Here is a 144179-nt window from a genome sequence, read left to right as displayed (position 1 = left end):
CACACATGATTTAGAGACACTGGGGCTCATTTATAAACTTTGCGCAGGGCAAATTGGTTTGCACAGTGAATATATTTGCCCTGCACATGGTTACATTTATAAAGCTGAATAAGACTGTGCAAACAGAATTGCGATTTATTTTTCACAATGTGAATGCCTATAAGAGCTTTTTAAATATTTCAAAAATCGCAAATTGCGAATATTTATGTGCACACTCTGTGTTTGAATTACGCCACAACTTTGGTGCCAGATGAATATTTGCAAAACAGTTTTGCAAATTGCGAATTTAAGTTACTGTCAACACTATTTTCGCACACAACAACCTCGCACAGTGGGCACACTCACGAAAAACCCCCGTCTCATTTGCGAGCCATTTGAGAAAATGTATTCACAATGCGAATTCGCAAAAGACGGAAAGACGGGCAGAGCAGTGCAATATATTAGCGTTCAGGAGAAAACATGGGCAACACAACCATTTGTGAAAAATATGTGCTGCGCAAACTTTATAAATGACCCCCAAACAGTTCTGCTTCAGAAAAAAAAATCATAAAATAATTCCTAAAAACGGCAGTATATGGCTTTATTTATTGTAGTTTAAGGGTCGGTTCAAAGCAAATCTATTTATTGATCTGAATTCCAAGACTCTTTGCAGTTAGAGGAAGGAAAATGCCTCGTTTCTAGGCTGCCGATTTCTTTCCAACAAAAGATTTCCTTTGGCGTTCCATAAAAATCTCTTGGCCTTCTCTTCCCCATCCAATTAAAACTTCAATACGGCAACATTCTCTAATACATGGCATGAAAGATCGCCGAGACTTGTTTATTAAAAGCATAAAGAGTATTTGTACACAAAGACAGCATATGGATCAGATGGCAGAGAATATAAAGGAAGACTTACATTCCTGTTGATTTTCTGGAGTTTTTTTTTTAAGGCGTTGTTATTCATTGCAAAAACAAACAGCGCTAGATTAAGTGCCGGGCACTCACGTTACAAATGATACTGTACTCTGGATTTCTCATTATGGAAATGCTGCCAAGCCATAGATATTGCCAGAAGTGATTTAACTATTCGCAGAGTCAAACTGACCTTGTTGTGCAGGGACGATCTTAACTGTTGTTATGTAGATTTTCTTTAAGTCAATCTTTCAGCCTTTATTACTGGCGATTTCTAGCTGTGATATTGAATATACCAACAGTTTCGAGTTTTCTGAATTGTAACGTTCAGAATCCTCAGGGGTTTGCTTGGAATTGTAGTTTTATTGTGCATATATTCCCAGTGTATTACCTTCAGGAGGTGTAATCATTCCCATCAGTTCAAGCCCAGTAGACTTTCAACCCAATCTAATGTCCGTATCACAGTCGCATAAAGCAAAATCAGTTTCATGTACCATCGGCAGAATCTGGAGACAACCCACTTGAGTAGCACCATGCACCCAAATACACATTCAAAGTACAAGATGGGTTGGAAAGGCAGCAGTTTGATTTACTGACATGTTACTATTAGTGATGGGCGAATTTATTCGCCAGGCGCGAATTCGCGGCGAAAAACGGGCGCCGGCGTCAAAAAAACTGACGCTGGCGTCAAAAACGGGACGCCGGCGCCATTTCGCGAATTTTTTGCCGTTTCGCGAATTTCACACGAAATTCGCAAATTTTCCGGCGAAGCGAAACGGCGCAAATTCTCCCATCACTAGTTACTATATTAACAGATTGTCCTAACTAAAACTTTCACTAACATGGTGAACATCTGTGCAGAAAAAAGGCTAAGGGGTGGTTCACCTTTAAGTTAAGTTAAGTATGTTATAGAATGGCCAATTCTAAGCAACTTTTCATTTGATCTTCATTATTTATTTTTTACAGTTGTTAATTATTTGCCTTCTTCATCTGACTCTTTCTAATGTTCAAATAGGAGTCACTGACCCCATCTGAAAAAGCACCAAAGTTTTTAGCAAATTTTCTCTCGCATTACTTTCTTCCTAGCGAAACTCCATTAACATACGCTTACGTCAATTTAAATATGGCAGGTACATACAGGTCATATGTCTATATTTATTAGTGATGTTGGTGAAATTGCTCGAAGTGGCCACTTATTATTATTAAAAATGTCCAAGGAAGAAAAAAAAAAAAAAGAGATCCTCTAATGTCCTGGGCATAAGCCCACTCTAAAACAAACATGGCATGAGCTTCAGATGGTTAAACATAAGTGTAAATAATATATTTACAACTTGTAAACATGATCCCACATAAATATATGAAAAAAAGCCAGTGTTTTGTCTTTGGCATACAGGATATGATGTCACTGACATACCGTAATAATGTTGAGGATACCACTTCATTTTATAAATTCGCCAGAATGTTGGCGAAAAGGGTAACGTATTGGAAAGTTCACCCTTTGATAATTTTGCAAATTAACAATCATTCGCCTGACCAAAAATTCACCTGGCGAAATGGTGCAAAACTTTTCTGAGCTTTTTTGCTAGCGAATTGTCTTCTTTTAGTAGGCATGTCCCTGCATATTGTAATTTTGGAAAATGTTCGCTAAAAAAACGCTCTTCACTCTTTACTAATTTTGCCCCTAGAAGTGTTGAGAATGCCCTTCAAGGGACAAGGTACAAAGTACAAAAACAGGATGCTCTCTCCTTGATTCACACAATATTTGTTCAACGCAAAATAAATGGTTATTGTAGGGCACAAAGTGACTGGAATGCGATAGTGAGATTTTTCAACATGTTTTACACTAATTTGTAGATTTTCTTATCTGAATCGATTCACTGCAATCAAGGGCATTGGATGCAACTGTGCATACACTTAATCACAAATAAGAAGCAGTTGCACCAAATAATAATATAGTTGACACCATTTATGATGATCGGCCCAGGTGCCTGTACCCAGGCCGACACAATCGTTCCAGGTGCAGGCAAAGAAGAAATGTAATGTTAGTGTTAGAGATGAATTCTCGCCTTGTGCTTTTCTACAGGCCGAGATCAACCCCGTGTGGCATTAGCCTTACACCCAAATTTCATTCTTGTTTACTTTACGGGCTGTCAGTTCTCTAGACCCCCTACCAGGGGAAGCACTGCTTTAAGGTTTACTGAATGGCAATTCAATATATAGGGGCTTCCTTATGCTAACAAACCCATGCTCGACCCGGACCTGCTGACCCATAACCCAACACATCTCTATAATTAGAACCATTACCCAACCTGAAACACATAGAGTTAACTTACCTTGGGATATGCAAAACCGGAAGTTGTGTCACCATATACTGGAAGTGAGGTCACTTCGGTCGTGGACTTTAGCTGGGAACCCAAGCGGTTTACCAGAAACATTTTAAGCATAAGGCAAATTCAATCTTGTAGAATTACTCACCAAAGTAGAAACGTGGCCCAGATGCTCCAGCCCCAGGTCTTCAGCTCAAGGGAGCGGACAATCCATATGCAAAGAATAAATGTTGTGGTACTCACGTGGTACGTGGTAACTCACGTATAGATCAGACCAAAGGTTTGTACATAAAAAAATGGATACTTTATTTATACAATCATCTCTTGCCTAACGCGTTTCATGTCACTAGGACACTTAATTATAGGCTACCCAATCTGGTTACCCCTGCCCTCATGTCAGAGAATTGGGAATTTTATGCCCAAAACCCGACCCTTTTGTGGGTATTCTGCAGGTACACGACCTGGTGCAGGACTCTAGCTAATGGCACATGAGAAATTTGTTGTAACTGCTAGTGCTGCCTGCTCATCTGTTTTATTTTGGCCTGAAACCACACAACTGAGCAGGCAGCATGAGCAAAAAGATGAGTTTCACTACCAGCAGAGTAAACATATCATGTGCTGTTAATTTATAGTACGTTATAATGGAGAGAATAACAATTGCCAAAATTCCCTTCCATGTAAACACAAAAATAAAATCCAAATTGATAAAATATGTCCGTGTTTTTGCAGTTGTCCTGTTGATAGTGCACAATCTGCATTTTCAATTAAAAAAAAGTTTCAAAGAAAACATTTATTTTTTAGAAAGTTTTGATGTCATACGATTCCTGAGCCATATAAACTTCAACAGTACATTCAGTGTGTGCTGTTGTATAGAAACCCCACGAGGGCCATTACAGACTTGGATTCTGCAGCTAAAAGTTCAGAAGCCAAATAAATAAATTTAGAATGGTAATTTTTAACTTGTACAGGGCCATTAAAATATCCGATATGACACTTACCTTTGTGCACAAGAAAATATGTCCTATAAACATTTGCTAATTCGGAACAGAGTACATTGTGGAGTATCATGTGTTAGTTTGGTCCATTTGGTTGTTCAAAGCAGAGGCCAGATGCTCTATTCATACTTCATCTTACATTTTACTAATACAGAGCTTTATTCTCAGAAGAATATAACATCACCCATCTGGAAAACAAGATACAGGATATTGTGACTGTCAATGTAACACTCTTGACCCGGTAAGTGCAACCATATGTTGGTGAATTAAAGTCATACGGAACAATGTTGCCTTGTTTTTCAAACAAATTAGCACTAGTGTGTACACTGCATTTCAGATTGTCATCTACTGTTTCTCTAGAACGTGCTGCTCAAGAAATCTAGGCTGGAGACTAGACTATAGTTAAAGGACCTAGAGGATCCCAAACCCTATCAAAAATATGGCACCATTATTAGATCCCTTATTTAAATAAGGAGTGGAAGCCAGGCTGCAAAGTGCAAAAAGCAGTAGCAATACAATATTTTTTCACCCTGCCCTCCATGTTGTATGAAATGCTGCAGGTCTCTACACTCCACACAGAGACCTATGGCCGTCCCCCAAGAATACAGTGCTCATCCCAAATCCTGTCCGCTAACTTACGTGCCATTCAAATGTGCCAGTTAGGGAGTTCCAAAACCACAGTAAACCCTATGATTATAGTCTGCACTATGGCAGACTGTAAGGACAGGGTTGTCCTGCACCAACCAACAATATACTCTATACATTACCTTACTCTAGATTTTTGTATCCACCATGCAGTGCAGAGTGTAGTCAGACCCCAGACATGAGTACTAAGGAGTACACTCTTGTTCCCTTATAAAATTCTGTGTATGCAGATTCCCCCAGGAGCCCACCTGAGTTAGAAGGATTCTGTTCTCAAGCTAGCCTTGGTCACTAGTACTAGTACCCTGGCCTTGAGGCAGAGACACCTTCTTGGCTGTAAGAGCAGTTCTTTGTTTTTCTGTGTTTTGGAGCGATTTCTCTATGCTTTCCCACCAGAAACTCCCTTTTACTCATGTCATACGTTCCTAAAGTCTCCAGTTCCTGAATTTCCACAACAAACATTTGTAAGAATAGATTTTTACTGAGGTTGAAGATTGAAAGAGCTAGGATGGTCTCATTACTTAGTATGTATGTGTATTAGGTGACCCTCACCTAGTACAGTATATAAGGAATAAGACAGGGTACATACTTTTCTTTGTTCCTTTAGGAAAACAAAAGGGGGATATAGAGTGGTATAAGGTAGGAGGCCCCAGTTAAGACTGTATAACAGACAAAGTTTTTCGTACATTGAACAATATCAGCTGCCAACTCAGACCCATCAGAGTTTGTGGCCTATTGGCCCATGTATGGGGTCAAACCAATTACCTTTCCAGAACTATATCGGACAGAATATTTGAACTGCTGGAATTCTTAATCATAGATGATATTAATCCACCCAATAAAATCATTTTTTGATACTTCACAAATCCTGTGTGTGCTGAAGTTTTTCCTTAGTATTATTGAACTAGGCACCCAGGTACTTGCTAAATTGGTGAGTGCTTCATTCTACTATGATATATATATAGATTTATATAAAACCTCCTCCACCCACCCCGGTTGTCATGTAACCACCACCCCTAAGCAACCCCCTCTACTCACTTGTCTGCTTGTTGATGCACATGGCTGCAGTTACTTAAAGGGATACTGTCATAGGAAAAAAAAAAAAGAATCAGTTACTAGTGCTGCTCCAGCAGAATTCTACACTGAAATCCATTTCTCAAAAGAGCAAACAGATTTTTTTATATTCAATTTTGAAATTTGACATGGGGCTAGACATATTGTCAATTTCCCAGCTGCCCCAAGTCATGTGACTTGTGCTCTGATAAACTTCAATCACTCTTTACTGCTGTACTGCAAGTTGGAGCGATATCACCTCCTCCCTTTTTCCCTACAGCAGCCAAACAAAAGAACAATGGGAAGGTAACCAGATAGCAGCTCCCTAACACAAGATAACAGCTGCCTGGTAGATCTAAGAACGACACTCAATAGTAAAAACCCATGTCTCACTGAGACACATTCAGTTACATTGAGAAGGAAAAACAGCAGCCTGTCAGAAAGCATTTCTCTCCTAAAGTGCAGGCACAAGTCACATGACTGGGGGCAGCTGGGAAATTGACAAAATGTCTAGCCCCATGTTAGATTTCAAAATTGAATATAATAAAATCTGTTTGCTCTTTTGAGAAATGGATTTCAGTGCAGAATTCTGCTGGAGCAGCACTATTAACTGATTTGTTTTGAAAATTTTTTTTTCCCATGACAGTATCCCTTTAAGGTAGACTATGTAGAAAAGGTATGTGCCTATGTTCCCAGCATCCCCTCCCCGTAGTTGTGCCCTACTTATGTATGTGCCTTTTCTGCCTACCCATAGTTCCTGCCTTGTATCTATATATATATATATATATATATATATATATATATATATATATATATATATATGTATAATTTTTATTTAGCATAAGCGGGGGGGGATTCTGTGTTCATATCTCCTCCACTTTTGTAAATTATTTATTAGACTAATGTGTTTTGGCTGAGACTGAGCTAGAATTGAAAAAGTTTGAGAAATCAGAAAGAAATGTGCACCAGGATCTATGCAAGCAGAAACATGATTAATAATGTTTGATATCCCTTTAAGAGTATACTTGAAGGATAAATTAATTTGGAGAAGATCTTGAAGGCAATTAGAATATAAAACCGCAGAGGGAACTGTTCTACTGAAGTTTATCTTTATTTGTAAGATATACACCATAAAACAGTGGCCGTAATTACTACAGTATGGGCTTGTGTGCATGTGTCTCTTTCCTGCTGCTAGTTTTTGTTTGATGCCGTTTATCTTGAGGCGTGTTTACATGTTGATGCAACATGTTCCTGTGTAACATCACATATGGTTCCATAAGACTGTGGACGTCAAAGCTGTACTCTATTTTAAGAGAAATGTGGTGAATTTTCTCCTGGTGAAAATTCACCGGTACAATTGTAGTCGGGAAAATACTTTTGTTTTTAATTTTTGCCATGAAGAAATGATGCATGGGAAAAATTACCATGAAGTGGGTGATGTAGATAATGCGATTCAGAAATGACTGCTCCATCTTTAGGATGGTAATTTGCCTGCCTAAACCTGGATAAATTCCTCTTGACAAAAAATCATTCTTGTGCTCTTAGTAAATTGGAGAAGATTCACTGGAGACATTTTACCTGGTGAAGAGATGTAAATGTATGCCAATGCAAAGAGAATTATCAAAACTGCAAAGTTAATTATCCAAAAATTGTTGTATTATCCTTTTGGTAAACTGGCAATGTTAAGAGGGAATCTTAATTTGTGGTGAAACTACTGTAAATTTGTACTTTCACCTTTGCTTAATATGAATGGCACTTGTCTACTTAAGTTGGCCACTAGGCATCATCCATTTCTGTTCCCTTGTAAATCAATTGGCAGTGGCCCCCAACCAGTCGCTCGTGAACACCATGTTGCTCACCAACACCTTGGATTTTACAGGCAAGTTTTATTTGCGTAAAACCAGGTTTATGGCCAAACCTGTAGGCTGCCAATCCACATAGGGCTACCAAATAGCCAATTATATCCTTTATTTGGTAAACCAAGTATTATTTTTTTTATGTTAGTGTTGCTCTCCAACTCTAAACATTTAAATGTGGCTCACTGTAAAAGAGGTTGGAGACCCCTGAGCTAAAGAATGCACACATTAATTGTTAATTAAACAACCTTTCAGAGTAAAGTATTGTTCAGAAGATTAAGGGTCTGTAAGAACCAGAAAGGTTCTGAAATGAGTCCAACCTGCTTTAATGATTTTTCTAGTCTTTAGGTCAGAAAACCTTTTCTGAATACTCCTCAGTGTGTTTTATAGACAAGATGGCACCAACTGGAGATGACTTGGAGCCAAGATATCTTCATGAATAATGAGCTTGCTTCAGCAGCAGGGATAGAAGCTCTTGAAATTAGTTATCTCGCCACAAATATATGCTGGAAATGAAATGAAGGCAAATGTTTCCAATTTAATATGACTGGGTGGTAAAAAGTGGCAGAACTATATCTTTCTGCTTGGAGATAGGGATGTGCTTGCATGTTGGATTAATAAAACTTGTTTCAATTTTTCTGAGGTTTACATTTTATAGGGATCACTTAATCATGTTCTGTCACTTATACGGTTGGTAGAAATTTTCTAAAGACATAATATAAACCTGTCAAAGCTCCCAGTGAGTGAAAATATGACTGTGGATTCTCTTAAAGGGATTTTGACACACTATGAGGCAGATTCAAATGCAAAAATATAAAGTAATTTGTAGGGTACTTCGACCATCGAATTTGTCAAATTTGATCGAATTCGATCGAATCGAATGATTCGAACGATTCAAAGTAAAAATCGTTCGACTATTCGACCATTCGATAATCGAACTACTGTCTCTTTAAAAAAAACTTCGACTTCATACTTCGCCACATTAAAGCTACCGAAGTGCAATGTTAGCCTATAGGGACCTTCCAGAGCACTTTTCTAAATTTTTTTTGATCGAATAAAAATCCTTCGATCGATCGCTTAAAATCGTTCGAATTGTTCAATCGAACGATTTTTATACTTTATTCCTTTTGCGCTAAAATCCTTCAAATTCGATATTCAACCCTCGAAATTCGACCCTTGATAAATCTGCCCCTAAATGTATTACTATATATACACTATATAATATATTCTTATTCTTTGTCATTATATTGTCCTTTGGCATATCAGAGACTTGCACCACCTCTCCAAACCAAAGTAGAATGGATACATGCCCTCGGTCACCATCAGGAATTGCATTTTTTATACTACTACTTTAGCAGTCCCTTTCACCAGAGGGCTCCAATTGTTAGCCCATTGGTCACATGGGTTCCACAGTGTGGAGGTCCATGGCTGCCAACAAGTATAATTGAGCCCCAATGAAGAAGAAATGGCCTGAAGATGCACAAGCATGCTCCTGATGTTCCCCAGCCATAGCCCATTTTGTCAAAACTCACCCATAATCTACCTGCATATTTTACTTTTATGTCTCTTGGGATTCTCTGTGTCATGGGGGCCCTGACTGGAATACTGGAAAGTCCCCATTGCCAAATATATTGTATCATCTGTTGTATCCCACTTATATCTCCTGGTTGTCTTCTTCTACAAATTTACACACGGTGAATAGAGTTTCCACCTCTTTGTGCCTCTAGTTCTTTAATTCTGCCCTTAAGGCATGTCTGAGTTTCCACAGCTCCACTTCTCTGCCCTCCCCTCAGTGCATGTTTGTACTCCACCCTAGTGTTGATGATCTCCCTATAGTGTATACAATATCTTGCTACATGGCAAATACAAACACGCAGATCACATAAGATTTCCCGCTGTCAAACAGCATCTCAGCGAGTAGATGTTGCAACATGCTCTTTGAAATGATTACAGACTATATTTTTTTAATAAGTAGCAAAACCTTGTTAAAATAAATAACACCCTTCATACTCAAAATACTTTAACAAGTGGCTAATAATTTCTGTCCTGTACCGACAGTACGTGAACACAGAGTAGGTTTTATGGAATAAACTGTACTCTCTGATTTCCAAGAAATACAAGAACAGTTTAAAAAAATGTTCTATGCGATAAGGGAAAGTCTAAGGTAGTACATGGCATTTCTTATATCACCTTGAACATCAATGACCCATTAAAAAAGTCGCAATCGGTGTAAGGCAGTGCTTCCAAATTGGGTGCCAGCCCCTCTTTGTGGGTGGGGGGGACTTCAAGTAGTGGCAAGTGGTACTCAGCTTAAAGGTCATTTAGGGTGATATTTGGATATTTCTACCTATTGGCTGTCCTATATACACCTGGCATATGTTAGGGAGGGATTTGCGGGAATGTTTTCCTATAACTGTGACCTTTGGGAGCTTAGGGTGGACCCAAGCAAAGGTTGGACCTCCAAAGGATGCTTGGCTTGACTGGCAGAAGAAAAGTATTACAATGCAGTTTTTTTTGGCATTTCCTTTAAACTAAATAAAATCAAGAGGAATTGTAGGTGCAGGCTACAACATGACCCTGTACTAACCGCAACCCCTATGTAAGGACAGGGCTTCCTTGTGACCGCTGGTGCTCAACTCTACATTCATTAAGTGCCGAAAATGCGATAGTGACAGCTTCGCCACACTTCGCTGCACCTCGCCAGGCGTAATTTTGCCAGGGCTGCTCAAATTCACTAAAATCCGAAGTTGCGCCCAGGGAGGCGAAAGGTAGCAAAGTTGCACTAGCGTTAATTCATCAAGCAAAGCGAAGTTACGCTAGTGATGCCTAATTTGCATACGGCACCAAGTTAAAGTACAATGGACGTTATTTTGCCCTATACATGTGCCCACTGTATAGTTTAGGTGCCATATGTTAGGAAATGTAGGGGGGAAGGAGGGTACCCCCAAAAACATTTACTATCTTTTTCAGCCTATCACCCTTAAAATAGTAAAAGACGCCAGTGTTTTTTGGGACATTAAAATTTAAACTTTTTTTGAAGCAAGTCCTATCTACTCCATTGCACTTCGCCTGGTCTGAGGTGGCGAAGGCAAGTCTGGCGTTCAGTAAAATCCACAAGATAGTGAATTTGCGTAGTTATGTCCCTTCGCTATAGCGCAATAAGCTTGGCATAAGGGTGTGAAGTAGCACTGGAGTAGGTCTACTTCGCTAGTGAATTTATGCCACCACCCGTAAATCGGCGTTAGCCACTTCACCCTTTAGTAAATTTGCCCCTATACCTAGCACTGGATTTCCAACCCTGGATACATGCGCTTTTTAAACGCACACTAAGGGGGTTATTTACCAAAGTCCGATTTTATCTCAACATTTTCTGCTACAAACTCCGATCAAATCTGCTTGGGTTTGTTACGCTTATTTATTATAAAATTTTCACGAAAATTTGCTTTGCGGGAAAAAATCAGATTTTCAAGATTTTTTCTGATTTTTCAATTGAAAACTCAGATTTCTTATGCTTTTTTGCCCCAAAACTCTGAAATCTTTGGGGTATTGCACGAAACCCAGCGTGTGTAATAATAAAACAGTACCTTGTACTTGATCCCAACTAAGATATAATTAGTCCTTATTGGAGGCAAAACCATCTTATTGGGCTTATTTAATGTTTATATGATTTTCTAGTAGATGTGAAGACCCAAATTATGGAAAAACCTCTTTTCCGGAAACCCCCAGGTCCCGCGCATTCTAGATAAAATATCCCATACATGTACATATGATTAAATACACATACAGTATATTGAAATTAAACATACATTAAGACCCCACCAGCCCACATAATATTTATTATTTTAGCTCCAACACATTTTTAGCATTACTTTAAAAAGGTTTTTTTTCTGAGGTCCTTTATAGTGTGTGTTCAGTCACTAATGGAGCTACAGTTTCCTATCACAGTCTCACAGAAGAATACAGACCCGCTAAGGAAGGGTGAGGTTGGTCCCACTTGGGGGTCCAAACCTATGGAAGTGGATCTGGTGATTAGATTGAAATTGTAGAGTGTAGGCTTATTTATGGATTCGTATATCATTGCATCTACAGGAGAATGGCTATTACAACCGCGTTATACGTTTTTTTGAGCTAATAGGGCCCAGCCAAATGTTAGACCGCAATAATAAGTCAGAAGTCAGTTGCATAAGGAGCCATTTCACCTGCCTATATGTTTTAACACCCAGAATCCTGGCTCATCCAGACACAGATACAACATGCAAACTCCATGGGGCCCATTTACTTACAATGGAATTTCGATTTTTTTCCCACAAATCTCTAAAAATTCTTTGTTTTCCCATTTTTCTAAAAATCACTAATTTATTAAGTATAAAAACCCAGGAAAACCACTAATGCAAATTTCCGCCAGTTAAAATTTGTCGAGGTCCTACAGAAGTCAAGGGGAGCTGGGCAGATCCTGTTGGACCATTTTAAATCAATTCAGACAAATTTTAGGATTTTTTTTTTTCACTGGGAGTTCAAAAAACTCAGATTTTTAGAGGTTTTCCAAGCATTCTGTTTTTTTAAGTGTTCTTATTCAGAACTTTAAATAAATGTCATGACATTCGTGGTTTTAGAGTTTGTGAGTTTAGTAGGGGTTTCAAAAAACTCTAAAAACCACTAAAATCCAACATTTGATAAATAGTGTATAGTGCCTTCATCAAACCCAGGACCCCAATGCTACAAAGACACCATGATACTTCTGGTCACACCCCTCAGGTTCTGAGTAGTGATGGGCGAATAAATTCACCTGGAGCAAATTCACTGAATTTCCACATTTTGCCACTAGCGAATACATTCGCAAAAGTCCCACGAAAATTCGCCGGCAGCAGAAAAATTTGGAAACGCATCGTAAAAGTCGCACTTGTCTACACCATTGCGCATCATCACTATTCTGATACTCATTGACTTTAATGTCGGCATCAAAATTGATGTGGGCGTCAAAATTTGAGATTTGCTCATTTTTCAGCTAAGCGAAATGGAACATCACTAGTTCTGAGTGTGCTTCCTCTGGTTCAATAACAGGGCCCAGTTTGTAAATCACTTGTGCTCACTGATATGATTTTCATGTTCAATAATGGTAACCATTCCCTAAATCTAGTTGCTTTGTAATAAGTAAACCATTTTAAAATTAAAGCTCCACGGAATTGAACTCTCTGCTATTTCCCACAGCAGTTATCCTAGGAAAATAACAAATTGAACATGAAAGTTAAAGAAAAGAGTGAAAAACATAATGTGTGCTGAGGGAAAGACTGCCACCCACGCAGATGTTCCAGAGGTTCAGCTCAAAAGGGAGGAGGCCCATTCTATTTTTCATTAAGGAAGGAAGGAACCTTTACCTCTCCCCAGTGACCTCTCGGTGACAACACTTTCAATGACACCCTTGAGCAATTACAGCGAGGGCTCTTTCCGGGATTTATCTTCCAAGCTGCGCTTTCAGATAAACTTTCTAACATGCTCAGATGCCGTTTTTGGCTATGGCTCCTGATAACCCTGAGACTTTGCCAATCTTATTGAGTCAGGAAACAATAAAAACGTCTTCCTAAAAAGATGTGACCTTGTTATTCATTTTTTGGTGTAAGGAAAATGTCAAACAATTAAGCAGCGACAGAAAGATGGGTAAAAGCCGATGTTACAAGAAACTTCGGTAGCAGAGCTGGATGAAAAATGGACTCAAACTTCTTATATTGTTGTTCTTATATAATATTGTTGTCTTTTGTTTTTCATTGATGTGTCTCTAATGGAAATAATTCTTCATTATTTTCTTTTTTTTTTTGGTATTCTGGTATCCACATTTGGTGGATTTTGGTGAAGGACTGCAATACTTTGCATTTTTAGGCCCATCTTTTCCTAGCCTTAGCCTTTCCCAGGTTAACATTGTTTCAAACTGGCTGGGCACAACTGTCCTTATCAACTGCCCAAGTTCTTGAAATATCACAGAAACCAGAGAGTCTTCAAAATGTGGGTTTATTTTATCACAGCACTACATGTTTCGGACCTCTAGGATCCTTCCTCTGGTGGTTCTCCCATTATGTTATAGTCCACTAATAAAAAGCCAATATGGAGTGTAGCACTAGATGTCCGAGGGGGATGGTCTGATGTAATCTGGGTATGGTAACTAAAACTAAGGGCAGGGGCACATGGGCAGATTCGGAGAGATTTAGTCGCCTAGCGACTAATCGCCTCCTCTTCGGGGTGACAATCTCCCCGAACTGCCTTCCCCCTGCCTTCCGCCTGTTAAATGAAAAATCGGCTGCAGCAATGCACTCGCAGTGATTTGATTTCAGAAGTCGCCCGAAGTTTCCTGGTGAGGCAACTTCGGAAATCGAAGCGCCGTTATTGCCATTGCGCTGGCGTTTTCTCATTATAGCAGGCGGAAGGCAACTGGAAGGCAGTTCGGGGAGATTGTGGCCCTGAAGAAGAGGCAATTAGTCGCCAGGCGACTAAATCTCCCCGAATCTGCCCGTGTGCCCCTGCCCTAAGTTGAATAAGTGATGAGCGAATCTGCCCTGTATCTCTTTGCGCAATAATTCTCAAAACGGCGAAGAAAATTGTGAAATGGCTAAAAATGAGACAAGTCAATGGGTGTCAAATTTTAGGTGTGAAAATTTTTTATGCGTGCATCAATTTTTCTCGCTCCAAATGCATTAAAGTCATTGGGCGTTTTTTCTTATGGCGACTTTTTTGTCCAAATGCATTAAAGTCATTGGGCGTTTTTTCTTATGGCGACTTTGTTGTCCAAATGCATTAACGTCATTGGGCGTTTTTTCTTACGGTGACATTTTTGTCTCTGTGAAGTATGGCGAAAATTATGCAGATGCCGAAATGCGGAATTTCCATGGCTGGCGACAATATTCACTCATCAATAATAAGGAGTGCTTAAGCAGGGACAATACATAACCTGTACAAATAGATACTATTCATACGGTAATAATACCAGTATAAGTATTTTCATGTTCTCTGCAAAGTTCAAAGTTTATGTGCTCATAAATAAAAGACAACCAACCTAATACACTGGGGTTCTCCAACCTTTGTTACCTGTGAGCCACATTAAAATATAAAAAAGAGCTGGAGAGTAACACATGCAGGTAATATGTTCGTGTAGTTGCCAAATATGGGCTGTGATTGGTATTGGTAGCCCCTAATTGGACTAGCAGCCTCCAGGAGGCTCTGTTTGGCAGTATTCCTGGTTTTTAAGGTTTAATTTGAGGAGAGAATTGAGCTCGCGTTTTCTTGCCTCCCGCAGAGCAAGTGTCCTTAAAATTATAAAGTCAGTGCTGCAATAAGCAATAAAAAAAATACAATTATTATTATTAACAGAATGATGATGATTCAGAGCCTCAAAGGATGAAGGCATAAATTGTAAGCCGTAATAAATTGAGTGTCTAGTATGTCAGTTGCAGATAATTCACATTTTATTATCAATCCTCAGGATTTGCCGTCTCAGTTAAAAGCATATTTGTTTGAGCAGCTAATGATTTTAAAGCCGGAACATTGGCATAAGATTTATGGATATCCCTGAATTCAAGCTACAGATGTTCCTTTGATATAACACTATTATACACACGTTATTATTAGGCTCTAGGGTGTATCTGTGGTGTAATTGCGGGGGCTTGAGGCAAAATGAAGGGAACAGGTACAGACAGAAAATTATGTTTATAATCCTCTCAACCTGTCTGAAAAAGGCAAACCTGCTCCATGCATTTGGAGGTGAATTTTAGCCAATTTGCCTTGAGTTTAGTAACTTTATTGTAGTTCTTAAGTTTCTCCACCAGCTACACCTGCAGATTCAGACATGCTTTAAACAAATTTTCTGTTCATATCCATTTCTTTTTAATTGTTATAATCCTATTTTATTTTTACAGACTCTTAAAACAAAAATATAAGTATTTTAATTCTATTTATTTTCATATAGACAATAAAATATAGGGCACCATTTTCAGCAACCATGGTGGAGCCATCAAACCATATCTAAATGTCTCCTAACCCAATGACATGATAATGACTTCTCCTGCCTTCGTTTTCCGAATTCGCCCGAAATTGCCTGACGAGGAAACTTCGGGTGACTTCGGAAAACAAATCGCTCCGCGTGCCATTCCGCCGGTGATTTACATTTTAGCAGGCGGGAAGGCAGGGGAGGCAGTTTGGGGAGATTAGTCGCCCCGAAGAAGAGGAGATTTGTCGCTTGGTGACTAATCGCCCCGAATCTGCTTGTGTGCCCTGACCCTTAAGCTTAAGGGGTTTATTTACTAAAACTCGAATTAATGTCAGTTTTCTTACTAAATCAGTCATCTGATCTCCCTTGCACAAATTGAACTATTTTTTCTTTAAAATTGAGCGAAAAAAAACCATAATGAGAGTCAATTTATATCCTACCAATGATGCTACAAAAACACGACTTTATCAAAATGTTGCAGTGAAAACTCAACTTTATTGGATTATCATGCAAATAAATGGACATTTATTTGCCAAGAAATAATATATATATATATATATATATATATAAAATAAACCTTAGGTATGATAAGTCAATTCAAATGGGAGCTTGTTTTACAAAGAGTAAAAATATGACTGATAATATATAAAATGTATGGTGATGCAAGATATGAAAAAAATGTACCTTGCCCTCATTACCTGTAGAATGAATATCTTTCCAGCTAATCTGACCACAGCGTGGCCAGAGTGAGATATGCGGGGGCTGATAATCCTGTCTGGAATTTAAAGACTAGGCATGTTAAGTTATTTATACACCTAGCATAAAGGTTGAGTCACGCTTCCAATGAGCAAGGTTTAGTTTGAAGAGAAATATCACAATTCCAAATAGTTCAGGGCTAACTATGGTAACTATGAAAAATGGAGTTTGATTGTGCTGATGCTTTTATCTATCACTAAGTTCATGTAGTTTTTACAGATCCATCTACAGAGTTTTGGTAGAACAATAGCTATCTTTGCATTGCATTGTGGTTCCTGCTGATTTGTATTAGGTACCAGGTTATACCTATATAGGAAAAGATCAACTGATATAGATATGTGGTATCTCTTTGTAAGCAGCCCCAGATTTGTGGAAAGGCCACAAAGGCCCTGGCCTAGGGCGGCAGCATTCTAGGGGGTCGGCATGCCACCCAACCACAAACACTTTACTTTGGAAGCATTGGGGATTAACAGGAATACAATAGTTTTTAAAATTTCCTGTGCACCAATCCACGGTACTCTAGACCCAATGCTGAAAGAAGGGGAGAGGATGGGGGTGATGAATGGCAGCAGGCCTAGGGGCACCCACTCTATAAATCTGGCCCTGTTTGTAAGGGTTTGAGCTAAATGGGGGACTGTTCCTGCTGCATGGTGCTTAGTACAGACAAGGGCACCTCCAGTCTCTACCCCTGCCATGCTTAACTTCTCAACTCTCCTACCATGGCAAGATGGGCATTTGCTCTCTCTGACTTTATTATTAAAAACACATTTTGGCTCTTAAAGTTACAGGGATTGGCTTTTTGTCTCCACCAGACCACCAAGTGGTACACACTGCTGCCCAAGGCCAACAACTGGATCATGGATTATGGACCATTGGAGACCATTAGGAAGGAAAGCATCAGTCTTCATCTGATGGAATTTTTTAACCTTCCAGGTTTGCAACCAGATACTGGATGGGAAAGCCACTGGAAAGATCGCATACCTGGGTCATTATCTTAAATAGATATGAGAGGCATTCACATGCATTTAAGGTATTTAGCCAATGTATTAAGAAACAGGGGAATGACCCTCCTTTAGTTATGGACCAATTTGCTGACTTGGTTTGTATGGGCACTTATTGGCAACTTATTGTTCTATGTTTGGCCATGTTTAGTTTGCTGTTCATTAGAAATTGTGTAGTTTTGAGGTATAACTCTGTACACATTCTGAAAATACTTGCGTATAGCAGTAATCCCCAATTTAACTAGTGACTCATGAGCAACATGTTGCACTTCACTTCCATTGATGTTGCTCCCAGTGGCCTCTTAGTTCATTTTTTTCATTTTGAAATTCCTGTCTTAAATTAAGTTTTTGGAGGCATAAGGACACAGATGTTTTACTCCAAAAGAGCCACCTTCAGGCTAGCAATCCACATGGGGCCATATAGCCAATCACAGACCTTTTTTGACATACCCAAGGATTTTTTTCTTGCTTGTGTGGCTCCCCAACATTTTTTACATTTGAATGTGTCTCATGGGTAAAAAAGGTTGGGAACCCCTAGTATTAGGATTAGACGGAAGTGTTATGGAAGATTTGTGGAAGTCTAAGACAAGTGTAACCTATGCCAAGGTCTGTGAATAGAGCATGTAGCAGAGTAGGAGTTTTTAGGTGACATGAAAATAAATCTTAAATCATATCTAGTAGTATCAAACTAGCAATCAGTCCTTGGTCTGAGTAAAGGATAATGAGGAGTGGGCCTGAACAGAACAATGAGTAAGAAAAATAAATAGTAAACTGCCCTCTATTATATACATACATTTGTCAAGGTGAACGTCCCCTTCAACGATAAAAATTGGACAGCAAGATATAAAATGCAAAACAACATGGTGAAACACACTGGAATATTGAAAATGATTTCCCAATAATATCCTCTGCTTAAATCAACAACTTCTTATATATATATTTGGAGTTACAGGCTAAATTTAAAGCACAGGATTCAGAAGCACACCTATAATTGTTTATTCCAAAAAGCTTCAATCTGATTACTAAAGTGTTTCATCATTTCTGGAATGTGTGGCATTCAGAAAATGATATGCATGGAGTGAGTAAAAAAGCGGAGGCATTCAAAGCAGTCAGGTTGGAAATACTGAACGGAAAAATATCTCCTACCTTGAAAACAATCAAGTAACATCAGAAAAGTAGGTTAAACCTGAAGACATACTTTTTGGACACATTGTGAACATAATATACTGTAATTTTTTGTTTGTTTATATCTGTGTAACTCTTTACAAACTGTGTATAGAGTGGAACAATTATTTGTGATACTTCTTGTCTGACAGCTGGATTATCACATTTAAATGGCGATATCATACAAAGTAGCCTAAGGTGCAACTTTAGAATTTGAGGGCCATAGAAATCCCATGGAGGTCAGCTAGTCAGCTTTGTTTAGCTATGTTTTATATCCCCTACACCAGTGCTGTCCAACTCCTTTGTTACCGAGGGCCAGAATTTTTCTGGCCTACGTGGTGGAGGGCCGATAATGGAGCCAGTGTTGACCACTCCTTGTTTTTAAACCACACTCACTTTAAAACACACTCTTGTTACCCCAAAACCATATCCACATTAATGGTGGTAGCACACCAAAAAAAATGGTTGGTGCTCACTGCAGGGATATCACTCATCACTCGTATGTGAAAAATTTAAGTCATATTAAAACATAGCCTTAAATACATATGCCTTCTCCTCCCCTGAGGATAATACAGCAATCCCCCCAGCACATGATTAACACCTTAGTGGCCCCTAACAACAATTTACAAATGCTAACAAACCCTCAGAAAAAAACGTACCAGGCTTACGTCCCCCAGGTAGAGTAGGGCAGGTAGAGTAGGGCACACACAGGCAGTGTGGGATGAACACAGGGAGCATATGGCAGGCAGAGCATCGCACATATAGAGAGCATAGGGCAGGCAGACCATGGTACACACAGGGAGTAAAGGGCAGGCAGAGTATGGCACAAACAGGCAGAGTAGGGCAGGCAAACTATGGCACACTCAAGGAGCATAGGGAAGGCAAAGTATTGCACACACATGGAGCATAGGGCTGACAGAGTATGGAACACACAGGGAGCATAGGACAGGCAGAATATGGCACACACAGGGAGCAATAAGGCAGGCAGAGTATGACACACACAGGGTTCATAGGGCAGGCAGACCATGGCACACACAGGGAGCATAGGTTAGGCAGAGTATGGCACACACAGGGAGCATAGGGCAGGCAGAGTATGGCACACATAAGGAGCATAGGACAGGCAGAGTATGGTACACACAGGGAGCATAGGGCAGGCAGAGTATAGTACACATAAGGAGCATAGGACAGGCAGAGTATGGCACAAACAGGGAGCATAGGGCAGGCAGAGTATAGCACACATAAGGAGCATAGGACAGGCAGAGTATGGCACACACAGGGAGCATAGGACAGGCAGACCATGGCACACACAGGGATCATAGGGCAAGCAGAATATGACACACACAGAGGACATATGGCAGGCAGAGTATGGCAAAAACAGGCAGATTCTGGCCCACACAAGGAGCATATGGCAGGCAGAGTATTTCACACACAGGGTGCATAGGGCTGGCAAAGTATGGCACACACAGGGAGCATAGAAAAGGCAGAATATGGCACACAGAGATAGTAATAAGACAGGCAGTGTATGGCACACACAGGGAGCATAGGGAAGGCAAAGTATGGCACACACAGGGAGCATAGGGCAGGCAGAGTATGGCACACAAAGGGAGCATATGGCAGGCAGAGTATTTCACACACAGGGTGCATAGGGCTGGCAAAGTATGGCACACACAGGGAGCATAGAAAAGGCAGAATATGGCACACAGAGATAGTAATAAGACAGGCAGTGGATGGCACACACAGGGAGCATAGGGAAGGCAAAGTATGGCACACACAGGGAGCATAGGGCAGGCAGAGTATGGCACACAAAGGGAGCACAGGGCAGGCAGAGTATGGAACACACAGGGAGTGTTGGGAAGGCAGAGTATGGCATACACAGGGAGCAAAGGACAGGCTGAGTGTAGCACATGCAGGGAGCATAGGACAGTCAGAGAATGGCACACACAGGAAGCAGAGGGCAGATAGAGTATGGCACAGACAAGGAACATAGGGCAGGCAGAGTATGGCACACACAGGGAGCATAAGGGGAAGGCAGAGTATGGCACACACAGGGAGCATAGTGCAGGCAGATTATGGCACAAAAAGGGAGCATAGGGCAGGCAGAGTATGGCACACACAGGGAGCATAGGGCAGGCAGAGTATGGCACACACAGGGAGCATAGGGAAAGCAGAGTATGGCACACACAGGGAGCATAGGGCAGGCAGAATATGGCACACACAGGGAGCAGGAAACAGGGAAATTATCAGGACCACTCTAATATGAACCATTGATACTGTGCTACATACAATGATACAATGCTGGTGCCCCTCTAGCAGTTTGTGTGAGGTGTGAGGTGTGTGCCCACTTTCAGTCTGGGTCTGGGGTCTGATCGATAGAGGTGTTACAGGTGTGAACAATGCAGGATTTTACAGTTTGAATTTCAAGTGTAAATGCAATGCAGGGGTTAGTTAATCTCAGTATTTATGCCTTTCAAAGCTTACACAAGTTACAGAAGACAGACTTTCATGTGGGGCCACACAAGGGTGGTATCAAACATACAATAGATCAAAATACTGCAAATTATGTATCATGGTGCTCTATCTGGAAACCTTGCTGCATAAATTGGTTTCAATAATTTTTAGTTGTCCACACAAGGGGGGCACCAGTTGGACAGCCCTACTCTACACAAAGAAATAAAGGTGCATGGCCTAGTAACCTTTAGGTGTATTATTTTGTGTTGTTGTGGGACTGTGAGAGTCAGTGGGGTTGGTAACAGAATGATCCATGTATAACCCTAGCAGAAAAAAACAATGTCTTTTGCATCAAAGGATTGGGTTCAAACGTGCTCCATTCCACCGATAACTAATCAAAAGGTCAAACAAAATGTTGTCACCCTTATACTTCATTGCATTTTGGCAAATGTTCACCATTTTGTGAATGGGTCAGATTTGCCCATCACTATAAATGAATCAAGGAAAATGACAGATATTTATTGTACGTTCCTTTAGTTTTTTTATTCTCATCTATTTCAAACAGCACATGATCACTCCCTACTTTCTACTGGACAGAAAGCTCACTCCCTGCCCCTGCACTGGCTTATCCAGCCTCACTAAACACAGCCCCCGTTACTCTCTACATTTCATCTGTCTCATAGAGCATTCTGGGAGAGGTATACCTTTCCTGTATAGTATGTCCAGCTACTTTGTGCCACAATACATATGTATATATAGAAAGATGAGCTAGTGGCTAGGAAGAAGCATCAAGAGAATACTATACCCACATGCAAGTGTGATTAGATGGCTTTGTTTTGCCTTGAGTTTTCCGAAATCTACATGCATTATCTTGCTATATTTATTTAAATAATGGTTGCTGGGTAGTTAAACATTGCTCATGAACATTAGTCAATCCCCATTTGTCATTCACCATCACTAAATCACACCCATTACTAACTCACCATTGACAAGGGAGCAAGGTCTGGGGAGATATTGAGGCACAATGGGAATGGAAAATTGGGTGGCCCCGGTTACTACTTCTAGACTGCAGATGCTTTTTTAGATAAAATATCAAAAAAAGTTTTGACCCTGGAATCTAGGCACAAGTCCTGGCCTAGATATCAAATATGTTTGCAAACAGTGTTGGAATTGTTGAGAAAATTGTTGAGAAAATGTTGATTGCTGGGGTTGGAGACTGTTGGGTTGAACAGTGAGCTACAGGTTCTTACATAAGCAAAAGGTTCATGACATTAGATGCCCTTCCTGAATTATTTATTGCATTATATTATATATACAGCATATATATATATATACTGTATATGTGTATATAATGCTTGTAAACACACACTTTTCAGATATGTGTAAAAATATCTGTGACAATCTATGACTGATTCTTTATTTAATTTATACTTATGCATTTTTCTGTGTATTATTGTATTTGCCCAGAGTTCTTAGATGTTTACCAGTACCGTGGTGGTAATTGTCCATGGGTCTGTTTTGACCTGAGGGATGTGCTTCAATGTCATGAAAGATGACTTTCTTATGTGAAAGTCCTTTTAACGATGGATACTACTGGAGTGTAAATTCAAGGCAGCATAGTCCATGTTTGCTGCCAAAATTTTGTCTGCTTCCCAGAACCTTCTCCCAACTTACTGTAAGATGTGCATCAGATACATTACGCCCTATACTTTCATTTGCGGTGTTGCTGGTTTCAGGTGTTAACCCTTTTCATCTTTGTTGCGAGAAACCAAGCTTTGAAATTCTTATACGATGAATCTCAAAACAGCAAAGATACAGATTAACGTCTTTCCTTGTTGATGTTTGTGGTTTGTGAAAGCCCTGATGTGGTCCACCTCATAGCGTGGGTATAAGGAGTTCAAAGCTTTGAGGGGAAAAACGACAGACACATTTAAAATCTCTCCTCAAAGGCTTCTCGGAATACTAAAAATTTTTCATCTGTAACAGAGAAAGCGGACAAGAAAACCGGGAAAATATCAAAGTCTTGGCATCATAAGCACATTAGGCTGATAAGGCAAAACCAATAAATATTGATGTGGATTTTCTTAAGGCAGTGGTTTTTGGACTATGAACCCCCTGAGAGGTTCAAAATGTGGTCATCTCTCATAGCTCATAACAAGTTAACAGATATATAAAAACAGAACTGTATTATTCCAAGAATATCTAGGACAGGAAATAAGTGTCAGTCCAAATCTCCCTCTTATTGACCTTCAACTTGGGCGTCCAGTACTATTTAGTTTATCAAATAGCATTCTCTTATTGCATTTAGAATAAATATTGTCCCTGCTGTTATTGTCTGTTACTTATTGGTCACTTATGTCCAGGATTGTGTCATGTCATGTCATAGAAACATAGAAATGTCCACAATTTTACCACAACCACTAATGTTGAATTTACAAGGTCACATTCAAATATAAAAACTGTCTGTGCATTCAAAAGACTTAAACTGCCCTTAGAGGCCTATTTATGGCCTATTTTAGGTCAGATTTTATTGGATCTAGGGGTTTTTGAAACCTTGACTAGTTATATACAAATTCTCGAAACTGCAAAAAATTTGCAAAGCGCATTGGGCATCAAAGTTATTTTGACGTGCAACAATTTTCTCTGGAGCGTCAATTTTTACACGCACAACATTTTTGTCCAAATGCATTAAAGTCAATGGGCGTCAAAATAATGTTGATGCGCGACAATTTTCATGCACTTGATAATTTTTACATGTGCGACTTTTTTGTCCAATGCATTAAAGTCAATGGGCGTCAAAATTATTTTGATGCGCGACAATTTTTACACAAGTGACTTTTTTGTCACAGTGAATTTTTTCGATGGTGAATTTTTGCAGCAGTTTCGCTAAACAATTCACAGGTGGCGAAATGCAGAAATTCGCCCATCATTAACCTCGTCTAAATTTACTCTGAAACTACGAATGTTGTGACATTTATTAAAAGATCCACAAAATAAAAGTACAAACAGAAAATATTCTGAATGATGCACTAAAAAATACAGAACCAATACTTGAAAACTAACAGACAAACTTTCAAATTTGCATTTTAGCCTCACTTTGGGGAAATCATGGCAAGAAAACCAAAATCTGAAAATTCGCCAACCAGAACTTGTTGACCTTATACTGAAGTCAAAGGGAGGAGTTTTATCAACATACAGGTATGGGACCTGTTATTCAGAATGCTCGGGACCTGGGGTTTTCCGGATAACGGATCTTTCCGTAATTTGGGTCTTCATGCCTTAAGTCTACTAGAAATTCATTTAAACATGAAATTAACCCAATAGGCTGGTTTTGCTTCCAATAAGGATTAATTATATCTTAGTTGGGATCAAGTACAAGCTACTGTTTTATTATTGCACAGAAAAAGGAAATCATTTTTAAAAATTTGGATTATTTGGATAAAATGGAGTCTATGGGAGACGGCCATTCCGTAATTCGGAGCTTTCTGGATATCGGGTTTCCGGATAAAGGATCCTATACCTGTATAAGCTTATTTATCAATTGAGTTTTGTTTTTTTTCAAAAGGTCCAATTTTATAATGCTTTTTCACAAACAAACTTTATTATTTTTTTCCAATTCTTGTTCATTATAATGGTAGCGTTCTAGAAAAAAAAAGACTTGATCATGGAATAAGTTGATTGAGTTTAATTTTTTCCACTATCAAGTTCTGGAAAAAACGAATTTAAATGAATACAGACTATAATAATGAAGAAGGTTGACAATGACTAGACGCTAGGGGGAGGAACAAGAAGAAGTCTGGTTGGACTTAATGGAGTTGTCTCCAATAAAAGGGAATTGAATGTGACCACATTTTGCCCCAAGGTCCGTTGACATCTATTTACACAATGGATCATTTATATATACAAATTTAATCAAAGTCAGATTCCATACATGTAATTCACTTCCTGCTCTATCAATTTTTGTGTTAAATATACAATTAACATTTTTAGCTACTCAAACAGCACTGGCTTTGGGCACATCACATGATTCAGTGTACAGTAACCATTTGTTTAAAAATAGAAACTTACCATTATGCATTTTTTTTCTTGGTTGTTCTTAGGGCGAAAACATCAATGCATGTATTTTGCCAAAGAGAATGAGAGTCATCAATAATTCTGACTGCTTACGGCAGCTAGGCGCCAACAATTTCTTCACAATGACGTGCATTTTATTTTGGTCATAAAATAATCACATGCATCCTGCAGAGTATAAATGATTGTAATATTGTATATTGATATAAGTGGACGTTCCTCAACTACAGTTTAAAATATTGTTCAACAATTCCCAAATCTGTATCTTTTTTACATATGTTAAAAATATAGTTGACTTAAATGGGAGCTTTTTTTAACATCTTAGACAAAAACAATATTTTACAATAAATTTTATTTGCATGCAATCAGAGATGGCCAAACTTGCAAAAACATATAACATTGTATTGTAAGGAAATTCACTTGGAACATGGAATTTAAGTTTTTTGTGCTAAAATTTCCAAATTTGAATTAGAGTTCATAAAACTCGACTGTTTGAGGTTAATTCATTATTTAGAAACTTGAAGCACTTCAATGTAAAAATACAGCATCTAAAAGCTGGCAAATTCATGTAGAAGTCAGTGGGAGCTGTCCTAGGTAAAATGTATGTGATTGTTTTCAATTCAGGTTGGTGTTGATACATGAAAATTAGAAAGCAATATGAGTTTTCGAGTTTGGAGTTTTCAAACAAATAAGGGAACATTCGAGTTTGGTAAGTTTTAGGGGTTTTTTTGTTTTTAAATAAAATGTCTCTCAAATTCACAAATTTAAATTCTGATAAATATGCCCCTAAATCTGTCCTTCAAGTTTTCCAAATGCTTCTTTGCACTGGTTTTGCAGAAATTAGGGAAGCACCAAATCCACTATTTTGGATTCGGCCAAACCCCATGAATCCTCCGCAAGACATTCGGACGAATACCGAACTGAATCCGAATCCTAATTTGCATATGCAAATTAGGGGTGGGAAGGCAAAAACTATTTTTACTTCCTTGTTTTGTGACAAAAAGTCACACGAGTTCCCTCTTCACTCCTAATTTGCATATGCAATTTAGGTTTCGGATTAAGTTCTGCACGGCAGAAGGATTCGGCCAAATCTGAATCCTGTTGAAAAAGGCGGAATCCTGGCCGAATCCCGAACTGAATCCTGGATTTGGTGAATCCCTAAAAGAAATATAATCAGGCCTTTATATTTATTGCTACAATTTTGTACAGCTTTCATCATTAGGCTCTCCTATATATTCATTTATTGATGGTAAGCAACACAATGGGCAGCATGGTGGTGTAATGGTTAGCACTGCTACTGTGCAGCACTGGGGTCCTAGGTTCTATCAATCAATCAATAGCATTTCAAGGATGCAACTGATATAAAGAGACATATGCAATAATTCCGCTAATGATTTTGTTTAAAGTACCTACAGTATTCTAACATTTAAAACCCGGTGACTTCCATGAGTTTTCTAGAATCACATGAAACACTTGAGATATGAATTTATAGTGAGGCTAGTGAGGCAACAGTGCTCTTTATCTCCTTTAGCCTTGGTAACCTGGCCAATCTGTAATCATACCAGGATCATGACTTTTCATCCGTCTACAGTAGCTTTAGAGCAGGTGTCCCCAACCTTTTTTTTTACTTGTGAGCCACATTCAAGTGTAACATAATGTTGAGAGCAACATAAGCATGCAAACAGTTCCTGGGGCTTCCAAATAAGGGCTGTGATTGGGTATTGCAGTGTCGGACTGGTCCACCGGGATACTAGGAAAACTCCTGGTGGGCCAGGTGTCAGTGGGCCCTCATGCTTCTAAACACTTGGCCTATTTCAAAGTCATTCCCTATTTCTATGAGAACAAAGAGGTTAAATAGATAGAATAATATATTATAGTATGTAAAGAAAAGAGACTAGAAGAATAGAGGTTGAGTGAGGAGAGGAAGAAAATTGTACTGAGGGTGAGGTCCTGGTCTAAAGCTTTTTGGTGGGCCCTTGGTGTCCCAGTCCGACACTAGGTATTGGTAGCCCCTATAGGAACTTAAAGCCAACAGGAGGCTCTGTTTGGCAGTGCACATGGTTTTTATACAATTAATGCTTGTCTTTAAGCCAGGAATTCAAAAAGTACAGCAAAAAGGAAAAACTGCAGCACCTCTTGTTTGCAAAATGTGAAAAATTTATTGCAATTGGTCAGTAACAGGCAACGTTTCGGGCCTTGTCTTGCCCTTTCTCAAGCCTCAGGCTTGAGAAAGGGCAAGACAAGGCCCGAAACGTTGCCTGTTACTGACCAATTGCAATAAATTTTTCACATTTTGCAAACAAGAGGTGCTGCAGTTTTTCCTTTTTGCTGTATAATTGGCCCATGGCAAGGGCCTATACACTGCTTTGCACTCTGCCCGAAAGGAACTTATGTGAGGTGGTTGAAGCACACACAACTGTATACTAGGAATTCAAAAAGTAGCACCTGCTTGGAGGCCACTGGGAGCAACATTCAAAGGGTCAGAGAGCAACATGTTACTCACAAACTAACTAGATCTCCGTACCACAGAGAACAGCAATTATGGCGCTATTGTGCCATAATTCATTATTAAATCTGATGCAAAATGTTTTGCTGGGCCATTGGCCCATTCTTTGATCTAAGTAAGGAGAAACTGCACAGTAATCTCCCATCACATTAATATGTAAAGTAGCACAGATAGGACTCTAGTGCATTCTCTAGCCTTTGTCATAAGCTTTTGACACCGACTTTGGAAATCTGAGGGATACTTTTGTGGGAGATCTGTGCCCCTTTAACCACAGTTAAGATTACAGTTCTTTGAAATTGCCATTATTATTATTTTTATCATTAATAATAATAATCAGTGTTACAATGGCCCTCTCCTATGAATAAAGCATCTTTCAGATGAATTCAATTAATACTTAACATCAAAAGCCCCAATTATTTTAGTGTATGCCTTAAATAATCACAGGGAATAATAATGAATACATTTTGCAGCCACAGTGTACTGCCTGAGTTATTAATGTCGGCTCAAAGACTTGGACATTGAAAGGGTCATTGAAAGTAAATCTGTCGGACTCCTGCATTAATATGATATGTGAGCCTATATTGTATGTCTGGGGTGTTTCTGAATCTCTGCCTTCCAGACAGCATGTCTCCACCCATTATTTTGCATTTTAAAAATATTCCCGGGACTTTTTTGTATCATTGCCCTATGCTAAAGAACTACTAATTTCCAATGCGCCAGGGATAATGGCCTTCTCCATCCTAAGTATCTTTGGCTGAATTTTTAAGATAGTTGGTTTTTTATTTGCTCTGGTTTCCACTCATATCTGAAAACATCTAACAGGATCAAAAGGCAAAAACAGGATTTTCTTCCAGGAACAAATCCGCCAATATAAGATTTTACAATACGACAAAGGGTGGCTCTGTGAAGAGATGATGCGGATTTCTACAAACAGCCCCCTGGAGTTCGTTAAAAACCATCTAATCTCTTTAACAGAGAACTTAATGTCATGCTTCATTTAAAGTTTTAATTTAGTATTTATGTTTTGAAAACCACTGACCAGAGAAATTCTCTAAGCGCTGGATAGAAATACCTCTTGTAACTTTTTTATTGTTATACCTGGTAAAAATAGTATATTGATATTGCTGTAATTTTAGTGAGAGGAAGAACTTTTTTTTGAATTGTGTTCTTCGGAGATATGCTGTTCCACAATGAAGCCTTCAATAAAGGCTGATCTATCTCTAATGTGTATTGGACAAAAAATTATACCCTGTCTTGCCCATGTCCTTAATACACTTCTTGCTTTGCAGTAACAGTCACAATACCATTATGAATTGGTTGGATCAGCTCACTTCCAACTTTTACATTTTCTTTTGTATCAGGTGAACATGGCAGTTTCTCATGAATATTTTCATTAATAAATGATTATGGTGCAGTGTTACTTTATGCCTCAAATGAACCATCTCCTGGACCCTGATCTTGGTGGTGACAGCATCTCCATCAGTAGTTAGCAGGCATATCCCTGAATCCAGACCTATGGATTCTCAACTCCAACCCAACATATACCATCAATGAAGTAGGCTTAGTATAAAATATTTTGTTCATATGGAATAAAATATGTTATGCCAAGCCTACTTCGTTGATGGTATGTTATTCCTTCTGGAAGTTTTAATAAGGCTTTGAACATTTATAGTTGTAATGTTCAGTATTATTGGTTCCCAAAACTTTCCTACACCAAATAATACAATTTCTCCCATAATTATCTATCTGAAATGATATACCAGCTACTAAGTCCTGTTTTTATTAAAGGGTGCTGTGCTTGCAGATAGCTTTTAGCAGTTGACTAAACAAAGCCTAACCCAGTGTTAAATAGATAACCCATATTCATAACTTTGGAAAGAATGCCTGATTTTCAGCATGTGAATGGCAATAATCTGGTCAATGCCATTGGATACTGGAGCAGTAAAAACATGTTGTATAGGGTGATAATTGCTATTTTAGCATCCAAGGGAAGAGTCTGGATTTGGCAGATACCAGGACAACCTGAATGCATAATGCTGGTGGAATAATGATCTAGGGCTCTTTTCCATGGTTTGGGATAGGGCCCCTGACTCCATATTTCTTAAGCAAATCTAAAGAATACAGTATACAATGATATTCTTAACAATTCTATGCTTCCTAGTTTGGGTAATTCCTTTTCCTATTTCAATATAAGAATGCCTCTATGCAAAATACAGACTGTACAGAATCTGTTTGCTTAGAAGAGAGTAGAAGAACTTGACTGGCATGCACAGAGTGGGATGAATTGGAACACTGACTGCCAGCCTGATCCCCAACATCAGTTCCCAACCTTACTAATGCACTTGTAGCTAAATGGAAGCAAATCCTCCCAAAAAGTTCTAAAATCTATCAGAAACTTTCCCAGAAGAGTAGGGACTGTTATAGCAGCAAAGAGTGGAAAAACTTCATATTAATATATTTTGTGTTGGAATAAGTTGTTGGATAGCCATTGAACAAAGTATAGAAAGCCAAAAAAAACAATTTTGGCTATTTTGTGTATTTGTTTTTGGTATTTTTTTTGTACAATCTATGTGAAAATGTAATGAGTTCTCCCTGCTATATGACATCATGGAACATCCCTGGACTGCTAGTTCACACTCTTGCAATGAGGCCAGCTAAACCTCATTGAATCATTGCATTAGAAACTGAAACTTTATTAGAAGGTCTACCTGAATCTCTCCATGAAGTCTTCTCCTTTTCTGGCTCCATGACCAGTGTCGGACTGGCCCACCGGGATACCAGGAAAACTCCTGGTGGGCCCAGGTGTTAGTGGGCCCTTTTGCTTCTAACCATTTGGCCATTCCCTATTTCTTTATGGGAAAAATATCCATAATAATGGAAGAATTTAGTAAGTACATTATAGGAGAGGATGAATAATAATTTGGAAAGTGGGCCCACAATGTTTTCTGGTGGGCCCCTGGCACCCCAGTCCGACACTGTCCATGACGTCTTCCCCTGTTCTATACCAGTCTTCACCAATGCCCTTTTAGGGCCCTCTGAACTTTCTGCAGTACCAACATAGAACAGACAAAGGGCACAATATAAAAGCTGACAATGGTACGGGTCTGGGCAGGCTATAAGAAGCAAACTCCAGTAAACAGGCTGAGGTCAAAACCAGGAAAAACAAATCAATTTTACAGGCTTGGACAGGAACCATAAATACTGAAACTAGCTTGGGCATCTTAACAATGAGACAATAGAATATACAGTAAAGGTGTATTGGTGCATGAAACTGAATTGCGCTCATGGCTTGCACCTGCTGTATATTCACGCTAGACAGAAGTCTGTGGTTGGTTATAAGAGAAATTGCATTGATCCTGACATAGAAACAGCAGCAGCTTAGGCAAGACTAAACCTCAAAGCTAAACTGACACCATCACAGTAGCTCGGAAGAAGTGAAACATTCAGCTGCTAATATTTCCATCGCACAAATTTATAGGAAATGGACTGACAGAAGGAATCACAGGAACTGGGTCCATATAAATTGTATTTCTGAGAACACTTTGGAAGTGCATTACACTCCCCTGAAACAAAAACATGCTTTCTCAGAAATGTTGCAGATCTTTACTCAACTATGTAGAAAGGAAATATGGAAAATATTTACTAAAGATATTTCTAAAAGAATTCCTGGATCTCAGTGACATGAAGGGTCTAAGCATTAGCAACCTCTTACATAACAAATGTGCTATAAAGAATCACCTATCCAAATCAAACAGAACGCAGACTGCTAAAATGAGTCATAATTAGCTCTGCAAACATGAGCAAAAAAAAGTTGACAAGGAAGTCTGATAATTCTTCAGTAATTAGATCACTGAATTCTTTCTTTCTGGCATCATGTTCATTATTAGCCTGAAATTCCCATAGCCATATATAAATATTTATATGTGCAGGTCTTTAAAGGGATGTTGTCAACGCAAAATTACCGCCTTATATTATAGTACCTTTTAATTTATATTGAATTAAATCCCATCTCCTGGTTGTCACCTAAATGTCTTTCTTGCATTATCTACTAACTACTGTATATTTAAATTATATATATATATATATATATATATATATATATATATATATATATATATATATATATGGCTTGGAAAAAAATTGTCTGGATCCTTCCACCCTAAATCCAATTTGTAGGAGGCAAGAATTTGAATGAGCCCTCCCCATGGACACAGACAGTCCCCCTCTACTTTGCGCATGCGCTCACCTGTTCATTATGGCTTTTGTGATGGTCACACAATGACCTTGCAATTTGGCACGGACATGTAATTAATGCCACGACTTGGATATTCCTGCCTGCCCTGAACCATTGTCTTTCATATATCACTGTACTCTTAGAGCAGGGGTCCCGACCCTTTTTACCCATGAGCCACATTCAAATGTAAAAAGAATTGGGGAGGAACACCAACATGGACAAAATTCTGGGGGTGCCAAATAATGGCTAGGATTGGCTATTTAGTAGCCTCAATGTGAACAGGTAGCCTACAAGAGGCTCTGTTTGGCAGTACACCTGGTTTTTATACAACCAAAACTTGCTTTCAAGACAGAAATTCAAAAATGATCACCTGCTTTGAGGCCACTGGAAGCAACATCCAAGGGGTTGGGGAGAAACATGTTGCTCACGAGCCTCTGGTTGGGGATCACTGTCTCAGAGCCTGACGTTGGCTTGTCTAACTATTCTACTACTTCATCCTTGTCTCCATCTCCTGGATAAGGAATGGCTTTTTGGTTAAATTTACTCCTGGGGTTAGCATGGTCGTGCAAGAGATACTGCTTTATGGTTGTACCAGAATTATGGAAAACTATTTTTTCATCACTAAACCATATATTCTTTGCCTCATAGTCTGGCACCTTCCTGCTTAAACAGCTAGATAATCATTGCCTAATAGTAAATAGTGTCAGTGCCTCCTTTGCACTTACCCTTTGTAAATCTGCCCTGGTATTCATGCCAGCACTTTATATAGATTTGGGCTGATGAATCAGTTGCAGTAAGCAGTTCATCATAGCCTGTATATCATTTTGAAAGAAATTGAACTGAACTCTAAAGTAAACTCTAAAATTACACGCAACAATACAGAGATGAAAGAGGAATATGTTGTAAGCATGGCTAGACATGTTATATATTATACATTTGGCATGCTGTAACTCTTTATGGCTCCACCAATGTTGTTGCCCAACATTTATGGATTTATTTTAATCAAATTCATTTTTTTTAACCTTCCCACATTGTAAATTTCTTTTGTGTGTGTATGTGTGATCATTCCTTTACATTTAACGATACCCTGTATATGCATGTTGAAAAATTGCTGAACCTATCTTAAATAATTTATCAGTGTAGCATGTGGGGGCAGATTTACTAAGCTCGAGCGAAGAATTCAAATGAAGAAAAATTAGAATTTCGAAGTATTTTTTTACTTCGACCATCGAATTGGTCAAATTTGATCGAATTCGATCGGATCAAATGATTCGAACGATTCGAGGTAAAAATCGTTCGACTATTCGACCATTCAATAATCGAAGTACTGTGTCTTTAAAAAAATACTTCGACTTCACACTTTGCCACTTTAAACCTACCGAGCTGCAATGTTAGCCTACAGGGACCTTCCCCAGCACTTTTCTAAGCTTTTTTTGATTGAATAAAAATCCTTCGATCGATCACTTAAAATCGTTCAAATCGTTTGATTCGAACTATTTTATCGTTCGATCGAACGATTTTTATTCGATCGTTCGATCAAAATATTTGCGCTATTCAAATTCAAAGGATTTTACTTTGAGGGTCGAATTCGAGGGTTTTTTAACCCTCGAAATTCGACCCTTGATAAATCTGCCCCGTTGTGTTTGTATATGTTCTGTGACTGTTGTCTTTTGTCAACAAATTTAGTGTTGGCTTTTTTCATCAATTCAATAATTCAGATTATTTATCTCTGTGGTCACAATTTCCTCAGCACAAGGTTATAGCGTGACTGAGTTATAATTTTAAGCACTGTGTATATCCACATCTTAAATGCTTATTTTTTTCACCTCACCGTTTTTGTGTTATCAGTAGTTTACTTGTTTTCTACATGTCTCTCATCCAAACTCATCTCTGATGTAATCAATGACATCAGATTCCTTCCCTTTTGTAAGTTGAGATAAAGGCTTGCAAGAGAGGTACACAATATTGTTTAAATAAAGGACAGGCTATGCACCAAAACCTCTTAGTTTAAATGTATCTTATCTTAATTCATTTATTAGTTTTTCATATTTTTAATGTGCAAAACCAACATTTCATTTATGTCACTGCTCTCTTGTTGTGCAACCTAAACTCTAACATCTTGTTTTTACTCTAGTCAACCACTTGAGTCAACAAGTTGTTTCCAAGCATCTCCATGGAGGTCTAATTATTACAAATAGCCACAGCAGGAATTGTTTTGTAATGAATTACACCCAGGTAATGTCTAAAAGTTTATCTCAGAAAGAGTTTATTAAGCCTTATGCACCCAACTAACAGGACTGATACAAAAGATCCATCAGATGTCTTCCAACTTACATGTGTCAACTCCTCAATGATGATTGAAGAACAACAGAACCAAATTACTTGACATTTGCTGAACCAGCACAGTTAGGAAGCAGAACACTCATTCTTATCCTGTCTACCATACAGGAACTGCTATATCTGTCTTCAGATCTATACCCAACTTCTTAGCCAGAATTAGTTAAGAGCCCAACCTTATCTAGGGTCACCTTTAATTGGCCTAAAAACAATGCATTCAATTATATCTATCATTAATAAAAGTTTTCTTAATGTTTTAACTTGGGATGGAAAAGTGGCAGATTCATAGTCCTTTTGTAAAGTCTCACCCTGGTGGTCTAGTGTGCCAGCGGGGATGTCCGCCATGGTGATCCTTTTCTGTGGCTTGCCAGTTCTCCTATGGCGCGCAATGTGCACTTTCGGGATTTACGCACCGTGTGTTTGACATCATCAAGTCTTTGGCGTCAAAATCATTGCCCGTTGTTAGGTCTAATTTGATTAGTCCTGGGAGTGTTTTGTCTGTGAATTATCTGTTTTTTGATCCCTGCCTGTCTGACTCAATTCCGACCTTTGCCTGTGTGACCATTCTTTGAATTCTGCCTGTACTGACCCTCGCCTGCCTTACTATTCTCTAACTCTTCCTGCACCGACCCCGGCCTGTCTGACTATTCTTGAACTCTGCCTGTACAGATCCCGGCCTACCTGACCACGCTTTATTGTCTACCTTGGTAACGAACGTGCCCCATTGCTCGTTCAGAATGCTTGCTTTGTTCCTCTCAAGTTAAGACCTGGCGGCATCTGAGTAGCTGAGGGCTCCTCTCGAGGCCAAAGGTGGCTGCTACAGGCGAAAGATTGAGCTGTGACTGGGAGCTTAGCGCTTGTTCTGAATTTAGGAAGCCATACCTTTGAGCCACAGTGTGTTATGCCCTGTGGCTAACACCATCAGGCAACCCATAAGACCCTTTTAAGGTTCTTGTTTCACAACCCCATTGTGTCGTGACTGAGAATCAGAGTTCCTACGTGCATCTTTCATTTTTGTGCACCTTCCTCACACCACGTATATGTTATCCTGTACCTCCTTTGGCAAGGGTGTACTTAATTTAAGGACTGCAGTGGTAAAATACATATTGCTCCCCTGAATGTTTATTCGAAACTTATATAAGGAATACATGCATTAAAGCATAGTGATCCCTTGTTATTCTGAATATTTGTTTTTCTGAATACCATACTAACTATTAAGAATATCTATCCCCCTGGGGTGCAGTCATTAAATAAACATGGTTAGTTTATGGCTAATAAAAGACTTCTCCATTGACTTCTACACTTTGCCTTCATTGGCAAATCACTTACTACTCATGTAGTTATAAATGCCTCCATGCTATTATATAATACCTAGAAAATCAATTAATAACAAACTTCTGTTATAGTAAAAACAATACCATAAAAAAGACCCAGAAGCATTACTTGTTACAAAAATGTGAGAAGAAAATAGTTTTCCACACTGTTGCTGCGGAAACCTACTGGTACACACGGACTGTAACTCTAGGTTAAAAGAGCAGCTTTCGCAATGGCCATGATGACTCAGTTGCGCCACAAATACATGCAACTAGCACACAAGCTGCCTCGCATCTGGTTTAACAATCTATATTACAAGACTCCACATTTCCTGTTACACTGGATAAGTTCATTTCAAGCCTAAAGGAAAATGTTAGCAATTTTGTCCGAATATCTCCACAAAAATTAAAGGAAGATATGGATTTCATGAATAAAAGTAGGAATGAGCTCCAAAAACTTAACAAGTGGTTTGCAAAATTAGAATTTTAAGATCTGTCAAAATAATAAAATTGTGAACTATATTATCATTAAAAAAAAATGATTTACTCAACCTGTACTCTCAGTGCCAAAAAAACATGAAATGCGTTTTCTGTTATATATTATCTGTTCTTGCCATGAACTATGGGAGTGCTTTATGGCACACCTGGTGTCTTGGCTGCCATGCGGCTCCTCCAAACACTTCCTTGTCATCACTTCCCATAAAAATAAATGGAAAATGTGCTGCTGGGAATTGAGTTGCTTACGGCAGATACTGTCTGTGAAAGGTGAGGCCTGCTAAGGAACTGCCTCAAAAAGAGTTCAGATTGCCATAGCCCTAAATGTTGAGGGTGAGTCAATCTGGTACAAAATGATTATTCCAGATTCCTTCCATATTAATCAATGGAAATGTTTATTTCCATAAAACATGGCAACTTGACTTTGCACAAAAATACTTCTTGACTTTTGGCCATATGATGCCAGGTTCTTGCCCAAGAAATCAATACACTACATCTCTATATCACTACATACACCAGAAAAGTGATCGGAGTGCCATTAGCCTAAACATATTCATATGAGTCACCAGAGACCTTCTCCAGTTATGGCACCAAGGCAAATGCTGTGTTAAGGTGGCCATAGACGCAAAGATCTTTCCCCGATATGCCATTATTGAGCATGGTTATATCGGGGTTAATCTGAACGTTCGGCCGTGTGGCCGAACGATCCAATTACGATGCGCAATGGGTCCGGTGGGATTGGTCGTGTCAAAATCAAACCTGTCCGAACGACCAAACGAGCGATCTCCGCCGGACGAAAGATATCGGCACTCTCCACACACGATCCGATAGGATCGTGTGTGGAGAGTGCTACGCTACGATAGGATCTGTGCATCTATGGCCAGCTTTAGGCACATTAAAAAAAGTTGTGTAGCTTGAAATTCTCTTACAAGATTTAGGTAATGAAACCATTAATAAACTTTTGTGATTTTTGTGATTTTTCTATTTATTTATTTCTATTTTTTTTTCTAGATGCTCTCCAAAATGGAATTATACTGCTATTTAGTTACACGACATTGAAACTAATTTGGCTCTAACCATCAGTAGGGTTGCCACCTTTTCAGAAAATGTTTTACCAGCAGGCGGGAACAAAAAGGGTTGGGCCATGATACAAAAGGGGGTGCAGCCACAGGCCGTGACATAAAAGGGGACAGGGCCATGTCGCGCGATGGGTAGATGACTGAGAAAAGGTACGTTTCCACTGGAGGGCAAGGGCTTTTGTTAAAAATATTACAAATTTACCGGCAACTACATTGCCCCGGCCTTGGCAGGTGTTTTACCGGCTAGGCCGGTAAAATACCGGCCGGGTGGCAACCCTAGCCTTGAAAGTAAGCAGGAAAGAGCCTAATATAAAGATAAGTAATGCAAAATAAAAATACCTGTACCAATAGCACTGTAGGCTTGCATTTGGTTTTGGGTGGATGGATCACTGATGAAAGGCACTGCCTTAATTCCATGCTCATTCCATATTTTATTGACAAAGATACATTTGTTTAAATTCCTTCAAATTCATACCAGGATGTGGCAAGCACACCCAAATCCACTCTAACGTGTGCTACTAATCTTAATGAAACAGCAGGTTTATCCATATTTATCAGTATTTAACATCAACATGCATTAAAGCATTATAGTTAAGATATCCAGAATAGTATTATTATAGGACAATGTCCATATTTTTACACAATTATAAAGAATTAATAGAAAATGCCTGTTTTTCAATGGACTCTCTCCTACAAACAGAGTACTTTGTTGAAAGGTAGATAATGAGCTTAGCATGAATAAATATTCAGGTACAACATTTGTTAGGCTATGAGATATGGAGAAGCATGTTATGCCATGGGCCTTACTTTGCACTGGACATTTGTCACCTTTCCCTGTGCTTAGTAGAACCAACAGGAAGTTAGGAAATGAAACTGGCTTTGAAAAAATAACAAATAACATTGTTTTGCTCTACCTCTTTGCTTGTATGATTACCCATCATTAGCATGAAGGCTAATTTTTTACTGCAGTAGAGTAATTTATTTCTACATCATTAATCAAACAAGGGGGATCCTGACAAGATATTGGAACCTGGCTTAAATCCAAAAAGTAGAAGTATGAATGCACTGAACTATGTACTGTATAATTTAAAGTAGATTAGTGTCCTATATTATTAAATTATACTACATTTTCTTCTTACCTGGAAATAATGCTACCGTACTTTCTTCTCTCTCCCTATAACAAAGAAATGTAACATTTAGGGGCCGATGCACTAACTTCGAGTGATGGATTCGAAGTAAAAAAAACTTAGAATTTCGAAGTTTTTTTTGGGCTACTTCGACCATCGAATGGGCTACTTCGACCTTCGACTACGACTTCGAATCGAAGGATTCGAAGTAAAAATTGTTCGACTATTCGACCATTCGATAGTCTAAGTACTGTCTCTTTAAAAAAAACTTCGACCCCCATCTAAAAGCTACCGAAGTCAATGTTAGCCTATGGGGAAGGTCCCCATAGGCTTGGCTAACTTTTTTTGATCAAATGATATTTCTTCGATCGTTGGATTTAAATCCTTTGAATCGTTCGATTAGAAGGATTTAATCGTTCGATTGAAGGAATAATCCTTCGATCGTTCGATCGAACTATCTGAGCTAAATCCTTCGACTTCGATATTCGAAGTCGAAGGATTTTAATTCCTAGTCGAATATCGAGGGTTAATTAACCCTCGATATTCGACCCTTTGTGAATCGACCCCTAAGTCTATGTTAGGGCACCAGGCATTTTCTTATATCAATGGGCCAGATTCAATTCAGTGAGAAAAATTTATCTCCTGGTTTATCACGTGAAAACTCATGGGCAAGATTCAATTTGCGGAGAAAACACTTTTCTCCAAATTTCTGTTTTTTCTCATAGACTTCAATAAAGTTTTCACATGTTACGTTTTTCTGAATTGAATTGCATCTCAAATTCAATCTCGTCCATGGCTTTTCACTTGATAAACCTTTTCTCATTGAATTGAATCTGGCCCAATATTTGATTGAATTGAATCTGTCCCAATATCTCTTATTGATATCCCTATGTTATGCACTGGACAATTTATTCTTTCTATTAATAAACATTTTTAAAGTGCTTGATGATTGAAATCTGCTCTGAAGTTGCAGTCATAAACATTGAGCTCTAAACCTCTAAGGGCAGAAACACGTGGTGAGATTCGGGGAGATTAGTCGCCCGGCAACAAGTCTCCTCTTGTGTGGGGTGACTAATCTCCCCGAACTGGCTTCCCCTGCCTTCCTGACAGCTAGAATGAAAATCGCTGGTGGAATGGCACTCGGAGCGCTTTGTTTCCCAAAGTTGCCCGAAGTTGCCTCACGAAGAAGATTAGTCGCCCCGAAGAAGAGGAGATTTGTCGCCGGGTGACTAATCTCCCCGAATCTGAACGCATGTCTCTGCCCTTAACCATGTTAAAGGGGAACTATACTTTTGTGTTTTTATCTTCTCAATTTTTTAATGGCCCAATAACTCCAAAAACTTGAAAAAGCCTCAATATTTAATTCATTGACATTGAAGAGGCACTTAAACTACATGAAGGCTGGCTTAATCTGAATATGCAGTGGTAGTAGGTTGGTTTCCATTAAGGTTAATTACCTTTACCTACAATACGTAAAATATGTAGCCACAACTTGAACATTTTTTGATTATTAAATTGACTTGACTATTAATTTGATTATCGAGTATTCGTCTTGCTCCACCACTAGCAAAAGCTAGAAATACATGCTAAATTCTGCTTGTCTGACTTGATACAGTAGACTTATGGCCAACTCCATTAATGGAATCAATTCTCTTTACTGTTCACTAAGTTTTGGGTCTGTAATTTGTTCCCAGGGAAGGGATGTTTTCCATTTGGCCCACAGGTAGTGTAACCAGTTCCTGCCCATAATATACAGTATATAACACAAGAGTACACATGGCTCTTTCTTTGTGGTGTACACCTAATATTAGGAAAATAGATCATTAAAAAAATGATTGTACCCACCTGCCCCCCTTTTAACCATTTACACAGGGTGTGCTAGATTGGGTGGACCTTTTTGGTCATCCATGTTTGGTCAACCATTGACCATTGGTCAATAAAATAGATTACAAAGGACTCTGGGAAGAGAAAGCCAATTGACCACTTCATACAGAGATGGATTTAGTCATTATCTGAGCAGATCTTATACCAACTGTTTTGGCCCTAGAGATACATATAAGGAATGTGTTACAAAAATGTCTAAACCGAGGTTGCACATTAAATCCCACCTAAAGCATAAGCCACGCATCGTATGCTTTAGAGACAAAGTGAATAAATATTAAACAAAAATAAAAATTGCCAGACAAATGCAATGGTGAAATAAGAAACTCAAAGACAAAATGAGGGTGGGTGCTCCAAAAAATCATGTTAAGACTAAGTTTAAAGATAGAAATGAGTTTTATACCAAACAGTCGTTGGCTGCCAACATTAAATCTGTTCCTTAGCAGCCTAACAAACAATGGCAGCCGTATGCTTTAAGGTGCATATTTATTATGTGACTGGGTTTTTTATAGAGGCAAATGCAAAGTTTTTAGATAAAAGACAATAAAATGTTAAAATATTGCAAGCTTGTAAAGTAAATTTATACAGTGCACGTGTTTAATTTATTGAATAGTAGTACAAGATGTACTAAAACGGTGCAGCATTGAGGTTTGCATAAAATGCATTAATCGTAGCTTTAAATAACCTCCTCTTTTACATACCATAAATATGATGCTCTGCGAATAGTAGATTTGTTTTTCATTTTACTTCCCACATATGGCAATGTTTATCTACACCGTTCCTTTTTTTTTTACTTTCTGGCTCACAGACAGCTTTGTAACCAAGTGGTCTTGTGTGGGCTAATCATACGATGATTTGTTGTGTGATACAGTAGCCTTGTTTGTTTGTGTAGTGGGTCGGTGAAATTTACAAACCTGATGATGGCGCTGGCTCTAATTTTGGAACGGGAGTGTTCTCGATTGCTGGTGAAACATGTTTCTCAGGAAACTTGGATCTTAGCTTAATTCAGCTGAATAATCAATATCATCAAGAGAAACTTACTAATAGTGATGGGCGAATTTATTCGGCAGGCGCGAATTTGCGCGATTCGCCGCCAGCGAATAAATTCGCAAAATTCGCCGGTGTCAAAAAAATTTTTTCGCCAGCGTCGAAAAAAATGGACGCCGGCGTTAAAAAAAATGGGCGCCGGTGTCAAAAACTGGCGCCGGCGTCAAAAACGAGACGCTGATGCCGTTTCGCGAATTTTGCGCCAATTCGCAAATTCGCCCATCACTACTTACTTACTAATAGTGATGGGCGAATTTATTCAGCAGGCGCAAATTTGCGGCGAATTTGCGCGATTCGCCGCCAGCGAATACATTTGCGAAATTCGCCGGTGTCAAAAAAAAATTTTCACCAGCGTCGGAAAAAATGGACGCCGCCGTAAAAAAAATGGGCGCCGGCGTCAAAAACTGGCGCCGGTGTCAAAAACGAGACGCCGTTTCGTGAATTTTTCACCATTTCCCAAATTCGCCCATCACTACTTACTAAACCATGTAATTCTACACAAATGGCTAAAGAGCCATGTATCAGATCATGCATTCAGTCCCACTTGTGAAACTTGCAAGAAATTCTGTTGGGACTCAAATGAAGTCCTTTCTCCCCATGTTTCTACAGCCTAAGGGGCACATTTAATAAGGGTCGAATATCGAGGGTTAATAAACCCTCGAATTCGACACTCAAAGTAAAATCCTTCGAATATCGAATTCGAAGGATTTAGCACAAATGCTACGATCGAACGATCAAAGTAAAAATTGTTCGATCGAACGATAAAGTCCTTCAAATCGAAAGATTCGAAGGATTTTAATTGATCGATGGAAGGATTTTTCTTTGATCAAAAAAAGCTTAGAAAAGTGATGGGGAAGGTCCCCATAGGCTAACATTGTACCTCAGTAGGTTTAAACTGCCGAAGTATGTAGTCAAAGTTTTTTTTAAAGAGACAGTACTTCGACTATCGAATGGTCGAATAGTCAAACGATTTTTAGTTTGAATAATTTGAGTCGAAGTCGAAGATCGTAGTAGCCTATTTGATCGTCGAAGTACACAAAAAAAACCGTTGAAATTCGATCGAAGTATAAATTGTTCGATCGAACGATAAAATCCTTCAAATCTAAAGATTCGAAGGATTTGAATCGATCGATGGAAGGATTTTTCTTTGATAAAAAAAAGCTTAGAAAAGTGATGGGGAAGGTCCCCATAGGCTAACATTGTACCTCAGTAGGTTTAAACTGCCGAAGTATGTAGTCAAAGTTTTTTTTAAAGAGACAGTACTTCGACTATCGAATGGTCGAATAGTCAAACGATTTTTAGTTTGAATAATTTGAGTCGAAGTCGAAGATCGTAGTAGCCTATTTGATCGTCGAAGTACACAAAAAAAAACGTTGAAATTCGATCGAAGTATAAATTGTTCGATCGAACGATAAAATCCTTCAAATCTAAAGATTCGAAGGATTTGAATCGATCGATGGAAGGATTTTTCTTTGATAAAAAAAAGCTTAGAAAAGTGATGGGGAAGGTCCCCATAGGCTAACATTGTACCTCAGTAGGTTTAAACTGCCGAAGTATGTAGTCAAAGTTTTTTTTAAAGAGACAGTACTTCGACTATCGAATAGTCTAAGGATTTTTAGTTTGAATCATTCGAGCCGAAGTCGAAGATCGTAGTAGCCTATTCAAAATTCGAAGTTTTTTTGATTCGAATCCTTCACTCGAGTGAATGTGTAGTAAATGTGCCCCTAAGTGTCAGTGTCTTCTCTTACTGCACAAATTCTCCCTAAAAAAGGTGTCCAAACACTCGGCAAGGAGAATACTGCAATATTAATAACTCAATTCTACCTTTTAAAGTTGAAGAAACAAATTGTTTTGGAAATATTTGTTTTTACCCTGAACTGGTCAGGTGATTCTGCTGGTGACACCCTTTCTAACAGGTACATTTACTCTTTTAGGTAAATGCCCACACGTGGTATTTGCTGGTCCTTCTACAACTTTTATTTTTCAGTTGATCTCTAGACAGTCAGTTGTTTAGTGGAAGTGTGACAAGCCAAGATTGTTTTTATGCAATAGAAGGAAGGTCGTTTCTGAAGCATCCAAATGAAGAGGAGAACAGTGTAGAAGAGTAGAAGCAGGGAATTACCATCCGTATGACCAAAAAAACAATGATGAAAAGGCATTTTTAGATATTTAAATTATTCTGTGCTTTACCATATCATCTTAACGAGGACCTGTCACCCAAAAAATTATTCCAAATCCTGTCAAGCAAAATATACTTTAATTACACTATATAATATACAATAATCTTGTTTCCTTCAGTCTGGCAATTCATAATTATAACTAGTGATGGGCGAATTTATTCGCCAGGCGCGAATTCGCGGCGAATTTGCGCGATTCGACCGCCAGCGAATAAATTCGCGAAATGCCCGCGGAAAAAATTCGCCGGCGTCAAAAACGAGACGCCGGCGCCGTTACGCGACTTTTTCGCCGTTTCGCAAATTTTGGCGAAGTGAAACGGCGCAAATTCGCCCATCACTAATTATAACAAGCAGGCAGGAGCCATTTTGTGGACACTGTTATTAAGGCAATGTAGGGTAGGGGGGTAGAGGATTTCATAGCAAGGGTTTACTTCTCCTTTAAGTTTTGTTCATCTCTTGCAAATCATATAACTCCATTCATATTGAAACAGACCTCCCTGAAACAGTTTTTCCAACTTCAACTAGTTACAATGTCAGCTCATCCAGAGTGGTCAGAGATCTTAGAGATCTGTTTAGAGGAACAGGATTGTGTCTCCAAATCAAACCAATACAACAGTTTTGTTTTTGAGGGTAGAAAGAACCGAGCATCATGTGGGAGAGGTAAGAAGGCAAACCAAGCTCATAATACAGACCGAAGTTTGAAAAGTAGGAAATCAAGCAGGATCAAAAGACACACAGAGGTCAAATCAGGTGGCAAGCAGGACAATACCAGGAGGAAGATCAAGCAGGATCAAAAGACACACAGAGGTCAAATCAGGTGGCAAGCAGGACAATACCAGGAGGAAGATCAAGCAGCAGTGGTCAAAGTGGAATTTAACCTTACTAAATCCTCCTTTGTGGTCAGTGTTTACATCAATGTGTAAAGGAGAAGAAACCAAGCCAATGTACTTTTGAATTATGTACTTTAATGAAATTGGATATTTCAAGTAACACTGCACTAAAATAATATATTACGTATAAAAAAACGAAAAAGTGATAAATTATGAATTTTAACTGTTTTCTCTGTACCAGGGCTGGGAAGAAGCAGGATTGCAAACCAGTCCAAAAAAGCCCAAAAAAACAGATCAACGTTTGAGAAGATGGAGATCAAGCAGGGTCAAAAGGGAAGCAGAGGTCAATATAAGGGGCAAGCAAGACAAATCCAAGAGGAAGGTCAAGGTCATCAAAGAAATATCAAGCAGCAGTCATCAGGTGGAAGGCTACCTTACATAATTTTACTATTCATTTTTGTGGTCAATGTGTATATCAATATGTAAAGAAGAAGAAGCCAAACCAAGGTACTTTTGAAATATGTACTTGTGCTATGTACTTCAAATCCAATTAAATTGAATATTTAAAGTAACACTTTACCCAAAGATTACATTATGTATAAAAAGTAAACAGTAAGTATTATCCCTTTAAGGTATGAACTGTAGCTGTTTGCCCTGTTTGAAAAGTTCACCCCCACCCCCATAGGACCAGCAGTCATCATGATTAATTTCCTTTATTCTATGTTAGTTACTTTGTTATTTTTTCCAATGCCATAATTGGGCTTTTTTTGAAGAAGTGCCCAAAACCGAGTTTCATACTTACATAAAAGGTTTACCGATAATTTAGAAAGTGGCCAAATCACATGCCGAATGCAAGCTTTCATCAATAGCCATTTTGCACATGGTAAATATTTTGTTGGGTTTTGCAGCTGTCGACTGAAGTTACAGTCTGTTTCTTAGTCTTCCGTCCAAAAACAATCCAATTAAGTTCATAAGTAACATGTTTATTTTTGCTTCCTAAACGTAGTACTTGAAATGTTGCTTTATTGAACCTCATCTGAAATAAGTCTGACCACTAAGCTATTTCATCCAATTTACACGGTGGAAAACATCATATTCCAGGTTATCTACACAGTGCTCCACCTGACATCTGTGAGTATGGACAAATTCCATTTGCATTACCTCTGTTATAATTCAGAACTGTCCAAATGTTTCCATATAGTGGGCCCATATTTGCTACATGTTTGGAAGACAGATTATAGTAAAATTATAACATCCAAAGAGGTCAATGGAGCAGTCTATTTAAATATCTTGGAGGGCCACATCCAGCATTTGGGCCTGCAGTAAAACAACAGTAGAAATGCAGTGTGTCCAAATTCTTTCAATGTGTATGGTCTCCACTATATTCATTTGTAATAATACAGCAATATTACCACCTTCATAACATAATTCCATACATTTCCCAATGTTAATTTTTAGATGATTGTATATACCTCTAAAAAAATTGATAATACAGGTATAGGATCCCTTATCCGGAAACCCGATATCCAGAAAGCTCCGAATTACGGAATGGCTGTCTCCCATAGACTCAATTTTATCCAAATAATCCAAATTTTAAAAAATTATTTCCATTTTCTCTGCAATAATAAAACAGTAGTTTGTACTTAATCCCAACTAAAATATAATTAATCCTTATTGGAAGCAAAACCAGCCTATTGGGTTTATTTAATGTTTAAATTGATTTCTAGTAGACTTAAAGCAGGAAGACCCAAATTACGGAAAAATCCATTATCCGGAAAACCCCAGGTCCCGAGCATTCTGGATAACAGGTCCCATACCTGTACTAGGCTACACCCATATTCTTTAAGTCACTCCTCTTACATAGGTGTGCATTGAAGAAATGCTCAAGCAGTAGGCCAGAAAGTCTTGGGGAGGCCACATTTTCTAAATTTCAGTGCACAATGCACAATAAAACTCAATCACAATAAAAATGCATTCTCCGAGGGTAAAAAATCGAAATTTCAAAACACTCAGTTTTAAGCCTGAAAATCGAAAATACACCCTGCAATGTACATGAGAATTGAAACCCCCAAAAAACCCTAATTTGAAAACTTTGATATTCAAGTTTTTTTAACCTAAAAAAATCTAATTGGATTAATTTAAATTTTTTAAATCAGCCCCATAATGTGTTTTTGTACTGTATGCCCAAATGCATGTTAGTGCTCGCTGAGCAAAGATCCAGCACTTCACAATGGAACTGCTTTCTGATAAGCTATTGTTTCTCCTATTCAATGTAACTGGAGGAGCCATGACTTGGGTTAGCTGGGCTTGAGTGTTTAGTGCTGTTCTCATTTTTACCACTAGCATTTTTAGCAATGCAGGTATAAGGAAGCTGTTATCTGGTTGTATTCTTATTGTTCTGCTGATGGGTGCTGGGGGGAGGGGAAGGGAATGGGGTGATATCACTCAACTTGCAATGCAGCAGTAAAGAGTGACTGAAATTTATCGGAAGTCACAGCCAACATGTTCTCCCATTGTCTACAATATTTACATGGCAACATGTGGGACACAGCAGATCAAACGATCAGGACTCAAATTTAGTGATGGGCAAATAAATTCGTCAGGCATGGATTCACGGTGAATTTCCCCATTTCGCCGCCCGTGAATGAATTTGAAAAAAACTGTTGTGCGTCAAAATTGTCGCGTGCATACAAATTGTTGTGCGTCAAAATTATTCAGACTCCCATTGACTTAAATGCATTTTGACACAATAGTCGCACGTAAAAAAAATTGTTGCTCAAGTAAAAATTTTGTGTGTCACAATTATTTTGACGCCCGTTGACTTCAATGCGTTACGCAGATTTTTCTGTTGTTTCGAGAATTTTTTGCGACACAAAACGGGACAGATTCGCCCATCACTACTCAAATGCTTAAAATGTGTTCAAACACCTGAATTAGCAAATGGTGGGGCTGGCAAAGGAAGATCCATTAATCTGGGATGTCAAACCATTAGGCCGTCAGCTGTTTTTTGACCACAACTTTCAGAAGGTTAATGAGAGACATATAGGGCCAAATTCAATTCAGTGATAAAACGTTTTAGTTACATAGTTACATATTAATATAGTTAAATCAGGTTGAATAAAGACAAAGTCCATCAAGTTCAACCCCTCCAAATGAAAACCCAGCATCCATACACACACCTCTCCCTACTTTTACATAAATTCTATATACCCATACCTATACTAACTATAGAGTTTAGTATCACAATAGCCTTTGATATTATGTCTGTCCAAAAAATCATCCAAGTCCCTCTTATAGTCATTAACTGAATCAGCATCACAACATCACCCGGCAGTGCATTCCACAACCTCACTGTCCTCACTGTGAAGAACCCTCTACGTTGCTTCAAATGAAAGTTCTTTTCTTCTAGTCTAAAGGGGAGGCCTCTGGTACGGTGATCCTCTTTATGGGTAAAAAGGTCCCCTGCTATTTGTCTATAATGTCCTCTAATGTACTTGTAAAGTGTAATCATGTCCCCTCACAAGCGCCTTTTTTCCAGAGAAAACAACCCAAACCTTGACAGTCTACCCTCATGGTTTATCATGGGAAAACTCATGGATGAGAGCCAATTCAAGGAAAAAAAACATTTCTCCTAATTTAGTTCCAGTTTTTCCCAATAGACTTCAATAGAGTTTTTACATGATAAACAGTGAGATAAGTTTTTCTGAATTTCAAATTGAATCTGATCAATGAGTTTTCACATGAACTGAATCTGGCCCATAGTCTGCAAATATATAAATTCCTACACTGTAAAATATATTCTTTGTACTGTAATATATGCCCCTCTCCAAAGGAAACAAAGACTTGTTCTGCCCAACCTTATAAAGATCCCTGTTATACTGAACTCTGGATATGAATATCAATTCTAAAGGAACAAGTGCTACGAAGGCTTTGTAACAGCTGGCGGAATCTCTTATTGTTGAAAAACCCTAATCCAACATTGACTTAAACTAGGTATTCTTTACCCATGTGTAGACCCCTTAGTGCTTAGTAGGGATGCACGGAATCCACTATTTTGGATTCAGCCGAACCCCCGAATCCATTGTGAAAGATTCATCCGAATACCGAACCTGAATCCTAATTTGAATATGCAAATTAGGGGTGGGAAGGAGAACACATTTTTTATTGCCTTGTTTTGTGACACGATTTCACTCCCCGGCCCTAATTTACATATGCAAATTAGAGTTCGGATTCGGTTTGGCCAGGCAGAAAAAGAACCGAATCCTGGATTCAGTGCATCCCTAGTGCCTAGTGTCTCCATGTTACCCCTGAATACGGTGAAATGTTCTATCTACTACATTACAATACAGCCATTAAAGGGGGTATATAAAAGCTATAATTTGGGTTGTAAACTAATTCTACAACTACACTGAAGTGTCCTGAAAAAAAAAAGATTAAGAAACACTAGTTTAAACCAAAATGTTTTCCAATGGGGATTTTATCACTCGCTGCTGTGTGATTTTATTTTTTCTTTCCCTGGCATCTGAAATATGCTATTTCCTCAGCTTCTGGCAGATGCATCTAATGTGAAACAGACAGGAATACTGAAGAGATATATCCTATCTATTTATAATATCTATTGTCCTAAATGTCTTCTTTGCTCTTACTGAAAATTAATTTTTGATTATAGGGATGCACTGAATCCACTATTTTAGGATTTGGCCGAATCCTGAATCCTTTGTGAAATACTGAATACTGAACTGAATCCTAATTTGCATATGTAAATTAGAGAAACATGGTGGAAAGAGACTAAAAAAGAGTCAAAAATGTTTGAATTCCTTGTTTGTGTGACAAAAAAAATCACGTTTTTTTGGATTTGATTTGGCCAGGCACTTGGATTTTGAGCCAGGACCGCCATCAGAAATCGCAGGGCCCCATACGACAAAATTTCCTGGGCCCCCTGGGCTACGCCCACTGCAAGCCCCATCTACAGGTCCACCCTCACCACCACACAGTAAAAAAACAAAACAAAAATTGGTGGCTAGGGTTCCTACATGTTAATAAAAAGTAAATGGATATTGGTGGTCAGGGCCCCCATAAAAAAACATTTGTGGCCAGGGCCCCCCATTAAAAAATATTGGTGGCTAGGACCCCACATGAGAAAAAAAAATTGGTGGCCAAAATTGGTAGCCAGGCCCCCCCACATTATAAGAAAATTGGTGGCCCGGGCCCCTTAAACATCCATGCCTTCCCAAAGTCAGCAGCTCTCAGAAAGATGGGGGGCCCGGCTAATCAAGTAAGTGTGGCGTGGCTGAATTGGCACTGATATTGGGTAGACAATAGCTAGGACTGTCTAGTAATGTCTTCATAGACCTGGAAACAATGGCCCAGATTCAATGTAGAGAGAAAAAGTCATCTCATGGTTTATCATTTGAAAACTTATGGACAAGTTTCAATTCGAGGAGAAAAAACATTTCGGTTCCATTTTTTCCCATAGACTTCCCATACAGTTTTTGCATGATAAAAAGTGAAATATTTTTTTCTGAATTGAACTGCATCTCAAATTGAATCTTGTCCATGACTTTTCAAGTGATAAACCTTTTTCACATTGACCTGAATCTGGCCCAATATTTGAAAAGACACAGAGAACAAGCCACCACAGAGTTCTTTACACTCATCAGAAAACTTCTAATGTTTCCCAAAGCCAGATGAGAAAGGTTCCAAGCCCTCCTTGTGCTCCAGCTTTTTTTCTCTTTTTGTTACTTTAAGCCTTTCAACTGCAATCATAATTTAATTTGTGAGTCTTAAAAGGAATCTCTTGATATCTTTTGTTTCTAGGCAAAACTCAACGTTGAACCTACTGAAGGCTCCACTCATTGTTATACTAGTTTGCTTTATAATATTTCCAGCAGGAAACGTGGATGTTTCCAATGAACTGTACAGCTATGCAACTTAAAATCTGGCTGACCTTTCCCTAGTATTTCAACCTGACCTGTTCTTCTGCACGCCATGTATTGCTTGCGAGTCCTGTGAGAAATTATTGTTGGCCTCCTCTCAAAGGAAAATATCAATAAAAAAAAGAGGACAGGAGCACATTGTGAGAAAGGTGAGTAACCCAACATTGTACACAAACTTAGCTACACTTTCCCCTTCCAAAGCTTAAATCAGCTGTCAGAAACAAAGGCCTTCACTTACATGGTAAAACACCAAGAACAACAAAGTAGCTTTTTTTTTCCCCTCGCAAAATTTTTGGGGGGGTTAAAATGGAAATATTTTGGCATACCATTAAACCGAAATTATTTTGATCTTATGTCAGTTATGAAAACAAAACTAGACAAACAGTACAGTACTTTCAGATCTAGCACAGCATGTATAATTCTGATTAATTTCCCCGAGTTAGAATATAACAAATGATCCAATAATGTGCCCAAGAGAGATGATGATGATGTGACCTGTTTGTTTGTGCTCACACACTCACAGTATCCTGTGGGTTGGTAATGGGTTGTATACAAACAGGGGTAAACAAAGAACTGGTCCTGTAAAACCTATAACATCCAACGAGCAGTAAGATTTTTTTTCTGGTCTAGTGCAGTTACTAGAATGACTTCAAACATATTAATGGCTTCTGGGGACTATGTGGTGACTGTGTGATTATTAGGTCTGCTGAACTGTCAAAGGCATCTATATAACATTTATGTTTATTAAGTGTGACCTGTCTGACAGTTCTAAGCAGCAGAGAGAGACAGCAGTCAACTGGTGTAGCGTTCATTTGTTGACCATGAATAGCTTGAAAGCCATGACCTGTGCACACATAGAAAAATCATGTAGGTTTCTGATCTGAACTTTAAACACTGAAAGCACAATGTTCTTTTATGTTTATTACTTTAAGGGGCCTATTTATTAAACCTCATTTTTTTCTGGTCGAGTTTTTAAAGGGCATAACACAAATTCTTAAAGGGAAAAAAACTAAAATTTTTAGAGATTCAGTATACCCAGGGGCGGTCCTGGCCCCTCCGCTGCCTGAGGCAGCAGCAGTTGCTGCCGCCCCCTCCCCTGTGCGCTTACCTTTTTGCGCTTGAGGGAGTCCAGGGGGGTCCACGAGGGTGGCAGAGAGGGCCAGTACGCTTGCACATAGAGCCTAACTGTGCTCTCTGTGCTAGAAGTAGGGATGCACCAAATCCAGGATTCGGTTCGGTATTCGGCCAGGATTCGGCCTTTTACAGCAGGATTCGGATTTGGCCGAATCCTTCTGCCTGGCCCAACTGAATCCGAATCCTAATCTGCATATGCAAATTAATGGCAGGGAGGGAAATCACGTGACTTTTTGTCACAAAACAAGGAAGTAAAACATATTTTCCCCTTCCCACCCCTAATTTGCATATGCAAATTCGGATTCGGTTCGGTATTCGGGCGAATCTTTCGCGAAGGATTCGGGGGTTCGGCTGAATCCAAAATAGTGGATTTGGTGCATCCCTAGCTAGAAGAGCCAAATTTCCGGTTTGGCAACTCAACTCAACTCGCCTCATTGGCGAAGCGCCCCTGAGTATACCCCAAAAGCTGCTAAAAATACGAATCCAAAAATACTACAGCTAAAACCTGTCGAGATCATGTAGAAGTCAATGGAAGAACTCCCTGAGGTTGAGTTTTTGGAGCGTCAATTCAAAAGAGTCACATGATTAAAATTGACACATGATTTTGTTGAGACGTTTTTTCGCACAAAATTTTTCAAAAAGAATTATTGCCAAATTTAGAGGATTCGGGTATGGGAATGTGGTCTAATTTTTTTATTAGAGTGAGAAAATCCAGTTTTAGTAAATACCCCCCTAATTCTCATTGGTTCTTATAAAGCTCTACTCTAACCAAACTGGAAAACCAGGATATATGACAAGAGCAGGGCTGCCCAGCACTCAAAGGGATCCACAGGACCAAAATATTTTTAGTTAAACAATATCTTTATTAGTCAAAGTTAAAAAAATGTATACTTGCATCTCTATCCGCCCTATGCTTTTGTACCCACAAGGGCACTTAGTCATGGGCTATCATGATTTGGCCCAGAGAGTTGACTTGCAATGTCAGCAGATACTATTGGCTATCAATATCTTCAGAATTAATCCTGAGAGCAGTCACATACCTCATTCTCCTAATATAGTATAGTCTGTCCAGGGATGGTGAGTATACTTTCATTTTTTTAATTTGGTGGAGGGTTATTCCCGAACAAAGTGTTCAGCCTTCCTTGTTTGACTTCAAACCGAAGTTCTTTGCTCAGTCAATGCTCTGCCTTGTTTTAATGCTAGAACAGGACAAAATAATATGGTCATTGGGGAATCTCCAACATTTTGGAGGGACTGTTTGTGAAATGTACAGTATTTATAAATGCTGGAGTATGGTACATAAGGGTCATTTAATATGACCTTGCCAAACAAATATCTTTCCGGTTATGGCCACCTTAACTGTCCTTGAAAGCATCTGGCTTTAGATATTTCAACCACCGAGTGGGTATTTGGCAAGTTACCTTAAGGATATGGTAAAATAAAGATCGCAGTTCCATATTTAAGTTCAAAGTTTTCTGATAGTATGCTGAATATTTTTGGGAAACTAATCATAAGTAGTTTTCTGATAGCTAATTATTCTTATCTTACATTTACTTTGTAGCCTGTATTACTCACAAGAATTATCCACTGCATTTTAGCATCTGTCAGGCTTTGATCAATAGCATATGTATTATCTGTGACATCATGGCTATAATGAGACCAAATAGGGAGTTGTTTTAGAAGAGTGAATACCAGCCACTCAAGTGCTGTTTTATAACAAACCCTATACTAGTCACAGTCTGAACAATCTGTCTCCGGTGATAAGCTGCCCTCTTAAAGTCCATTAACAGACCACTAGATAAGAGAAGGAAGCTAACTATTAGAGATAATTATTTTTATTTCATCATTTAAGTGTTAAAAATGTCCAAGTGCTTTCCATTAGTTGTAATTTCTTAACAAGTTAGGTGAGATGTGTCTTGTACTTGTCACATACTAATGCATTTAAAGGACACAAGTAATAAACAAGTGTTAAGATAACAAGGTTAACCCAAGAGACCATGAACACTTTCATTGTGGATCGGTGCCGCACTGATTTGTACAGGACTGTACTTGTGCCAAATGTAATTGTGTCTTACAATATCCTAAAAATGGATACTGGAGATACTTGAGTTTTATGTTTGTATTTTGGCAAAATAATATGGTTTCAAATGAAGTATCTAGAGTAAATGGAAATATCACCAGAATTTAATTACAAATGAAAGGGTATAATGACTAATTATGCATCATTTTTTTTCAGCAGCAGAGGAAAGCAATGGTATTCCTTTGCCCAAAAGACGATTATCCAATGAGGCAGTGGTTAGGTATTCAGAGAGACTGGCATACCAAAGCACCTAATGGACCTAGGCATGAAGGTTCCTCTAACCATTTGGGCATTGAGCCATTACTTTTGTGAACCCCTCTCCTGTATAATAAAGGAGACATGTAAGGAAGGAGAAAAACAGCATACAATGGGAGCAAATAAGACAAGGAAAATTAAGAAAAAATATTTTGGAAAGTGGGCCCATGGCCTAATGTCTTCTGGTAAGCCCCTGAAACCAGCTTTTTGCCATTACTGGAAGCTCTTTTTATAAAATACATTTCTAGCTATGTTCTTTTTAAGCCATTAATTCTGCTTTAAGGGCCCTATATATATATATATATATAAAGCACCAAAGTGGTAATGATTGTAAGTTATTTAGATAATGTCATCTATCCTTCCATCTAGAGTATTTCTCCTCTTTGTTTCCATAGAGCAGTGATCCCCAACCTGTATGGCTCATGAGCCACGTGTTGCTCACCAACCCCTTTGGATGTTGCTCACAGTGGCCTCAAAACAGGGAATTCCTGGCTTGGAAGCAAGTTTTGGTAGTATAAAAACCCATTATAATGACTAACAGAGCCTTATGTAGGTTGCCAGTCCACATAGGGACTACTAAAAAGCTGATCAAAGCTCTTGTTTGGCATCCCTGGAACTATATTTGTGTTTTTGTTGCTCCCCAACACTTTTTCCATTTGAATATGGCTCACAAAGTTGGGGAACCCTGCCATAGGCAAACAGGGAAAGGCAAAAATGAAATAGGCCACATAGGAGCTGACATCTGGGGAGTTTTCCTGGTATCCTGGTGGGCCAGTACAGTGGGACACTGTACATACAGTATTTAATTAGATGAGACCTTAAGAAGAAAAGATAATTTTTGAACCATTTGCTTGTACGGACAATAAAATGAACTCTATGTCAGATAAGTATTCCATCCCCTGTGATTTTATTTTGTTCTCAGTATAAATCAGCTTGATTTAACGTCAATCCACAATGAATTTCACTCAGAATACGAATGCCTTTTATCTGTGAGTCTAAAGAAAACAAACAACCCCATAAAGTAAAGTATTTCTGTAGTCTCATGTGAGCTCTCCATTTTATTATAACATTGTAGTATCAGGTATCACACAAGGGTCTGGAATAAAATGCTGACAACCATTTTTTTTTTAAAATAAAATCCTAACATAATGCTAAAAGAAAGGCGAATCTTGGCAAATTCATCCAACTGGCAATACAAAGTTGCTGAAACGTTTTGGTGTCCAAAGTGACATAAAGGAAATGTCATTGGTAATTTAACATCAAAAAAGTAATTGGTTTTGGAAATCTTGCCTGTAAACTGTTACATGTAGTAAAAATATACCCTTAATCTCAATTTGGAATAGCATTCCTGTAAAATCTATTCACATCCCCAGGGTCGGGTTGTTATGATATCAAAGATGTTACATGCCCCTTCTATAAAAAACAGATGTTTTTCCACGCTAGTACCTTACCACTAAAACACATTTAATATAATAAATTCATTTAAAGTTCAATTTGTTTTTTAACTTTCTTGGAGCTTGACTGAAAATGCATGTTATAGCAAGGAAAATAATAGGCTCCCTTGTTATCAAAAGACTTTAGCAGGGAGTGTGCTGTGGCAGAAAACTCAGTTGTGTTCCCTAATTAAGTCAATAAAAGCAGTTATCCAAACCCCTTGTGTTCTTAGTATTGTGACTATAATATTGTTTAAAATGTATTTCTATTGCTTTAAATTAACTATTCTGCTCTTCATTTTGTATTTAGTATGCATAAAACTGAACCAATACCAAGCCTGTATGCAAGATTAATAATAGTCTTAAGACTCTTGATTGGAAGTATTTCTGCTCTAAATGATTCACTTTTAATCTTTTGCACACACTTCATTGACATCACGTTTTTCACATTTCTGAAAAATCTCCAGTAGGTTAATAGGGACCATGTTTTGTTCCGGCAACAAAACATTCATCATGGGGAAAAACACAATTGTAAAATGTAAGTAAAACATTTTTTTTTTAAAAAAAAGCTTGATCAATGATTTGTTGAAAATATATTTACCATTGACCTAAATGGTAGGCTTAAATGATAAGTAAACCTTTAAAATAAGTGATTGTAAAATTGACGAGGGGGCTATCCTAAGCACTTTTGTAGTTTACATTTATTATTTACTTACTTTTAATTCCAAGATATTAAGGGATACTTTTGTAATTTACATTCATTATTTATTTTCTTTTAATTTTTAAGATATTAAAAGATACATGTGCTGTTAATATGAATGAATTTTGTTAGAACAGCACCACCTGCTGGTCAATTTCTCACTAGTCTGACCACCAAGTAGTCAAGGAAGTTGTCAGGAGAAAGAAAGAGGCTGCTCTGAAATATGTCAGAAAGGTTTCTAATTTTATTCCTAAGCAGAAGAACATCAGAGCAGCCTCTTTCTTTCTCCTGACAACTTCCTTGACTACTTGGTGGTCAGACTGGTCAGAAACTGATCAGCAGTTGGCGCTGTTGGAACAGAATTCATTCATATTAACAGCACATGTATCCCTTAATATCTTGAAATTAAAAAAAAATAAAATAATGAATGTAAATTACAAAAGTTCTTAGAATTGCACCCTCATCAGTTTTATATTCACTTATTTTAAAGGTTTATTTATCCTTTAAGGTGGCATTTTTTTTCTTTTTTTCCAGAAGAGTCTTGATTTGCGATTTGTTTCCAGTGATATTTGCCAGTCATGGTAATATCCAATCTCAATCATAAACCTTAACTTTTTTTCAAAACACAATAGTGAAAGAAACATTTCACTAGAATTTTTTCTCAATTGCTAGCATATTAACTAAAATGCTTGAATCTGACAAACACAAACAAAAATCACATTGGTCTATTCATTTTTCAAAGAATCTGTGCAAATTTTACTGGTTTAAAAATCTTAAAAATTAAAATTGAATGTTTGAAATACACCTCCCATTGACTTCTGTGGAAGCTTGGTAGGTTTTTATCTGGCCAATTCTGTGAGATTTTCTTTCTTTTGATACATTTTGAATATTTAATTCTGAAAAACTTGATTCTGAAACTTTTTTTTATTATAATCTGAAATTGTGGGAAAAGCCAAAGTTAATACATTAGCCCCATAATGGTTTCATTTAATGGAAACCCTGTGCATGAAGCATTCTAAAGACTAAGAGGTTAAAGTTACCTTATGGGGCAAATTTACTAAAGGGCGAATTGATTAAAACAGGCAAAAATTCGCCAGGGTGACATCATTTCCGAACTTCCCCGATTTACTAACGGTCGCAGGTGTAACGTCGCTAGCGAAGATGATAGACTCTAGCGGTACTTCACTCCCTAACACCAGGCAAATTTGCGCTCTGGGAATGGATGTAACTATGCAAATTCACTTAGATGCGGATTTTACTGAACGTTACCTCTTGCGCCAGACTTGCCTTCGCCACCTCAGACCAGGTGAGTGCAATAGAGTAGATAGGAGTTCCTCAAAAAATAGTTGAAAAGTTTTCTAGGTTCCAAAAAATGCTAGCTTTTCCTTTTTTTAGGGTGATAGGCTGCAAAAGAGTGTAAAATTTGGGGTAGCCAGCTTCCCCCCTACATTTCCTAACATATGGCACATAAACTATACACTGGGCTCATGTAACAACTCTTTATTCTTTTATTAAGGTTCCCTGGGCTTGTGTAGTGTAATGTATTTGCTGCAACATATTTGTCCATTCAACTTTAACTTTCGGCCGTATGCAAATTAGGCAACGCTAGCGCAACTTCGCCTTGCTTGGTGCAGTAATGCTAGTGCAATTTCACCAGCGTTCTGCACCCTGGACGCAACTTAGGATTTTAGTGAATTAGAGTTGTCCTGGCGAATCTACGCTTGGCGATGTGTTGTGATGTGAACGAAGCCGTCGCTGGCGAATTTTCGGAGGTTAGTGAATTTGCCCCTGAAGCTATGGGTTCCAATCAATTTTCACACTCACAAAGCTCTCATTAACATCTTCCACCTTAAATTTCAAGCCTCATCTCCAGGCACATATAATACTTGAGTGATACTCAGAGTTCCTTATATAATTCAGCCTGCTTCTTTATATGGTCCCAGAACTTCTCAGAAACTTCTAATATCCTTATCATTTACAGTAGGGGGTATATTATCCCTTAAAATACATGAATGATACTCAGAGTTCCCTGTATAACTCAACCTGCAGCCTTGTGTCTTTATATGGTCACAGAACCCCTCAGTGACTTCTAATATCCTTATCATTTACAGTAGGGGGTACATTATCCCTTATAATACATGAGTGATACTGTATAACTCAACCTGCAGCCTTGTGTCTTTCTGTGGTCACAGAATTCTTTATTGATTTTTAATGTACTTAGAAATTACAGTTGGGGTACATTGTCTCTTATAATGCATTACTCAGATGTCTTTATGGTAGCAGAACAATGGGTCTGTGAGTGCAGAGCTATGTGTAAAACACAATTCATAAAGTGCTTTAACCTGCATTTTATTGGGCTCAGCACCAATGCATTGTTGTGACTATTACTGTGACTGAGTTGCAAGATGCAGCATGGGAACCTTTTCTTTAAATCCACCTTTGATTATGCGGTAAGTACATAGCCACCTTGGCTCATGGCACATTGTGCGCAATTGATGGGTTTGAAATTATAAACCATGCCCTTCTGTGTGATGACCAGAAGGAGGTACGTGTGATCCAAACCTAACCTTCTGCTTGATAAACCCACCCAACTATCCTTGAAGTCCTTCTCCATGTTATAACCTACACCCAGTCCAAAGTCCCCTCTAATGAAGTCAAAAATGGGCCTCACAAGTGGACTTTGAACTCTGGCCTAAAATGTCTATCCTAGACTCACCTGTCCAAAAACATTTTCCTATGTTGCAGTTGGGTCACTCTCGTGTTTTTTTGGCAATAGAGATTTTACAAGATGTTTTATGAGTAATAACTTAGTTTTGCCAACTTCCCATAAAGGCTAGTGTTATACAGATCTCTTATAAATGTTGACCTATGCCTATATTGAAGTATTATAATGGTAGCATTATGCTGTGGGGCTGATTTTCATCAGCAGGGATTGACCATCTTTTAAAACTGAAAAGAAACCCCAAACTGGCAAGCCATCAGCATTTAAAGACCTGTGTCTCTCCCATCCATCTCTGACATCATCAAAGGGGTAGGACAAAGTAGGTATGTGTCTATATCTACCAACTGCCAGAGGAAGATGTGGGGCATAGTAATGTGGATGAAAGAGGAGGATGTTTGGATACTGGCCTGAACCCTCCTGACCAGCAAGTCAGCCCCAACATCACTAATGGTTTGAGGGGAGACTGCACTACAGGGTAACGCTTGCAAATCAAAGCTTTAGAAAAAAAAGAATGATAACAATGGCAAGATGGTGGATGCCCTACAATGGCACATTCAAAGCTCTGATGTTCCAACTGGGAATCTGTGGCACGTTTAAAAAATTCAGGTGCATCATCTGATTAAACGGATTCTGTCATGGTTTTTATGGTGTAGTTTTTATTTCTAAATTACACTGCAAATTATTCACTCTACAATATAAAATATATACAATATAAAATTTCATTTCTGAACCAGCAAGTGTATTTTTTTTTAGTTGTAATATTGGTGTGTAGGTGCATTTTGCCTGGTCATGTGCTTTCAGAAAAAAACAGGAACTGCTTTCTGGCAGGCTGTTATTTCTCCTACTAAATGTAACTGAATGTGTCTCGGTGGGACCTGGATTTTACTATTGAGTGCTGTTCTTAGATCTACCAGGCATCTGTTATCTTGTGTTCGGGAGCTGCTATCTGATTACCTTCCTATTGTTCTACCGATGGGCTGCTGGTGGGGAGTGCGTGATATCACTCCAACTTGCAGTAAAGAGTGACTGAAGTTTATTAGAGCAGAAGTCACATGACTGGGGGAAGCTGGAAAAACTGACAATATGTCTAGACCCATGCCAGATTTCAAAATTAAATATAAAAAAAAATCAGTTTGCTCTTTTGAGAAACGTGTTTCAGTGCAGACGTCTGCTGGAGCAGCACTATTAACTGATGCATTTTAGAATTTTTCCCATAACAGTATCCCTAGAACCAGAAAAACCCAGAGTAAGATGTCTTTGGAGCTACAGTATAGGGGTCCATAAAACACCTTTTTAGGGCCACATTTACCCAACATGCCTATAGCTGATCACAAATAACAGGAAAGGATATAAGCTCAACACAGATCATTGTACAACTGAAATAATTTATTTACCACTACAGCACCACAAAAACAGACATACATTGTGTTAAAATACAAAGATATCGGTCACAAAAGATACAACTGAACTGGTTTTCTTTTCATTTTGACCTATACTATCCTGTATAAAATAATAAGCCAAAAAAATTAATTTTCATTTTTCCTTTTCCAGCAGACGTTTGTGTAATAGTAAATGCTACACAATGTGACCAATCCAAAATTGAGAACACAATATTTGAACCATTGCAGATAAAATATAATTTCTTCCCTTTAAAAAAAAAAAAAAATTAAAGAAATCCACATCATGAATGTTCAATGAAAACGAACTGAATGGAAAGCCTTTAACATTTTCCTGGCACTCGAATGGTTAACTGCATTTGGTGCAAGGTATTCCTTTAACATAAAAAAAAGCTAATTAAAGACAATTTAACTGAACCAAAATTACCAGCATTAACAATCTATTTATTACGTATACCCCCTTCTTCTCTCTTTAATGACCTTTGCTGTTTTATAACTGATTTGGTCAAAGCTGCTGAGTTTCAAGGACGCAGAAGCAAATTGTTTAAAGTTATTAATAAAAAATATTCTTTTTTCATTTTCAAAACCAACTCAGGAATAAAATGAAACTGTTAGGAGTTTAACCCCTTTACCCACAAAATGCTTCGCATTATCTGGTATGAAAGGAGTTTATACATGAACATAAAAATTCCATTGGAAATGATTTATCTTTACAGTGGTGCTATTAATATTTTTTTTTTTTTTTTTTAAGTTCTCATTTTATTTAAAATTAGTTTAAAAATCCCCCCTCAACAAAAATTATACAGACCAAAATAAAATAAAAATCACTAAAATAAATGTTCCTTCTCAAATTATCGATTATTTACATTAGTAACAAGCCATTTGCCACCTGGAAAACAAAGTATGGATCTTCATGAAAAAGAAGCGCTGATGCAAATTTGGATGCAAAATAAAAAATAGACTAGTGTTTGTATATGCTATCATGTTTTCAACTTGCTTAAGGTGATTAAACAAAAAAGTAATAGAACATTTTATTCTCTTCTCAAAAGGGTGATGCTATAATTGAAAGTTTGTATAGTTGAAAATTTGAATTTTTCTGTTCTTTTTCATTTTTATGCAGCAAAAAAACTGGCATATGAAATCTACAAGAATTTGAGGAGTCAGCATTTTAAAACACGCTTTCATTAAGAATTTTAAGTTGGATATCTGTTTTTAATGGCTTTGTGATATCAAAAATTATATTGACAAATGTTTTGTTTATAAAAAATATAGGCATGTAAAATCCACCAAACCCGCTATATGAATGTATCCAATATTTGTACTCTATAATGATAAAGCCTATATACCAGTATATGCTGCAATCCTACCTTAACTAAGTTACTGCTCATTTGAAATTTAGGGACATATTTTTCAACATTCAAATTCAAGATTTTCTGCAGTAATTGAGATTTTGACTTTCAAATTTCCAGACCAAAACTCCCCTGAAAACTCAAATATATATATATATATATATATATATACACACATATATACTGGCTAGTCAAATGAGAGTGTATTTTCAAAATATAAAAATTTATGTTTTTTTTAAATAAATCAACATTTCGCAAACTCATTGAAAATGAAGAGTAGAATGCATTTTTCATGTGATCAACTTTTTTTTTCACAATTTTAAACAATCAAATCTTTATTTTATTTATTTTTTAACTTGAAAATAGAAGTTTAATAAATCTATCCCCTAGCTAGGATGGTTTTCATAAGGTAGTAATTAAGCATCATTGATAGTTGGCATAGATGGAGCAAACTTTAATGAGACACCTGGGGACAAATGCACACCACGAATTCCATTATCTCTTCATTCTAAATAGAAAATTCATTGACTTTGATTATAGGTTTCAACTGGAGATATATGTTTTGAATTCAGGCAAATGCCAAATCCTACACAAACGATTTCTCCAAATGCCAACTAAATCTGAGCCCAAGATTACGTACTGAAATCTAATCAAAATATTTTAGAAATAATCTATAAACAAACTTCTGTTGCCTTCCATTGTCCAATGCTTTGAAGTCACATGATATTATGTTTGAATTTGGTTGGGCTGAACAGAATCTAGGTGCTGCAAAATCCTCAAGCCCTTATTCGTTGAAGGGATATATGTGTAACGGGGCATAGGAATTATAGCAGGAATCCAGAAATATAGAATTCTTGGACTATAGAGAATTCTTGGACTATAGAGGACACAATGGAGGTAATTTATCAACAAAGTTGCCAATGGGAAGTAACCCAAGGAAACCAAATTGTTGCATTCATTGTTCCACCGGCAGCTGACTGCAGCCAATAACTGATTGAGCAAATTTGCCTAACATGAGCCTCAATTTGTTAAAGCAACCATCTGGCAAAATAGTTTGCCACTACACGTAATTAACATATTAAAAGCAACCTATTTATCCACCTCTTGAGAAAAGTTAAGTCAGGTAGCTTATAGCATTATTATAACCATGATGTAACAATACATAACACTTATCTGTAGTGCAAGTCAATGTATAGGACTCAACTCATACTGGCCAGCTAGAGGGAAACCCCTTTAAAAAGAACCCTAATTTCAAACGAAAATGACCATAGCTGACAGTTTTACAAAATATAAAAAATATGGTGAGACTGTACATATAACACACTTAACGATTGTTAAGGATAGATCTACAGAATTGTTTCCAAATAATGCTGGCTCTATCACTCGCCTATCTGCAATACTATTGTTACCATTACATATACCAAAAAACAAACATAACAAAGCTGTACAGCAACATAATAAGTTCTGTTGATTTGACTAGAACATGTTAAATATTTCACTGGTTTATTAAATGAAAATGTACATTACAAATCCAGATGAATGCCTCGAAGAATTGGAGATTTTCTTGTACAATTTTTTAATGACAGAGAGAAAAATGTGACTTTCCCCCCTCAAAAAAAATCATTGTGTCAGCTGTCTTAGTAATTTTTTTGGAAGACCTTCAGATAATCTGTGCAATTAACAGTCCACAAATAATAATAAAGTTAAATGCATCCTATAGATTTATTTTTATTAAAAAAAAAAAATAACAAGGCACTTCAAGGTAGTCAGAGACAGCAGCAATTAAAAGTTGATGAGAAGAAGAAAGGGGGGGATTGTTTCCTTTTGTTGTTATTTTAAAAAAAAAACTGGTATAAAATACAATAAGAACAACATTTACTAAAGGCAAAATTGGCGTATATGCATAAAAAAATGTGCAGGTTTTATTCAGCTTTGTAAATTGTCCCTTTAACACACAGCATATATAATCGCATGGAAGATATCACTCAATATACATTTCCAGTCCCTCTGTGATTAAGTGGACAGCAAGATGGAATTATTAAGATATTTAATAAAGTTTCCAAAAATTGTCAATTCCAGCCTTTCCAGGTTGAAATAAAGTCTTTTGGTATAAAAAAAAAAACCCATTGACCCACAAGATCAAAGTCCCATGCGACATTATGATTGAGCTTTTCCCTTCTGTCCGAACCATAAACAAAGACTTGAAAATCTACTCATCGGCAGAGTATATCATTCTCCGGTATTCTACGGCACCTTCCATTTTCAGGCTTTGGGATTATTTTTCAGTACCAGAAAAGACACTATTTTGCTACTGTCCACTGTGCCTTGGGCCATTGGAACCATTTAAGTGGTGCATGACTGAAGGTGGTCGCCATATCCGTGTACTGTTGGAACACGTGCTCTTGAGCATTACATGGTTTGAGCAGTTTATTTTGGTCTTCATTTGTCCACATACTCAATGGTAACAAAAAAAAACAGGCTGCTTCTTAATTCCACACAAATAAATAATGTCTGTCAAAACTACAAACTAAAAGGAATGGGTACGATGCCTTAAGGCAGAACAATAGAGAGAAATCAAGTAAGGCATGGGACAGCAACACCACAAAATGGGTTATTCCTGTTTTTCTTTTCCTTTCACATAAAAACACTAACAAATTCTTCCAGTGTTTATTATTTTTTAAATAAACGTCTCTAAACTGTTAAAAAAAAAAAAGGTTTATAAACAGCGAGACATTCTATTTCTAAATTTTGTCTGCATTAGGCAGAATTTCCTATGTTGATATCTACATTTTTTTTTGGGCCAAAATTAGAAATTCTTTTTGTTGCTTTTTGTTTCTATTTTTTAAATGGGAGATTTGTGTACTGACTATGCCACAGGCATCAAAGGTAAACTAAGACTAATACGTACTATTTCAACGCTTAATATAGCGTACCGGTAAAGGAATCAGGTCATAATCAACGTAAAAAAAATAATTGATGGGCTCATCCTGGCAGGCATTCTGGAGAGACATTTTTGGCACCTGAATGTCTTGCTTTAACACAGGGATTTTTTATTTAAAGATCTCCATTAAATGTCTTATTAAGCCAGTGGAACGCAAGTTTAAAACCTTCAATGTTTGCATCTGTTGCCAGTTTAATTTTTGTTTCCTAAAAATCTTCCACATACAAGTACCGCATTTTATTTTATTTTTTTCAATGTAACACTGATTGAACTATTTTCATTTTTTTTTTTATCCCTAAAAAAATCCTGCCCTTTTTGTTCTTTTAGCTGCACTTGCATGATTTTACAATCATATTTGAAAGCTGTTCAATTTTTGGCTTATTCCCGATGTAGTACAAGATGGTCAAGGAGTCTAAATCTTGAGACACGCAACACGGGGAGGCAGATGCTTCCGGATTAATGGTGTTGTACAGGCTTAGCACCTAGAAAAATAAGAGAAGGAGTATTAAAGGCGTAGAGAGGTAGATCGGCTACAACATTTTTTCTCCTCCTGACTCCGCAATGAATTCTGTCAGTGTTGTTAAAATGTTATCTACAGCTTTTGGAATGGGAATAAGAGGAAATGGATTAGTTGAAAACACTGAAGAATTAACACCATGTTTTCTATAAAAATATAAAAGCTATTTATCTGTACCAAAGGAAGAATGTAGGTTACCCACTGATGATGCACACATATTTCCAAGGATACCATTAATATGTTAGTCAAACACTACCCGTGACCTTTTGCTACAGATTCAATTGGCCATTTAAAGCGGAGACAGAAGACCTGTTCATCCCAACTATACTACCCACTCTATTTAAGCTGCATGTGTACAGTAAATGTCCAGTTGAGATATTTGTGACTATGACAGTCAACTTCCTCCCACTGAAAAGCAACTGCGGCATACTTTGCAGTACAATATCAGCATGACATGTTTGCATTTCTCATGCTGACTGGGCCCTGAATCTCAGTATAAAGCTATAAATATTCTACAGGCTGACACTCGTGCATGGCAAGAAATGTGAGCTTACTGCTATTAGCCGACACAGCACAGATATTTATCTTAATATAAATAGGTTTTCATTTCTATTTTAAGGGAGGCATGCTAATTTGGTAGATAGCAGAGATCCTAGTTACAGCAGAGGCTTTGATTTGGGAAGTACTTAAAATTATATGAAAGCATGCTCAAGTAAAAGATATTCCTTGAAACTCTGGAAAGAGGTTCTGGTGGACAGTGATGGGCGAATAAATTTGGCAGGAGCAAATTCACAGAGATTTCCGGATTTCGCCACCGGCGAATAAATTCATGAAACTCCGGCGTAAATTTGCCGACTTCAAAAAAATGTGGATGCGTGACGGAAAAGTCGATCACGTCAAAAACGCAGCACATCAACACAATATCGATGTGGGTGTCAAAATTCAAGTTTTTCAATGTTTGTCGCGGTTTCACAACTTTCCAGCACATGGTTAGGCGAAGCAAAACGCCCATCACTACTGGTGGATACCACTATGCTTCCAAATTCTTCTCAAAATAAACCACTTTCAGTCCAAGACCTGAAGCCATGATATTCCCAAACCCTGAAAATAACCCCACTGGGAATGGGCAAATCAGTGAATGGGGTGAAAGCCAGAGATTTGAACTATAACATTTTTATATTTGAACTGAAAAGGTAGTCTGAACAAAATAACTCTGTAAACCTCTGACTTACCCTCACATCACCCACCCACCACCCAATGGAATCTTAACCTCTGGGCTTATGTAGGGGACCAGGGCTTTTCTTTCCTTACTGTTATCAGATATAGCTCTAGACAGTGAACTGGGTTTGTGATAGGTGTGGGAGTAGGTGTTCCCCATCCAGGTGTAGGCAAACCCTCTGGGTGGTTTGGAATTCCCCACTTGCACAGCAAATCACTGTGCAAAGTGCTCAAAAAGAGTACAGAAAGGCCAAATAAAGGAAAAGTTTCACCAATAATTGAAAGTGTAAAGGAATGACAATATAACGTACTGTTGCTCTGCACCAGTAAAACTGGTGTATTTGCTTCAGAAACTCTATAATAATAGTTTATATAACAAAGTTGCTGTGTAGCCATGGGGGCAGCCATTCAAAGGTGAAAAAGCAGAAAAGATACAGCAGATAACAGATAAGTTATGTAGTATATAACGGGATTCTTCAGAATGTATCTATGTGCAAAAATAGCTGCCCCCATGGTTACATAAACTAAAAAAATGTTGCCAAAAATAACTGTCCAAATGGGTGAAATATTGCTTATCTGGAAAATCACCACTTTTTTTTTACCAATGTTCATTGCATAAAATAACTATTTTTCTTACCCGGCTATGTTGAGTATCTGAGCTCCACAGATACGGACAAGCTCCAGCACAGAAATTTGCATTGTAACCTTTGGGTTCATGTATCCACTTCCAACCAAGGTCCTTTTTAAAGTCAATGTATAAGGGACGTAGACAGCAATTGTCCTGGACGTTCCTGTTAATTTAAAAAAAAAAAATTGTTTCATTTTCACTAAATGCCAAAACTGATCAACAGAAAAGTATATTACTAAATAATAAAAAAACATTGTCTGAGTATTTTTACTATATGCCTCCCTACTGTCTGAAGACTAGTTACCTAAAGCAGTAGGCGGCATCGAGAGCTCTTTTCTTCCTTCGGCTGGATTGCTGAGACTCAAGCCTATATGAAGGCAAAAGCATGAGCAGGAGGTGGGGAGTTCTGCCTGTGTGCTTCTTCCGGCCAGTCTTGCTCTTGGAATCCCCACCAGCATACATGTAGGCATCATCAATACCTTGAAGAAATAATGTTCTTCTAGTTAATATTATGCTGTAATGCATTGTAATGGGCGAAACTTTGTGTTTTCTAAATGCACAATGGCTATAACTGTATAATAAATGTTTAAAAAACCCTAATAAATTTCCTAATAAATGTTCATTAGAGATGAAATCAGTTATATATATTTATATCAGTTGTTGAGTTATATACAGTATATGCACCTTATCAAATTAAGTAAGCCTTATACCTTTATATAGTCATTAAACTCTTCTTTGACTTATAGAATATTTCTATATTACAAAAAGGAGATTCATTAGTCCCTATGAAATACATGAATGGATTATATATGGTAGAAACTGATCATTTTCCCAGTAAAATCTATAATCCTACTTAAAGGGATCTGACCCTCCCATGTCTCCTTTTTTCCAGGGCTCAGCCTTTTGGTTCTGGCCAATGAAGAATATATTTTTAACATTTCCCTTTTTTTTTACTTTAATCATAAAGTTGTGATTGTATAAAACCTCTGTTCTACTTTTGTGACACTTTGGTTCATGTCAAGTATAAAAAAAATTGCAAAAAGTAAAAAAAAGGTTGAAATATCGCCTACAAAGATTGCTATAATAGATTGCTTGTAATTAAAGAACAGTTTGTACATAATTATTTACTCTCTATATTTCTTCCTTATGTATGGACTATGGACTTGTTTACATGTACCGAACAAACACAAACCAACAGCCATTGTAAATATGTAAGCAATTAAGTACAGAGTTCTTTCCATGTAACTCTCCATAAACGTTTTGATTACCCAAAAACCCAACACAGATGCTCTTGTTGCACAACAAAAATAATTATTGTCATGAGAAAAAAAGCCAGAAGAAGAATTTGGGAGAGTTAATCATTTGTGTGGTTAACCTGAAGTTTCTTCATAGATATATTGCCTACAATTTAAGGATTCATCATCCTTAGGTAGCAGCACTCCTAGTAGGGTTCAACAGACTATTGGGGAAATGTACTAAGAAAGTGTTAAGTTTGCCCACATCTAATAACTCATATCAACCAAGCAGATTTTTATTTTTCAACAGCTGGATAGTAAATGCTACTTACTGGCTACTATGGGGATACTAGGTATGTAGTAAATTCAAGACCATTACATAGCCCACTAAGCATTTGCATAGTTGTCTACATAGACTGTTCAGAGTAACCTATATTAAGGTAAGCACTAATACAGTTCAAATGTGTTTATGGAAATATTAATATTTACTGCTAAAAATAGAAATATTTTGCAACAATTTTTTGACTCCTTGCATATTTCCATAAATACATTTGAACTGTATGAGTCATCAGAGCAGTCTGGAGCTAGGGAATCCAAGCATATTGTGGGACAATGGTTCTTTATTGCACTACTAATTGTAGGCAATTGTATTAACAAGATATAATGTTCATGGGGTTTGATTTGGAGAGGGTATGGGTGTAGGTATGGGTAGAGCAGATCAAAATTATATTATTTCCATTTATAAGGAGCTAATTTATAAATACATTTATTTTTCTGCTCTGGATGGCAGATATTTTTAAATTTAGAAATGTTAGGGTTTTTTGTTAAAAATGTTTGAAAACTTGAAAATCTTGAAAATGTGCACTTATTTATGAAAAACTCAGCTCAAAAACTTTTATTGCTTAAAAACATGGTAAACAACTCGAATGCACTAAAATCCCATTATACCCTTCATGTTTAATGAGCCCAATTTATAATTGATTTCAAAAACTTGAACTTGAAAAAAGTGAATTTTGAAAACACAATTTCTATTGACTTCTACACGAGCACAATGCTTAATAAACCTTGACAATTCAGGTTTTGGAAACTCAAATTCTAATTTGCGAGAAAAACTTGATTCGATGAACTGATTTGCCACACAGTTAGCTGAGGTTATATTTACCTGCAAACCTGGTTTCCAATTCTTCACTTTTGTTTGGAATGATGTAGTTATTAGAAGGAATAAAGGTGCAGCAGGGACAGTGCAAACTTATCTTAAATCCAAGATTTCTGTCTGAAAATAAAAAGAGAGCAGCAGATAAAGAGATGTGTGTGGGGGTACTGTCTATTGACTCTAACCTTTTAGATTCTAACCATTCTAAAGGAAGATGAAGAAATGAGTCCTAAGTATTTTTAACAAATTTCAGGGCAACAATGTTCTACAGAACCTCATAGATATGGGTGGAGATTAATTACATGGTTACTTCTGGAAAAACGCCATCTTACCTTTGTGATGGAGCCATTCATTGACTGCCTCTGTGACATCGAAGGATAGCCATTCTCCCTCTGCTCTTGTCTTTACTACTTTGCTATCAATATAGCGTTGCGTTGGTGAAGCCAAATCTTTCGACTTTAGAATCTGCAAGAAAGGGGAAAATGTGTGTCAGGAACTCTGGACCAAGTGTTCTTGAATTCTCGGTCTCATGTATTATGGATTTACCAGGCAAAACAAACTCCAGTAGCTCATAATGTGCAGTTGAAAAGCACTTAATTCACAACAAAATCCCTCTTGAGCCAAGTCTAATGAAAATCTGATGAGTGGCAATGAAAATGGAAAATATTACTGAGAAACAAGTCTTCTTTCAAACATCTGTTGCCTTCAAGTGCCTACAATGCACATGAAAATATTATTTCGTATCCTGAACAAGATGACGCCACGTTTAAGTGGTTATATCTATTACAAAATGACAAAATGACCCCTCACTTTATATTGTATGTATTAAAATCAATTGAAAACTACATACAAAGTGTAATTAAATTATGCTGGGCTGGACCAGAAAGTCAGTTTGCTGTCACTGCATTAAGCCAACAATGTGTAATATCTAGATTTTCTTGGACCCTCTGGTGCTGAGTTTTATTTGATTCTACTAGTTAGCAACTGTAAATCAATAAAGAACATAAAAGTTTTGTTTACTGTAATCCAGCATGCTGCCGGGTTCCTAGCATCCTATAGCCCTCACTGTAAGACACACGTTAACATGCTCACTTTACCTTGTGGTTCCCAAATTTTGTAGCTGCCCCATCTAGTAGGGACCAGAGCAATGGCTGGAGGGCCAAGTCTGAAATCTAGTAGGGTGTGAGCTAGAGAGAGTGCTTATTTACTCTTCTAGATCCTCCTAGAAGCACAAGCATAAGGAGACTCCATCCCAAAACAAAAGGTATTTTCAATAGGTAAATTTGGTTAAACAAGTACTCCCATTGTATAAATCTACTTATATAATGAGAAGGCAATTACAACAATTTTTGGAAGAATGGAGCTATTGGATGAATAATTAAGAAAAGGACTGTAATAATAGGGTATAATGAATGGGAATCTTTTTTTTCTTTTTTTTTCTGCCCCCCCTGGTTCTTACGATCTGTACTTGCCCTCAATGATGCATGGGAGGATATTTCCTTTGTGATGTTTTCTGTACAAAATCATTAAGAATGTTATTATTAGAAATTTGTTTTATGTGCATTAAGTGTGGTTGTTTTCATTTTATGTAGCTATGTAATTTTTGTAATTTTTTGTATTTCATCTTTATCCAATTAATTTTATTCCATTTATTTGTTTTTTATGTGTAATGAAACCAAAATAATAAGATATTTCTAGAAGCACAGCCTAAAAGCCAGTTAGGGTGAGATACGGATGTCAAATGATGATGATACAGCAATATATTTTAATAAAACCTAGCTAAGCAAATGATAAATGTCAAATGGGTCATTGAACGTTGGAAACCATGGCTCTAGGTGTCCCTTGGTATTATTATGAGTTACCTAAAAAAAGCAAAGTGTATTGGCTCAGATTTTCAAGTTTTCTACGCTTCCAAAAATAATTAAAAAACAAAATTTTTGGCTCCAATTTCTAAGCAGGGAGCCATAGGAGAGTTCAACAGATGTGACTTCAAACATTTTTACAAATATCAACTTATTTTTCTATGAAATGTGTTATTGGGCCACTGTTTCCATGAAAGTTCCACTTGCCAAATTCTTATGTTTTCTGGGCACCCAATTTCAAGAAGTTTTCATATCTCTATATTAACCCTAGGCTGTTGGGTTAACTGCTTTATGACTGCTGAATCCATGAGTTATTTTACACCGTAATATAGAATTATTTTCATCTGAAATAGCCTAAAAGTTGAAAGAATCCTTTATGTAGAAATAGGTCTTGTCACACTCCCAGCTGGCTTCAATTATATTCTATTATTGGATAATATATGACCCAGTTTTGTGCCAGATTCAATCCAGTGAGAAAGCGTTATCTCATGGTTTATCACATGAAAACTCATGAATGAAATTCAATTCAAGGAGAAAAAAACTTTTCTCCTAACTCAGTTTATAGATTTTCACATGATAAACCATGAGATAAGTTTTTCAGAATTGAATAGCATCTCACATTGAATTTTGTCCATGAGTTTTCACGTGATAAACCTTCTTCTCACTGAATTGAATCTGGCCCTTTATGCTAAATGTTAATGTGATCAAGTTGGTTCTTTCTGAGGGGCTAATAATGTCTTTAACTTTCTAAAACTCCTTACCAAATTCGTTGCCTTTCAAATCAGTGATCTTCAACAACAAAAAAATTTATTTCCAACTGAATGTTTTATGAGATCAGTAATAAATGAGTATTTTGTAACATTATCCATTCCTCCTTCTTCAAAATGGTATTTTCCAGGAAGGTAAAATTAAACGTTTAGCTGAAGTCAACGTAATCCTTAGTATAATGGAAACAATGAGTATATGCTTAAAAGTCTCCGTCTAGCTCTACAGACTACATTACACATCAAGACCAGACTTGTAAGATCTGACCAAAGCAAATGGAAATAATATACCAGCACTTAAAATTAATATCTTTAATTAAGGGATCCCTAACATTTTTTCCTGTGTATGAGAGAAAGAAGTGTTGGAGACAAACACAAATATTAAAAGCATGAAAAAAGTTCCTTGGATAACTAAATACCAGTGACATGATTTGCTGGTTGTTAATTCCAAATAGTCTACTAACAAGAAATAACTATTTTACTGTTGCATCCTTGTATCTGCAGAATGTCTTCATTAAAGCAGTTGGTAAATACAAAAGTTTCCACGATTCAAGTGATACTACTAATTCAATATGGCCCTTTTCTCGATTCAAGAAAGAACATGGCAAAAAAACGCAAACATGAATATATTCAGAACCTTGAATATTCACAATTTATAAATGTTAAAAATGTAAATAGTCTCAAAAAAGTAAAGGATGGTGACTTTCTGTAGTCAATGGGGATTTTCTCCTGTCCAGTTTATCAAAATATTAGGGATTTTCAGCCTTAATAAAGGAAATATAATTCTCACTTGTGGGCAAGTTTTTTTCTGCAAAAAAAAACAAAACATGGCTGCGAATATTCTGAGGTTTTTCTAAAAGGGCACCTGTTGGGCTAAAATATTTTCCCCAACCAATGGTGCGGTCACCGCCGGATTTGCCGGACGGGCACCCCTAGGCCGTGTGGTCGTGTTGGGTGTCCACCCGGTCCTATCGCCCACCCGCACTACCTCGCACAGGTGCAAGAGCGCTGACGTGCAAGCGCCGGATCACTGGGGAGCAGCGCGTCCCCAGTGCTCCCCATAGAGCCCCGAAAAATTTGTTTTGCTGTGTTTTGTTTTCTCAAATTAGTTAATTGGCTTCCACGATTAATTCAAATTTGATTGTAAAATAAAACTTGAAAGAGTGTTTCTCTGATCAATTCTGATATTTACAAAAAAAACTTGTACTGAAAAAATTTGATTATAAGCCATGGCAAAATACTTGATCAAAATGAATATGACATTTTTTATTCATTTTTACAAATTCGATGGGCTGTTTGGGAAATAAAATGCTTTTTTAACTTCACCGCTGCCTGCTGATTCGTAGTGCACGCTGAAAAGGTTCTATATTTTTACAAATTCAAAAATATCATAAATTGTAATAGCTTGAATGTTAAAACTACAGCCCCCACTGACTTTTATAGATGCCAGATTTTAGCTGCCAATTTTTTTCATATGAATCATCAATTTTTGAATTTGTGATTTTTATGCAGTTTTCACAAATCATGGCAAACATTCTAATTGGAGCTTTTATAAAGTGAGTCTAAGGACTCACTATAATCATATAGTAATGGCATTATTAAGCACCATTATAAGTGTATATTTTGCATGGATTATTTATTCATTTTGAGAAGCATGTCATTTAGAAATATATTCAGGAACTTAGTGAGGTCCTCTAGAAGATAAAGTGCAAATGTTCTTTACTATACACAAGCCTGGTGCTTAACAAATCTTTTTTATTCACTATACATATTTCTGGCATATAAAGGGTTAACATACATCTTGGTACCTGTAAGCACTCTAAGGTATCAGACTGAAATCTAGTAATGAGATGTCATCTACTAAAAAAGGAATTTCCATAACATGCAACGTTATCTGATAAAATTCCAATAAAAGCCAGCATTTGGCTGAAATCCTCCAACATGAAACATGGGCCACTTGCGGTTTCCTAACGACTTCTCTTGAGCAGAAGTCGTTTATTGTAGAAATATTATCTAATCTCATTGTATATTTCAGAAAGCATTTCTGGGTCATATCTGTTTATACCTTTCATCCGAACTAAAATCCCATTTTGTCAATATTTACCAAACGATCTGTTCAAATGTCATAAGAACTTAATTTTTTCTCTGTACGATTCAGAAGGGAACAGAATAAGTAATCTTATATCACTGAAGTGGGGGTTGCTTATAGAGGACAAGCTTAAATTGCAGTAGGCAACATATAGGGGGTTATTTACAAAACTCCAAGTACCCGAAAATCCCCGAAATCCAAAATATTTGTGATATTTTGTGTTATAATAGGCTTTTAAAAAAATCACGAATTTTTCGTAATTTATTAAACCCCGAGGACTAAAAGCCCGGATATAAAAACACGGCATCTCAAACCTGTCGAGGTTGCATAAAAGTCAGTGGGAACAGTCCCATTGATTTTTGTTGTGTTTGGGGTTTCGGGCAATTTCGCAATGTTTTCGGAGCTTTCGGGTGAAAACTCTGAAAAATTCTGCGTTATTGGGGAAAATTCATGAAAAAATCTTGAAAATCTAAGCTTTTCCCGCAAAGGTAATTTTTGGGAAAATGCAATGATAAATAAGCATTAAAAACCCAACCGGCTTAGATTGGAGTTTGTAGCAGCCAATATTGAGATTAATTCAGACCTTGATAAATAACCCCCTAGTATATGTAAGGGAACCAAAAAAAAAAAACAGAAATCAGTTTTCTTTTGGAATACAATGGAAGTATATAAATAAAAGTTGATAAAGGTTTTTGATCAATCATTGGTGACCCAAGCCATAGACCTACAAATGGGAGAATTTTGCTTTAAATCTGCTCAGAACAAACACATTGATAACAACTGGGTCATCTTCAAGTATGGTCAAATAATCCACAATCCATTAACTGTAATCCTCCACTGCAGGTTGTACAAGTCCAGCATTCATCAAAGAACGCAAATGTATTTACCTGATATAATTCTATCCGTTGTTCTGATACCCGTGCCTTTGTATTCATTAAACGAAACACTCTAAATTCTGCCTTCACCAGGTTGGAAGCATTTTTCTCCATTGAAGAGACATCAAATCGTACGATTCGGAAGTATGGGGTGGTATAACTTGGTGGAATGACATCTGGAAAGAAAAGTTTTAATGATAAAAATATTATGGTTATGTCAGTAGTACAGCACAATACATTTTAGATATGTGTTACTATATCTCTTTTGCAGATTAGACTGCACGGTCACTAAAGATAATCTATTTTGAGGCTAGATGTTAATTGTGTTATTTGTGCTACTTTTGTGCTCAACCCTTGTGTGAAGCTTCTAAACTGACACTCACACCCCATCCAGATTGCTAGGGTAATACAAAGAATTTTGATCGGATCTACCAGTGTTTGAAGGGGCAGTTTGCCTTGAGTTTAAAAATTGACTTTACTTTGTATGAACTGTAATTATGATGTAGAGTAGATTATGCTATTCAAGGATTTTCAGCTTTCTAGTGTGAACTATTTGGCGGTTTGAATCACAGATTGGAAGACTATGTTGAACAGAAACACAAGTTATAAATAACAGAAACCATGTCGAAGTCGATGGGGATTAGGAAAGGGTCTTATTAGATGCATATTAAACATTTCTATGGTCTTTATGCCTCAAAGTAGGACCCCACTCACACCAAACAGAAATATATAGACTGATACTGATTCTGCACTTTATTCAGCTTAGCTGCATATTCACTAAATATTCGACACTTTATTAAGCTTAGATTCATATTCACTAAGGTTTACACATGTATATATCCAATTTCTGCCAATATATTGCACATTTCATGTTTACATATTTATTGTGTATTTTTAAGCTCCTTTTTGTGATATGTACTAGCTAGAGCCACGTTGTCTCGTCTCACTGTATATTTGTATACTGCTGAGATGACAATAAAGTTTACTTTGACTTTGACTAACTACTGTATTGGAGAATCCCAAGGATGTTTTCTGATTGAACAATTTTCTCACTATGGGGACATTTTTCAGTGAAGTCTTCACTTCCATTACTACTTACATATATCCAATATATATTGGAACAGAATTCCGGTTAATAATTTCACAAGGGGTAGGACAAAGTGCCCAGGGATTCCATTAGCTACACAGCTACACCCTGACTCTAGTTGCAAGGGATCTGTAGTGATTGCTCCACAGCTGGCTGTATACATAGTGATCCCATACCTGTACAAAATAGCACAGTTGGTCACATTATGTTGTTATGTGATATATCACTGCAGGAAGAAAAGGTTAAAAGACAATTAAATGCTTCTTGAGAGATCTGTCACTCTACTGTACTTTCTGAAAGCAACAACATCAGCATTCAATAAGCTGCAAATGTTATTAACTGGGAAGGAAATATGTTCCACATTTCTGCCTTAAAGTGCATTATTCTGCATGCAAAAACGTGCTTTTCATAGAATTAATCAATTAAAAAAAAAAAAAAATATATATATATATATATATATATATATATATATATATATATATATATATATATATATATATATATATATATATATATAAACACGTTCCATGAGGTGACCTATATAAATGTACAACTACAAAACCAACAGAGCCGGCAAGGTTGGACAATTGCCTTTACTCTACCATGAGTTCAAATGTGGAATTCTTCCAAAGGATAATAGAAAAACGATTGAAGCAGAGCAAATGGCACAATGCTAATTCTTTCCTCTGTCTGTGTGTGGTCTCCATGGATTTTTTAGATCTTACCATTTGAAACATGTATAATAATTACATTAAACTTGATCTGGAAAGCGACCAAACACTAATTCAACATTACTTTGTATTTTGCTTTATTAAAAGGAAAACTACCTTGACATGGCCACCAACACAGCTATGTAGTGTATGGACCACCACAAATGACCTACCTAGAGGACATTCATCTTAAAGCTTGAAGTGTCAAAGAACATACAGTAGATTCTTTGTATTTATACATAAGAACATGAGCTACTTGACAGATTCCAGACCAACAGTCCCATGTAGAGGTCATAAAAAGGTGCGGTTCACGAATCTCACAGCAAGCAGTGTAACAGCTCCCACTAATACTGGGTATAAAAATACAAATATTCAGATAAAGAGTTATTTCTGTTATCTGCATATATTGTAAGCTATGGCTTCAGATATCTTTGTCCATGTGGGATTGTCCCTGCTGATGTTCTTCCTGGTGTTTCCCTCTTATAATACTACACTTCACTGCCACAAGCCCCAACTGGCATTTTGTAAGAAGACTAGTGGGCAAATTACCCCCTAGACATGCATGGATATAAGTATAAGTTTACTACTGCAAGCTGTAACCACAGGTTTGTCTTTATATGTGTAAATCACTTGGAATAAATTGTATATGACAATGTATAACCTTGGTGGTATATTCCTTTCAATGATTTAAGGGGTTAACCACAAGAAACAACAGTTTTCAATGCATGTGCAATGCATTTTGAAATAATATCAGCTGTCGGTGTCCTTCCATGTCGTCTCAAATTAGAAGCTACTGTATCCTCTGGCTCTTGGAAGGAAGAGTAATCCCTCCTCGTGATAAGTATGACATATGGAGAAGAATTGACTGGTAGGAACAAAACACGAGTGACCTTTGTTCTTTTGAGTTTCAGTGCTTGTCAGCATCATTGCCAGCTGGAGGGACAGTCTATTTGGAATATCAGTTATAAATCAGACTTGGCTGTATAGGTAATGATCTTAAATGAGCTTTCCTACATGGAATAAAAATAGATTGTGGTGGGATAGACACACACTATTAAGCAAAGAGATTATCACATGTTGTAGAATGAATATATCTCCAGAAGAGCAATGATTACAGGAATATCACTTGTCCATTGGAGTCTGAAGGCCATGCCCTCATCAAAATGTGTTTAATAGAACCTAGAATGTCCAATTATCTTATGAAATAACATTGTAAGTGATTATGGTTCTTGGCACTCTTGTGAGAGCATCTTATTCCTTCCAGGGCCAAAAGAAACGTTATTGTCAGGGTCTAGGGGTTCTAATAAGTTGGAGTCAGGACCAAGGAGAAAGCTGTATACAGAAAAGTACAATTTGCTGTATCTGAAGGGTTAAAAGAGTTCATAGTCATGTCCAGGCAAAAAGATCAGGGTAGGCATCGAGTAGCAAAGTCAGGAACAAGGGAGGAGGTCAAGAACTGAAGGATCAAGGCCAAATAGCCATTTAGGAGCACCCAGGAACGTTACCAAGAAAGATCTATATTTGAACATTGAACCCAGGTCTCATGGGCACTGCCTTCTTGTCGACGAATCACGATAGTTATGTCTTGATTTATAGCAGAGATGCCTATGGTCACCCAAATATCCATCATCAGCTGTGGCAATTTAAAAAGGGCTTCCAGGGTCATTAAAAGTTACATGGGATCTTAAAAACTAAAGCTGGACATGCACACACAAGGTTAGCTTGTTTGGCCATGTTGGACAGTCATGACTTCTGAGTCTCAAGTCAACAATAATATAACACAGGATCCAAAGCAGAGTAGTCAGCTTCAGCTTTTAGGTCATAGGAAGGTCTACATCCCCGAGGAGGCATACGTGCCCTGATGCTGAGGTGAAATGCATATCCAATTCTGCACATATATGGTCAACTATTATCTTTGTCCAAGAAGTCATTTAAGCAGCTCTTAGCGGTAACTAGTGATGGGCGAATTTGTGCCAAAAAAATTGCAAAACGCATTGAAGTCAACAGGCGTCAATTTTGGAGCGAGCGCCAATTTTTTTAAGCATGAATATTTGGTCCAAATGCATTAAAGTCAATGGGCGTCCGATATAATTTTGATGCTCATCACTAGTGGTAGTGTGGTTTTGAAAGATTAACATCCAATGCTTGGTACATGGGGGAGGTATTCGAATATAAAGTGCATTTATTTATTTACAGTAAAGTAGATTGGCTACCACTCTCTGTGACATCACTATTAGGTAATGCTTTTCCAGCAATACTTTAATAAAAGCATCTGCCTTTTGCCCAGAAGATCATTGGCAACAAACACCGAGAGATTAGCACAAATTAGTAAAAAGAATAGTCAGTCCATTTCCACTTCATCAGAAAAACCCAACATGCAGAAGAGCAACCTCAGAAAGGGATTCAGCTCACTCCACTGCATTTACTCTGGAAAGATTTGCATCCACCCCGGCTACCTCAATACTATTCTAAGTACAACTGGTAAACAATCACTCGAAAGATTTATTTTTATGGCCTATCGTGTTTATGAAGTGTTTGTTTTTGGTTATTTCGCCAAGACCTTACAATCCATCTAGCCCTTAATTGCCTATTGCTTTTTCCAACCCGATTTCAGAAATGTAGTAGCCGTTCAGCTCAGAGTGAGGATTTGCAAATATTTACGGTTAGTTCAGCTTAATAAATACTCTTGTTATCCTTTGAAAACCCCAGCCAACTTCCTTGGGCTGCTGGCAATTATAATAATTAAGCTTCTCTTTGGTAGGACTGCTGATGGTATTTTAACCCTTGATCAAACCCTGCCTTCCATCTAAAACTCAGTGGGTGCCACCCTTTTCTCATTTTACTTATTATATAAACTTATTTTAAAAAAGGTTATATTAAATTTATCTCTCTTTAATAGACCGTTATGAGTGCGTCGCTTATTGTGGTCTCAGAGGAATTATTATAATCTGATTAACAAAATCTACCATCACAGCATAACCTGGCAGGGTATTCCTCAACCTCACTGCCCTCACTGTAAAACTGTAAACAAAAACATTTTCAATGCCTGAAATTAGTCCAGTCCCCTAAATCTAATGGGGGTGGCCTCTGGTTCTTCTTCTGTTTTATGTTAAAAACATCATTATCTGTCTATACTGTCGTCTAATGTACTCTTAAGAGCAATCATGTCTCCTTGTAGGCTTTTCTCCAAAGAAAACAACCAGCATTGGACTGGTCCCTCTGGAAAGGTCAGGAAAGAGCGATGGCCGTGGCAGCCGCGGGGAGCTGGACTGACACTGAAAACAACCCCAATCTTTATAGTATATCCTCATAGTTCTTCAATTAATTTTATCAGTTTAGTTGTACTGTTTCCAGAATATTAATATCCTTATTAAGGACTGGGGCCCAAAACTGCACTGCCTATTCAGTGTGGGGCCTTACCCAGAATCTATAAAAAGACAAATGATTTATTTATCCCTCTAGTCAATGCTCTTTTTATGCAAGAGAGAACTTAATTTCATTTAGTAGCCACTAAGAGACACTGCCTAGAGTTGCACAGTCTATTACTCATAAGAACCCTCAACTCTTTCTTAAAGTATATTTCACTTATCTGTTCTGGCAATGACCCCAACCACTAAATGAAATGCTTAGGAAAATGCTTAGGAAAGCTACCACCCATTTAAATTATCACTCCTGAAATTACTATTAATGTTACAGATACAGTTAAATAGTACGGTGTATAAACATTTACTGTATATTGTCACAGCAAAATCAAAAAATCAAGAAATATTGTAATGTGACATTTGGAATCAGCACAGACCACCACCGTGTTTGAGGAACATGTCCACTGGAACTTAACCAGATCTACAAGCTAGTATCTAATTCTACTGTTCTATTAAAACTTCTAGAAGTCTTGAAAGAGGTTCTAGAAACTTCTAGAAGTTTCAAAGGCAGTTAGATTGAGACCTAGAGTAAACTTTAAATCTGGCTTCTTCTTTTTCTTGCGGCTGCGCATGTGCAGTAACACGAAAAGCCATAGTTTAACAAAAAAGTTGACTATTTCATTCTACTCCACATGCATCTGCCCTGTTAAATTTGAAGATAGAAGAAGCTGGATGATGATCTTTCTGTGGTGCTCACTGGAAGAATCCCGGGCTGGTGCAGTTTTCTTCTGATAGGAGCACCGGCCCGGGGTTTGAGGTAAGAACATGCAATCACTTGGGGTGCCTAAGGTTAGAAGTCCTTCTCTTTAAAATGGCTCATACAAAATCTACATTCTTATTAAATGTAAGGGGGTGCCTAAAAAATTATTGGACATCTAAGGTGGGCTTCAATCTAAAAACCCCTGTGTTAGGATGTTCATTACAATGGTCCCAATTTAGGTGGCACAGTTTCATGGAAAGTGGACAGGGCTTCTGATTCATAAGTAGCACGTGTAACTGTGTAATGTCAGGGATGATCAAATGTCTAGAGGTAGGTACTAGGGGTAGATCACATTTTAAAGCAGATTAAAATATTTTGTTGCTTCTGATGCTGGTGATCTAGGGAATATGCCCTTTCTGTGCTACCAGAGAACTGATTTAACTTTTATTGAAGTAAGGAGAAAAAAATGCAGCAAGGATATAATCAAGCATAATTCTCATCATGTTTCTAATAGGAAAAATGAAAAGCAAAAAGAGGGGATAGGTGCCTTTAATATGCAAAGTGACAGGGAACCAGAATTGTTCTACAAATTTACAAGCCCAACTGTATTAATATAAGGCAAGATATGAGGGATGAAAAAGAAACTGGCACAATTCCAGACTATGCACAGCTGGAGAAAGCAATAAGTGATGTATAAAAGGCAATAAAGCAGCAATTGTTGTATTAAAATAAAAGCATGTTATTTTGATTATTACAAATTTCTGTGCTAAGTACAAATTTCTGAGTAAGCAAACACAGTCTTAATTGTTTTTTGGACATGAAATATAAAAAAGCTAATTCTGTTGAGGTCAAGAAACCTAAAACAATCCAATCATATGGATTAAACCAGCAGACCTGTAAATGCTACCAGTTAATTAGCTGCTGGTACTAAAGCAACTTTTTTACATTAAACCTAACTATCTTGATATCTGAAAACGTTGTTTTTTACTGGTGTGAATAGTACAAAAATGATAATATATAAGATGCTTCTATCACTGGTAAATCAACCTGAACCAGATTTAGTTAAAAAGGTGAATTGAGACAACAACATATACTTCCCAATCCCATAAATTCTCAACTTTCAAATACAGACGTGCAATGCAAACAGACATATTATGAGAATAACAGTGAGCAAACCAGCTGCATTGCAAGAAACACACTAGAAAAGTCCCGAAGGGTGAAAAGAATAATTGCCCAAAAAAATGTTTTGAAGTGGCTTTTGTCATAGACATTTTTCTCCCCAAATTGATATCTTTACACAGTTGACTGAAATGAGAAGTGGAAGCGCAAGGTGGAAGCAAATTAGGAAACAGGAAGTGAAAGAACATTACAAAAAGCAGCCCAAAGGAGGAGAACAAGAGAACATGGATGACCTTGTAGCTTTGCCATTTTTACTATATTAATTTAATTGGATGTCAAACATTGTAGTTGTATTTGAATATGAAAAGATTGTGCAGATAAAGTGGGCTCTATAGGCAGGCAGAATGATAGCAACAACTTAACAACTTTAAGGCAAAAACAGCAGCTTTTAAACCAGCAGTGCCCTTACTTTACTAAAGCGAGGTCTATTTTTTAGTGAGTTTGTCCCATTATGATCTACATCCATAAAAGCATTCTGTTCCATGGAAAATATTACTTAAAAATGTATATTGTTATCTTTAACAAACAACTATTTATTTGTTGCCCATAACATAATAAATATCCAAATGAAAAGCATAAAACAGGAGGGTGATTTAGACAAGCTGTTTGTTGACAGTGATCTACTGATGACCAGCTAAAGTTCTACTGGTAGATCCCGATCTACCTTTTGGACACCCCTGTCCTAAATCTTGAAAAATAACTTTTAATTCCTAGACAAGAGTCACCAAAGAACCTTTAAAATTATGAGATAGTTTATCATTTATATCAGTCGCTGAACCAGTGTGGCTTACAGTCTCATTTACACACAGACAGGGTCAGTTTTATCAGGAGCAAATGACTCTACCTACATGTTTTTGGAATGTGGGAAGAAACAGGGTATTCAGAGGAAGCCACATAGACATTGGGATACAAACTGCTTGCAGAGGCCCAGATCAAGCTCAGCTCAGACCCCAGCACTGCAAACCAGCAGTAATAAACTTGAAGCCCCCCATTTCCAGGGTCAGTAGAATTCAAGATAGTTTACTGTCTGGAGAATGACCCCAGAGGCATTGAAGAAGTGGACAGAAGTCACTTAGGATAGTGGTCTTAGATTTCCCTATCTATGGGCTTAGCTAGAAGACAGATTGGAGTAACATTTGCTGCCCTGGGTACCCCTGGAACTATAGCAGGGTGACTGTTACTTCAATGTTTCTATATATCTGTAACCTTGTTATGAGCTAAGGGGCCCAGTCTGATGATCAGTTAGGGGGAGATTTGGGGTGAGTGTTTATTTGTGCCCTGGGTACCCCTGGAACTATAGCAGGGTGACTGTTACCCCAATGTTTCTATATATCTGTAACCTTGTTATGAGCTAAGGGGGCTCAGTCTGATGATCAGTTAGGGGGAGATTTGGGGTGAGTGCTTATTTGTGCCCTGGGTACCCCTGGAACTATAGCAGGGTGACTGTTACCCCAATGTTTCTATATATCTGTAACCTTGTTATGAGCTAAGGAGGCTCAGTCTGATGATCAGTTAGGGTGAGATTTGGGGTGAGTATTTGTGCCCTAGGTACCTCTGGAACTATAGCAGGGAGACTGTTACCCCAATGTTTCTATAAACCTGTAACCTTGTTATGAGCAAAGTAGGCTCAGTCTGATGATTAATTAGAGTGAGATTTGGGGTGAGTGTTTATTTTCTGCCCTGGGTAACCCTAGAACTAGGGTGACTGTTGGTCAACTGTGTGGCATTTAAAATCTGTTTGTTCTGTGGCATACTACACAAACATCTATGGTCACATTTCTTGGCCACTAGTATTTCATGAAATGCTTTCAAGATGTGTTGTATATTTACTTGGCAGTTGGGCAGTATGCGTAGGTGTGAGAATATATATAAAATAGCAGAAAACCATAGCACACAATAATATTCCTTGGTATGGCTTGTAACATGATCAGCATTTTGCACCTTGTTATGAAACAGACAGGCAAATAAACCATATACAACCAATAAAAGTATGAAAATTTGGGAAAAAGGGACTAATATTTCTGGCTACGGCTTGGAGCAAACTGCTCATGGGAGATGAGAAATAACAGTCGATTCTCTGTTTTCTCTTTTTTTTCCCTCCTGAAATCCAATGAAAAGCACATAGAAGAGTGAAGGATTTTGTTTTGCCAAACCACCTCGTTGTCACAGCAGCAGTGCAAATTGCCAAAAAAACATGTGAATTCTCTCAGACTCTGGTGCTTAGATTATGTGTGCTACCAAGAAACGCAGCAATGTTGTAGCAAATCTCCGAGCAGGCCGCTTTCATGCAAATATTACTACGCCCTAGTTATCCTCTCCCCACGCCCAACCATACTAGAAAGTTGTGAAAAGCTAAACAAAAAGTTACAGCAGGCAACTGAAGCAGCGAGAGGCTGTTGTCGGGGGCCTGAGGTGTAGTTCAACAGCATCTACCACCAGAAGCCATTATCTTGTTACAGTGTAGATAATTAAACCTCACTGCAAACATAACAGAGGTTGAACAGATGAGAGATAAACAAGGAGCATGCAACTCCCAGCATTCTAAGATAATGAGTGGCTGGGTGCAAGTGTTCCATAATGATACAAATACAAGTGGGTACAGATAGAGTTGACCATTCTTAGGATGACAGTGGGGTTAAGGGCTGTGCATGGAGCCATAAACACAACCACCCTGACCAATATCTGGTCAGGTCCTAAGGAATGTTCTTCTGTTGCCTACCGTAGTTCTGGCCCTGGATAAGGTCTTCTAATAAGTCTGCATGGAACCCTTGCAATCTGATCATTGGCTCGAGGTTCAAACTATCAGATTATTTCAATTAGGCCCACCATCTTGGTGGCCAAATTGATCAAAGCTGGCCATACATGAACCAACTAATTCCAAACCGAGTTGGCAGCTGGCCCATGTGACCACTTCTTGAAGGAGAAAGAGTGATCCTTTTGCTTCCTCTTTCTTTGTTCAGGTGTAATAGAGGGAAAAAAATACCTTTACCAAATATAGCCAGGTTTAGCAAAGCAAAGACAAAGTGGAAGAAGAGAATCATTCTGTGGTTCTTGCTAAGAAGAACCCAGGGCTAGTGCAGTTTTCTACAGGAGCATCGGCCTGGGTTTGAGGTAAGTGAATACAATGACTGGGGGGTGCCTAATTCTCACTCAACCTCATACGTCTGAAGAACCAACGTAGGCCAGCAATATGATCTGACTGTTGGCCAAATTGTACAAAGATCAATTCATTTGGCAACCTCAAGTATGAGAGCCATCCTCCCAACATTTTCTAGAAGCACATGAGTTAAGGCAATACATTTTTGTCCCACTCGCTAATGATAACCTTGCAGGCTAAAATATTGGCTTTATTTTGGCTCACAAGAGAGAACAGGTCATCAATAACTCATGGAAATAAATAATGTAAACGGCCAGTCTGCAGTCAGCCCATTACATTTCCTCGATTTCCAGCGTTTGTTTTCAAAAGCCGTGTGATAGCAGACAATACGTAGGCTCAGTGCACAATCCCGGCTCCACAGCAGATTAATTCGGCAGCGGCTCTGTATTTACCACATTTACTGATTTCGGGCTGCCCAGAAAGAACCACACAAACATTTTGAAAGCTTAAAAAATAAGAACAAATAAACACTGGCTGGATCTATTTTTTTCACACAGTGTCAAAGAGTCTGGAAGCCGTCATGTTGTGCATGATAAACACTGTGTTGTTGTTGAGCTGAAGGAAATGGCAGGGAAAGGACATTCTCAGGGTATTGCACAATCTGAATTTCAATTTCAATTATTTCGGGTGGCAATACGTGTCCCTACCTTCAGGCGAGGGAACCAAAATGTTCTCCTTCACCCCTACTTATGCGTAATGGCAGTATAGTTCTCAGCACATGGTTTGTTTAATTAACTTTAGTAGTTTTTGGCAACACAAAAATCCTTGTATTTTCTTTCTTTTAAGTACAGATAACAGCAACTGGTAACAGTCTAGGATTGTTGTTGAACTGTTTCGCCTTAGTCATGTAACAAGAGCTGAAAACATGGAAGTGGTTGGTGCCTTCACGTCTTGCAGTATTGAGGTCCTAGGTTTGAGTTGGGACACTATCTGCAGAGAGCTGTTCCTACAACTTACCCTCAAACAGTCAGGGGAAAGATTGGAAGAAAAGGGAGAGTAGGTGCACTCTCTACACTTAAAGGACCACATTTAATAAATGGGGTGGCTTTGTACCATAAATGACATGGTTTCACCTAATTTCATGCCAGAAACTGTGCTGCCTAGGAGATATATATTCTCCCAGACCTTGCATTGGTACTCAGGTTTACTAGTAAAATTGACCATAGCATGAAAGTCAGAGGGAGATTAGAAAATGCTAGGAGGACATTTCTAATAGGCACATTATGGAACTAAAGCTGTATATAGTATATGAAGATCTGTTCATTTGTTAAGGTTGACCAACAAGTGGACCTTTCCCTAATTTGGTCACCAATTGATGTTGTCACGTACATCTCCCTAAATTCAGAACAAGTGCTAGGCTCCCTGGCTCGGCTTGATCTTCTGCCTGTAGCAGAAGCCTTTGGCCTTGGGAGGAGCCCTCAGCTACTCAGATACTGCCAGGTCTTACTTTGAGAGGAGCAAGCAAGCATTCTGAACGAGCAACGGGGCACGTGCGTTTCCAAGGTTTTAGACAGAAGGCAACAGTTCAGGGAGTAGATGAACCGCGTAGTCAGGCAGGCCAAGGTCAGTACAGACGAAGTTCAAGCAGGGTCAGACAGGCAATGGTCGGTACAGGTGGAGTTCAAACAGGGTCAGACAGGCCAGGGTCAGTACAGGTAGTGTTCAAGAATAGTCAGGCAGGCAAGAATCAATATCAGCAGAGTTCAGAATAGTGAGGCAGGCAGGGATCAAAAACCAGAATATACAGAAGCTAAATCACACCCAACGGCCCAAAGTCCCCTTAAATACGTTTGAATTTCGCACCATGGAAGCGATGACATCACGGGCATGCCGCATACAACTCGGAAGTGTGCGCCGGGCGTGCCATAGAAGCCACCGAGCCAAGACGCAGTGGAACCATGCAGCGGGTGACCCTGTCTGCCCGCTAGACCACAAGGGTATGTTACAGATGTATAGTCTCTGTAGGGTTGCCAAATATTTCAAAGACTACAGGGGGTGCAGAATTCTAATTGACACTGGACCTTAGACCCCTAAACCCTTTTCTAAAAAGCATTAATGGTATCCAGTTTACAACAAATCCTCCAGCAGCAAATTATGAACCCAACAGCTCTTGAAACACTGCATCTTCTTTACAGGCCCTTGGGGGTGAAACGTGCAGCCAGGAGATTTTATATGGACTTTAATACTGAATTTCTGCAAAGTAATCATAAGCTCTTGTGATGAATCACTGTGCTAATGTAAACAACAATATTAAGAACAGATGCTTAATCCCTTTTATGACAAAAAGACTTTGCAAGCACTTAAAATGTGTCCGTGTGTTTATGCATGTGTAAGTGCCTCGATATAAATTAATATATAACAACACACGCATCAGAGGCTGATTGTTGTATTACACAAGTCACAAGGACACACACAATGCATATACATTTTTGTAATTGTTCAGCCAATAAATCTGCAATACGGTGGTCCTGGTCTTCCCAGCTGCCTTGAACTACACATAAGGCACATAGCTTGTGGGAAGCTAATGATGGGCACATCAACAAATAGTTCCCCATCTTTATACTTATATATTCATATAGACTAAAGGTCCCCATACACGGCCGATAAAAGCTGTTGACAGAGCGAGTCGGCAGCTTATTGGTCCTTGTGTGGGGCCATTTGAAGGGAATCCCCGATCGTTATCTGGCCAAAAGTCAGCCAGATGTTGATCAGGCAGGGTAAAAAGTCCTGTCATCTGTTCGTTGATGCGGCACCACAATCCGACCATCTGTATTGCCTCCATTCTGATCCAATCATTGAGCCCTCGGGCCCTCGATCGGATAAGGCCAATATCTCCCACCTCAATGTGGGCATATCGGGGAGAGATGCGATCGCTTGGCGACATCGCCAAATGAGCGGATCTCCCTGTGTATGGCCAACCTTAAGTCTAATAACCTTAGGGCAGATCCCAGGGCTGTCCAAAAGGAGTGGATTATAGTGGGGAGCCCTACATAAATTAGACTAAAATTCATGGTGAATGGTTATTTGGCCTTGATACGACTTTTACTGAGGAAGTGGTTGTCGGACCTTTCAATTTAAACCCCCCTCTTGGAGGTCACTCCCCTGGGTTGGGCTCAAATCAAGGTTACAGACATAGAAAACCATTAATGTATTAGTTATTTAGCTGTAGTTCCAAGAGTATGTAGGACATTGCCCCAAATCTCACCAAGCTCAAGCTGATATCCGGTATATCTAAGACAGTAAATAGGCATTCTCCTCAAATCCCACCCTATCTGGCAGTTGGTTACTTTTTCCATTTATGTCACCAAAACATGTGGGATATATGTTGGGATAAAATAATAAATATGTATTTTCAAATATGTATTTTCGTTATGAACTTTTTTTTTTTTTTTTTTTTGGTGTCTTTGTTTATTTATCTCTTGCAAAGGGTTCCCTGCTCTGGTATTTCCTGTTGTTTTGGGAAAAATGCTGATTCCAGAGCAGAACACGGAAAGTTGTAAGGGCAACGTTGTTTAACAAATGGCTCCCGGCTCCAAAGGCAATTAAATGGTAGAGGAGGGAAAAGAGATTCCAGTTTTTACATCTGCTTCGAATATTCAATATTCCGTTTATTGTAAATACAATGATTTCTATCTTTGTTGTTAGAAGGTACAGGTGGAGTCATGCGTAGTTATACATTTCAAAGGTCCATGTCCCATGATCTGTGTAATTATGAAAAAATTCTAGGCAACTTATTTGTATCTGTATAATTTGTGGACTTAATTTGATTCTACTGTCGTTGGAAAGAGAGCTCCAGTTACTACCTAAAGTCCATGTGCCTGACCTCATAGTTTCACAAAAAAATTTGCGAACCGCATTAAAGTCAATGTGTGTCAAAATTATTTTGCCGCATGTCAATTTCACTGCCCACAACAATTTTTATACGCAAGTCAATGGGAGTCCAAATAATTTTGATGCGCGACAATTTATATGCACGCGACTATTCGAAATGTGGAAATATACCGCAAATTCGTGCCTGCCAAATTTTTTCGCCCATCACTACTCATTAAGGGGCCGATTCAACAAGGGTCGAATATCGAGGGTTAATTAACCCTCGATATTCGACTGGGAATTAAAATCCTTTGACTTCGAATATCGAAGTCGAAGGATTTTAGCGCAAATAGTTTGAGCGTTCGATCGAAGGAATAATCCTTCGATCAAACGATTAAATCCTTCGAATCGAACGATTCAAAGGATTTTAATCCAACAATCGAAGGATTATCCTTCGACCAAAAAAACTTAGGAAAGCCTATGGGGACCTTCCCCATAGGCTAACATTGACTTCGGTAGCTTTTAGATGGCGAACTAGGGGGTCAAAGTTTTTTCTTAAAGAGACAGTACTTCGACTATTGAATAGTCGAATAGTCGAACGATTTTTAGTTCGAATCCTTCGTTTCGAAGTCGTAGTCGAAGGTCGAAGTAGCCTATTTGATGGTTGAAGTAGCCCAAAAAACACTTCGAAATTCAAAGTTTTTTTACTTCGAATCCTTCACTCAAAGTTAGTAAATTGGCCCCTAACTGTTGTTTCTTAATTAAATTATAATATCCTTAAAAAAAAGGTTTTCAAGTGGATTGACAGCAGGAATCCCCACAGTTATTCCAATGCTATTTATGGCCACAAGATACTTGAAGGTTAATGGAGTATAACTCATGCGGCATGGTAGCTCCCACTTATTTATAAAATGCCAGCACTGTTTACAAATTCTATTTCCATTGAATAAAAGACAATTTCGATTTCTGCGATGTGCACTAGAAAATTCATCTGGAAAAGCTTCCAACGAGATATCTGCTGCTGGAAGTTATTAGAAAAGAACCACAAATACCATCAAACTTGCTGAAAATAATGGAAAGCACATCATAAAATGACATTTTCTTTGTTGAAAAGACAAATCCGTTAAAATAAGGTTCAGGGAGAGTGCAAATAAAAAAAAAAAAGAAAAACGTTTCAGGCCTGTTAGTTAACCTAGTTCCATGTAAAGAGCCCTGTGTTTATTGTACTTCTCAGCCGATGACGAGTATATTGCAGACCTCCAGGACTCCGTTATGACAGTACTATAAACTGATTGATTATCAATTTAATGGAACAGTGTGTTCCATGACCAGAGGTCTCAGGTCAGCGGCCTTACGACAAGCTGTGATCTGACAGAAAAGGAATTAGTCTTGGAGAGGAGAGAGCCTGACTTTTCCCCAGTAAAGCAGGTGAGACATGACAAGCCGGAGTCAGCTGAAAGAGATAAAAATGAATAAAGCCCACTCGCTGTGCTGACTCTGGCTGCTTTTATCCAAGTTAAATGAAAAGCTGTCAGCTGTAATCTTATACCTATTTGGAAAAAAGAATGTTACAAAATAATGCAATATGGATAGGTTCTCCATCTGAAGAGGTCAGAAATGAAAGGTTCTTCTTTGTTTATGGGTTACTTCCATTTGTCTGCCCAACTTCCAGCCGATTGCTTTGAAGTCAAAAGGGTGAAGTTGAAAAACAGGATGTGAGATTTTGCTCTTCGGCTTCGCACACTCTTTTCATCCTCACCCTGTTTTTCTTTTAGCAGTGGGACATGGAGTGGATAGATGGGCTGAGGGTCCTGGGGCGTGTAGTTTATTTTATATATATATATATATATATATATATATATATATATATATATATATATATATATATATTAATATATATATATATATATATATATATATATATATATACACACACACACACACGCACACACATACCAGGGACCCCCAACCTTTTGAACCCATGAGCAACATTCAGAAGTAAAAGGAGTTGGGGAGCAACACAAGTATAAAAAAATGTTCTTGGGGTGCCAAATAAGTGCTGTGATTGGCCATTTGGTAGCCCCTATGTGGATTGTCAACCTACATTGAGGCAGTACACCTGGTTTTTATACAACCAAAACTTGCCTTCAAGTCTGGAACTCAAAAATAAGCAGCTGCTTTAGGACACTGAGAGCAGCATCCAAGGGGTTGTAGAGCAACATGTTACTCACGAGCTACTGGTTTGAGATCACTGATATATACTGTATATATATAGATAAAGACAGAAACCATTGAGGTCTTTCAGCTGGTTTAAATACAAATCGAACCAACTGAATCCGGTTAATATGGTGCATCTACCAGCATGCAAAAGTTTTCAGACCTGTTTTGGTTTCAAGTCCCATTTTGCCAGACTTCCTTTAAAAAATGTCACTCTGCTGTGGTTCAAACCGTATCCAGCTCCAGGACAGGAATATGAATTCACTTCCAACACTCTGAATAGCCTTCAGACTGTCCACCATACCCATTCCTAGTGTGGACTCCTATGGCTTAAAGAGTATTTGAAGATGAGAAGATTATCAAAAACCTATAATCCCTAGAAGGAACTTTGACCACTGGTAGTTGAATGTGTGTGTTTGCTGTGAGGACTGAGGTGCAATAAACACGTAATTGTTGTGGTTACTGTTGTGTAATGGCTGCATGAGCGCCTGCTAATAATGCACTGTTATACTCTCCTCATCCTTGGCTACCCAAAACATAACAATTGTATTTTCTCTTTATATTGAAAGATCTCAGTATTTGTCCTCCATAACGCACAGGTGACCAGGAACTAAGAATATCCAGAGAGGTTTAGGCTCAACCACTTTCTAAGCTATTCTGGCAGATCTCTCAAGGCTAAAGATAGAGACACGTTATTATTAGGCTTCTGTCATGACTCAGCTAAGAGGTGTATTAGAGGCAAGTAGATCTGTATTAGAAATACTGGGGGTAATTTATTAAAACCGTTTCAGCATGCAAAGCCTTTGTTCACAATTTGTGGATTGATAGAATACCAACATGACCAGGGGCCGCTGGGAAATTGACAAAATGTCTAGCCCCATGTCAGATTTCAAAATTGAATATAAAAAAAATCTGTTTGCTCTTTTGAGACATGGATTTCAGTGCAGAATTTTGCTGGAGCAGCTCTATTAACTGATGTGTTTTGAAAAAAAAAAATTTCCCATGACAGTATCCCTTTAACTAAGAAACAGACTGGCCAATTAAGCGGTACAGATACTAACTAATGAAATAGGTCAGGATACATAAGTACTGATTCATAATTTAGTCAAGTTACCCCAGATAACCTTTACATTTGATAGAACATCAAAATATTCCTGCATACAATAAACACATTCCCCAGGCCAAGCTCCCAGTACACACACTGTATAGTTCAGTATCTTTTAGTTGAAACCTTATGCATCAAAACTTGAATTCTAAATATTTTTGGTACGGGCAAGAAATACGCATATTTACTAGCTTTTACAAAACTATTTAGAGGCATTTTTGGTTTGGATTCCTGTACTGAACATCTTGCAAACAGATATCTGCCAAGGTAATCACGGTATACACAGAAATACTTTCTCTACCCAATTTTAAGTCAAGAAATACTGGAACAAACTGAGAGTCCTTGGTAACACAGAGAAATATCCTCTGGGATGGATGGTTCCTTAGACATTTGCTCTGTAGTATTGGTGTAGATGTGAACATAGAAAAAGAATTATAATTATAACATAGGGAGAAAAAGTTCCCTGTCCTGAAGAACTCAATGTTTAGTAAAAAAATTTAATAACAGGAGGATTAGATATGTGTTCTTACTAACAGAACATGTATTAGATATGTGTTCTTACTAACAGAACATGTATCATCTGCAAGTTTATTCCTTCTAAGGGTTAGTCCAACTGAAGCAGATTTATCATTTTAGTTAGGATTGCACTTTAATTTAAATCTCCTGTTAGATAACAGGAGGATTAGATATGTGTTCTTACTAACAGAACATGTATTAGATATGTGTTCTTACTAACAGAACATGTATCATCTGCAAGTTTATTCCTTCTAAGGGTTAGTCCAACTGAAGCAGATTTATCATTTTAGTTAGGATTGCACTGTGCACCCACATGCATGTAAAGCTAGATATTTAGGCCAAATTTTACATAGTATGAACCAGCTTTTATGCATCAAGGATGATTTACAGATGCACCTGGTAGTGTACTGTAAAGTGGATGCATTTACCCATAGAGATTATTATACATTATTCACTGCCAGTGTTATTCCTAAGGTTGCAGAAGCCCAAAGCAAGCCCTGGCAAACCCCCTTCCCAACCTCCACCTCGGCACCACTCGAGGCCAGCCTCCCCAACTATTGCCTTTAGGAAAGTGCCTCCTCTGCCTACCCCTAGTTCAGTCCCTGTTCACAGTGCAGTTTACAATCTAAGGACCCTACACTTAATAGGGTAAATGTTTTTATTAGGGTTTGGTGGAGGAAACCCATGCAGGCACGGGGCGAAAACCTATAAACTCATTTCAGATCATGCTCTGGCTGGAATCGAACTTAAGACCAAAATTTGAAAGTGGTTACATATAGGGATGTGTTTTTTTACAGATTAGCCTTGCAATATATGCAGATTAAACTATGGTCAGATTAATACTTGTGCAACATTACATGAAAGAGTTTAATGGTCTAGAATCTTTCACCACCTCTAGCTGGTCTAGATGATCATCTGTCACAACTATAAACAGTTCCAAATACATTGATAAAATGTTTTTATTAAAATGTGTAGATATTGATTTCTCATTCTAGCTACGGTATGTTCCTTGGATGGAAGAAAATTAATTTTATGGCCACTTTGAGCTCAGGATCTAGTACAATCGCAAAAATGTGTACTTAGTCGAGCTACAAAAAACCACCAGGATATAACTTCAACCAACTGCCATTCACCCATTTTTTCATCTCAGCTTTCAATCCTATTATCCTATAGCTGTTAAGGGGTGATGATTGTTTTATTAATCATAAAAGACAACAGAAGTGTGCAGGTTGGGTACCTCTAGCCAATAGTATTGGGAGACTTGGCTGGGGGTAAAATAATTATCCCTTTAGAGGGCTTAAGCTGCATACAGTATACAAAATATATATTATCCTTAATATTAGAATGTGTTCTTTTTTTAAGGGTATACGTTTTTCCACAAGTGTCTTTGCAAAATTCTTATATAACTGCTACGTTTCACTGGAAAGTCAAGGAGCTTGAAGAGTGACTTGAATACAAATATCGGCACATTATGTAACCAGCTCCCTTCCTGAAAAACTACACTAAAAGCCGTTTTAGGATTGCTTTCTGTGTGTTTTGGATGAAAATTAACTTCTGAATAGTTGAATCCATCTGTCTTCATTCCTCATATTATGATATGTCTAATACTCCCTGGCAATTCTGGTCTGGCAAAGCTTTTACTTGGGAGAGGAGCTGACGGACAAACCATGACACGTCTCTTCTCACAAATAGCCAGATTTTTTTTCTATTTCTTTGCTAGGTGTATTTTGTTTTTTGATTCCAAAAGTTTGGAAAATGCAGATTCCCAACAGCAGCTTTAGTGTTAATAATGTAAAAACAGCCTCTTCTTAAAATGTTAAACTTTGTGAGCAGTGAGAGAGGCCACGAACAACGATAGTAACCAATGTAGTATCTAGCGCAACAAGAACTTTTATTGCCAAAAAGAGAACACATAAACCAAAAAATGGTAAACAAGATAGTATCTATGGAGCCTCAACATTTATGGCCAAGGAGAGAGCACATCAATCAAGACAGTAAACAAGATACTGGTTTTATAGCAAGAAAAAGTGAATATCAGCCAAGATAGTATCTAGAGCAACCTCAGAGATGTCTGACCTTCATTATCTGAGGTCTTTCACTCTCTATGATAGAGATAGATGATATATGATAGATAGATAGATAGATCGATAGATAGACGATAGATAGATAGATAGATGGATAGATGGATAGATAGATAGATAGAAGCCATTTGCAAAAGTTTTATATAAGACATTAGAAACAAGTGATGGCCAGGCATTGAAATGACTCAGGATGGTGCTTGGTATATATATCACAGGTAAGCAAATTCTAAAATTTGCACATTGGATCAAAGAATAGAAAGTGGAAAAGTAAACTGATCTAATAACTGTGAAAAAAACTACAAATAACTATTTAAACTACAAATATACATGTACATGTCCCCTTATACAACAAACTTTAGTATCCCCAGAAGAAGAGCCTTTTGGAACAGGATATCAGAACTATGACAACTCCAGTATCATCTGCAACCACCACTGGATAGAGGTTGACAGTGGCTTTTTAGAGTACTGGAATATCTGAAGTTGGCCCTTTCTAGGCCCCTCTTAAAGGAGAACTAAACCCCCCATATAATAAAACCCACTACCCCCTACCCTACATAATCCCCCCTGTCCTGCTTCCACCTGCACAGGTGATAACTCCAGTTATTGCCCCATATCCTGTAATTACCCCTCGTTGCAGAGTAAGCGCAGCAGATTTCACGGGCACCATCTTCTTCTCTTCGGTAATCTTCGGAAAGTAATCGGCGTATCGGCGCATATGCAGTTGAAGCAATCTTCCAGTTCAGGACAACTGCGCATGCGCCGAAAGTTATGGAAATAGCAGAGGATCCGGAAGAAGACCCAAAGATTACCGAAGAGAAAAAGATGGCGCCCGTGAGCTCCGCTGCGCTTACTCTGCAACGAGGGGTAATTACAGGATATGGGGCAATTACTGTGCAGATGGGAGCAGGGAGGGGGGACTATAAAGGGTAAGGGGGTAGTGGGTTTTAATATATGGGGGGTTGAATTCTCTTTTAAGGCAATTTGAGTTGCCTTAAGGAAGTTTATCCTTCAGTTTGCTGCCACTTGGCAAATAACAAGGTTATACATATAGGAAAACCTTGGAACATCAGTCAGACATAGATCCAAGAATAGACCTTCAAGCTGGACTTTCAGGTGTATCTAAGAAAGCAAATAGGCATTCTACTCAAATTGGTCTTCAGACTCAGCTCCCCTGCCACTACTCCAAGTCCCACAGTTTGCAAACCATTGGGTTGTGGTGTTTGTTGAATAGATAATTGGAGAGGTTAAGTTCCTATTAAGAATAAGGAACGTGGCTATATTCCTCTGGCTGTCATGGCGCCTCCTCCAAGGATTACTTCTGTATTTAATCATTCAGTTACCAACTGTAGATAAAAGAAGACATTTCCTTATCTGTTGTAATCCAACCAACATTACTGAGTGGGAGATTTGTTGTACTTCTAATAAATCAAAATAGGGTAACATTCTTTAAGGATTTGATAGAAAATACAGAGACCTGGAAAAAATAGCAAGAAAGTCACGAAAGATGTCACGAAATAGAGAAAAAGAAAAAAAACAGCTGCGAGGTGAGATTATTCAATATTAACAGAATTGGAAGAAAAGCCTTTCCTGGACAGAGAGAAAGGGAGAAGTACAGAGACGAGGAGAGGGGAGCAGGGGAGTGTGGGTCTGGGAAGAAAATGTACAGAAAGAGAAATAAAAAACAGAATCTATTTATGAGCAGATGAAACGGGGAAGTGGGCAAAGAACCTAAAAGAAAATTTTAAAAAAACTGCTGAGAAGGAACATTGGCCTGACTTGACCTTAGAAAAATAAATCAGCAAAGAAAATGGGAGTTAAAGGGATACTGACAAAAACTCTTCCACATTGGTCTGGGGATTTTTAATATAAAGCAAGAATTGATGGTGGCAAAAAGATCTCCCTTGTAACCAGAGGCTCTTTCCGCACCATCTATAGAATAGCAATGCCGCCCCTGAGATTAGAGTGCAAGATGTTTGCATGGGGATGGGGTATGTGGTGGGTCGAAGGAGGGTGGCAACAGGCTCATAAGTTCCCCTGTCTAACACACTACATTGGGGAAAGCCACCAGCCATCCAACAATCAGCTTAGCTATTGGGAATTGGGATTCTTGATGGACATTGAAGGTTTCATTCATGATTTTAACTGTAGTTTTGGTCCTGCAAAACTGAATGATGTCATTACATGAATTTCCGCTATTCATTAAGGGTGCTTGTGACTAAAGCCGCTCCTAGGTCTTGCCTATATTTGCACTAGGTGCCAGTGCTAGTGATTGGCGAATCTGTCCCATTTTGCGGAAAAAATCGTAATCATTTTGACGCAACAATTTTTGATGCGAGCGCAATGAATTTGTCCAAATGCATTAAAGTCAATGGGCGTCCGGATAAAAAAAAATGAAAATTTTTATGCGCTCAGCAATTCTGACGCGCTATACTTTTTTTTTTCACGGCGGATTTTTCACGAATCCATGCCTGGCAAATTTATTCACCCATCACTAGCCAGTGCATCTGTCCCACATCTTGCCCCAAACTTTGTACAGGGGTATGTACTGATTTAGGGGAACCCTGGAGCTCACGCCACCTACAGGAGCTTCAGGGTTGCCACAATGGGCAGCGACCAATATCTGCAGCATACATAGTTTTAAAGAATAAGGTGCAGACTTTATTTTAAGACCAAGTGCTGAAAATTTTAAAAAAAAATTCAGCACAGTAGTGTACAATAACCCCTTGCGACCTCAGTTACACTGAAATTGTCAGAGGAAAACACTGTATTTTGGGTAAAAAAAACATGGTGAATTGTCTCTGAAATTGCACTTTGTACACTAATCCTATATAACGTAGAATCTGCGGCCCCCAGATAAAAAGAGTAAAGTGCCTATACACATATCTTATGTTTCTAGTTGGTGCTTCAATCTATGCGGAGCCTTTGGTTTCATGGCATCCAATAGCATGGATCAAGAGGCCGACCACTGGCACAGAAATGGTGAAGAGATGGATGAACAGTTTTCAGAACCAGGATAGTGTTTTGAATTATGACTTTTTTAATTAGACACTGTAGGATGTTTATGCAGAGATAATATCTAGTTGCTATATTTGGAAATTTCCACAACTGAAACAAAACTTTTTTTAGGCTCTGGGTAACTGGGAATAGAATGAGGAATTATTGGGATAATATAATTGCAAGCTGCAGGGCTGCTCCATGTTTAGTAACCCATTACCAAATCAAATGAATGCTTTCTCATAACAGTTACACTACTGGTTTATTTGGGAAGGACAAATACAGTAACTACCTTTCCCCCTCAACAACTGCTCTGAAGATGCAAAGGGGCTGTATACATTCTAAATATCTTTCAATTTATTTTTAATTGTTCTGCTGATGGACTGCAGGGGGGGAAGGGAGGGTGATATCACTCCAACTTGCAGTATAGCAGTCAAGAGTGACTGAAGTGTATCGGAGTACAAGTCACATGACTGGAGGCCCAAGGGAAACTAACAATATGTCTAGCCCCATGTCAGATTTCAAAATTAAATATAAAATGTATAAATATTATATATAAATTTGTATCTGTTACCTGTTAAAACAATTGCTAAGAAAGCAGCATTTGCCTGATTCCTGGTTGTTACTTTTTAAACAACGTTGCAAAAGTTTTGGTTCCCCAGCAAAGAAAGGTCTGTTAATCTTCTGCTTATCTTACATTTTATCAACAGTCTGAGCCACCAGGGCAGGGAATAGAAAGGGGCAGACAAATGCTGTTTTCAATAGCAATACATATACCAGAGACATAACTATAGAGGGGGGCCCAGGAGGCATAGGGGCCCCATGAGGCCCTAATTCATATACAGTTTCAATAAACACTGGTAAAACAAGTCATCCTTTAGACATTTTAGGGGCCTGAGAAATATTTTCTTGTAGGGCCCAGTAATATCTAGTTAAGCCATTGACATATACAAATAACTTAAAAACCATAGAAAATGTTATTTGGCCCAGCTCTTCCCAATAGTGACGCCCTAATTGCACATAATGGCTGACTAATCAATGATGCTCTTAAAGTCCTCTGTACTTACACTTTTTACCTAGTACAAATTTAATCAGTAGAATAAATATCTTGGCGGCAGACAGTGCTATACTGGCCCGGTGTAACTAGAGTGTGCCGGCCCCCTGCAAAAAGATCTTCAGAGGAGCCCAGTGCACTCCGATCCCAATCCTCCCACCCACTTCCTGCCTCCACCCACTTCTCACACTGACTCCGCCCACTCTCTGCAGGTATGAGAGCGGCTGGGGAAGTGGGGGGTTTCTTGTTAGTTCTGTAATTATGCCACTGACCGTAGACTAACACAATCCATATAAAACTAATTTTCTCAGGGGTTTAAAAATTAAAATTCATTATTTGGTATGTCCTTTTTATTTTTCTTTCTTTGCTTCCCCCCTTCTTTTTTATTTTTATTTTTTTGCATTTTTAAGAGCGCCAACCTAATCCACAAATGGCTGACAAGCTGTTGTCTTGAGCAGAACTGCTGTATTTTGCAAAGGCGGCTGCACGATTACATTCTGGTTTCTCTGGATGAGGTTTAGCGAGGTGATACGAGCCAGTTGGAAGCCGGCGATACATAGAACGACGATTCTCACCGAAGGCTCTTACAAAGGACCTGATTATTTTCCTTCTGTCGTGCAGAAAGGAGCCGCACTAACTCAGCAACTGGGATTATTTTCTAAGGCATAATTGTAACCCGTCGCACTCATTTCATTACATGCATCTATTTTTGTATCCACTGTTGTTTGTTTCATTGAGATACTCAATATTCTACTCCCCCATGGAAATGGTTTGAAAAAGTGGGACTGTGACATCAAAAAGAACAAAAAAAAAAAAAATATGAAAGAATGAAAGGAATAGTGTGTTTTGGAAATAGCAATACCCACAAAAATCTTGAATTACTGAAAAGAATGCGCTAGATGCTTGGCTTGAAATTAATGTGACTGCTCATTGACGGAATAATCTTTTGAGCTCCATTATCTTTTCTCCATGAGACAAGGATTAGCCACAATATAAAATTGTCGCTCTGTTCCACACCTGGGCTCGGTGCAGAAAGTAGGCCAATAGATTCTGTTATTCCCATTGTTAGACAATCTGATTCACGGATGAGTAGTAAGTGAACCCGTTTCCTTTGGTTTGGAATTCATGTGAACCAAACCAGGTCATCACATTTGAACAGCTGTGCTTGCAATCGCTTATGCTCATTGATCATGCTTTTTCTAAGGGAAATATGGTGCTACACTAATAAGTACTAAGCATTGAGCTAAGAGGAACACACCTAAATAAATCGGCCCCAGCTACAGTATTTATTCATTTTCATGGCTAATGTTTCAGTGTTTGAATAAGCCATAGAGGAAGCTATTATAAAAGAGAAGAAATGTGCAATGTTATAGGCACATAGGAACCTGCCTTTGACTATCCATTATAGGGGTGGTGCACCTTTATTTCAACTCCCAGTTTGTTATTGAATGCCCTATTCCTAGCAACTTTGTAATTGGTCTTCATTATTTATTTTTTCATCTACACCTTTCCAACTTTCTAATGAGGGTCGCTGAACCCGGCAGCCGAAATTCTATTGCTCTATGAGTTTACAGTTTTGATGTTATTGTCACTTTTTATTCCACATCTTTCTTTTGAGTCCCTCTTCTATTCATATGCCAGTCTCTTGTTCAGACTACTGCCTGGCCTTGATAAACAAGACCCTAGCAACAAGTTTCAAGCTCCAAACTGGAGCCCCATAGAACAAAAAGATAAATACTGTAACAAAAAAACACAAACTACATATTGTCTCCAAATAGCAATGTCTATGAATCATATCTTAATTGGGATCAAGTACAATAACAAACAGTACCCTGTACTTGATCCTAATTAAGATATAATAAATAGGCAAAACAATCCTATTGGGTTTAATTTGTTTTTAAATGTTTTTGTTTTGTAGACTATATGAGTATGGATATCCAAATTACAGAAGGATCTCTTATCTGGAAAACCCCATGTCCCAAGCATTCTGGATAATATGTCCCATGCCTGTACCAACTAATCAAGGTACTATATGGGGCATACACAGGCTATTCCTGTTTAGTATCCAATATATCAGTCCATAGGCAAATTAAGGTTCATAGGCCAATCGAAAACAAAGGTATGGGATCTGTTATGCGAAAAACCCGTTATCCAGAAAGCTCCAAACTTTGGAAAAGCAGTCTCTCCTAGACTCCATGTTAAAAATGATTTCTCTGTATTAATAAAACAGTAGCTTGTACTTGATCCCAACTAAGATATAATTATTCCTGATAAGAAGCAAAACCAATGTATACACGATTTCTAGTAGACTTAAAGGGATACATTGGGAAAAAATTTTTTCAAAATGCTTCAGTTAATAATGCTGCTCCAGCAGAATACTGCACTGAAATCTGTTTCTCAAAAGAGCAAACTGATTTTTTTATTTTTTATTTTGAAATCGTACATAGGGCTAGACATATTGTCAGTTTCCCAGGTGCCCCCAGTCATGTGACTTGTGCTCTGCTGTACTGCAACTTGGAGTACAATTTCCCCCCACAGCAGCCTAACAACAGAACAATGGGAAGCTCCCTAACACAAGATAACAGCTCCCCTGTAGATAAGAACAACACTCAATAGTAAAATCCAGGTCCCACTGAGAAACATTCAGTCACATTGAGTAGGAGAAACAACAGTCTGCCAGAAAGCAGTTCCATCCTTAAGTGCTGGCTCTTTCTGAAAACACATGACCAGGCAACCTGCCTACACACCAATATTACAACTAAAAAAATACACTTGCTGGTAGAAATAAAAACGACATCATAAAAATCCTGACAGAATCCCTTTAAGGTATGAAGATCCAAATTATGGAAAGGTCTGTTTTTTGGAAAACCCCAGGTCCCGAGCTTTCTGGATAACAGGTCTCATACCTGTATACAGTGCCACCTTTCTATTGTTGTGTTCATTCAGTCTGACGAAGAGCTTTGATTCCTCTTGACTTCTTTATCAGTAGATGCACCATGCTGATACATGGGCTAACATAGTATTTTGGCAGATGATATCTTCAAAAATATCATCTTTATATCTAATATATATATCATCACATAATTTCTAATGTAGAAAAGGAGATACTTGTCTAATCCATGTGCTACTATGACTAACAAGTCCCACTCATCATGAGTAGTATAACTATGCCTTAACTAAGAAGTCTGAATATACAACTACAGTATAGTGTAGGCAGCAACCTAGTAGATGTTGCTGGACTGCACCTCACAATATACTAGAAACTCTAGTTCAAGCATTGGCTGGAGGACCTCAACCTAGACTTCCCTCTTCAAAAAAAATTTTTTTTTTCAAAAGTATTTGAAATTTGTATTTCCACCCAGTTTATCCATTTTAAGGACATCGATTGGGCTTATTAATGTTTGTGTAGTGTGTAAATAAAGAATTCCATGCATACAATGATTCCCCTATCATAACATGCTTCGTAGCATCAAAATACCTGATCCTTCCCTGAGCAACTCTTAAACATTTCAAGAAGTAATTGCTCAGCACAAAGATAGGCAACTTGTTATTCTCCAGCTGTCGATGAAGAACATCTGGAGACCAGCAATGATAAACAACAGCTGGAGACCCACCAGAGGAATAACATTAGGGTGATGGAGGATTCAGTCCTGCCAGATAAGAATAAGAAATAGTAAAGTTTCCTGCATACAAGCTGATCATCTTTTCAGGATTATTGATTGAGTATTAAAATCACACAACCGTGACTCAGATTTCTATTTGAAGTCAAATTCAATTCATATCCCCATGTAAATTTGTCATTGCTTTCATTACAACAGCTGGCCAGTCCAAGACTATATATAAGAATTATAAGGTATTGCAATTTAAGTAGAAAAAGCAAATTGGAATTTATCCATAGTCTAAAAAGAACATGGACCATCAAAATAAAAGGAGTTGCATATAAATGAGTGAGCACAAATGACAGCTCAGGGCTTACAGGGCGATACAGATTTTTTGGTATCTAGTTTTTCATGGAAAATTCAGATCATATAGGGCAGTGCTGGTGCCCTTTCCAGTCCCTACACTAAGCTGGGTCACTTAAAAGGTACCAAACCCACACTATTTCTCCTTAGTAGAGTAGGGACTGCTCTTGCTCACTAGTACTGACTATCCTACAACCTTATGGTATACCATCACCATTCTGTTACTTGCTAAGCCTCATTCATGGGGTCCCTGCACCCTAGCTACCTGAGTTCCTGGCTTAAATATCTGCACTGGGGTCTACCTCCACCCCAGGCCCTCTGATGGATCCATCTTCAGCTATTATGGATTTTTTTTACAAGTTCTTGGGAATTGTAATGATATAAAAGTAGGCCAGTAATCAAGAAATGTTAAAGTACTATTTTTGTAAAGTCAGTGGAATCTAAGTGAGATATTAGGAAGTCTTTATATTAGATGACAAACATATCAAAAAGGGCAAGTCGCTGAGGTAAGAAACAAATGGCATTGCTGTGCCCCTATAGTTGATTTGCTTGAAAACAGTTGGAGTTCAGTTGAGGTGACATGGTGATCCTCTAGGTTCTTGGCACCAGGAAATTTTTCCCCTCATCTACTGCTCAGAATCACACTGGGTACGGAGAAATTCACTTCACTTTTGGAATCTAGCCTCTTGGCACTTGGTAACTTACATTTTTACTGAATTACAGTTTCTAAAACAGAAACTTTCTTCAGCAATCTCCACTTAGAAAGGCAGATTTAGATATGGCCATCTATTTTTAAGAAAAGCTTATTTCAGCAACATACAGCATAACAAACACTAAATACTGTAATCCTCTCGTGGAACTAGGGGAAAAACACAAGATATTCCAGCACTCCATGACCAGACATCCTTAAAACTTGCAAAGTATTGAATAACATTGAAAACCCAAAGCCCGTAAGGCGGTAGCCGAGTGAGAAATTTGAGACGCAGTAATGCATTAACTTGCAAGATATTACTTCTGCAGCTGGGACAGGGAAACAGGGAAGTTTGTTGTCCAGACAATTAACTGTGAATATAAATAAACAGAATTGTAATGTCAGAGTCAGGTGGGGTTTAGAATGGTCTGCTCAGCTTTTCTTTATCTCTGATCTCATCAGATATCCATGAAGACCATGAACGAATCTCCTTGCAGCAATAAAATACAAAAGAGCAATTTCTGTCAGATATGTGGGTTAGATTTCATGTTGTTTTACAATTAAATGACTTTGAGGTCTTTACAAAACATGAATTCAAGGGTTCACCAAAGTCCTGTACTTACAGTGCAAGTCACAAAAGGAATCATCATCATAAAGTAAATTGTTAATGTCTGTTGAAGACCACTGACCCATGCTGGACATCGACCACACAGTGACTTATTTAATTGCAATAGATATGGTACAGCCAATATTACTAAGCCAAGAAAATGTGTCACTGTTCAAGGGGATGGTCTTCCAAAGACCCCATTGCTTTTCCTAGCCATTTCAATTCTAACAAGTAGCTTTCTTCTCACATAAGCTGGTCATGCACAGTACACCTTTGTGTTTGCCTGAGAGGTTCTAATTGGAAGAATTGCAATGTCAGACTCAGGTGGGTTTTAGAATGGTCTGCTCAATTTTTCTTCCATCCATAAAGACTATGGAAGAATCTCGTCAGGCCAATAAAATGCACAAGAGAAGTCTGGAAGATATGTGTGGTTAGATTCAATGTAAATGATTGAGTTCTCTACTAACTGTGAACTTAGAGGAGCACCAAAGTTCTGGACTTACAGACTAAGTCAGAAATGAAGTGACAATTAATGTTCAATGTAACAATGTTCTTAACAGTCTGAGATAATATGCCAACATCTGTTGAAGACCATTAAACCATGCTGATAAGGTCACGTCTGTAGCTTAGGTCTAGAAGAGACATCACTGGTGAAGAGGATGCTCTACCAAATGTCCCCCATTCCTTTCCCTGCTCATCTCAAGTATATGGCTTTCCATATAAGAATCATGCACAATAAGATCTTTTTTGCCTCACCTATGGATGAGGGGTTCTGTGGCCACTTTGGTGGCATGTGGTATTCCCATTTTGTCTGATGATTGTATATTTAGGTTGGTGAAGTCATATACTGGATGGTCAGGTTTCCTACCCTGCCCAATAAATACCCACGTTCCTGGTCTAAATTAATAAGACAGCCAATGAATTCTCACTGGTAACTGCATTGCATTAAATAAGTATTCAGTAATAATAATGTCACACATGGTATGAATAGAAACATGCCTGCTCTGTTTTAGTTTTTATTTGCATGGTGTCAGCTCGGTAATTCCAGGATATGCGTATGTGAAGAGAAACCACCTTCCTTGCATATTTCATATAAGTGCCAAATATAGTGGATTGTACCTTGTAAATGTCATGTTTGCTCATGTCAATCTTTCTCAGTTTGTTTGGCCTTTTTTGTTTCTTCTGAACATTACGTGGCACAAGAACTGGAATATTTCTTTCCAAGTCTGTGAAACTGAAAATCCACTGATGTGTTCAAGATATAGCACTGTTCTGCTACATTTAATATGGGGAGGTTTCGGCATGGAATTTTCAAGGTGACAAACAAAGTAATTTTTCATAGGATGATGTTGCCTCTGTTAATATCCAATCTACATGTATGTATGTTTGATTAAGGATACAATTTATGTGATTCATATGGAAAAATTCACACTTCAATGGAACGGGTACAAATAAAAGCAACTACCAAACTAAAGGAGATATTTTGTGCAGAGGTGATACAAAGTGTGGATTGAAAGATGGTGGTGCCTCACGTGTGGTCCATAAGTATATTACTGAAGGCAATTAAAGTTTCTTGGTTGCCAATGTCTAGAGGGTTTGTCATTGCTTCTCACAGAGCTATAGGAAGTGACCTGACAAAAGCACATAAAGGGGTGATTTACAAAGACCCACTTAGAAGTGCAAGAACACAAGAGTGTGTCCCTTTAGTGTTCAAAAAAAAAAATACACTTATGTCCATGGCTATGCTCTGTACAGGGTCCCATTGTGGCCTTCACATGCCATCAACTCCCTCAATGCAGACACTGTATTCATGGGGGCAACAGCAATTCTCTGTGCTACCAAATCATCTAAGCTGGAAGGTGTAAAGTGCAACAGCATTGTGGATTGTGCCCTTTTTTGTACTTTGAGTCCCTCCTTTCAGGCCACATGTGACCTCTACATTGGTGATGAGAGGACCTCAGCTCAACATCTATCGAAAGCAGTGGCAGCAAGATTGTGGTATTGTGACTACGACTTTTTGTTTTTGGCCTCATTATTGTGGCAGTTGAAATGTCCTGTGAGACATTAGTCTAAGGGGGTTATTTATTAAAGGTCGACTTGTGTTTTCTAGAAAAATTTTAGTTTTTTGAAGTTAGTTAACAAAAAAACTCACATTTTTGGAAAAAAAAAACCTCAAATTTTTCAAGATTTATTATACCCCAAAGCTGTTAAAAGTCAGAATCTGAAAATACTCTAGCTAACACCAGTCGAATTCATGTAAAAGTTAATGCCAGAGGTCCCTTTAACAATTTGAAGATGTTTTTTGCCTTCATGATATTCAGGTGTTTTACACTGGTTTGCTCTCAAAAACGTGATAAATTCAAGGTATTTGAGTTTTTTCCCCGATTGCTTTCAATCAAGTTTTTTTACATTCAGATTTTTTCTCAAATAAGCAAACATTTGAGTTAGAAAAACCACACAAACCTCACAAACTTGACCTTTTATAAATAACCCCTAAGGGCTATTTAATGTGGGTCAGTTCCAGTTGCCATGTATTTTAGCTAATAAGACTAGAAGAGGAAAGTGTAATACCTTTCAGAGGAGGTGATTGCTACACATGTCTACTGTAGTTTAGTAACCCATAGCAAACAAAGTTTCACCAAGAAATATCACCTATTGATCGGTAGCTATGGGTTACTAGAAGCATAGCTTGCTTTGTACCTTGCAAAGATATCAAAAAGGCACTCTGCCCAAATCCTACCCTAGACGAGCTTCCTGGGTATTATGAAGAACCAACAATTCTTAATCTAACTGGCTTTAAGGCTGGGCTTCAGCTTTAAGTGTCTTTAGATTGGCCAGCCCTATAGTTGAGGAACCACTGATGGCGAAGACTGCTCAACTGCTGTTAAACAAACAACAGTTGCATAGGAGGATTCTAACATACAGTTTTGGGGTAAAGGCTGGATGGAAGGGCACACTATATATAAATATTTTACATGACTTAAATAACATCCCTCCGACTTGGAGAATCGACCCAAAGATGCACTAAAGCTGGTTTTGGGTTCAGTAACATATCAGCAGACATTATGTACCTTGGACTCCTTACTGCAAAGTTTCCTTTATTTTGACTATAGTTACCACTATGGTCTCCATCAATAGGGTTCATAGTGAAGGGAGGTAGGTTTTCTGCCGGATAATGATTCTTTATGTCTCTCTGTTCCTGGAATGTTTTCAAAGCTGTAGGGTCTGTGAACATTCAATCTTGACGAGGCTCCCTCATGTCACAACTTCATACAGCCCACAAGTGATGTCAGAAAGCATTATCTGGGCCAATTCAAATATCCTATGTACTCTGGAAATCTGGAATATTTTTAACCGTATGAGCACCATCCAGACTTTCAATGGAAATAGGAATCAACAGATGAAAGCATCACACTAATTTATCAAGCACGCTCCTATATACAGTAAATGTGGTTGTGTTCCAGTTATTTTAGCTTTTTTAGCTTTAAGAAGGGGTTTGGAGGCCCCTAATAGAACAGGTTGATCAAGGGATTTCTCTGATCTTGAAGTCAGGAAGGAAATTTTTCCCCCTCTGATGCAAATTGGAGAGGCTTCAGAAGGGTTTTTTGCCTTCCTCTGGATCAACTAGCAATTAGGCAGGTTATACAGTATATAGACTTAAAAGGTTGTACTTGATGGACATGTGCCTTTTTTCAACCTTACTTGCTACGTTACTATGTTACTTCCATCACGTACTGATAATTAATCTCCAAAACCAAAGCCCATACAATTGACCATACCATAGTATGGCCAAGGAACCTTGGATTGTAAATTTCAGTGGTACAGGGACTGATAGGAATGATATATAATCCTTGTAAAGTGCTGCAGAATATATTGGAACTATCTATACAAGGGATAATAAAAATAAATGCACCAGGCAGTAGGCTTTGCGCATGCAATAAGCCATATCCTTGCTACGTTACCCTCAATTTAAGAAAAATAATTGGATGTTAAATGCACCTTCAAACCATGGGTGTCAGTGTTGCTTGCTAGTCTCAACATAGTAAAACACATTTATTATTTAGAAGCTACAGCATTTTTAACATACTTTTTATGCGTGTTGTAGCACAAATACGGGCAGCGTCTAGTAAAATTTAAAATTCTATTGTGGGAAAAAAAATGTCTCCTTGCCGGTAAAATTGACTCTAGACCAATGGGTCTTTCAACATTCTTAATACTGTTAATTATACACAAAGAATCCAGTGATTTCGCTCACTGTTTACTTTCTAAACTACTCTGGCCAGACTATTGTTTGCTATCTTTAGGTTATCCCTTGTTAAATAGTACTTTTTTTTTTTATCGCAAACATTTTCAAAAGGGACTTCAGACATCAAGCCCTGCCTTCTAAAGAGGAGCTGTTGAGTGATTAAGGAACATTCACTGTATTCACATGATGTATTATGACATGTATGTTTGCCAAAGACTCCACTAGCAGACTATTACAAAGAGTTTCAAATACCTAGCTGCTACATTTACAAATGTTAAACAAACTCGGCTCATTTGTCCAATGCGCTTCCATTAGCTTTCTTAAACATTTATTGTAAGAATATAAACGAGGTATTGAGTTTGCATACAGTTTAAGTCTTATGCAATTATTACCATCAAACTGCTGGGCAAACTTGCTAAGACAGTCTCAAGTACTCTGATGACTAGTGTGATCCAGACAAGCTCTTCAGGCTGGTTATGTGTAAAGATACTTACATAAGCTAGTAAGATGCATGGTTCTATAGAACACCATAGTACAGTCTTGTGACACACACATAATGATAAGAAAATTTGGAAAAATCTGGTACTGTACCTTCTAAAGCACATGCAAAGATCTATTCATTTAGCAAATGAGCACATATTTGGCCACCTAGTCTTTTGGGCAAATCTGAATGTTACACCACTGGAACATCAATTGGATCATGATCAAGACCTAAGTAATCCTGGCCATGGATGAATGAATCCAGGCCAATGTGGACCTCGTCCAATGGTGTTAAAATGTCTGATAGATATCTGGCTGATCCCAAGGTAGATCATCATTCTGGCTGCATAAGCAGGCCAACAAGCTGCCGCAATGGTGTAGAGTGTTAATGTTGGAAAGTGCGTGGTCAGTTTAAAGCTAAATTCAAAACGAGGCAAGTCACTTGAGCGTACTGCGATAGAAAAGAACGAAACTAATACAGTCCATAACTGGAAGGTCTTCTAGTTTGGCGAGGTAGCTCAATGAGCAATGAGTCTTAACCGATTTAGCCACCCAGGCAACATGCCAGATTAAGCTTATCCAAAAATATTACGAGTCCATTACGGTGTCACTTGAGAGGGCCCGTGAAATCTTTAAAAAGAGGATTACACTCATGGCTTTATGCAGTCCCAACCCAATGCCATATTCCCAATCCATCCTGACCAAGCACAGATCATAAATCGTTCAGGGAGGTCATCATACATTGGTCAATAAGCTGATGACTTGGTCAGGAGTAATGTAGATGGCATAAAATATTGTATAAAATTCTTATCCCTTGTGAATTTTCTAAAGAAGTCCACAGGGGTATTTCAGGGCTTCCCACGTGTAGTATTTTCGTGATGGACAAGGTCCCTATTAACTTGTGGGCTGAAGCTGCCTAAGGGGAATTCTCAACTCATTGCCTCTGGAAATCCATCAGAGTTGGGTTGGTCTGCCAGAGTTCCAGCGATAGCCTAGTGTGCCCTATCCAAGGACAATTCCCATGAGTGATTTCTTATATCCACCATAAGACTTTATAACACCTATCACATTTGGCACTGTCTACGCCTACCATTTGAATTTTCTGGTGGGTCCCAAACTCCCAATGAAATACTGTCTTGCATGGTTTGCAGCTGCTCCCCTTTCCCTTATCATTTCCCAAGGCCCTACTCCTAATGTATAATTCTCTTACAAACCCCCAGAAGGTGGCATAAACTAGAGCAGGGATCCCCAACCTTTTGAACCCGTGAGCAACATTCAGAAGTAAAAGGAGTTTGGGAGCAACAACAGCATGAAAAATGTTCTTGGGGTGCCAAACAAGGGCTTTGATTGGCCATTTAGTAGCCCCTATGTGAATTGTCAACCTACATTGAGGCTCTGTTTGACAGTACATCTGTTTTTTATGCAACCAAAACTTGCCTCCAAGCCTTAAATTCAAAAATAAGCTACTGCTTTGAGGCCACTGGGAGCAACATCCAAGGGGTTGGAGCGCAACATGTTGCTCACAAGCTACTGGTTGGGGATCACTGACCTAGAGGCTCAGGAAAAATAACCTGCAGATGCTGGTGGTATGCACTTAAGATGCCCCATACAGAGAAATACCATAACAGCAGTGCTTGGATGGTGCGGCTCTTTCAGAAGTCCTGCAGAGGGTCGGGTTCCCATGGGTTACCCACAAAAAATTTGGGTACTCTGCGGAATGAGGGTAAGATCTTCAGGTGTGGGTAAAGATGCGGCTCACGGGTATGCGGGTTGCAGGCATCATCTAAATTTCTTATCTTATGTTATATTGTCTATATTTTAGTCCTTTTAAAATTTTACAAAACTGTTTCCTGTCCCTGCCCACTTTTGATGATGTCACTTCCGGTTTGCAGCAACATCACTTCCTATTTGATGGTGGCCAGCGGGTTGAAGAAGGGTTGCGGACAAGGCAGTTGCGGGTCCGTGTCGGGTAAGGGATCGTAGTGGGTAAATATGCGTGTTGCGGTTCGGGCTGCGGGTTCGGGTCTTAGAAATTGGTTCCGCGCAGGACTCGAACACATACTACTGCCACTACTATGGGAGCTCCCAGTCTTACCAAAAGAGAAAATGACATAGATCCCAGAAACAGGCTTGTAAAAGAACTGAGAACTTTATTTAGGCCACAAAGTAGATCAACACATAGCCTCACGCGTTCCTTGCCGATAGGCACTTAGTCATAGGCTCCCAGTCTTTCACTATAATAAATAAAGACCTCTATGCAGCAGAAAAAACAGTCCACATGTTCAATTGAGCATATAAGACTTTTAGATAAGGTGGATTGTACATTAAAAAAATAAATAAATGTAAAAATAACTCACATTGAGGTCACCAGAAAAGAATGGAGCGTCACAACCGGTAGGCAGCAGAGTTTTGTTTGTGTTAGTCAGATGATAATCACAAAGCACTTCTGGTGTATTGTATTAACAGCGAGAGTCTGTGGATTTATTGTGTGAATGAAACGCATAATGTCATACAAATAAGGGATAAGGAAATAGACTGAACACTTATTGCCTAGAAAGGAATGGTCACCACATGTCTGTGGCTCTGATCCTAACAGCTCTCCCTGCATCATTTATATTGTCTTTTATTCCAATTATTGTACAGTGATATAAACAGCTTCTACATGTGCCAAGTCTCTGGCATAGGGAAGGGGAGCAGGATGTTTGAAGCAGAAAAGGAAATTAGAAACATTAGAAAAAAAACTATTTTGAATGTGTAAACTTCGTTTCCTGTAGAGGCGTGTCTGTTTCACACATTTTATTGCTGCTCCTTCTGGAAATGGCTTGACAGTTAACATTAAATCTGCAAATATTCTAATGCTCTCTAGTTCTAGTTCTAATGCTTTTATTGGTCGCAGCTTTATTCTAGCCCTGCCCAAAGGACATATTCTATATACTGTATATTCTATTCTATAGGCGCTTAAATCACCGGGCAGAAACTGACAATAAAGGGGCAAGGAAAAATGATCATATATTAAAGATATATATTTATAAGTATCCTTTATAAACTGTGATAAATGAGGTCACTTGGCATAACATCATTTACAGTAAAAGGTACATTATCCCCTTATAATAAATTAGTGATACTCAGAGTTCCCTGTATAACTCAGCCTGCATCCTTGTGCCTTTATATGGTCACAGAACAACCCCTCAGTGACTTCTAATATCCTTATCATTTACAGTAGGGGTTACATTATCCCTTATAATACATGAGTGATACTCAGAGTTCCCTGTATAACTCAGCCTGCATCCTTGTGCCTTTATATGGTCACAGAACAACCCCTCAGTGACTTCTAATATCCTTATCATTTACAGTAGGGGGTACATTATCCCTTATAATACATGAGTGATACTCAGAGTTCCCTGTATAACTCAGCCTGCATCCTTGTGTCTTTATATGGTCACAGAACAACCCCTCAGTGACTTCTAATATCCTTATCATTTACAGTAGGGGGTAAATTATCCCTTATAATACATGAGTGATACTCAGCGTTCCCTGTATAACTCAGCCTGCATCCTTGTGCCTTTATATGGTCACAGAACAACCCCTCAGTGACTTCTAATATCCTTATCATTTACAGTAGGGGGTACATTATCCCTTATAATACATGAGTGATACTCAGAGTTCCCTGTATAACTCAGCCTGCAGCCTTGTGCCTTTATATGGTCACAGAACAACCCCTCTGTGACTTCTAATATCCTTATCATTTACAGTAGGGGGTACATTATCCCTTATAATACATGAGTGATACTCAGGAATTGACATATCACTTATGAGGCCTGTGTATTAAAAATAGTAACTGTTTTATACTAATGTCTGGCAGTTGGTTCAGCTCTGACTTAGATTCGCTGAGTCAGCGACCACAGAGTTAATTGAATATTCAGACAATGTCTCCAGGATCCTCTGCTTCATCCTCTTTGTCCCCCCTTATGCCTCCAGCACTTTGCAGACAGCTGAGGGGGTGACGGCTTCTCCCTATCTCAGAAGAGACTTCTAAGTTCCTCAAAAGCTTAATATCAAGGCCACAGAACCCCGTCTTATATTAAAATTGAAGATACATGAGTTCCTTGGTTATGCAAAAAAAAACAAAAAAAAGACTATTTACCCCAAATTAGTCTACTTACCATTGTCCAACAAACTGGAAGCCTTTAAAATATATAGACAAAGATGCCTCAATGTAGGTTGACAATCCACATAGGGGCTACCAAGTGGCCAATCACAGCCCTTATTTGGCACTCCAAGAACATTTCTCATGCTTGTGTTGCTTCCCAATTCGCGAATTACCCGCAAAATGGCGAAAAATTCTCGAAAAATCGGAAAGTTCGCAAAATATCGTGAAATCCGAACATTTTCATGAAAAAATTGTGAAATCCGAACATTTTCACAAAAAAATCGAGCAATTCAAACAGTTTCACTAAAAATTCAAGCAATTCAATTGTTTTCACAAAAAAATCGAGCAATTTAAATGTTTTCATTTAAAAAATCGAACAATTCGAACCTTTTCATGAAAAAAACCAGCAATCTGAACATTTTCACTAGGAAATCATGAAAATCGGAAATTGATGCCGGCGAATTTTCACAAATTTATTAGCCGGCGGCGGGAATTTGTCGCGAATTCGTGCCAGGCGAATTTATTCGCCCATCACTACCTTTTACTTGTGAATGTTGCTCACGGGTTAGAAAGGTCGGGGATCCCTGGGTTAGAGAGTCAGGGAGCCTCACTGAGTTGCTTCTGGGAAACATGAGAGGTGGAAAATGAAAGTTAAATCCTTGAGAAACAGTCAGAAATAAAGAGCACGGGAATTAAGCCGTCAAACAACCTCAGAAGGTGAACTACCCCTTTAACGTTTATTAAAGCAGCAAATCTAAGCAACACTTATCAATAGGGTATTTCTTCCGTTTGATGTTACAGATTTTATTTCCGTGGTCGTAAAAACAGCTGCCAAGACCGAGCAATGAAACCTCTGTGCTTTTATTCCACTTTGTTTACCCCCAAACCTCTCCCTGACACGGCACAAAGACAATAACCATTCACTCCGACTAAGTCAGCCAAATATAGATGAAAAAGGTTGAAAAGAGTCAAATAATATTCCCAACTGGGGCCCTTAGTGTAAAATAGTTGATGAGCCAGCGAACATCAGAGAGCCACGGAGCCCTGAATCCATGTGAAAATGATTAACAGAATATTTACTCCTCTCCAATGCTGATACCTAATCTGCCTGAGATACAGCACTCACACACAGGGATTCTTATTTATCTATTTTTGTGCAATTTTTGTGCAGCAGTGGCATATATATATATATAGTCCTCTCTGTGTTAAAGAACTTAAACTCAAGACACAGATCCTATCTGATCCCATTGTAAGCAGCAGTCCTGCCCTGCTTTATGGCTGAGATTCTAGCTATCTGTATAACAGAACATTCTGTCCCAGTGGCTGCACAGATCCTATCTGATCCCCATTGTAAGCAGCAGTCCTGCCTTGCTTTATGGCTGAGATTCTAGCTTAGCAAGAAAAAGGCAATACCTTCTCTGGAGGTTTAAACGATAGAATTTTAGGAAATCTACAAATATTTATTATAACCCTCTTTCTTTGAGGTCATAAAGCAACACTTCTTGTATGGCTTATGTATTACCCAATCGAAAACACTGTTTAATAACTACTGCAGAACGTACTTTACCTAAATATGAACATTTGCAGAGTAAAGACAAAGGTAACAACTCCACAGTGTATATAAAAACAGATGAGGTAATTTAGGGGAACGTGAACACAATACAGGTATTGGATTCGCTACCCGAAAACCCCTTGTCCAGAAAGCTCCAAATTACAGAAAGGCCGTCTCCCGTAAGCTTCATTTTATCTAAATAATCCAAATGATTTCCTTTTTCTCTGTAATAATAAAACAGTAGTTTGTACTTGATCCCAACTAAGATATAATTAATCCTTATTGGAGGCAAAACCAGCCTATTGGGTTTATTTAATGGTTACATGATTTTCTAGTAGACTTAAGAAAAGATGAAAAGATCCCTTATCAGGAAAGCCCCAGGTCCAGGGCATTCTGGATAACAGTTCCCAAACCTGTTCTATAATAATTTTAGTAGCGATCCATGTGTGTTTCCCTGATGCTCAGATTCCCAACAGCTGGACGCGCGACTAATCTACAAACTCGATATAGTTGAATTTGTATATTAAATGATTTAATTGAAGTAAAAATAGAGTCTTGCCACATTACAGCCAGACGATACGCACAATTTAACACTATAAAAGGCTAAAAACACCAACAAGCCTTTCCAACTTTCAACAAGTTGCCGTCATTTGAGTCAATGTGGGTGGCAAACCCACCGAGTAAATTGATCTATTTGGTTTAAGGCTTTAACCAGTCTAGCCCTTAAGTAGACTGGAGGTAGTGTTTAAGGCCAGGTGTAGCCCTCATACGAATAAATGCCGCACAAAGAGCTTGTTATATGTGGGTTAATCTCAAAGGTTTACATCAATACAGGGCCGTGTTATGCGATCTGCATTTCATTTCTAGAGTATGGATTACAGCCATCTATTTCTTTAGCCAGTTACTGTATGGGGGGTTATCATCACCTTTGAGATTAATGGTTACACTGACCGAGGTTACAGGAGAATAATATGGCCCGATTCCCTTGCAGGAAATTATACTATGAGCTGGGGGCTGCCAAATGGTCTAAATTGGCTTCTAGAAATGATCACTTTCTACATAAGAATAGTGGTTGGTCACCTTTACATTAACCTTTAGGGGCACATTTAGTAAGGGTCGAATATCGAGGGGTAATTAACCCTCAATATTCGACCCTCGAAGTAAAATTTACTGCAAATACTTCGATCAAAAAACCTCAGTAAAGTAAACCTTAGGCTAACATTGTAGCTCGGTAGGTTTGAAATGGCAAAGTAGGTGGTCGGAGTTTTTTTTAAAGAGACAGTACTTCGACTATCGAATGGTCGAATAGTTGAACGATTTTTAGTTCGAATCGAAGTCGTAGTCGAAGGTCAAAGTAGCCTATTAGATGGTCGAAGTAACCAAAAAAAACCTTCGAAATTCAAAGATTTTGTACTTCGAATCCTTCACTCGAGCTTAGTAAATGTGCCCCTTAGTATGATGTAGAGAGTGATATTCTGAGACAATTTGAAATTGGTTTTCATTTTTTATTATTTGTGGTTTTTGAGTTATTTAGTTATTTTTATTCAGCAGCTCTTTAGTTTCAGCAACCTGGTTGTTAGAGTCCAAATTTCCCTAGCAACCATGCATTCATTTGAATAACAGGCTGGAATATGAATAGGAGTGGGCCTGAATGGAAAGTACTAAAAAGTAGCAATAACAATAAAGGGCAGATTTATTAAGTTTCGAATGGTAAATTTTAAATTTGTTTTGGTCAACAAAGAATTTAAAAACCACCAACTCGAATTTGAATGTGAGATTTATCACACCTCGACCCTTGAAACAGTTCTAATTCACCAATCACCAAATTTGCCAGGCGAGAATTTGCTGCGAATTTCCGCATTTCACCACCAGTGAATAAATTCTCAAAACTGCCACAAAAATTCACCGGTGAAAGATCCGCCATTTTGAAAAAATGTGCCCGTTCGTCAGAATAGTCGGGCGCATAAACATTCTCCTGTGTCAAAATGATTGACTTTAATGCATTTGCCCAAAATAGGTGCGTGTATAAAAATTGTGGCAGGGGTCAAAATTGACGTGCGTTAAATTAATATTGACACCCATTGACTTCAATGTTTTTCACAAATTTTCCGACGTTTCGCAAATTTTGCAGGAAAATCAAGAATTTCATGGGAAATTTGCTAATTTTCCGGCGAAACGAGACAAATTCGCCCATTACTATTCGCCACCTAAAACCTGCTGAGTTCATGTAGAAGTCAATAGCAGAGGTCCATTGAACTTTATGAATATATTAATAGTAGTGAAAATTACGCCCCAAAGACTACAATAGGAGAAAAAAAATGATGAGTGTCAAAAAAAAAAAAAAAAAAGGTTTTTCAGAGGAAAACTCGATTTGAATTTGATTCAAGTTTTCAGGTTGGGACTATTCAATAAAATTTAAGTTGTTCAAAATTTCTAGATACCACACCATTCAAATTGTGAATAAAATCTAATTTATTAGAGTTTGAAATAATTCATATTACTCTAAAATTCGACCTTTGATAAATAAACCCCTAAATGTGTAGCCTTGGTGAGCATTTGTTTTTAGATGTGGTCAGTGACCCCCATTTGAAAGCTGGGAAGAATAAGAAGAAATGAATGAAAAAAATTAATGGCAATTTATAAGTTGCTTAGAGTTAGACATAAATTTTTTTTTTAACAAAATTAACTTCTACATAATGGAAAAAAAGCACCAAGGGGCAGATTTACATAGGGTTGAATATCGAGGGTTAATTAAAGGAACAGTAACGTCAAAAAATAAAAGTGTTTTAAAGTAATCAAAATATAATGCAGTGTTGCCCTGCACTAGTAAAACTGCCGTGTTTGCTTCAGAAACACTATTATTGTTTATATAAATAAGCTGCTGTGTAGCAATGGGGGCAGCCATTCAAATGAGAAAAGGCTCAGGTTACACAGCAGATAGAAGATAAGCTCTGTTTGTCTAATGGTGTTATCTGTTATCCATTAGTTAACCTGTGCCATATAGCCGTTTTTCAATTTCCGCCATTGCTACTCAGCAGCTTGTTTATATGAACTTTAGTAGTGTTTCTGAAGCAAACACATCCGTTTTACCAGTGCAGGGCAACACTACATGATATTTTCATTACTTTAAAACACATTTTTTGGTGTTACTGTTCTCGATACTCGATATTCGACTGCCGAATATAAATCCGTCGACTTCGAATATCGAAGTCGAAGGATTTACCGCTATTCCTACAATCGAACGATCAAAGGAATTCGAAGGATTTTAATCCAACGATTCGAAGGATTTTAATCCATCGATCGAAGGATATTCCTTTGATCACAAAATTGGAAGGAAGCCTATGGGGACCTTCCTAACATTGGCCTTGGTAGGTTTTAGGTGGCGAACTAGGGGATCAAAGTATTTTTTAAAGAGACAGTACTTTGCCTATTGAATGGTCGAATAGTCGAACGATTTTTAGTTTGAATCGTTCAATTTGAAGGATTTACCGCAAATACTTCGATCGATCAAAAAACCTTAGAAAAGTAATGGGGAAGGTCCCCATAGGCTAACATTGTAGCTCGGTAGGTTTAAAATGGCGAAGTAGGTAGTCTGATTTTTTTTTAAAGAGACAGTATTACTTGTACTACATAAAAAGTTTTTTTAATTTTTTTTATGTTACTGGTCCTTTAAATGTGAACCACCTCTTTAAATGTTAATTTGTTTAGAAGTCAGGTCACCAGTGTCACCAGTGAAACTAACGAAAACCAGGGCAGGCAAAGTCTCCTTAAACATCTTTGGATCACCACCAAGTTATTGTAGTTTATTTAAATGGGGAGCATTAAAAATGCTGAGAAGGTTGTTTTTTATGATTTCTGGAGTCTTTGCAGCAGTGCCATATCCGAGGACCTTAGCAGAATTTTTTCCCTGCTCTTAGATGTAACTGCGTGTTCCACCTAGTGGCAGAATGTAGAATCTATAAATAAATATCCTTTACACAAGTTATGGTCAAATTTATCAGGAACCAATAAATCTTCCTGTATGTTTCTGGGAGGTGTATGAAACCAATACAGCAGAGAGTACAAACAAAGTCATTGCAGATTGTTCCATGATTAGAATAAAAACTAGGGCCCCAGAGCTGTGACATTTACTAGTTGAATTCCTCAACATTTTTTCTTTTTCTTCTTTTCTTCGACAACAACTCCATGCTATGTTGTTTGCTGACTAAGGGTAAGGCCACACTGGGCGTTTTGGGGAGATTTGGTCGCCTGGCGACTAATAGCCTCGTCTTTGCGGCGACCAATCTCCCCAAACGCCTTCCCTGACTCTGCGCCGGCTAAAATGAAAAAATGCTGGCGCTAATCACATGCGGCGATTCGTTTTCCGAAGTTGCCTCACGAGTAAACTTCAGGCGACTTCGGAAAATTAATTGGCAGCGACCAAATCTCCCCAAAACGCCCATTATGGCCTAACCCAAAAGCTGCCCATCTATGGACTGATAAATGCTTTTGAATGGGTCCCTCCAGACTCAGTTGGCAGTTTATCAGCCCATGTTTGGAGTCCTTGAGATACTCTGATATCTGACTGAAGATGACCAGACATTTATTGGGCAGGTTTGAAAATTCTAAAAGTTTGTTTCAGATGTGACTCCCAACTGGTCATCATAGACCCCTTCATGATCCAATCCAAGCAATAGGATAATCCATCATCGGACTGGGGGAAACTGGGGCTTCCGCATAAGGGTCCTGCACACAACCCCAAGGCCCCCCCGCTGACCCTCCACCACCCCCATGGGCCCCCCGCCCCAGCTGGGTGGTTTACATTTAAGTTAACTTTTAGTTTTTTATAGAATGGCTAATTCTAAGCAACTTTTCAATTGGTCTATGTTGATTATTTTTTATAAGGTTTTTTGAAAAGAAAATTATACCCCCCGAACAATGTAGGTCTCTATAAAAAGATATTGCATAAAAACGGCTCATGTGTAAAACCCTGTTTCATGTAAATAAACCATTTTCATAATAATTTATATGAAAATATAATATATAATATACTTTTCTAGTAGTATGTGCCATTGGGTAATCATAAATAGAAGCCATTTTAAAATAAGGACCATCCCCTGGGATTGTATGATTTATGGTGCACACAAACAAACCAAACATGTTAGGTCACATGAGCCAATTAACAGACAGCTTCCACACTTCTTCCTGTTTCAGTTAGAGCTGCAATATTTCTGGTCAGGTGATCTCTAAGGCAGCACACAGACCATCACAAAATGGTGGTTCAAGGCAAGAGATGTAAAAGGGCAACATTTACTTAAATATCTATACTGGTTTGATAAGATTCTTTAATATGTCACTTAATATGATACAAACTATTTGTTGCTTAAGTATTCATTTTGCGGCTTAAGTTTTCCTTTAAGTATTTGCCTTTTTCTTCTGTAAACTTTCACGATTTCAAATGGGGGTCACTGACCCCATCTAAAAACAAATGCTCTGTAAGGCTACAAATGTATTGTTATTGCTACTATTTATTAATCCTCTTTCTTTTCAGGTCCTCTCCTATTCATATTCCAGTCTCTTATTCAAACCAATGTATGTAGGGTAATTTGGACCCGAGCTACCACATTGCTGAAATTGCAAACTGAAAAGCTGCTGAATAAAAAGCTAAATAACTCAAAAACCATAAATAATAAAAAAAATGAAAACCAATTGCAAATTGTCTCAGAATATCACTCTCTACATCGTACTAAAAGTTAATTAAAAGGTGAACAACCCCTTTAAAGGTTCTAGTGGTTACTTCTGTTCTAAAGGCCAGAAATGCTGTTAAAAAAGAAGAATTCTGGAACTATACTTGAATGACAGAACAGCAGCAGTGAATAAATAAACTAAACGCTGCCACCTAATATCCCATTTGCAGAAGGTATTCAGGGTACATGTTAACACCACTTAAAGCTGGCAGTGGAACTACTCCACAGACAAAACATAGTCTATTTCCAGGAGTGCTATTAAAACTGACACCCCCTCCCAACGCCTAGACTATAAGCCTGGGAGGGGAAGGGGCTGCAGCAGTAAAACTCTCTATACATTGACACACAATAAACACGTGGATTTTTTTTTTCCAGTAGAAAAAAAACATAAATATTGAAATCTGCGGCATAAAAAGAACCTTGATATAAAACAAGCACCAAGGAGATAATACATAATTGTCAGTTGCTTCTTAAATGAACAGAAAGCCAGTAGTTTAGTGAACGGTACAATGTGGCTTTAGAACCATGTTTCTTGATCTTGGGCCCTAATATGTTGGGCCCTAATATGTCCCGGCCCCTAATCCCGGGAGCAACAGTCCACTCTGGGAGCAACAGTCCAGCAACATCTGGAGCTACTGTTGTATATTACTACGCAGGGCCGGGCCAAGCCGACAGGGCGCCCTAGGCACCCAGTCGGCTACCCTCACCCCCTCCCCATGTGAGCGAGCGCGCGCTCTTGACCGCACGCATGTGCTATATGGGGAGATTAAAAAAAGTTAAGGAGAAGGGCAGGGTAGTGATGGAGGGAGGGACGTGACGAAGGGAGCGGAGTGATGAGGGATTGACGGATGGAGGGGAGTGACAGACAGAGGGGAGGAGGGAATCGAGCAGCAGGGGAGCGAACAAGCCAGACTAGTGGCAGGCAGAAAACTTTTAAACAGGTACCTGCCCAGCGCCCCCACATCTTTGCGCCTTAGGCATGTGCCTCTATTGCCGGCCCTATTGCTACGCAGTGTAGGACTGGCCCACTGGGAAACCAGGAAAACTCCAGGTGGGTCCAGGTGTAAGTATTCCCTCTTGCTTCTAAACATACTGTATGTCCTATTCCATGGCCAGTCTTTAATTCTGTTAGGGAACAAAGATACTAAATAGATGGAAGAAACAATGTAAAAGAAACAAGGAGAATATAGAGATTAAATGAGGAGAGGAGGAAAAATAGTGGAACTATGGTCTAAGGTTTCCTGGTGGGCACATGGCATCCCAGTCTGATATTGTTTCTACAAATCAGGTTCAGATGTTAATGAACTTAATGACATTGAGAGATACCATCCATATCGTGCTCTAAAAGCCACAAAGTTACAATAAAACCATGATTGTTGTGCTGAGGAATTCTGGTTATATCAAGCTGTGTTTGTCAGATATGATTGGCTCTACATGTGATACCCTAAACAGTGCCGGTAAGTACCATTTGTTATTGTAGAACCATGACTATTATGGTCTTCAGGACCTTCTCAATCCAGCTATAAGCTTCTCCTTCAGGGCTTCTCCTTCAGGTTTGGGAAGGTTGTTTTCTGTTAAAATTTCATAAAAACTTCTAGTTATCAATATTTTTTTAAAAAAATGACTGAATTAGTAATGATTTCACAAGGGACAGTCACATCCTGGCCTGATCTGGACCTTGGAAGTGGACAGATTTGGTTTGATACTTGGAAGAACAGTTTGCAGAGGACTCATTATTTAGCCAGGTGGGATCATACTTGGATTTGGTGCTCCAAGTCATTTGAATTGCAAAAGAAAATGCTACTGCTCTGGCAACCCATTGCAACCAATCAGCATGTAGGATTTGTTTGGAAACAAACACCTGATTGGTTGTTACGTGTAACTAGACCTGGGCAAGCAGTTGTGCCTATTTTTACATTCCATGTTAGTTCTAGATCTGAAGAGGAGTTTTCCTGAATAACAAGAAAATATTTTTCTGTTTTTTCTAACTACAATGAAATAAATATATATTATTTTAGGCACAAGGCTGAGATTCACGGGCGGCGTGTTGCTGCCTATTTATCAGCCGTGGCCTCCTTAACCTCTCCTTAAAAGCTGTCATTGACCTCAGCTTTTCTAACAGTCACAAGCCACTATTCATAAAACAGTAATTCAAAACAGCAAAATATTTGTCCTGCCAAATTGCCATCATCTCGGATTTGCAAAATAAGGGACCATGACTACAGTCTCACAGCCATCGTCAGAGTGAGGAACAATCTCCCGTTGTTCTATTGGTGGAACAATAATCATTACTGGAAATATTTAGTCCAACGAAGGCATAAAGCTGCTGCAGCCTTATACAATACTTTATATGCCCCCCACCCTTGCTTTCCAACGCTTCCTCCTCTCCCAAAGCTGTTTCAAATTAAATGTATGTGGCTCTGTGCATATCTTAATCTCTCAAATCTCGCTCCAGAACTCGGGAAGACTGCGCTACTGTTTTGGAATAGAAAAGGTATGTCAGAAAGAACGAGACCCCAGGGATTCTGCTGAATATGTTTATTAAATACGAAGTCAAAAGACTGTAAAGCGCCTCAATAGAAAAAAAAAAAAAAAAACAAAAAAAAAAAAAGCAAATAACGGACCCCAGTGTAAAACACTAGCTATATACAATCTCACCACTAACGCACTAGGAAATTGGCAGGCTGGTGGCACTGCTGCTGGTAAGTTACTAAATTCAGATACAGGAGAAGGCTCTGGGTTGATTTTTTTTTTTTAGACATTGGGATCATGGCTTTTAATGGAAGCATTTTATGTCCTTAAACTCGTTCCATCTTTAAGAAAAAAAAAAAACTTCTGCGGTGGAAAGTTCAGGCTAAGCCTTGTTTGCAATTCTGTGCTGGATATAAATGCCATTCTGCAAAAACAGGATCTTAAAGTAGAACTAAAGCCTTAAAAATAAAATGGCTAAAAATATTGAATTTTACATACTGAAGTTACTGTATCAGCCCAGAGGTTTAGTATCACTATAACAGTAATGATCCAGGCCTTCAAATTTTCCATAGGAGCTCCCCATCTGTCTGCTACCCCAGGACCCCACACCCACCGCCAGCACCTCCCCCCCCCACACGTACCTTAAATTACTTTTGCTACAATCGGGGGAGGGAGAGCAAGCGGGGATCAGATCTGTGTTGGTGGGGAACATTGGGTGTCTCGCCAGCCCGGTCTGACTGGCTAGTACAGAACCACTTACTTAAACAGAATTCAGGGGTTGGTGCTAGTGAAGAGCTTTCCTCTGCCAATGCAGGAACCCATCTAAGAAATGTCCTACCTGGAGATATTTTAGTAGGATGGTGGGAGCGGCAGTGCAACAACAGCTGAAGGGCTGTAAGTTGAACATGTCTAATTATTGAAAATACTATTTACATCAGGAGGGCCCATATTTTACTAATGCAATGTCTTCTTTTAGTGATGTTGTCCTATTTATGATCTACATCCGTTAAAGCATTTTTTCGCATTCTGTTCCATTGAAAATATTACTTAAATATTATATTGATTTATAAGAGAATGTATATTATTATTATATTTAAAAAAAACAACTATTTCTTATGTAACCTTAACAGAATAAATATCTGAATGAAGAGAATGAAACAGAAGTTAATTTAGTTAAACTGTTTGTTGATAGTGTCTCGAGATCTACTGACCACCAACTAAAGGTCTACTGGTAGATCCCTGATTTACATGGTATAATAAGCCCTTTGGACTTTCATGTCCTTCCCCTGCAGGGGGGCTGAGGGTAAATCACCTTTCTGAGCTACACTAAAACCAACTCACGGCCATTTAGCCCTAGGGCCTCTACGCTATGTTCCATCTCTCCCAAGAGTAAAGAAGACACCCTTGTCCCAACCAAGCCCGCTTTGCTTGGCGCATAGTCATGGAAAGATAATATTTGACAAGTTACTCATAGGAGAAGGAAGAGGCTTCTCTCACCTCTATGATACCTTGAAATTTTCGAATGGGAAGGATAAACAAAAACATGCTAAACCACGGCCATTCCATTCTCATTATTACTTCCCCGCAGGATTTCTGACTAACCTGTGAGAAGTCAAAACCTAAGGGATTTTTAACTATAAAAAAATCCCTTGAGCAAACAAATGAGTGGGATTAATGATTATCCAGCAGTCTGTAAGGTTCTGTAGATCATCTGTATAATTGGAAAGAGAAAGCAAAGAGTAACATCTGTATACTGAAGGTGACAACCTATATAAATGGTGCCTCACTCATTTACATGACAATATCGGCCCAACAGATCAAATACAGGCAGGATGAATAGAAAGGCATGTACTATTGTTCTGTCAAGGTTGTAGTATAAAACTAATCCTCCTATTAGCACTGTGTGGGAAGTTCTGCTATTACAGCAGTAAGAATCTAATAATAAGGGTTAAGTAACTCTAAGAGAATACTTAAAATCAGTGCAATCCATAAACAATCCATAATCCATAGCAATCACTAACAAGTGGCTCACAAGCAACATGTTGATCATCACCCCACTTTGATTTTGCTCCCAGTGGCCTCAAAGTAGGTGTTCATTGGTGAATTCCAGGCTTAGAAACAGTGGTGGATTAATGAGATATGACACCCCTAGACAACATCCACAGGCCCCCTTTCTACAGGCAAGTGTACCCACGCTCTCTATACAAGCTTGGGTTTGGCATGTGCCAGTGGAGTCAGTGGATCTGTGTGCACACACCTTGCCTACTTTCTTCTCCCAACAGGCGTACCCAACCAGACCCAGCAGTGCAAATAAAAATAAATAATAGAAGAAAAGAAAATAGGAATAACTATTTAAAAAAGAAAGATGGGTCCCTGATCACACCGAGCCCCTAAGCTATAGTCTGGCTCATAGATAAAAAAAAAAAGTGTTGGGGAACCTTGTTGAAGAACATTTCTTCAAATCTTTTACTTGATCATATGCATGGCAAAATCCCTCTAAAACTAGCCAAGGGCTTTCACAGATGAGTGCCAAAGACTGATTTGTCCAACTTTCCAGTATACATCTCAGTATATCATTGAGGTGATACAATTTTCACAATACATCACATAAACAATACTAACCACATCAGGCTTTTGATAATCCCACCTCTGAAACCAATCGGAAGGATCTCCCTAATTAAAAAACGGTTGGATCTCAAATATAGGTTCGCCAGCAGACTGGACATAAGGACATAGAATACCTCTGGTCATCCTTCATTAAGTGAGAAAGGTGGTGAAGCCATTTGTTTTGGCCAATTCTCACATCTGAATGTTTCTACTGGTTAGCAGCCTGCATTGGGGCTTATTGTGTACTGGTACACGGTTGACTTATGATGGACCTCACCATTAATACATAAGTAGGCGATGTCCTAGGCACCAGATTGAAATACAGCTCCGGACATAAGGGTTTTTATGTTTTTTATTGAAAACTTTACAACAGAATAGGGTAACAATAGGGTGCATGCACCCACTTAGCTCCACTCTGCACCTGTCTTCTATGACAATTTTTGTTCAGAAGTCTGAAGACCTGAGTAGGATGAAACTTGTTTTATTTTAATATTAGTGGAGCTCAATAAATGATCATTATAAAGGCTAAGACACTCCAAACCATCCCAAAGGTCCTGTTTTAAGGTATACCTGCCCACAATGGGTTAAGAAGTCATTGCCAACAATAACACCAGGCTGTGAGACCACATAGTGTCACAGAAGAATGACTATAACCAGCCTTCTCTATAGAATCCCAACAACGAGAGTTGGACTTCTGCAGGAACCGCTGCAATGACACTTACTGAAATGTATCCAGCACTTAAAAATTCACTTATCTTTCCCAGAACATTTTAATTTCAACCCTGGCAACAACAGAGGCTTTAAAACGGAAAAGTATTGGACCTGCAAAGTCCTTGGACGTAGTGACACAGAAGAAGGCGGCTTACTATTGCTCCGACTCATGAATAGCTCCCTTTTATTTCTGAGAATGATGTCAAGACAGATGCAGTATTTCTCAGTATGGTGTGGTTTTGATATGGCAAGAGGAAGCCAAACATACAGAGCCAAGGTCAAAAGCAAAGGAATGCAGTTCAAATAACGCTGCTGTATTAGCAAACTCAACCCAAGCCTACAACACATGCCGCTCTCTTCTCCTGCTCTCCAGCATAGGATACAAATCATACAGGACTATGGATGCACTAAATACATTAAATTTGCATGGGGCCAAATACTAAATCCACCACAAAATATTCGTCTGAATAGAGCACCCAATCCGAACCCTAATGTGCATATTAAAATCTGAACAAAATCCAAAAATCCCATGAATTTTGAACAAAGAAATTCTTGCATTCAGCATTAAAGTCCAGGGTCAGACTGGGCCGCGGGACACCGGGATAAAACCAGGTGGGCCCTGCTCCATCTGCTGAGAACTGCAGGAACAAGGAAGAAGTGTAAGGTACATGGTGTGCGGGGGGCAGTGGCATTAGAGGAGGTGAAGTCAGAGTCGGAATGGCCCGGCAGGATACCAGGAAAAACCCCGGTGGGCCCAGCCCAGATCTGCTCCTTGTGGACACCAATGCACCAATATACATTTACAGTTGTCCATCCACAGCAGTACAAAGGAGGACAAAGGAGGTACAAGCCATGCATCACTGCGCAAGTGAGGGAGGGGGGTGATGGACGCCTGAAGGGGGCCCTGAGGTCCCAAGATGGGACCTTTAGATTGCAGCCCTGGTGCACTCTGGAAACCCCAGTCTGACACTGTTAAAGTCACATGACTTTAAGGGTTTTTGCCACTACGGTTTGGAACAAATCTGTAAATAAATTCTGAATTCTGTTCATCTCTATTTTAGCACATAGCTATTGTGGAGGGAGGTATGGGGCTCATTTATCAACACTGGGCAAATTTGCCCAAGGGCAGTTACCTATAGCAACCAATCAGTGATTAGATTTTTAAAGCCAGCTGTAAGTAGAACAATGAAAGCAGCAATTTGATTGGTTGCTATGGGTTACTGCCCATGGGCTAATTTGCCCAGCGTTGATAAATGACCCCCACTGTGTTTTGTTTAATAGTTCTGTTATCCCATTTGACACATTCAAATAGAATCATGAGTAAGGAGTCAGGGCCTCTAACAAGTTGTTTATATCCTAAATAGGTAGGTAGTTGATGCTCATTTGTAATAGAAAAGCTATAAGCAAAGTGCAAAAACCGGGTGCAAAATGCATACAGTTCCTTTGTCATTTCAATGTTGCAAAATAGAGTGCATAGAGGTGCATCCAATGGTATAGGAGAAAGTGCTCAATGTATGGGCCCTGAAATTTGTTCCCCTTAGCAATCAAGTTTTTGCATCTGTTTAATTGGTGAATGAGTCCCTTTAACTTTTACATAGGATTTAATGTACCCCCTGTTGTAAAATGTTTGACTGGATATTGTGTATTAAAAATACCTATGTTAATATAATAGTGATGAGCCATCACTTTTCCAGCCTCTTTAAAGATCAAACCAAGATTGCAATCTCTACTGAGAAGGGCACGGTACTACTTATAAATGCTAATAGTGAATCTTTTTGACATGAAACATAAAGTATTCCACCATAGATAGAAACTACACAAGCCATGTGTCTGTTACTCATCTGGGAAAATTCTATTCTGGAAGGCATTAACCTTTCTGGTGTTAAAGATGAGCGCAGTCCCAATAAGTGGTGCCCAAATCCAAAGAGCTGTTTGTTGCTCTCTTTTATGACAATTTGGTTTTACAGAATTATAAACAAATAAAAGGAGTTGTGGTTTGCCCTATTTCCGTACGGGCAAGGAAAGATGTGTACTGAGTCACTAGACAGCAGGAGAAAAGTCATTCTTTATTTGATCAGAGCGGTATAACCATTATGTGTTTCATGCCCATGATATGTGCTCTAACAGAAGCTCCACTGAAGCTCTAATGAAGCTCTTGTTGGCAGCCTAGAACTTGTATGGTAACTCTCCTCCCCCTACCTCTTTTTTGTCTTGTATTTGATCAACTTAAATCTCAGTTTCCCTGTGATTTAATATTTTACAGGGTATTTATGCCCATTTTAGCACCCTAGAAAACAATGGTGACCCCAGAAAACAATCTGGATCAAAGGATTCCCATAAGACTTGAAGGTTCCACTGATGATCCCCTATGGTGGTGTTTATATGCTATTGGCTGACATGGGTCTCTCACTTATCTGGAGTTTCAACCAAAACCTGTATTTCTGCTGTAGTTGGTTGATCCACCACGTGTGTTTGGCCAACAGGTGGTCAACAGGTTGAATAATGGGTTGGCTTGGTGGTTCCTGGAAAAGATAAGCATGTGTGCCTCTATTTTTAATGTCCAGTACTTGGGTATTCAGAAAAATTAGGAAAGTTAGTCCGTTAGGTACTTATTTCTTGCCGATCTCCTTACAGTCTCTCCACTGTCCGAAAAATCTCCAAATACAAAAAAAGATCAGCGCCTGTGGCAACAGAAATTAGAAACTAATATGGTGTAATACGTTCAGTTATATGGGCACCACCCAGTGTTTGAATGGATTTTTTACAAGGGTGCCTGCTTTTCACCTTTGAAAATCACAACAAAGTTCAAGTTAAAGTTTTCATGTTGGTGAATAAAGCATTCATGTTGGTGAATAAACGTTTCTGTGTTTGGTCTCAAAACCACCTCCACCAAATGGCCAAACTGCCTACTTACAAACCAATGGTTTGGTATGGCATATATGATGGATCCTCAACAGGTTGAATAATGGGTTGGCAAGGTGGGTCCTGGAAAAGATAAGCAAGTGCACCTCTATTTTTAATGTCCAGTACTTGGGTGTAAGGATGATATTTTATTTTACCTTTGTAGACCAAGTATTATGGCAGGTCCATTCAAGGTTCAAGGAAGAGGTGGCCCCTAGTTACACTGTTGCCACCACCAGAATAACCTGTCCACTGCTCCACCTCCTCAGCAAGCGGCCAGCCAACATCACCTACTGCTGCAAACCCCTGCCCACCACAAAACAGTTCCTCCCTGCTAATTTCAACCTTAGGGGCAGTGGACCTCGTGCAGCAGGGCCCACCAGGATTTCTCTTGGTATCCCAGTGGGCCATTTAGATGGTCAGACAGTTTGGCTGATTATTAATTGTACTGGGCATACTGTGATCATTGGGGAGGGGTGTTCAAACCAATACTTGTGAGATCCTGGTGGAGCTTATTTTCCCATTTAAAAGTTTGTCTCTTAATGACACTCAACACATCACAAGTTCCTTGACACCATTGGAAATCTCCATTTATCAGTATGGCGGCCCTTTTCATTTATCCTGATAAAGCATTTATTTTATTCCGATGAATCTTTGCTTTGTTCCGACAAAATGAAGGGGATCTGAGCCTGACTTGTGCCTTTGGAAGCAAATTGTTTATTCTGTATTTCTATCACAGTCAGGAGAATGAATGAAGTCCCTGTGCATATTATTTGTGGGTCGCCTGCCCTTCCGCTGATATATGGAAAGAATAATTCACCGGGAGACATTTCCAAAAACTAATCAGCGCTGATGCCTCCTTTGAACGGGAGCTTTAGGCATCTGATAGTGAGCGTTACCGTCCCACTTTAAAATCTCATTTTATTTGCTAGGCTTTTTGCCAAAAAAAATTTCCAAAAAAAAGAAAAGGGTAATTTCCTCTGGTGGAAGTAATGGTTTGTATCGTAGTCCAGCAAGTGCCCACAGTTCAGCAGGAAGTACTCGGAAAACGCGGTCAGACCCTTTGCTTTCATTTCCGCACTATAAAGGACCTGCTCATGTTTTTCTAAGGAGCTGCTGCTTTTAAAAATGACCTTAGTGGCTGAATAATTAAATGAACATAACTCGACTACAAAGCTGAATTCACAACTCGACTTTCTTCCACAACATGAGCTAATCGGGCGAGAAGAACGAGGAACTGTATGGCCTGCATGACAGAATAAGGCTTTGGAAACTGAGACGGTGCTTCACATCAGGCCCTGCCCCAGTGGAGCTTACAATCTAAGGTCCCTATCACAGTCACACACACACTAGGGTCAGTTTTATCAGGAGCCAATTAACCTCTCTGTAGGTTTTTGGAGTGTGGATGAAACCAGAGTAGTTGGAAGAAACATGCAGAATATAGAAGAGATCATTTTCTTATGACCTAAGAGCAGAGAGAAACAAGAATAAGCACTAATGGCTGTCATGGGCAACATCTCCAGATATATATCTCCAATGTTAGTAAACATGCCCCTAAAGGGGCTTTTGCACTAAGGTGTGTCTATATAAATGACCCCTACAAACTCCTTGCAGTGCCCTGGCTGGAATAGAACCCAAGAGCACAATGTTACATGGCAGGAAAGTTAATCACTGGGCCATTCTATATTATTTATTTATCACCTAAAAAATCCCTGAAGGCCATGTTACTCATAGGAGCCACTTCCCAATATTCCTTAGGCTCACTGTGTAATGCAACATCTTCCTCGCCTTGTTCCTTTGTAAAGAGATGAATTGTGAGGCTTACTGTTACTCTGCTTTCCAGAGAATCTCTGCAACACCCACTACAGAAGGCAGAAGGACTTTAAAGGGATACTGTCATGGGAAAAAAAAAAATTCAAAATGAATCAGTAAATAGTGCTGCTCCAGCAGAACTCTGCACTGAAATCCATTTCTCAAAAGAGCAAACAGATTTTTTTTATATTCAATTTTGAAATCTGACATGGGGGCTAGACATATTGTCAATTTCCCAGCTGCCCCAAGTCATGTGACTTGTGCTCTGATAAACTTCAATCACTCTTTACTGCTGTACTGCAAGTTGGAGTGATATCACCCCCTCCCCCCCAGCAGCCAAACAAAAGAACAATGGGAAGGTAACCAGATAGCAGCTCCCCAACACAAGATAACAGCCACCTAGTAGATCTAAGAACAACACTCAATAGTAAAAACCCATGTCTCACTGAGACACATTCAGTTACATTGAGAAGGAAAAACAGCAGCCTGCCAGAAAGCATTTCTCTCCTAAAGTGCAGGCACAAGTCACATGACCAGGGGCAGCTGGGAAATTGACAAAATGTCTAGCCCCATGTCAGATTTCAAAATTGAATATAAAAAAATCTGTTTGCTCTTTTGAGAAATGTATTTCAGTGCAGAATTCTGCTGGAGTAGCACTATTAACTGATTCATTTTGAAAAAAAAACATGTTTTCCGATGACAGGATCCCTTTAAGTTCCAGAATCCATCACTTCACAAAGGAACAACGTGAGGAAGGGGTTGCATGACAGCGTGAGCCTAAGTGGGGGTTGGGAAACGGTTTGTACAAGTATCATGGATTACTTTCAATCTATGGAATCAGGTATGTCTTTTTTACATAAGACCAATTGAAGGAGCTCATGTCAAAATGGGAGGGGGTATACTGTACTTTCCCTTTAAAGTTCTGTTCAAAAGCTATTCTAAGCAACATAGGAAAATGCACATGAAACAGTGGGGGCGGGGCAGAAAAAATATTTTGCGGGCAGCCTAGCCCCCCAAACGTAGGCCACTGATTTTCTCTTCTAAATATCACTCTGTTTTATAGAGAGCTTGGGGTTTCTTGAACTATAACTTGTGCAAATTAGAATTATATTTTCTTGTAGCAACATTTCCCCTTTAAAGTGCTATAACCTACAAAGTAAATGTAAATATTGAAAGCTCAGACAGCCACCGTGCATTTCCATCTAACTCCGGCCAGACGTTAAATCTGGTTTTAATTGTATTTTCCTTGTAAGTGTTTATCTGCTACAGAACCAGCAACTGTTTCCTTTCATCCACAGGGTTGTACGTCGCTCTGATATCGAATCCAAGGATCTGACTCTGTGGCTTCCATGCTGTTTCTGGGCTACATCACTGCTGGTTTCTAGAGGGATGCTGGGAGTTGTAGTCCAGGACAGATTAAACGTTGTACATTCATAGTATAAAAAAGGCCTTATGACCAGATATTGCCTTTAATTTTAGACTGTATTGTCAGATTTTCATGTATGGGCCCATAATGATCCCCTTGATCTCCTGAATATTTCGCAATCTGCAAGGACCTGTGGGTTTACCAACTTTGTCATTAGAAAGTCACCCATGGCTGTTTAACCTCCATGTACCATCTATATGATATAAAGTAAGGGGCATATTAAAGCGCACATAACTCCCAACATTTTGGAAATAAAAAAAGGGACAAAAAAGTTGCCGCGCGCAATTTGGGGCCACATCTCCTAATTACCATGTTCATTTTACAAAATTTGGCAGGTTATGAAAGTCTGAACATTAGTTCAGACATTAGTTGTTACAAAAGTATCTTATCTGCAGCTGTGGCTGTTCTGGGCTCTTTGCCAAAAGCCAATTAAGTTAGAAACATTGTTTCTTTTTGTGGCTGTGCAGAGAAAAAATAGTACAAACAAGGGACTGCGGGTTGAGCTGTCAAAAGAGGGACTGATAATTATATCCCTCCTATTCTGGCTCCGTGTTTGGGTAGGACTCCTGCTTTTTGTCGAGACAGTCCCGATTTGGGCAGTTTAACCCACAGTCCCAGATTATTACTGAAATGACCCGACCTTTCTCTTTGATCTCTTGCACTGAACAGCCAGAAAAATGATACAAAGTCTCTAAAACTTAATTGGCTTGACAGAGAGCACAGAGCACATGGCAGGTTGACTTATATACTTTTGTAACAATTTAAGATAAGCAAAGAAGCAATTGTAACAATTTAAGATAAGTATGGGGGGGAAAAGTGACTTGCAGCTTAAATATGTAAAATATATATATATATATATATATATATATATATATATATATATATATATATATATATATATATATATATATATATATATATATATATATATATATATATATATATATATATATATATATATATATATATATATATAGGAAGGCCGGTATTTTGGGAATCTTTTTTATTAGTTGGTATGGCCCAACCACTTGAGACCCTGGTTGGACGTTGGACCCCCTGGATGATAGCAGAGGGAGGAGAGTTCCATTTATACCACCCACTGTTAAACACTTAAAGGGGTTGTTCACCTTCCAAACACTTTTTTCAGTTCAGTTGTTTTCAGATTGTTCCCCAGAAACAAAGACTTTTTTCAATTACTTTCCATTATTTATTTTTTACTGTTTTTCCAAAATCTAAGTTTAAAGTTGAATGTTCGTGTCTCTGGTGTGTCAGTCTAACAGCTCAGTAATTCAGGTGCAGATTCTGAACTGTTACAAATTTGCTCCATTAGTTGATCCATTTCTCAGCAGCATCTCTGGAGTATTAGTAACTATTGTATCAATTCTAACAGCTGCCTGTAATGAAACCCAGAGATTCTGCTCAGCAGGGACAAAGAAATGTATCAACTAAATGTAACCGTTTAGAACAGTTTACAGGGTCGGCGACCCCCCCTCCCAGAGTGGCTTTAGAAGGTGAAAAAAACTTCTTTACACTTCAATATTAGAAAAACGTTGACACATAGAAAAATGGAAAAAGTCGTTATTTCTGGTGATCTATTGGAAAACAACTAGTACCCCTTTAAGGGAAAGCCTTACTAACCTCACGAACCTGTAAAGAGGAGCCAGCACCTCTCAGGCTTCAGACTCCTATAATATCCCTATAATATGTTTGTAATAGAACAGATGCCTCATATCATTCAGCAGGACAAGCTCTTCTATATTCTTCTATGTCGTAAGCAATATGGTAGCTCCTACCCACATACTAATGAGCATCAGCAAACATATCCAAGATAGAATAACAATTGTATCCCAACACTGTCCGTTATCCAACTTACTGTCCATCTCCCCACAATCCGCCACAGCTAGGTGCTGTATTAGCTAAGGGAATCGACATGGCAGCTCCTACTCATATGTATAAATATAAAATGGTCCTAATCTGATATGCTGTAACTGTTTATTTAAGGGGAAGTAACTGACCTACATTTTTTTTAATAGGCTGTTTGTTTGCTCTAAGTTACAATCAAACCCTATGTTTGGTTCCTCCCAGCTCCCGCACTGATAGAATGATGTGGAAAAATCCATTTGGATTGGGGGGGGGGGTGAGAAGGTAGCGAAACAACAAGCATCCAGTTATCCCAAACAAGGGCACAAGTCTTGCCTGTTAGTAATGTCCCCTCTATTATAGTCAGTCCCTGGGCCTTTCCTTAGGAACAGAGGGCTATTTGGGTGCATAAAAGTGCTCTGTGTTCCCCTTCAAAACACTTGTGACCTTTAGATGCTTATCCTAATAGTTTGCTCTCGCTCTGCTGCCCAACTCCTTATTAATTCAGCTATGACATTCGCTTGGGCCAAGCAGCTTTATCTCCTCCCAAGGACGAAGGGGGGACTGGCACTTAAAAAGGAAATCTTAATGCGTCCAATGAAATGTAAAATACCCCCCTATAACCCCAAGGACGTGCCCCTGTGTTTATTCTGGGTCCTATTGGATAAAAATAACATTTTAGGTAAAAATGGCAAAAACACCAATATAATACTGAAAGTAATTCTTTTAGTTCCCCTTTATATGTGCCTAATGTAAACGTGAAAAGAAGAATTCATTATTGATTTGCCTCGCTTTCCTGCAGTTTCAGTTTTGTGAAAGACACCATTGTTCTCTAGCTGTCTGACCAACATCTTCCCATGCACTACCATTTCTTAAATAAGCCTTCTGTATAACGAGATGATCCTTATGTCAAGGCCTAACAAAAGTTTTTTATCGTAGTCGAGGGAGGGGTTTGTTTATACAGAGCTCAATATCTTCATTTGAGAAATGAAAATGTGTATTTTTTTCATTTGTAGAAAAGACATAATACATTTTAAACACAAGTCCTATGTATTGTGCTCATGTTTAGCTAATTTGTATACGTTTACACTGTCCCTTTAACCATTACTGTTTAATCCTACGTAACCATTGGTGGTTTTATATGTTTTTTATGTGTTTTCACATATATGGTGTTGCTATTCCAACTGAATTTTAAAGTTTGCTCCAGTAGTGATGGGCAAATCTGTCCCGAATAATCAACAAAACTGTGAAAATCCGCATAACGCATTGAAGTCAATTGGGGTCAAAATAATTTTGATGCCTGACAATTTTTGACGCGAGCGACAATTTTTTATATGCGTGGGTATTTTCTCCAAATGCATTAAAGTCAATGGGCGAATGAATAACTTTGATGGAACCGGTGAATTTCGACGCAGTTTCGCAAACATTTTCACGGGTGGTGGAAAGTCGCCGTGAATTCGTGCCTGCCAAATTTATTCGCCCATCACTACATTCCGGTGCTATGATTGGCGATACTTGAATTCTAACCCCGCCCATTTCAAAGATGGATGCAAACAGAGAGGGGAAAAAATAGCTCCAAAAGTATTGAAATCCCAGTTATAAACAGGTCAGTGCTTTATAAATACAAGGTAAAGGCAATAATCAGCTATAAGCAGCACTTATCTTACTAACAGCTTGTAACCCTTTCACCCCCTGCAATGAGAGCTGCTTGCATGCTGGAGAATGTAGAAGGGTAGGAAATCACATTGGGAGCAGAAATATGATCAGGAGCCTTGACAGTAATACTCAGGCTTGAATCCCATCCTCCTGACACCCTATTATTTATATCTGGTAGCTGCTTCTTTGTCTATAATTGTCCCTGAGCGCTGGACCAGTGCCAGACCCCTTTGTAAGACTATATTTAACTGGTCCAGTTGGCCGAGGGTAACATTTAAAACAATATATGCCTGGGGTCGGTGCCTTTCATAGTTCTGCTTTTTAATCTGGGTGCTGCTAAAAATATTTTGCGGATAGCGAAGAGAAATGCAATATATATATATATTTATATATATATATATATATATATATATATATATATATATATATATATATATATTACTCTGAGTATAAATAGGGCATATTTGCCATAGCTGAAATAAAGCCAGAGCCTGCCAGTGCTGCGAAATATACTGGCGCTATATAAATAAATGTTAATAATAATAATAATAATGATGCCTGCTACTAACTGACTCATGGCTCTTTCCCAGGCCTTCAGCTTTATGGCCTGACCTTGTGCTGTAAGTAACACTGCTTGCTTCTCTCTCTAACTTGTTGACTTTAAGATTTTACAGCAATCAGTCTCCAAATACGCACATACGTGATCCTACCATGTCGCAATGGATTCTTTTCATGTAGACTGACATTACAGACCTGGAGAAGATTGCGAACAGATTCCCTGCTCTGTGCTTCTTGTAACAGCACAAGGCTATATTTCTGTTACTTACAGGGTTAATGGGGTTGTTCACCTTTAAATTAACCCTTAGGGGGCACATTTACTTAGGGTCGAATATCGAGGGTTAATTAACCCTCGATATTCGACTGTCGACGTTAAATCCTTCGACTTCGAATATCGAAGTCAAAGGATTTACCGCTATTCATTCGATCGATCGATCAAACCATCGAAGGAATCGAAGGAATAATCATTCGATTAAATCCTTCAAAACGAACGATTCGAAGGATTTTAATCCATCGATTGAACGAAATTCCTTCGATCAAAAAAAGCTTAGAAAGCCTATGGGGACCTTCCCCATAGGCTAACATTGAGGTTCGGTAGGTTTTAGTTGGCGAAGTAGGGGGTCAAAGTTTTTTTAAAGAGACAGTACTTCGACTATCGAATGGTTGAATAGTCGAAAATTTTTTAGTTCGATTCAAAGTCGTAGTAGAAGGTCGAAGTAGCCAATTCGATGGTCGAAGTAGCCCAAAAAAACGTTCGAAATTCAAAGTATTTTTTTCTTCTATTCCTTCACTCGTGCTAAGTAAATGTGCCCCTTAGTGTGATGTAGAGAGTGATATTCTGAAACAATTTGCAATTGGTTTTCATGTTTTATTATTTGTGGTTTTTGAGTTATTTAGCTTTTATTTAGCAGCTCTCCAGTTTGCAATTTTAGCAGTCAGGTTGCTAGGGTCCAAATTACCCAAGCAACCAGGAATTGATTTGAATAAGAGACTGGAATAATAATAGGAGAGGATCTGCATGAAAAGGTGATTCATTAAAAGTAAAAAATTTAATTTGTAGCCTTACAGAGGATTTGTTTTTTTAGATGGGGGTCAGTGACCGGCCAATAGCATTTGAGAGTTGGAAAGAGTCAAAAGAAGAAGGCAAATAATTCAAATACTATTTAAAAAATAAAAATAATAAGACCAATTGAAATGTTGCTTAGAATTAGCCACTCTACAACTAGGGTTGCTACTTTTTGGCCAATGTAACCCCCTGTAGGGGGTGGGGCCTAGGGTTGCCACCTGTCCGGTTTTGACCCAGACAGCCCGGTCATTTGAAGGGTTGCCCATGTCAAAACTGCCTGCCCGGTTTTCCAAATTAGGAAAACTGGGTAAGATTCCCTATAATTGTCATAACCCTGCCACCGACATCAAAGTCCGCCCCCTCTGCATCCAGGCCCCACCCCCTGCATCACAGCACGCCCCCTCTGCGTAGGGTTTCCACATGGCCGGTAGTTTACTGGCCTGGCCGGTAAAAATTATGCTTTATCCCACTGTTATTAATAGCGGAAAAAGATAAATATATAGGAAGGCCGGTATTTTTTTCCAGAAAAGGTGGCAACCCTATCTCCGTGTCACAGCACCGCCCCCTGCTCGGTCTCCATTGCGCTAAAAGATGGCAACCCTAATGGGGGCCGTGATGTAATAGTGGCGGGTGGTGACGCATCGGGGGCAGAGTTGCGATGTAAGTAGCTATGACGTAGTGATTGGACAATCGCTGCATCAATCATAGGGAATCCTGCCAAGTTTTCCAAATAAGGAAAACTGGGCAGGTAGTTCTGACCTGGACAGTCCTTCAAAAAAACGGCAGTCCGGGTGGCGCCCTTTCTATAACATATAGTTAAAGTTAACTTAAAGGTAAACCACCCCTAATACCCACACTATAAAAATAAAATTTCTATATAGGTGCCTAACAATTGTTTCTTTTTCAAGCATGTTAAGCAAATGCGGTAGCTTTTTTTCTGCTTGCCTAGAGAAGCTGACTTCCTGTTTCCTGTGTGACTTGCATCCACTTCCTGTCCTGCCACATTCCACTATATAAAAAATTGTAACAAGCGTGATGTCAGAATCTCGCATGAGTTTTATTTTTTAAATTCAGGAACTATATCGGAATTCAGACAAATGGAGTTATGTAACAAAAGATTCAACGTTTGCCCAGGAGTGGTAACCTATAGCAACCAATCAGCTGCTAGCATTTAATGGTCACCTGTTTAAAAGCAGACATCTTATCGGTTGATAGGGGTTACTACTACTCGTGGGCAAACTTAGTGCCTTTTATTACATATGGTGAATGTATCTAAAATAAAGTTGTTGCATTGCATGGCAGTGTGGTAGACAAATATGACATTAAAAAAACAGTTTAACATCAAAAAATGTAATTGTTTTAAAGTAATAAAAATATAATGTAGTGTTGCCCTGCACTGGTAAAACTGCTCTGTTTGCTTCAGAAACACTACTATAGTTCATATAAACAAGCTGCCGTGTAGCCATGGGGGCAGCCATTGAAGCACAGGATTCACAGTAGATAACAGATAACTACTACTATAGTTTACATAAAGAAGCTGCTGTGTAGCCATGGGGGCAGCCATTCAAGCACAGGATACACAGTAGATAACAGATAAGTACTACTATAGTTTATATAAACCAGCTGCTGTGTAGCCATGGGGGCAGCCATTCAAGCACGGGATACACAGTAGATAACAGATAAGTACTACTATAGTTTATATAAACCAGCTGCTGTGTAGCCATGGGGGCAGCCATTCAAGCACAGGATACACAGTAGATAACAGATAAGTACTACTATAGTTTATATAAACAAGCTGCTGTGTAGCCATGGGGGCAGCCATTCAAGCACAGGATACACAGTAGATAACAGATAAGTACTACTATAGTTTATATAAACAAGCTGCTGTGTAGCCATGGGGGCAGCCATTCAAGCACAGGATACACAGTAGATAACAGATAAGTACTACTACAGTTTATATAAACAAGCTGCTGTGTAGCCATGGGGCAGCCATTCAAAAGAGAAAAGGCTCAAGTTACACAACACATAAGCTCTGTAGAACATAATGGTGTTATCTGGTATCTACTATTTAACCTGTGCCATATAGGCTTTTTTCAACCACCATTGCTACACAACAGCTTGTTTATATAAACTATAGTAGTGTTTTGAAACAAACAGGTCAGTTTTACCAGTGCAGGGCAACACTACATGATATTTTCATTACTTTAAAACACCTTTATTTTTTGGTGTTACTGTTCCTTTAAAGTGACTTGTAGTACACCGTCTGTCCTGTGGTGTCACTAGTCATTGCTAAAGGCAGCAGTACAACAGTGACTATAGGGGTCAGGACCCCTGTAATGTAGTGTATTTCCCACAATTCCATGTAACTGTGGCCACACTATGAGTTGCTGCTACTGCAGTCACATTAAATGTGTCTGAACAGACAAAACTGTGCAGCAGAAAAATGAGCCACTTCCCTGAGAGCCCTTATGCCAGGTCCATTCATATTTGTGGGTACATTCATCAGTCACCCCTAATGATATATCCAGCCAACAAACGTAAGTTCCTGCAGACGGCAAGAATATGCTTATACTGCCTGTATGGTGCTAAAATCATAAATAAAGCAACTGGGCAAAGCTATTTGTGGAATCTATAATATGAACCAAACTCAGCAACAGTGAAGAAGATTAGTTTCCCTTTAAACAAAAGCTCCTGACAGCTCCTGTAAAACTGAAATAATGAATATCTCTCCCCCTCCAACTTTACAATAATTACCCGCTCGGCTTGAATACAGAGTAATGGAAAGTTATCCTCATCTTACTCTCGCTGAAATACCAGAGCTCTCAAAATCTTCCCAACACTCCAGACTGCAAACTTCTAACGCCCTCTGTTGGTAGATCAGGGACCTGCACCCCCACCAGCACCAACATTTCCCAGTCAATTTTGTTTTTAAAACTCATTATCATGAACAGGAAAAAAAATAATGAAAGACCATTTTCTTTTCCTGTTTTTACCTACATTTAAACAAGGTGACTGGTTCCAGAGAAGCAAGAACCCTCCTAGATTGCATGACAAGCCTCACTTTCCTGCTTCTAACATTGAGGGGGAGTCATTTTTTCCAGGCTGTGACAGTAGAAAATATTAATGTCCTAAGGAAGAACTGATCACAAGGCAAAGAATAGGCAGTATTCAGATGTTTCTGGACATTTGAGGGTAACTCCTAATGTATATTGAAAGAACTGTTCATCCTTTCTACTAGGAGATGCCATCCTCTATGACCATTGATGGTCAGTGATGCCATCCACTTGTGACAAAGGTTGGAACCAAAGAAGTTATAGGTAGAACTCCTCCACCATGTGAATATATATATCAAATGAGAGGTACTAACTCTCACTCAGGGAATTATATCCCGGTGGCCAACTGCATATGCAGATCTAGCACAGATACAACCTATATAAGGGAGCCATAGATCCCAACTTGGATCTTCTTAGAACTCATCAGGGCAAGATACTGGAATTTGGCTTGGAGAGGAAACAAAAGAAGAACCAGAATAACTTAGACAGAACAAGGATATTGGTGGTGAAAATAGTCACTAAAATGCCACATTGATACCAACAGGTAGGAACCAATACAGGCCCATAAGCAGGCTGCAAGAAGGTATATTATACTAGATTTCCATTTGATGCTGATTAACAATCTTCCTCACGTTGACATTGACCTCTACAACATAATAGTAAACACGGGGAATAACAGCTTGAAATGGGTTGACCTAGGGTCATCACAAGTCCATGAAGCAAAGTTGCCTCCATAAAGCTGTCTACCCTGGTACTGCTAAACCTCTTTAGAAGGTACAATCAGTTTGCAAGGTGCCCCCACTAATTGAAATTGAAGGGATGTCCTCAATAATACAGGGCTTGACTTTTCCACCTACCATTGACTAATCCTTTCAGGGCTCCCATTGGCTGCATGGACTGGGGGAGGTGAACCTTAATGGTGGTTGTGTTAATTTTAGATATTCCTACCAGGGTAAGATGGGTTATTAATAAATCTATGGAGTATTCTAAGTCATTTACATAAAATATATATCTGATTACTACAGGAAGTAGCGTTTCCCTGGGAAGTTAGCACCCTATAGGATGACTTGTCACCCTTGAGAATATATTAAGCACATTCAGAATACAGGGGGACCTGTGGGAATATCTGATCTACAAAGGCTCCTGAGTTATGACTGGGTGCCCTGTATTCCAGCCAGTCCTCCTACTATAAGTCTAATGTACATATGTAGCCAGAGATTTCCCAAAGTGCAAGCTATAGTAGACAGTAGTTAACTATGCCACTGTTTGCTTGGCTGCGCCTTTCTTTGTCTCTACAATAAGATTAGCTCAATGCAACCCACATTTTTGGGGGGATAACCTTGGCTGCTTCTTTACAAATAGACTACTGTGTGTTGGTGCCCCATCTATATTCTCAAAATGTCTTGCATTCCTCAGAGAAACCAGTAAACCTCCCAAATAAATATATACAGACTAGCCAGCTCAAGGGAACCACAAAAGCCAACTAAAGTCGGAGCCTAGTCTCGATACAGGGTACAGAACTGTGTTGAGAGGGCAGAAGATGCCCAAGGTAGATAAGATGCCTACAGAGAGATACAGGCACATTTATATATATATGGGTGTAACGTAAAGTCCCACACAGCACCCTCAGACCCATACACCCTTTAGCCCCAGGACAGTACTTACTTTCAGAGGTGTAATAGGGTAGCATGTCAATTTTGTAAACCTCTTTGGCATAATACTCATCTTCACTCCTCTCCCTCTCACAGGAGGTAGCTCTCTCGTTGGCCTTCTCCTGAAGAAGGTCTCTGGTGCTGTTGTAGATAGAAATGACATCCTGGGAAACCTCTCCGGGTTCCGGGTAATCCTCAGGGGGGCTGTTTAATTTCAGTTTGCTCAGGATCTGCCCCCTAATGGCCTCGATCCTCTTGCGCATGAATTGATCCATGTCGAGGGCACTGCAGGTGGACAGACTGAGGGCCACGGGGGCCAGGTCCAGGGTCAGGAAGGTGAACAGGACATAGTAGTGCATTTTCTTCTTTGCTAATGATCCACAAGTCCCAAAATTGAAAAGTATATACAAAAAAAAATGAACCTATGTGCAAATGAAAGGGGAACAGATTGCAAAAAAAAAGGAGACAAAGTCCCTTGAGTTCAAATAATAAAGAGAAGGGGTGGGTGGGAAGGGGAGGCTGATGCCCCAGAGAAGGAGGCTAACTGGCTGGCACAGGGGACAGATCACATCCAGGGACTCAGCAGATCCGAATAGGGAGAGGCACCCACAGAAGAGTCAGGGGTCCAGTGGGTGAAGGAGAAAACAGAAGAAGCAGCAGAGGGAATGGTTGTCCCACCCTGGAGGAGAAAGAGCTAGAGATCCAACGTGTCCAGCCGCCTCCACTTCTCAGTGCGACTGCTGCACTCACAGGAGACGCTGCAACATGAACCATCAGCTGGAGGCTGGGCTGCTGCTCCCACTGTCAACTTCCCCTCCGCTAATAATCTCTGCGCTGCTTCTCTCGCTCACAACTTCTCTGACCGGGAGTCTCTGCTACAAACTATCCGCCTCGCGTTCCAGCCACAATGTGTCCGCTCTGTGTCAGCCCTGCGACTGTCTGCGCCTCCGTCCTGCGATTGTGTGCGAGCCCGTTAATTACTCTGCGCTGCGCCCTCCTCGCGTTACTACTGCTCTATATGAGTAAAGTGTCAGCTCTAGGCTGTTCTACCCTCATACTGTGCTACATATAATTATATATAACTATTCCCTGCCAGCCCCAGTATTTAGTATTCAGCCTTGTGATCCCAGTCTCCATATATATATATATATATTACAGACCAGCAGGATCCACTGCCTCAGACACACACACTCCCCCAGTGCTACTGACAAGCTGCTGCTGCTCTATGTGAGCCCAATGCACAAGCTCCTCTCACTGCTCCGCCTGGGAGACTCTGCCAGCAGATAACATCACTGCCTAGTGGAGATTTATAGGGGGTCTCGCTCGACCACGTGTTCCTCTGCTACAAAGTGACGTGGAGCTCAGAGGATTCCTCTAGTGTCAGGGAAGAGAAGGCCCAGGGCAGGTGAGCAGAGTTGGAGGGAGAGAGACAATTATACAGTTTTATTGGCCTCATGGATTTGCAGAGAAATTCCAATTTTCTTCATGTGCAAATTCATTCCTCCCAACATTTTGGAAATAAAGAGGGACCACGCCCTTTTTGTGGCCACACCCCCTAATTACCATGTTCATTTTACAAAATTTGCCAGGTTATTATTATTATTAAAATTATTTACATTTATTTATATAGCGCCAGCAGGGCCGCCATTAGAAATCACAGGGCGCCGTACAACAACATTTTCACCCTGATGCCCAAGCCCCGCCCCAGACCCCGCCCACTCCACATCACAGTTAAAAGACCACACAGACATCAGGGCTAAAAAAATATTTTTTTAAAAAACATTGGCGCCAGGGCCTCCCCTTATATGTTAAAAAAAATTGGGGCCCCAAAAAAATATTTTTTTAAAAAAAAACATTGGCGCCAGGGCTCCCCATTACAAGTTAAAAAAAAAAAATTGGGGCCTCAAAAAAAATATGTTTTAAAAAAAACATTGGCGCCAGGGCCGCTCTTACAAGTTGAAAAAGAATTGGGGCCCCCAAAAAATATTTTTTCAAAAAAACATTGGCGCCAGGGCCACCCTTACAAGTTGAAAAAAATAGGGTCCCCAAAAAAATATTTTTTAAAAAAACATTGGAGCCAGGGCCGCCCCTTACAAGTTAAAAAAAAATTGGGGCCCCAAAAAACATTTTTTTAAAAAACATTGGTGGTAGGGGCCTATAGAATATTAAAATAATACATTGGTGGTCAGGGGATAAAAAAAACACACACGCATTGGTGTCCAGTAGAATTGAACTCGTGGCTTCAGGACTTCAACTTCGCCTCCTTTCACGACTTCGGGTCTTTTCGCCGCTTCGGGAGTTCGGCTGTTCGGCACTTCCGCATTTTCGGACGTTCAGATTCAAAAATGGCCGCAAATCTTTGGCGTTCAGAAGGGGGGCACGGCTCTTTCAAAAGTGCAGCACTGCGGGCCCCCCTGCCCCCCCCCCAATGGCGGCCCTGAACGCCTGCATATTTTGCAGCACTGTAAA

The 144179-nt window shown here is 38.7% G+C and overlaps 1 protein-coding gene across 1 annotated transcript; it reads right to left on the bottom strand.

The window, feature by feature from the left end:
• Positions 1-63067: 63067 nt before the first annotated feature.
• Positions 63068-142139, bottom strand: tgfb2.L (transforming growth factor beta 2 L homeolog). Its single transcript, NM_001085726.1, is given in 7 exon segments — positions 63068-64631; positions 66522-66675; positions 66817-66991; positions 68910-69020; positions 69233-69365; positions 74503-74666; positions 141724-142139. Coding segments are annotated over 7 exon segments (1242 nt in total). The 5' UTR covers positions 142070-142139; the 3' UTR covers positions 63068-64472.
• Positions 142140-144179: the final 2040 nt, after the last annotated feature.

The sequence above is a fragment of the Xenopus laevis genome, chromosome 5L (genome assembly GCF_017654675.1).
Source record: "Xenopus laevis strain J_2021 chromosome 5L, Xenopus_laevis_v10.1, whole genome shotgun sequence".
In the NCBI taxonomy this organism is placed as follows: Eukaryota; Metazoa; Chordata; class Amphibia; order Anura; family Pipidae; genus Xenopus; species Xenopus laevis.
Note: the sequence above shows the minus strand (reverse complement) of the source record. Positions and strands in the feature narration are given on the sequence as shown.